Source organism: Salmo trutta, chromosome 15 (genome assembly GCF_901001165.1).
Source record: "Salmo trutta chromosome 15, fSalTru1.1, whole genome shotgun sequence".
Lineage (NCBI taxonomy): Eukaryota > Metazoa > Chordata > Actinopteri > Salmoniformes > Salmonidae > Salmo > Salmo trutta.
In genome coordinates, this window is record NC_042971.1 from 23,254,789 (window position 1) to 23,398,967 (window position 144,179).

General features: G+C 42.3%; 1 protein-coding gene across 4 annotated transcripts; it reads right to left on the bottom strand.

The window, feature by feature from the left end:
- Positions 1–8,510: 8,510 nt before the first annotated feature.
- On the bottom strand, positions 8,511–108,821 carry LOC115148657 (galactosylgalactosylxylosylprotein 3-beta-glucuronosyltransferase 1-like). 4 transcript variants are annotated; one of them, XM_029690744.1, is made up of 8 exons: positions 108,465–108,821; positions 95,634–95,695; positions 60,728–61,115; positions 18,491–18,633; positions 17,287–17,807; positions 16,621–16,917; positions 10,940–11,045; positions 8,511–10,517 (listed from the first exon to the last, which is right to left on the bottom strand). In XM_029690744.1, exons 4-7 carry the CDS (start codon positions 18,600–18,602, stop codon positions 10,959–10,961), a joined length of 1,017 nt encoding a protein of 338 aa, XP_029546604.1. In that variant the 5' UTR covers positions 18,603–18,633; positions 60,728–61,115; positions 95,634–95,695; positions 108,465–108,821; the 3' UTR covers positions 8,511–10,517; positions 10,940–10,958. The 4 variants fall into 4 exon arrangements, with proteins under 4 accessions (XP_029546604.1, XP_029546600.1, XP_029546601.1 ...); XM_029690740.1 differs by having other exon boundaries at positions 18,485–18,633; XM_029690741.1 differs by lacking the exon at positions 95,634–95,695 and having other exon boundaries at positions 18,485–18,633.
- Between the last annotated feature and the right edge of the window lie 35,358 nt (positions 108,822–144,179).

Below are 144,179 nucleotides of genomic sequence, written 5' to 3' on the forward strand. Positions count from 1 at the left end.
TTGCCTGAGTGAGGTTGAGAATTAGTGTTTGTTGGTTTTTTCAAGTGTGCTGTGATCCTGTGGCTACTGTTCTCAATAAAGTATTATGTTTATCCTTAACTGCTGATTCCTCATCTGGTCTCTTCTCTGCACCTGGGTCCAACCTCATGTCACATGGCCAGTGAGCAGAGGCAGCACATCAGTGGAGTAGTTCTAGGAAGGCAGTTTGAGGGCCACCATCACAGGAGAGGTGCTGAACAAACTCGGCCATCAGGCTCTCATCCACCAGGGAGGAGATGTCAGTGACCTCATCAGGGAGGAACACAAACATACTGACATAATCCTGCATCTGAACAATCTGCAGAGAGAGAGGAAGGAGAAAAAGGTAGGAAGAAATGGGGAGAGATCAGATCAATAGGGAAATATACACTGCTCAAAAAAATAAAGGGAACACTAAAATAACACATCCTAGATCTGAATGAATGAAATAATCTTATTAAATACTTTTTTCTTTACATAGTTGAATGTGCTGACAACAAAATCACACAAAAATAATCAATGGAAATCCAATTTATCAACCCATGGAGGTCTGGATTTGGAGTCACACTTAAAATGAAAGTGGAAAACCACACTACAGGCTGATCCAACTTTGATGTAATGTCCTTAAAACAAGTCAAAATGAGGCTCAGTAGTGTGTGTGGCCTCCACGTGCCTGTATGACCTCCCTACAACTCCTGGGCATGCTCCTGATGAGGTGGCGGATGGTCTCCTGAGGGATCTCCTCCCAGACCTGGACTAAAGCATCCGCCAACTCCTGGACAGTCTGTGGTGCAACGTGGCGTTGGTGGATGGAGCGAGACATGATGTCCCAGATGTGCTCAATTGGATTCAGGTCTGGGCGGGCCAGTCCATAGCATCAATGCCTTCCTCTTGCAGGAACTGCTGACACACTCCAGCCACATGAGGTCTAGCATTGTCTTGCATTAGGAGGAACCCATGGCCAACCGCACCAGCATATGGTCTCACAAGGGGTCTGAGGATCTTATCTCGGTACCTAATGGCAGTCAGGCTACCTCTGGCGAGCACATGGAGGGCTGTGCGGCCCCCCAAAGAAATGCCACCCCACACCATGACTGACCCACCGCCAAACCGGTCATGCTGGAGGATGTTGCAGGCAGCAGAATGTTCTCCACGGCGTCACAGTGCTCAGTGTGAACCTGCTTTCATCTGTGAAGAGCACAAGGCGCCAGTGGCGAATTTGCCAATCTTGGTGTTCTCTGGCAAATGCCAAACGTCCTGCACGGTGTTGGGCTGTAAGCACAACCCCCACCTGTGGACGTTGGGCCCTCATACCACCCTCATGGAGTCTGTTTCTGACCGTTTGAGCAGACACATGCACATTTGTGGCCTGCTGGAGGTCATTTTGCAGGGCTCTTGCAGTGCTCTTCCTGCTCCTCCTTGCACAAAGGCGGAGGTAGCGGTCCTGCTGCTGGGTTGTTGACCTCCTACGGCCTCCTCCACGTCTCCTGATGTACTGGCCTGTCTCCTGGTAGCGCCTCCATGCTCTGGACACTACGCTGACAGACACAGCAAACCTTCTTGCCACAGCTCGCATTGATGTGCCATCCTGGATGAGCTGCACTACCTGAGCCACTTGTGTGGGTTGTAGACTCCGTCTCATGCTACCACTAGAGTGAAAGCACCGCCAGCATTCAAAAGTGACCAAAACATCAGCCAGGAAGCATAGGAACTGAGAAGTGGTCTGTGGTCACCACCTGCAGAACCACTCCTTTGTTGGGGGTGTCTTGCTAATTGCCTATAATATCCACCTGTTGACTATTCCATTTGCGCAACAGCATGTGAAATTTATTGTCAATCAGTGTTGCTTCCTAAGTGGACAGTTTGATTTCACAGAAGTGTGATTGACTTGGAGTTACATTGTGTTGTTTGTGTTCCCTTTATTCTTTTGAGCAGTGTATTTATGAACAACAGATATTTAAAACTTTATATACCAGGCTGTGAGAACAAATGAACTGTACTTACTGTGCAACCCAGGTCTGAGTTGATATCCCAATTTCACTTGGTAATGGTCATGGGTCATTATGGCAATGCAGGTGAGCGTCTTCCCATCTAGCTGGAATTCCTCCATCCCTCTACTTTGACTTATAAATTAAAACTGTATTTGTCACCGAATACAACCGTTGGAGACCTTACAGTGAAATGCTTACTTCAAAATATGAAACTTGTTGTTTAATTAACCTCTTACATCTACACGTTCCGCTAGCGGAACGTCTGCTCCAATATCCAATGATGGGCGGGGCGCGAAATACAAACTCCTCTAAAATCCGAAAACTTCAATTTTTCAAACATATGACTATTTTACAGCTATTTAAAGACAAGACTCTCCTTTATCTAACCACACTGTCCGATTTCAAAAAGGCTTTACAGCGAAAGCAAAACATTAGATTATGTCAGCAGAGTACCCAGCCAGAAATAATCAGACACCCATTTTTCAAGCTAGCATATAATGTCACAAAAACCAAAACCACAGCTAAATGCAGCACTAACCTTTGATGATCTTCATCAGATGACACACCTAGGACATTATGTTATACAATAAATGCATGTTTTGTTCAATCAAGTTCATATTTATATCAAAAAACAGCTTTTTACATTAGCATGTGACGTTCAGAACTAGCATACCCCCCGCAAACTTCCGGTGAATTTACTAAATTACTCACGATAAACGTTCACAAAAAACATAACAATTATTTTAAGAATTATAGATACAGAGCTCCTCTATGCACTCGCTATGTCCGATTTTAAAATAGCTTTTCGGTGAAAGCACATCTTGCAATATTCTGAGTAGATAGCCCGGCATCACAGGGCTAGCCATTTAGACACCCACCAAGTTTAGCACTCACCAAAGTCAGATTTACTATAAGAAAAATGTTATTACCTTTGCTGTTCTTCGTCAGAATGCACTCCCAGGACTTCTACTTCAATAACAAATGTTGGTTTGGTTCAAAATAATCCATAGTTATATCCAAATAGCGGCGTTTTGTTTGTGCGTTTAAGACACTATCCGAAAGGGTAAATAAGGGTTACGCGCCCGACACGTTTCGTGACCAAAAAATTCTAAATATTCCATTACCGTACTTCGAAGCATGTCAACCGCTGTTTAAAATCAATTTTTATGCCATTTTTCTCCTAAAAAAGCGATAATATTCCGACCGGGAAATCGTGTTTTACTACAAAGAGAGAGAAAATAAAAACATGGTGTCCCCTCGTGCACGAGCCTCAGTCTCATAGTACTCTGACCGGCCACTATCCAAACGTGCAATGTTTTTCAGCCAGGGCCTGCAAAGCAACCATTCAGCTTTTTTCTGCCTTCTGAGAGCCCATGGGAGCCGTAGGAAGTGTCACGTAACAGCAGAGATCCCCTGTTTTGGATAGAGATAATCAAGGAGGGCAAGAAATGGTCAGACAGGGTACTTCCTGTTTGGAATCTTCTCAGGTTTTGGCCTGCCAAATGAGTTCTGTTATACTCACAGACACCATTCAAACAGTTTTATAAACTTTGGAGTGTTTTCTATCCAAAGCTAATAATTATATGCATATTCTAGTTTCTGGGCAGGAGTAATAATCACATTAAATCGGGTACGTTTTTTATCCGGCCGTGAAAATACTGCCCCCTATCCATAACAGGTTTAAATGCCAAATAAGTTACAAATAACGCGAAAAAACACACAATAGCACAATTGGTTAGGCGCCTGTAAAACGGCAGCCATCTCCTTCGGCGCCATTACACTATCCATCCAACTACCCACACACACCTCGAGCTGGAGCATTGGGGGGCCTCAAGCGAGATTAGAATTTATTTGTTTTATGCCCAGCTCATGAGGCCCCTTGATGATGTGAGGCCTGATGCAATTGACACAGTAAGTCTACCACTGTGCCTACGATATTGTTTGCAGGGTTGGGGCAAAGGGGCAGTCTTCATCAATGGGTTGAACCTGCGGCGCCACTGGTTTATCAGCCCCCAGCAAACACTCTACCTCCCAGGACCTTTTCTCAACAGGGGAGTAAACCAGGTAGGACTCACTACAAGCACTCAGTCAGAATAATAATGAAAAGATAGTACATTAACACGTGTCTTAGTTTCACAAAGTTGTTTACTTAGTCTCTATCTTCTAGTTACCTTTATTTGTTTCTTCATCATCATGCAGCTCATTGTGTTTGAGGAGCAGGAAGCTGACTGTAAGATGTTTGAAGAGACTCCTGATCTGGGCATGGCTGTGGACATTCATTGACTGCATTCCCAAGCTACTGTACTTTTGATAGACAATAATAATGAGTGGATCGCATTTTCACATTGGTTTTTCTCTGGGACCCAAAGTGCTGTACATTGTATGGGGGTAACTCACCTCATCCATCTTGAGTAGAATATTTATTTCCATTTTATTGACATGAAATGTCATGCAAACTGGGGTTTATTTATTGAAACATGGAACTAGAACTAAATATACCAGCCTAACAAAATAAAACATATTTTCAACTGGAATCATTGTGTTGGCTAACAAATCATCACTTTCTGTGTGTGTCATGATGTAAATGAAAGCATTCTGGAGTGGTGCAGCGGTCTAGGGCATTGCTTTGCAGTGCTAGAGGCGTCACTACAGACACCCTGGTTCGATTCCAGGCTGTATCACAACTGGCCGTGTTTGGGAGTCCCATAGGATGGCACACTATTTTTTGTTTAACCTTTATTTAACTAGGAAAGTCAGTTAAGAACAAGTTCTTATTTACAATGGCGGTCTACACCTGCCAAATCCAGACAACACTGGGCCAATTGGGTGCTGCCTTATGGGACACCCAATATCAGCCGGTTGGGAAACAACCTGGAATCGAACCAAGATGTCTGTGGTGACACCTCTAGTCCTGAGATGCAGTGCATTATACCACTGCGCCACTCAGGAGCCCCGGTGTTGTCCGGCTTTGGCCGGTGTAGGTGTCATTGTAAATAAGAGTTTGTTCTTAAAACCTCTACAGGATCGTTGGGTCCCCCACGGGACGGTTGAGCTAACGTAGGCTAATGCGATTAGCACGAGGTAAGTAACAAGAACATTTCCCAGGACATAGACATATCTGATATTGGCAGAAAGCTTAAATTCTTGTTAATCTAACTGCACTGTCCAATTTACAGTAGCTATTAGTGAAAGAATACCATGCTATTGTTTGAGGAGAGTGCATAGTTATGAACTTGAAAAGTGATTAATAAATCAATTAAGCACATTTGGGCACATTTGAACAGAAATGCAATGGTTAATTGGAACAGTATAAAACTTTTCACAAACACTGCTGCCATCTAGTGGCAAAAATCTAAATTGTGCATGAGCTGGAATAATACATTATGGCCATTCTAAGATGATAGTACAGTCGTGTCCAAAGGTTTTGAGAATGACACAAATATTAATTTCCACGAAGTTTGCTGCTTCAGTGTCTTTAGATATTTTTGTCAGATGTTACTATGGAATACTGAAGTATAATTACAAGCATTTCATAAGTGTCAAAGGCTTTTATTGACAATTACATGAAGTTGATGCAAAGAGTCAATATTTTCAGTGTTGACCCTTCTTTTTCAAGACCTCTGCAATCCACCCTGGCATGCTGTCAATTAACTTCTGGGCCACATCCTGACTGATGGCAGCCCATTCTTGCATAATCAATGCTTGGGGTTTGTCAGAATTTGTGGGTTTTTGTTTGTCCAACCGCCTCTTGAGGATTGACCACAAGTTCTCAATGGGATTAAGGTCTGGGGAGTTTCCTGGCCATGGACCCAAAATATCTATGTTTTGTTGCCTGAGCCACTTAGTTATCACTTTTGCTTTATGGCAAGGTGCTCCATCATGCTGGAAAAGGCATTGTTCGTCACCAAACTCTACCTGGATGGTTGGGAGAAGTTACTCTCGGAGGATGTGTTGGTACCATTCTTAATTCTGTGTTCTTAGGCAAAATTGTGAGTGAGCCCACTCCCTTGGCTGAGAAGCAACACCACACATGAATGGTCTCAGGATGCTTTACTGTTGGCATGACACAGGACTGATGGTAGCGCTCACCTTGTCTTCTCCGGACAAGCTTTTTTCCGGATGCCCCAAACAATCGGAAAGGGGATTCATCAGAGAAAATGACTTTACCCCAGTCCTCAGCAGTCCAATCCCTGTACCTTTTGCAGAATATCAGTCTGTCCGTGATGTTTTTCCTGGAGAGAAGTGGCTTCTTTGGTGCCCTTCTTGACACTAGGCCATCCTCCAAAAGTCTTTGTCTCACTGTACCTGCAGATGCACTCACACCTGCCTGCTGCCCTTCCCGAGCAAGCTCTGTACTGGTGGTGCCCCAATCCCGCAGCTGAATCATCTTTAGGAGACGGTCCTGGCGCTTGCTGGACTTTCTTGGGCGCCCTGAAGCCTTCTTCACAACAATTGAACCGCTCTCCTTGAAGTTCTTGATGATCCGATAAATGGTTGATTTAGGTGCAATCTTACTGGCAGCAATATCCTTACCTGTGAAGCCCTTTTTGTGCACAGCAATGATGACGGCACGTGTTTCCTTGCAGGTAACCATGATTGACAGAGGAAGAACAATGATTCCAACCACCCTCCTTTTGAAGCTTCCAGTCTGTTATTCGAACTCAATCAGCATGACGGAGTGATCTCCAGCCCTGTCCTCGTCAACACTCACACCTGTGTTAACAAGAGAATCACAGACATGATGTCAGCTGGTCCTTTTGTGGCAGGGCTGAAATGCAGTGGAAATCTTTTTGGGGGATTCAGTTCATTTGCATGGCAAAGAGGAACTTTGCATTTAATTGCAATTCATCTGATCACTCTTCATAACATTCTGGAGTATATGCAAATTGCCATCATACAAACTGAGGCAGCAGACTTTGTGAAAATTCATATTTGAGTCATTCTCAACTTTTGGTCACGACTGTACAAAAGAACACGTTTTTTTCTTTGTACTATCTTTTACCAAATCTAACGTGTTATATTCTCCTACATTCATTTCACATTTCCACAAACTTTAAAGTGTTTCCTTTAAAATGGTATCAAGAATATGCATATCCTTGCTTCAGGTCCTGAGCTACAGGCAGTTAGATTTGGGTATGTCATTTTAGGCAAAAATTGAAAAAAAGGGGCGGATTCTAAAGAGGACTTGCTTAGTTAAATACATTTAAAAAAAATAAACTTCCAAACGAAACATTACACCTGTGTCATCTGAACACTGATTGACAGGCTTGGTCAGTTTTAGTTGTGATATTTATCATATTGGCAAATATGAGTTACTGTGCTGTATGTTTGCTTTGCACTTCAATATTTGGTCTTCCCTGAGACCAGGACTGTATAGAATTTACTTTATAAAAAGGGAAACCATTGCAATGTTTGAACAAAAATTTAAATATCAGCCATTAGTCACAATAAACCATGTCAAACAAGGAAACCAAAAGAGACATTGACATGTGGGGTAAATTTGTGTAATTGCAGTGGTTGTTTACAAAGCAGACATTCCCTCTGTTGACCTTTGAATATCAGATCAAAAATCATTAAGTGCCATTTGGGGTCCAGACTGGTTAGAAAATGGCATGTTCAAGGGAAGGCATTTATCCTGTGACTGATGTAGTATGTGTTGTGGAATAATCATATTTAATTGTCTAGCTCTAGTTTCATTGGCAAATGTCCTTACCTATTGTTTGTTGGAGAGGTGAAAAAATGTGATGCATATTTCACTCCAAAATTAGTTTTTCTCAATCGCATACAAGGAATTTTTGGATTGGTCTTGAAACAAACTATAGCAGAACATCAATGATCAAATGCTCAAATACATTTACAGAACTTCTGATAATTTTTTTGCTGGTGTACCTGACTTGTATATCTTACAGGCTGACCACACCGCTCGCGTCACGTGTGCGAGCTTTGCAAAATAAATGTAGAAATCTATGTTATTCAATTATTGCACCCACACTGCTCGCGGGCACCAACGAGCGTCTGCGTTGTCAAGGGCTAAAATAGAAATCAGTTATTTTTCTGACGCTGATCGCGCTGCAAGTCCTGCCTCTCCCATCTCCTCATTGGTTTATAGAAGCAGGTACCCACGTGCCATCTCCTCATTGGTTATACCCACGTAGGTGACTGAAAGACGAATGAGGTCGGTGGCGGTAATGCACCTAATTTATGAAAGTTGGCAATCGCAATATAAAGTCAAGAGAAGAAAAAACCTGGAAGGAAGAGAGATGACTAGAAACGTTTCGCTTGACCGTTTTATGTGTGGATTAATTGGCGGAGTAGAGGACCTTGTGCATTTCAGGTAAAATAACAACTCAATGTTTATATCTCCAGGACAAATTAGCTAGCAACAGCAAGCTAACTAGCTAAATTGCCATAAATAGTTAATGCTTTTCAACCTGTCCCCAAATTAATATAATTGGTTCAGAGTTTGTTTTGATATTTTAACCTGCGTGTCGTGATCGCGTTTGGTGTGGGGGGGGGGGCAAAATAAATGTATGCATGATGGCGCACACACGCAGCCGGTTTGGGTTCCGTGTTAGACTTTCCAGGAGATACTAACCCTACTGTTATAAAGGTAAAATTTGAAGTACAGTGGCATATCCCATCCCTGCACTGAGGTATGTTTTCCAACCCATATCTTGCACTGGCTCCACATTGTCTTAATGTAATTATGATTGCGTTCACATACCAGTGTAAACAAGAGTAATGGTTGGGTCGGTATCTTCTGGGAATTCTTAGACCACCTTTTGCAAAACTTTAAGTACAAATGTCATTGGTAAATACAATATTCACTGTTAAGTGTTTTGGTCACAGAATATTAACACATTGTATTCTTCAGAAGAGAAATGTGTGCAATTGTGTTCACTGTTTCTGGCAATCAGTAAATACTACTGCATGAAATTCTAAATCACCCCATCAGTGTCATACCATGTACACATACTGTAGGGATGCAGATAAAGTTGGGTTACTCCTAAGTTATCCTCTCCAACATTGTGACCTTTCATTATAGAGGTTTTGCTTTGAGGCCTCCCTATACATTCATACCAGTTGTATTCTTCCATTGTATTCACCTTTCCTTATTTCTATTTTGGATTGTGTTTCTGTGCGCCAATGGAGTCTACAAAGCCTGGTTTGCTCATAGTTATGTATTGAATACGGAATGGAATTGGATTGTGATGATACCGATGAATCCTGCACACAATGTGCTTATTTTGTTTCTTATCAGGAATATATTTGATTTAATGTGTATGAAATTGTTTGGTGAAATGCGCATAAAAGGAGAGTAATTGCACATAATTCTGCACTTTTGGTTAGTTGTACTTACAATTTTGATCATCATGAGTTAGTAACTGCAAGGAAAATGTATTGATCTACTGGGATTTTTTTCTCGTGTCTACTTGGATTCAAGATAAGTATGGTTGTGTTAATCTTTTTGCAGGCAGTCGTGTTGTTTTGATGAATTAATTAGCAATTTTGAATGTACAATTTCAGTTTTGATTTAATGCATTTATATTTTGAGAAGGTAACTACATTTTGGTAAGGCAACCATTTAGTGTTTTGTGAAAAGCCACAGAGTTCTGTCTTGTGAACTTTGTTTTGAAAATCGATTGTTAAAAAAAATGCTTGTATGTGATTGAGAAACTGTAACAGACAATAGACCCTGATCTTAAAGTGTTGATATAAATCAGTAGTGTTAAATGGTCAGTAAAAGATGTGCAACAACAAATAAAAGCAGGCATTACAGTACGGGGCTTATGCTAAATCATTGTTCCTACGCTGATTACTCTGTGCGTGTATGCGTGCGGATGTTTGTGTGCAGACGTGTATGTGTGTGAGACGTGTTCTAATTAGTGATAGGTTTGAGGGAGCAGAGCTGTCTGAAAGCTCAGTGTTTTACAATGGGACGTGGGAAGGGTTCATGTCCTCTCCAGATCAGTCTGTCAGTGTCAATGCTGACTCCAGTCAGACAAGACCTACTTTATCCAGCTCTGTTCTGCACCCCAAGTACAGTCCACTCCACAACAAAAGGAGCCTAATCACCAACAGACAAAAGCCATTTGGGGCCCCTGATTGATTCAGTTTGGTCCAGTGCCTGGTTACGATCATGTTGGTTTGTGTCAGCTGGGTTAAGGATGCTTCCTGTTGACCACTGTATGAAGCCATCCTGTTGTCTGAACCGCCGACAGTCTTTAGTTTAAGTTGCACTCTGGCGACTGGCGAGCTCCTTGTGGGCGTCTTCCATTGATGCATCAGTAAAGCGCTTAGCTAGATACAGTATCACCATCCTCCATGAATCTGTGCTTTGATATTCTATACCTGTATTGATACGTAGCTGTGTACTGCTTGTAGTAGACAATAAGGCTGTCTGACTCCCTTTACAGTCGTATTACAGTAAATATATATTTCACCCTGATCCTGCTTGCCTGGAGCTTGTCTTTTGTCAATCCGTTTGGAATCCCAGCCATATATAACCTGCAATAACACAATGGTATATGGGCTTAGGAGATGTGCAAAGAAAATACGTAATCAACAATTATTCCATCATTACTTCCAACCACGGAGAGAATAGTTTAGGGAAATGAGAAGAAACTAAAAACAAAACCACATTAATAAAACTATCTATCTTATGTAGGGATCTTCTGTCAAGTTATGAGATGAAATCATAACTTCCCTGTTATACAAATTCAGACAGATTCGGCAAAGCTTTATACTATGAATAATAATACAATATTAAAACCTTTAGTGGAAATAATAAGCTCACAGGGGCTCAGAAAGCCAGGTTGGCCCTCAGACATAGGGTTGCAAAATTCCGGTAACATCTGCAAAACCTGTGAACTTTAGGAAAGGTACTTAATTAATCCCAGACCCAATAACTTTTATAGCTCTCTTATTACCTGTGCTCCAAAATAAGTTTCATATCTCCACGTTGGAGTCCGTAAATCCTTTCTTTCCCTCGTTCACCAGGACAGGCTTCTCTGTCCTGGTGTGCCATACAAGTACCTGTTTGGGGCGGGGAGGGGGTGGAGATTCAAGTAAAAAGGGTGGAAAGTTAGTTGAAAGTAGTTTAAAGCATTTTTACACCGCTTTAATGTTAGCTAGGCTAGTGTCACAGTATCTAACGAAGGTGGCGCCCCTCCTCGGTCGGGCGGCGCTCGGCGGTCGTCGTCGCCGGCCTATTAGCTGCCACCGATCGTTGTTTCTGTGCCTTTTGATTTTGTCTGTCTATCCCGCACCTGTTTTGTGTTTGTCATTAGTGGGGGGTTATTTAGTGTGTATTTTCAGTTGGGGTTCTCGTGCGGGATTGTTTATTGTCCGCTCAGGACAGTTGCGAGTGTAGGCTGTTCTTTCGCTATTATTGTCCATTATATTGCCGGGCTGCGCCCTGTGCGTTTTTTTTCAGTGCGCTTATTTTGGGAATGTGTTTTCCCCTGGCGGACTTCGCCACGCGCCCTGAGCCCTACGGCTATTGCGTTTGCAATTATTATTATTAAAACACAGTTGCTCCGGCCCTCTGTCTCCTGCTCCTGATTCCACATCTCCACTGGTCCTAGACAGCCGTGACAGAATCCTGCACCAATATGGAGTCAGCAGGAGCAGAAGCGCCGTCCATGGCTGAGCAGGTCTCTCAACACGCCAGCCTCTTCCACCGCCTAGGCTCGGCCATGGACCAGGTGTTGGCCCGGTTGGAGAACTGGGAGAGAGGTGCTTCCCCAGCTGGACCAGCTCCGGTCCCTCACCCTGCGCCCCTACACACACCCCCTGAAGCGGGCGCCGGCGGTATCCGGATTACTCCTCCCCGGGAGTTCGATGGGACAGCCGCTGGGTGCAAGGGGTTCTTGCTCCAATTGGAACTATACCTGGCGACCGTCCGCCCTCCCCCCTCCGACGAAGAGAGGGTGAGCGTCCTCGTCTCGTGTCTCACGGGTCGAGCCCTGGAATGGGCCACTGCGGTCTGGGATGGCCCAGACTCGGCTCGGGGCGACTACCCTGAGTTCACCCGCCGCTTCCGGGCGGTTTTCGATCATCCCCCGGAGGGCAGGGCGGCGGGTGAGCGGCTATTCCATTTGAGACAGGAGACGAGGAGCGCTCAGGATTTCGCCCTGGAATTCCGGACTCTCGCCGCTGGATCGGGGTGGAACGAGCGGGCCTTGATAGACCACTATAGGTGTAGCCTTCGCGAGGACGTCCGCCGGGAGCTGGCCTGTAGGGACAACGCCACCACCCTAGACCAACTGGTGGATTTGTCCATTAGACTGGACAACCTGCTGGCTTCCCGGGGACCTTCCAGTCGGGGCCTGTTTGTTCCACCTCCCAGTCCTCCCGCTCCACAGCCCATGGAGATAGGGGGGGCTGCGTTGAGGAGGACCGGAGGGGGGGGGGGTCTCTCCTGCACCCGCTGTGGGCGCAGAGGACACACTGTGGACCGTTGCTGGAGAGGTCCCCCCGGGAGTTCGGAGGGCAGGCAGAGCACTACTTCGACCCCCCAGGTGAGTCCGCACCAGCCACACCCAGAGCCCCCTGTCAATCACATGTACACCTCCGTTTGTTTTCCTGATTTTTCCCCTCACTTCCAGTATAAGGCACTAGTCGATTCAGGTGCAGCTGGGAGTTTATGGACCGTGGGTTAGCGAAGAGGTTAGGGATTCCCCTGGTTCAGCTTGACCACCCCTTCCCCATGCACGCCCTAGATAGTCGACCGCTAGGGTCAGGCCAAGTAGGGGAGGTCACTGTGCCACTGGTTTTTGCAGACGTGGGGGGGTCATGAGGAGCGTATCAGCCTGTTCCTCATTGACTCCCCAGCGTTTCCGGTGGTACTGGGAATCCCCTGGCTAGCCACGCACAACCCTCAGATTTCGTGGAGGCAGAGGGCTCTTACGGGGTGATCGAGGGAGTGCTCAGGTAGGTGCCCTTGAGTTTCCATCGGTGCGACTACGGTGGAGAGTCCAGACCAAGTCTCCACCGTGCACATTCCCTCAGAGTATGCCAATTTGGCTATCGCCTTCAGTAAGACGAAGGCGACTCTATTACCCCCCCATCGACGAGGGGATTGTGCGATAAACCTCCAGGCCGACGCGGTTCTTCCTAGGAGTCACGTGTATCCTCTGTCTCAGGAGGAGACTGTGGCTATGGATACATACGTCACTGAGTCCTTGAGACAGGAATACATTCGGCCATCTAAGTCCCCCGTCTCCTCAAGCTTTTTTTCGTGAAGAAGAAGGAGGGAGGTCTGCGCCCGTGCATTGACTATAGAGGTCTAAATGCTATCACAGTGGGTTTCAGTTACCCGCTACCTCTCATTGCTACGGCAGTGGAGTCATTTCAAGGGGCGCGCTTCTTCACGAAATTAGATCTCAGGAGCGCGTATAACCTGCTGCGTATCCGAGATGGAGACGAGTGGAAAACCGCATTTAGTACCACATCGGGCCATTATGAGTACCTCGTCATGCCGTATGGGTTAAAGAACGCTCCCGCTGTCTTCCAATCCTTTGTGGACGAGGTCCTTCGGGACATGCTCGGGCAGGGTGTGGTGGTGTACATCGATGACATCCTGATTTTCTCCACCACACGCGCCGAGCATGTGTCCCTGGTGCGTAAAGTGCTTGGGCGGCTGCTGGAGCATAACCTATACGTCAAGGCTGAGAAATGTGAGTTCTCCAAACGAGCCGGCTCATTTCTAGGATATCGCATTTCCACCTCGGGGGTGGAGGTGGAGTGTGACCGCGTGACGGCTGTGCGTAATTGGCCATCCCCAACCACTGTGAAGGAGGTGCAGCGGTTCTTGGGGTTCGCTAATTATTATCGGAGGTTTATCCGGGCTTTTGGCCAGGTGGCGGCTCCCATTACCTCACTGATGAAGGGGGGGCCGGTGCGGCTACGATGGTCAGCAGAGGCGGACAGAGCCTTCCATCGTCTGAAGGTTCTGTTAACCAACGCACCTGTCCTGGCGCATCCGGACCCCTCTTTGCCATTCATAGTGGAGGTGGACGCGTCCGAGGCTGGGGTAGGAGCTGTGCTATCGCAGCGCTCGGGCGTTCCTCCGAAGCTCCGCCCATGTGCCTTCTTTTCTAAGAAGCTGAGCCCGGCGGAGTGCAACTATGATGTGGGGGACCGCGAGCTGTTAGCCGTGGTCAGGGCTTTGACGGTGTGGAGACATTGGCTTGAGGGGGCACGTCACCCTTTTCTCATCTGGACCGACCACCGTAACCTGGAGTATATTCGGGCAGCGAGGTGGTTCATGTTTTTTACGAGGTTTCACTTTACCCTCTCGTACATTCCAGGTTCCCAGAACCGGAAGGCTGACGCACTGTCGCGTCTCTACGACACCGAGGAGAGGACCATCGATCCTACTCCCATACTTCCCGCCTCTTGTCTGGTGGCACCGGTGGTATGGGAGGTGGATGCGGACATCGAGCGGGCGGGTCGGTCAGAACCCACTCCACCGCAGTGTCCCATGGGCCTGAAATACGTTCCGCTTGGTGTTCGCGATCGCCTGATCCGATGGTCCCACATTCTACCCTCCTCGGGTCATCCTGGGGTGGAACGGACAGTGCGGGGCCTGAAGGGAAGGTACTGGTGGCCCACCTTGGCTGAGAATGTTCGGCGTTATGTCTCTTCCTGTTCGGTATGCGCTCAGTGCAAGGCTCCTAGGCACCTGCCTCGAGGGAAATTTACAGCCCCTCCCCGTTCCACAGCGGCCTTGGTCTCACCTCTCGGTGGATTTCCTCACGGATCTCCCGCCGTCCCAGGGGAATACGGCGATCCTGGTCGTTGTGGACAGGTTCTCTAAGTCCTGCCGTCTGCTCCCTTTGCCCGGTCTTCCTACGGCCCTGCAGACCGCGGAGGCCCTGTTCACTCATGTCTTCCGGCACAATGGGGTGCCCGAGGACATCGTATCTGATCGGGGTCCCCAGTTCACGTCCAGGGTGTGGAGATCGTTTATGGAGAGGCTGGGGGTCTCGGTCAGCTTGACCTCGGGGTTCCACCCCGAGAGTAATGGGCAGGTAGAGCGCATTAACCAGGATGTGGGCAGGTTCCTGCGGTCGTATTGCCGGGACCGGCCAGGGGAGTGGGCGCAGTTCGTGCCATGGGCCGAGATGGCCCAGAATTCTCAGCGCCACTCCTCTACCAACCTGTCACCCTTCCAGGTGGTATTGGGGTATCAGCCGGTCCTGGTGCCATGGCAACAGAGCCAGACGGAGGCTCCTGCGGTGGAAGCATGGGTGAAGCGCTCTCAGGAGACCTGGAATGGTGTCCAGGAGTGCCTAAGGAGGGCTGGTGAACGACACAAGGAGAGCGCTGACCGCCACCGCAGTGACGCCCCCGTGTATAATCCGGGGGACAGAGTCTGGCTCTCGACCCGGAACCTGCCTCTCCGCCTCTCCAACTCCCTTCATATTACCGCATTAACCCCTCGTTTCATGTGTCTCTCCTCATGCCGGTGGTAGCTGGTCCACTGCAGGACGATGAGGTGCTGGAGGTCCCCGCGCCCCCCCTGGACATCGGGGGGGCCCCGGCGTACACAGTCCGAGCCATCCTGGACTCCCGACGTTGGGTAGGGGGCCTGCAGTACCTCGTGGACTGGGAGGGGTACGGTCCGGAGGAGAGGTGCTGGGTTCCGGCGGCGGACATTCTAGATCCACCTATGCTACAAAAATTCCACCGTCGCCGTCCGGATCGGCCGGCGCCTCGCCCTCCGCGCCGTCCCCGAGGCCGGCGTCGGCTGGAGCCGCGCGTCAGGGGAGGGGTACTGTCACAGTATCTAACGAAGGTGGCGCCCCTCCTCGGTCGGGCGGCGCTCGGCGGTTGTCGTCGCCGGCCTATTAGCTGCCACCGATCGTTGTTTCTGTGTCTTTTGATTTTGTCTGTCTATCCCGCACCTGTTTTGTGTTTGTCATTAGTGGGGGGGTATTTAGTGTGTATTTTCATTTGGGGTTCTCGTGCGGGATTGTTTATTGTCCACTCAGGACAGTTGCGAGTGTAGGCTGTTCTTTCGCTATTATTGTCCTGTGCGTTTTTTTTCAGTGCGCTTATTTTGGGAATGTGTTTTCCCCTGGCGGACTTCGCCACGCGCCCTGTGCCCTACGGCTATTGCGTTTGCAATTATTATTATTAAAACACAGTTGCTCCGGCCCTCTGTCTCCTGCTCCTGATTCCACATCTCCACTGGTCCTAGACAGCCGTGACAGCTAGGGGTTAGGCTTAGGGGTTAAGGCTAGGAGTTCATGTAAAGGGTTAAGGTTGGGGTTAGCTAACATGCTAAGTAGTTGCAAAGAAGCAAAACATGTAAGTAGTTGCCCGTGAGGAGTTTCGAAACCTTTGAGTTGCCAGACATTTGCATTATATGGCTACCATCCACAGCGACCAACCACCTTTCTTTAATTTTTGCCCAAAATAACATTCTGTCTTATGTAACCATATTAAACAAATCATACTAATTTGACTGTCCTGGATTTTCATTTACTATGTTACATCTATGAGACCAGCCTGACCCAGTGGGAATCAAACCCACAACCCTAGCATTGCAAGCAACATACTCTATTAACTGAGCCACACAAGACAACTCTTAGTTCCTTACCTTAGTGCAATTAGCAGCCTTGGGCTCCAGGTCGCTGAGGGTGACCAGCTCCCGCAGTAAGCTGCTCTCCTGGTATCCTCCCTTGACTCCCCGCAGCTTGAAGTAGGCCTGAGGCTTAAAGAGAATGAGGCGGAGGTTCACCGCAAACCCAGCCATGTCTATGGCAAAGGGTCGGTTGGGGTCAAACACAGTCTTCCAGCCGTAAACCTTGCCCAGGGTATTGACTTTAGGGGACTCGTACCGCAGGCCACCCACAAAGGCTACAGGCCACACAGACACCTTCCTTGTTGAACGCATCTAGACGAGGAAGGAGAGAGAGGGTAGAGCCCATGGAGATCCTATGATATTAGTGCTCTATGTAATTCTATGGGTGGAGAAGGATCAATAAGTATTCATTATCTGATATATGATTTTATGTGAGGAAATAGCTATTTTAATTTGTATCATATTCAAATATCAGAATTCATTTTTATAAACTTTGTTTAGGGCAGGTGTCAAGTGATGCCTATGTGTTGAGGCTGTGCATTTATCTAGTGGCATATTGTAAGGAGCCATGCTCTTTATTTAATTATACTAGTGCGCACTGAAACCAAACATTTTGCCTGTTTTGGTAGCTAAAGAGGAAACAATTCTGTACTGCACAACATCTCTCCTTGTTCCACTCACCTCCTCAAACAGATCCAGACTATAGGTGTTATCATCGTCTGCAAAGTAGACGATACCAGGCTGGCTGTTGCTGTTGTTGGGGCTGAAGGTCTCTCTAAGCCAGCGCAGGGCCAGGTTCCTCTGCATGGTTCCCCGGGGTATCCTGGGGTCCCTCATGTCCCCACGCAGCTTATAGTTCCTGGGTGTCTCCACGTTAAGGTGGGTGTAGTTCAGGCCTGTTTCCTGAAGGAGCCTGGTGACTAGCGGGGTTTGTCGATGAGAGTCCTCAACCAGGATCCAGTGCAGGTTGGGCACGTGGAGGAAGGTGTTGGCCAGACGGGTCAGCTCTGCCTTCTGGACCGGCCGGCTGTAGGTTGGGGTGACGATGTGGAGGGTGGGGAGGACATCAGACCAGGGCGGCTGGCGGCTGTAGACGTACTCGGTGCGCACAACCTCCACAATGTCCTTGTTGTTCTCCGAGGTGCAGGGCTCCTTGAAGGTGAAGGTGTTCCGGGAGTCTCGCCGACTCTCATGTCTGTCATCTGAGAAGGGGAAAGAAGTTTTTGGTATAATAAACGTTTATAGACTGTATAGGAAGTGTACGTTTCCATAGAGATGGCCTTCGTAGAGAGAGAAGAGACATCTAATCGTGCAAATAGTCTTCTTTGTCTGTTATGGAGTTAGATTTCAGTCAAAAGGTTTAATGACCATGTCGTTCTGAAATCTAACTCCATACTCTTTTGTTAGACATGTAATCTCCTTGTGATAAACATAATATACTCATCACTAACTTATAAAGTCATGAATTAGATGTCAGACTAATATGAGTCAGTTAAAGGTGTGAATCTGATTAGAGAAATTAATATTGTGGACAATCAATTTTCTACTGATAGTGCTCAAATTGACAGTGCTCAAATTGATATTTTCTTTCATACACTGATGAAGTGTTCACCTCATTATGAACAAAAACCTTTTGCCATTGTGTTAAAAGTCTTGTAATAGAAAATGCAGCATATTCAGATAAAAAGTTAAGTGGTGGGAAAATGTCAAAAATTAAGCTGGGAAATCATGTGTAGACATTCTTTTTCATCATGTATTTTAAGTGTACTATATTAAATGGAGCATCCCAGAATAAGCATAGATATAAGTAAACCAAACGTGCTCCTCTACTCAAGAGACTAACCATAAAACCCCCTACATGGGAAAATTGAGGAATGACCTTTACACTTTCGAGCAGCTAGCAGAGGGGTGATGGCACTCTGATGCCAAACAGTGATAAGTAGCGTCCAAGGCAAGACGATCAACACGATGGCCAGAATGTCTCGTCTCTTCGGCATCTCCGGGGTCAAACCTGAGCCACGTCATTACCTGCAACACACATTTTTGGTTAAAAAAAGGTAACACAATTATACTAAGCTCATGTAGCATTAATTAGTTATATTCTTCAAGAATCAATGGGTGGCCATTTTATCATTAATTGAGAACCTTAACAGCAGAATATTTTAGACATTGTGCCTTTAAGGTAAATACCAGGTGTTATTTCTGAATGGATTTCTGAACAATGGCTTCAGTATAAAGCGTTGAACTTAAAGAATGGGGGACAGCGATCCTCCACTTTTCAAACAGACTACAGTACCTTCGGAAACTATTCAGACCTCTTGACTTTTTCCACATTTTGTTACATTACAGCCTTATTCTAAAATTTATGAGGATTTTTTAAAAATCAATCTACACACAATATCTCATAATGACAAAGCAAAAACAGGTTTTTATACATTTTTGCTAATAAAAATGAAACAACATTTTACATAAGTACTCAGACCCTTTACTCAGTACTTTGGGCAGCACCTTTGGCAGCGATTACGGAATCAAGTCTTGGGTATGACACTACAAGTTTGGCACACCTGTATTTGGAGAGTTTCTACCATTCTTCTCTGCAGATCTTCTCAAGCGCTGTCAGATTGGACGCTGTACAGCTATTTTCAGGTCTCTCCAGAGATGTTCGATCAGGTTCAAGTCCGGACTCTGTCTGGGCCACTCAAGGACATTTAGAGGCTTGTCCCGAGGCCACTCCTGCATTGTCTTGGCTGTGTGCTTAGGGTCATTGTCCTGTTGGAAGGTGAACCTTCAACCCAGTCTGAGGTCCTGAGCGCTCTGGAGCAGGTATTCATCAAGGATCTCTGTACTTTTCTCTGTTCATCTTTCCCTCGATCCTGACTAGTCTCCCAGTCCTTTCCACTGAAAACATCCCCCTGACCAAGGCCCTTCTCCCCTGATTGCTCAGTTTGGCCCGGGTGGCCAGCTCTAGGAAGAGTCTTGGTGGATCCAAACTTCTTCCATTTAAAAATAATGGAGGCCACTGTGTTCAATGCTGCTGACATTTTTTTGTACCCTTCCCAAGATCTGTTCCTTGACACAATCCTGTCTCGGAGCTCTACGGACAATTCCTTTGACCTCATGGCTTGGTTTTTGCTCTGACATGCACTGTCAACTGTGCGACCTTATATTGACAGGTGTGTGCCTTTTCAAATCATGTCCAATCAATTGATTTACCCCAGGTAAATCCAATCAAGTTGTAGAATCATCTCAAGGATGATCAATGGAAACAGGATGCATCTGAGTACTTATGTAAATATAGTATTTCCGTTTTTTATTTAAATACATTTGCATCATTTTTTAAAAACGGTTCTCTTTTTCATTATGGGGTATTGTGTGTAGATTGCTGAGGATTTTTAAAAATGTAATACATTTTTTAATAAGGCTGTTACATAACAAAATGTGTAAAAAGTCAAGGGGTCTGAATACTTTCCAAAGGCACTGTATATTTAGCCAGCTCATAGTCAGTGAATGGAGGGGTTGACCCGTGGTGGAGCTACAGTAGCCGCCATCTAATGGGTGATCATGTGTGAATTAGCCACATGCTTTTAACCCTCCATTAAGGAGCTGTCGCTCCGAGGCTGGTTCTGCAAAGATAAAGCGTTTGCTAAGGAACCTGCTTTCCCACCAAAGCCATTGCACACCAGAAAATTGGTCAGAGACAGCGCAAGCTTTTTTTTATTTCTGCCTTATAGAAAAGCATGCTGGAACACTACATAAAGAATACCTCACATTGCTAATGATTTGTTTTTAACTGTAATATCCTATGTTTCGGAGTCGTGGCTGAACAATGACATGGATGATATATACACCTCACTGGCTTTTCCATGCATCGTCAAGATCGGACACCAGTCTTGGGTAAGCTGAGAGGTGGAGGGGGTTTATCTTCGTTAACAACAGCTGGTGTGCGATCTCTAATGTTCAGGAAGTATTGAGTTTTTGCTCGCTTGAGTTAGAATACCTCATAATAAGCTGCAGACCATACTATTTACATTTTTCTAGCAGTCTATTTCCCATCACAAACTGATGCTGGCTTCATTAATAAGTGCATCAGTGACCGTGCATACATATCCCATCCAAAAGCCATGGATTATAGGCAACATCCACACTGAGCTAAAGGCTAGAGCTTCTGCTTTCAAGGAGCAGGACACTAATCCAGACGCTTAAAAGAAATCCTTCTACGACCTCCGACAAGACATCAAACAGGCAAAGCGCCAATACAGGACTAAGATTGAATCCTACTACGGTCCTCTGATGCTCGTAGGATGTGGCAGGGCTTGCAAACTATCACAGATTAAAGGGAAACCCAGCTGCAAGCTGCAAAGTGATGCAAGCTTTCCAGGTGAGCTAAATGCCTTCTATGCTCACTTCGAGACAAACAACTCTCAACCATGCATGAGAGCACAAGCAGTTCCAGATGACCAGTTGTGGAAAGTTCTTAAGTTGTACTTTAAAGTATTTTTGTGGAGTATCTGTACTTTACTGTGCTATTTATATTTTTGACAACTTTTACATTCCTAAATTAAATAATGTACTTTTTATTTTTGAGCAATTACATTTACTATTGATACTTAAGTATATTTAAAACCAAACACATTTTTTTGAATTTTACTCAAGTAGTATTTCACTGGGTGACTTTCACTTTTACGACTAGTCATTTTCTATTAAGGTATCTTTTAGTCAAGTATGACAATTGAGGACTTTTTCCACCACTGCAGACGACTGTGTGATCTCGCTCTCCGTAGCCAATGTGAGTAGCACCTTTAAACAGGTTAACATTCACAAGGCCGTGGGGCCAGACATATTACCAGGACGAGTACTCAGAGCATGCACTGACCAGCTGGCAAGTGTGTTCAGGGATATTTTCAACCTCTCCCTGGCCCAGTCTTTAATACCTACACGTTTCATGCAGACCACCATAGTCCCTGTGCCCAATAACGACATGGTAACCTGTCTAAGTGACTATCATCCCGTAGTACTCACATCTGTAGCTATGAAATGCTTTGAAAGGCTGATCATGGCTCACATTAACACCATCATCCCAGACACCCTGGACTCACTCCAATTCGCATACCGCCCCAACAGATCCACATGATGCAATCTCTATTGCACTCCACACTTCCCTTTCCCACTTGGATAAAAGGAACACCTATGTGAGAATGCTGTTAGCCTTCAACACCATAGTGCCCTCCAAGCTCATCACTAAGCTCATGGCTCTGGGACTGAACACCTCCCTCTGCAACTGGATCCTGGACTTCCTGACGGTCCGTCCCCAGGTGGTGCGGGTAGGCAACCACACATCCACCATGCTGATCCATAACATGTGAGCCCCTCAGGGCCACATCGACAGGCCTGTAGTGGAGAGGGTTAAGAGCTTTAAGTTCCTCGGTGTCCACATCACTAAGGAATCAACATGGTCCACACACACCAACACAGTCGTAAAGAAGGCATGAGAATGCCTCTTCCCCCTCTGGAGGCTGAAAAGATTTGGCATGGGTCCTCAGATCTTCAAAAAGTTCTACAGCTGCACCATTGAGAGTATGTTGACTGGTTGTATCACCGCTTAGTATGGCAAATGCTTGGCATCCGACCGCAAGTCGATACAGAGGGTAGTGCGTACGGACCAGTACACCACTGGGGCCAAGCTCCCTGCCATCCAGGACCTCTATACCAGGCGGTGTCAGAGCACTGGTGTAACACAGTTTATCTGGACTCCCGCAAGGTTGGCGTTTGGCCCCCTTCCCCCTCCCTAAATTAAAATGTGTCAGCCAGACAGCCACACAAAATATAGACTACCAATCGCTGTCCATGGTGCTGAAATTGAGACATGTCTATGTGGCTGTATGCCTATTGGCTTTCAGTTGTTGATAGGCTTTCAGTTGTGCTACGGCATGTATAGCTTTGCTTTAGCTAATGGATGAACGTGTATTGGTAGGCCTAGTGGTTGTAATTTTCTCATGTTAAGCCTAACATTTCACAAAGCTATACATGGTGTCGCAATGCTGCCATTTTATACTGCTGGCAACAATGTAATTACTTGTTTAGCAATTAAAGTTGGAAATTCAAACATTTCAGATTTAAAATAAAAGTTTGATGCAAACACATACAAATCAGCTACCAATAGATTTTTTGGAATATACAACTGTCCTGCATGACCCATCCTCGCGCTTTCTCCCAGCTTGGATAGAAAGTTGTGCGTAAAACCAGTCTTAATGCCTAAATTAATCATAGTCAGTCCACCCTCAAAACACTAGCTTACTAGGGATTGTTTCATTATGCAGTGTATGCATAATGTACAGTGTATGCATAATGTACAGACAACTCCCTTGTGTCCTCCTCCCAGAGTGCTAAGAACCTTGGCGTGACCCTGGACAACACCCTGTCGTTCTCCACTAACATCAAGGCGGTGACCCGATCCTGTAGGTTCATGCTCTACAACATTCGCAGAGTACGACCCTGGAAGCGGCGCAGGTCCTAATCCAGGCACTTGTCATCTCCCGTCTGGATTACTGCAACTCGCTGTTGGCTGGGCTCCCTGCCTGTGCCATTAAACCCCTACAACTCATCCAGAACGCCGCAGCCCGTCTGGTGTTCAACCTTCCCAAGTTCTCTCACGTCACCCCTCTCCTCCGCTCTCTCCACTGGCTTCCAGTTGAAGCTCACATCCGCTACAAGACCACCTCTTTAAGGAATACCTGGGATAGGATAAAGTAATCCTTCTAACCCCCCCCCCCTTAAAAGATTTAGATGCACTATTGTAAAGTGGTTGTTCCACTGGATATCATAAGGTGAATGCACCAATTTGTAAGTCGCTCTGGATAAGAGCGTCTGCTAAATGACTTAAATGTAAATGTATACTGTATACTGTATTTAGCTGCTATTTAGTTGCTATTTGTAACATGTTTTATAAAAATTACACATCAAATAATCTAACAATGAGGAAAGAAGTAGTCGACTTGAGGATAAATCCAGCCACTATGTATTATTGAACTCAGCGGGTTTTGTCTGGCTAATAGCCTACAAAAAATGGCCTGCAATATTCAAGGTAAATTAAATTAAATCAAATTAAATCCAATTTGAGAGACTCCCCTGGTCTCCTGAAGTCCTCCTTTTTTGGGTGCAAACGTTTTCACCTACAGCCTTTAGTTTCAGGTTACAGGCCCGACTGTTTTCTATACTGGATATTGCCAACCCAGACTGTCACGTCCTGACCAGTAAAGGGGTCATTTTGTTATTGTAGTTGGTCAGGACGTGGCAGGGGTGTGTTTGTTTTGTGTTGTTGGGTTTTGGGGTTAGTTCTATGTTATGTATTTCTATATTTGATTTTCTAGTATTTCTATTTCTATGTGGTATTGTTTGGGATTGGTCTCTAATTGGAGGCAGCTGTACCTCGTTGTCTCTGATTAGATGCCATATTTAAGTAGGGGTTTTTGTTTTGTGGGTGGTTGTTCCATGTATAGTTAGGTTACCTTACAGGACTGTTTTTCATCGTTCTTTTGTTCAGTGTTCATTTCTTTAATAAATTCAGAAGATGATTCACATCCCTGCTGCAGTTTGGTCCGATCATTACGACGCTTATGACACCAGACTTTCCTGAGACAATGTGCATTATACACTGAGTATACAAAACATTAACACCTGCTCTTTTTCACTACAAGACCATGGTACTTGCCTACGGAACTGCCCCTCCCGACCTTCAGGCTATGCTCAAACCCTACACCCCAAGCACTCCCTTCTGCCACCTCTGGTCTCTTGGCCGTCCCACCCTGACAGGAGGGCAGCTCCCACTCAGCCCCATCCAAGCTCTTCTCCAATGATGGAACCAGCTTCCCCCTGAAGCTAGGGCAGCAGCGTCCCTGCCCATCTTCCAAAAACATCTGAAACCCTACCTCTTCAAAGAGTATCTTAAAACCTCTTACATCTACACGTTCCGCTAGCGGAACGTCTGCTCCAATATCCAATGATGGGCGGGGCGCGAAATTCAAACTCCTCTAAATCCGAAAACTTACACTTTTCAAACATATGACTATGTTACAGCTATTTAAAGACAAGACTCTCCTTTATCTAACCAAACTGTCCGATTTCAAAAAGGCTTTACAGCGAAAGCAAAACATTAGATTATGTCAGCAGAGTACCCAGCCAGGAATAATCACACAGCCATTTTTCAAGCTAGCATATCATGTCACATAAACCCAAACCATATCTAAATGCAGCACTAACCTTTGATGATCTTCATCAGATGACACACCTAGGACATTGTGTTATACAATACATGCATGTCTGTTCAATCAAGTTCATATTTATATCAAAAACCAGCTTTTTACATTAGCATGTGACGTTCAGAACTAGCATTCCCACCGAACACTTCCGGTGATTTTACTAAATTACTCACGATAAACGTTCACAAAAAGCATAACAATTATTTTAAGAATTATAGATACAGAACTCCTCTATGCACTCGATATGTCCGATTTTAAAATAGCTTTTCGGATGAAGCACATTTTGCAATAATGTAAGTACATAGCCCGGCGTTACAGGGCTAGCTATTTAGACACCCACCCAGTGTAGCCTTCACCAAAATCACATTTCCTATAAGAAAAATGTTCTTACCTTGCTTGTTCTTCATCAGAATACACTGCCAGGACTTCTACTTCAATAACAAATGTAGGTTTGGTCCCAAATAATCCATCGTTATATCCAAACAGCGACGTTTTGTTCGTGCGTTCTAGACACTATCCCAACGCTAAATCTCGGCCACGAGCATGACGCAAAATATGACAAAAAATTTCGAAATATTCCATTACCGTACTTCGAAGCATGTCAACCGCTGTTTAAAACCAATATTTATGCAATTTATCTCGTAGAGAAGCGATAATATTCCGACCGGGAATCTGCCTGTCTGTAAACTGAGGAAAAAACCAAAAGCCGGGGGCGGGGCGTGTCACGCGCCTAAGGCTTAGTCCATTGACTGACCACTCAGCATTTGCTCTCGTGTGCTTCAGCCAGGGCTTTGAATGACATCATTCCTGTTTTTCCCGGGCTGTGAGACTCCATTGTTGACGTGAGAAGTGTCACGTAAGAGCAGAGATCCTTTGTAAACGACAGAGATAATAAAGAAGGGCAAGAAATGTTCAGACAGGGTACTTCCTGAACAGAAGCATCTCAGGTTTTTGCCTGCCATAGGAGTTCTGTTATACTCACAGACACCATTCAAACAGTTTCAGAAACTTTGGAGTGTTTTCTCTCCAAAGCTAATAATTATATGCATATTCCAGTTTCTGGGCAGGACTAATAATCAGATTAAATCGGGTACGTTTTTTATCCAGCCGTGAAATTACTGCCCCCTAGATGTAACAGGTTAAATAATCCCCCCCGACACACCTCCTCAACCCCCTTACTAGCGCTGACTTTGCTGATAGCTACTTTATTGAGGAAAAATGTACTTACTTTTACTGTGATATGTGGTTGTCCCACCCAGCTATCTTAAAATGAATGCACTAACTAAATGACTCAAATGTAAATCTAACAAACTGATCAGGTGAATCCAGGTGAAAGCTATGATCGCTTTTTAAGTCCACTTCAATCAGTGTAAATTAAGGGAAGGAGACAGGTTAAATAAGGATTTTTTAAAGCCTTGAAACAATTGAAACATGGATTGTGTATGTGTGCCATTCAGAGGGTGAATGGGCAAAACAAAATATTTAATAAGTGCCTTTGAACGGGATATGGTAGTAGATTCCAGGCACACCGGTTTGTGTCAAGAACTGCAACGGTGCTAAGTTTTTCACACTCAACAGTTTCCAGTGTGTACCAAGAATGGCCCACCACCCAATGGACTGTTCTGCAGGGCCCGGCGCCAGAACGAATCAGTTGGACGGACCGTTGATTGTGCTTTCACCTTTTTTTTAATGGGTCTTATAGTGAAGACCATAGGCAGCTCATGAGTTTGAAGTTTGGGGAAGCTTACAATTTAGCCCACTATTTGTACCGATCTGCATGCCAGTTATTATTATTTTTATATGCGCATTGTCGTGGAACAGTTTAATTTCAATAATAACATTTTAGTTTCTCAAAATCATTGTCACGCTGTTAACCTCTTACATCTAGGGGGCAGTAATTTCACGGCTGGATAAAAAACGTACCCGATTTAATCTGATTATTAGTCCTGCCCAGAAACTGGAATATGCATATAATTATTAGCTTTGGAGAGAAAACACTCCAAAGTTTCTGAAACTGTTTGAATGGTGTCTGTGAGTATAACAGAACTCCTATGGCAGGCAAAAACCTGAGATGCTTCTGTTCAGGAAGTACCCTGTCTGAACATTTCTTGCCCTTCTTGATTATCTCTATCGTTTACAAAGGATCTCTGCTCTTACGTGACACTTCTCACGTCAACAATGGAGTCTCACAGCCCGGGAAAAACAGGAATGATGTAATTCAAAGCCCTGGCTGAAGCACACGAGAGCAAAAGCTGAGTGGTCAGTCAATGGACTAAGCCTTAGGCGCGTGACACGCCCCGCCCCCGGCTTTCGGTTTTTTCCTCAGTTTACAGACAGGCAGATTCCCGGTCGGAATATTATCGCTTCTCTACGAGATAAATTGCATAAATATTGGTTTTAAACAGCGGTTGACATGCTTCGAAGTACGGTAATGGAATATTTAGAAATTTTTTGTCATATTTTGCGTCATGCTCGTGGCCGAGATTTAGCGTTGGGATAGTGTCTAGAACGCACGAACAAAACGTCGCTGTTTGGATATAACGATGGATTATTTGGGACCAAACCTACATTTGTTATTGAAGTAGAAGTCCTGGCAGTGTATTCTGATGAAGAACAAGCAAGGTAAGAACATTTTTCTTATAGGAAATGTGATTTTGGTGAAGGCTAAACTTGCAGGGTGTCTAAATAGCTAGCCCTGTAACGCCGGGCTATGTACTTACATTATTGCAAAATGTGCTTCATCCGAAAAGCTATTTTAAAATCGGACATATCGAGTGCATAGAGGAGTTCTGTATCTATAATTCTTAAAATAATTGTTATGCTTTTTGTGAACGTTTATCGTGAGTAATTTAGTAAAATCACCGGAAGTGTTCGGTGGGAATGCTAGTTCTGAACGTCACATGCTAATGTAAAAAGCTGGTTTTTGATATAAATATGAACTTGATTGAACAGACATGCATGTATTGTATAACACAATGTCCTAGGTGTGTCATCTGATGAAGATCATCAAAGGTTAGTGCTGCATTTAGATATGGTTTGGGTTTATGTGACATGATATGCTAGCTTGAAAAATGGCTGTGTGATTATTCCTGGCTGGGTACTCTGCTGACATAATCTAATGTTTTGCTTTCGCTGTAAAGCCTTTTTGAAATCGGACAGTTTGGTTAGATAAAGGAGAGTCTTGTCTTTAAATAGCTGTAACATAGTCATATGTTTGAAAAGTGTAAGTTTTCGGATTTAGAGGAGTTTGAATTTCGCGCCCCGCCCATCATTGGATATTGGAGCAGACGTTCCGCTAGCGGAACGTGTAGATGTAAGAGTTAATCATAAAAATATGGGTCCAGCTTTAAATTACGTTCAGATTATAAAGGCTTTATTAAGCCTTCATAATGACTTCATAAGCAATACATAACTGTTATAAAGCATCTATAACATTGTCATGCTTTATAAAGGGTTCATAAATGTGGCATAATTGTGTGACATAATCACCAATATCAAATGTGACATAATCCACTATGTTGAATATGATATAAACATGTGCTTTATAAAGGGTGACGTGCTGAAGGATGGCAAACACTCTGAAGTGATGTCATGTTAGTCACATTACACCTAATCTTATTCCCAGACATTTCCGCCCAAATACACGGAAGGTCTGTTGGACCAACGCATCAAACTTGGCCTTCATTAGTTAGGGTTAGATTTAATATCACATTTTAAAAAAGATAAATTGTGGAAATGGGCAGGGTTTGGAAATAATTAGGACTTTTTGACTGTGTTAAGTCGTGACAATGACATACTTTACTCAGTAAGGTCACTCTTATAGAATTCTATGGTCACTCACACTAAGGCCAACTTTGAATGGTTGATATCCCAGGCTTATATGTGCTGTGTGTTCAATAGCCTGGGGACAACGTTACACTAAGTAACACTTAACTTGATGAAAGCCCACAACCTAAAGAAATGTCTTTCTTCTGGAACCAAGTTGCATGTTCCTCAGTATTTTTTAAATGTAACCTTTATTTAACTAGGCAAGTCAGTTAAGAACAAATTCTTATTTAACTGTACACAAACATGCACACAACAAAAGAGAGCAATACCGCGTGGTGCTGGGCCCAGTCAGGTTTTTCACACATTTACCCACTTCCCTGCTGAAAGATCAGCCACAAAATGTTGACACCATTGTAACAGGTTGAGCCCTGTCTCCAGCATTGGAACAGAAGATGAATACCTTGTGCTGCAGTGTCAGTTTGGACTAATCAAAATCATCTTGGTTCTGACACATACACACAGCAGGTCCATCAATCCATTTAAATACCTCTCACACCCTACAGTAACCTGCGGATCATGACAGAACCTTCATAAATCAGTAGAACGTTAATAACCTATTTTTTTTTTACACTTTATGTAGTGTCCTGTAATACCTAGTTTGAAGTGAGACACCTTCGGCCATTCATAACACATCCATAAAGACTCTATATCAAATATTGCATGACTATGTACTTAATTTAAAGTCAGACCCCTTTGGTCATTGATAAAAAAATAAGCAATCAAAGAGCAAACAATTCACACAAAGAAACAATGTATGTGCGATAATTGGCAGGAGACATTCTGGAGAGCTGAGTGCATGGATTCTGGAGAGAGACACGCCATATCTTTGCCACACACCCCTCACCTTCTTCTTGTTGCAACATTTTAACCTATACTCAAGACACATTATCTTCACATATTTTAGATGATTATCAGTGACAGCTGCAACTCAATCAGCTAGACCTACTGCCACCAGCTCTACCGAAAATGCGGGCTATAATTTTGGCAAAACATCAATTTACTTTAGGGGAATCCAGCATTCTAAGAGCCAATTTATGCTTGAGCCGAAAATTGGGTCGGTATGGATTGTATGACACAATTCCGGAGCCTCCAGAGGCAAGCAGAGGCCAAATTGAGCTCTGTAGCGCATTGCTGTGCGCCTCTCAAATTGTGTAACAAAGCGGAGAGCTCCGTATAGCTCTGCATTGACATGATTGGTATAAACACAAACTCACTTCCTTGACAACTTCCTTCACAACAGCTTTGACTTCTGCAGAGGACATATCAGCATAAATGCTGCATGGACAATGCAGACGTCAGATTGACCATGCACCAACACCTGCTAACTTTCCTTTCCAATTCACAAGAGGCTGAAACCAGAGATCTGTATGTAATGACGAGATGCTAATTTCTCCGCCCTAACAATGGGAGTCTTTGTCCGAAAGGCTGAAAACGGTATGACATGGCATACTCTTTTGGTCCACACCGTATCAGATACATGGTCTACAAATACCGTTTCGCTCGCTCGGATGAATTAACTTAGATTGATGCATCTTTCTGTCCACGCACATCTCGGTGAAATAAATGAACAATATTTCAATATTTAATTTGGATGGGCAAGGATGTATGGTAGGGCGGGGCAGGCACCATAAGGCCTGCCCATAATGCTAGACCTGCTGTTCTGATGACAAAAGGGAGGGTGCAACTCAATATTAGGAAGGTGTGCCTAATGTTTGGTATACTCAGTGTATGTCCATTGTGCTGCACGCAATTTAAACTTAGTCTTGAATGATGCATGCCAATATATACCAGAGATAAGGGACTGTTGATATTGCAACCACACAACTCAAACACCGGTTCACCAGTATGAACGAAATTGTAAACAACCTTTTTTGTTCAAGCCCTCAGATGATAATCTGTTTGCATCTGGCAATTCATTGTATGTCCAGTATCCAGATGACCTGTCCCTAGAGCTTCCTATACAGTTAATCTCTTTCTGTAACGTGTTAAGGCCGGCAATTAAGGAGAATGAGAGGCTTGATTAAAGATGTTGCAGAACACTGTATTTGAAGCACCACTCCTTTCTGCCCAGTTTCCCTGATGTTGCTACTGCAAGCAAGCTGTTTTTACCATCCCTGTAACTGTCTCTTCTGCAGAGAAATAGTTTTCTAAACTAAAACTCATGAATAACTAGCCAAGAAGCATTAGGCTCTCTGTCTGATATGTGCCTTTGAACACCTGAGTAAGCTCCACACAATCCACTGGCGGCGTCATATCCTTGACCATGGCATTTGTTCACCGATACCCCCTTATACTTTCAATCAATTACATTTTCAGTCACATTCCTGAAGCCCAATGTCACGTCTACTCCCGCTCCCCCTCTCCAGTGCACGATATCGGCAGTCTACTAACCCCCGTCATGGCAACCCATCATTACGCACACCTGGCAACCTTCATTACACACACCTGCGTCTCATCATTAGGCACACCTGGACTTCATCACTTCCCTGATTACTTCCCCTTTATTTAGCCCTCTGTTCTCTATACCCCTACCACGAGTTGTCACAGTGAGCTAGCCCTCCAGCCTACCCAGCTGTCCGCCCAGGTCAGTGATGCCCGACTGTCCCTTCCAGAGAAATACGATGGTGCTCCATCGAAATGCCGTGGCTTCATACTCCAGTGCTACCTCTATTTCGTCTATCAGACTGGAGCCCCCACCACTGAGAGGTCCAAGGTTGCTACGGTCCTTTCCCTGCTGACCGGAAGAGCGTTGGAGTGGGCTACAGCTATCTGGGAGAAAGGAGAGGAGGAGCTGGGTTCATATGAGAGGTTCATGGCTCTGTTCAGGGTGGTCTTTGACCATCCTCCAGAGGGCAGAGAGGGAGGTGAGTGACTTTTACAGCTCCGCTGCGGAGTACACCCTCACCTTTCGCACTGTGGCAGCCTCCAGCAGATGGAATGAGCCGGTGCTCCGCAATCTATTCCACAGTGGACTGTGCGAGGAGGTCCAGACTGAGTTTATGTCGGGATGACAACATATCCTTGGACGCTCTCATCTCGATGGTCATCCATCTGGATAACCTTCTTCGGGAGCGCCGGTGTCCACCTCACCACTCGCCTCTGGCTGTCCTGAGGCAGAGCCTGAACCCATGGAGGTTGTGGCCACACACCTCTCTGCAGCAGAGCAGCATTGCCAGAGACAGCTAGGGCTCTGTCTGTATTGCGGCCAGGAGGGGCTTCAGCGGTGTCCGGTGCGCCCTAACGCGGTGTCCACTAGAGTTTTTCCAGTATCATCATATTCCGCAAAACCCATTATGGTTCCTATCTCACTGGCTGGCTGTCCCTCAAGTGTTGTCTCTACAGCTCTAGTGGACTCCAGTGCCGGGGGGAATTTTATCGACCAGGCCCTCCCTCTTCCCTAAATTTAACCTCATACCAGCTCTCCTCTCCTTTTCCTTTCCAAGCCCTAGATGCGCATCCATTGGGATCCGGCACAATTACACACATCACAGCACCACTCACCCTCACCGTGGGACCCATGCACCAGGAAACTCTTCCCTTCATTACCATCACACCCATACACAAGGTAATACTCGGCCTCCCATAGGTCCAACGTCACAACCCCATCATCTCATGGTCGAGCATGAAAATCACCGCCTGGGGACCAGGATGTCTGAGGACCTGCTTCCCCGTACCCTGTGGTTCCATGCCGGTTGAGAGTCCTGTGATTGCCTACCGGCCCATCAATCGGTCCTCCCGTATTGTTGGCCCCGTGTTTTGGGACGTTGATGTGGACATCCACCAGACTGAGTTCCAACCACTCCAACGCTCTTCCCAACCGGGCCCGCTCCTTGCCCTCGGGGCAGTTCCGTTCTCCTGGCCGGTGTCATCCGGCGGCTGGAGCGTGCTTCCTGGGTGGGGGGGGGTCTACTGCCACATCTTCTCCCCCTCTCCAGTGCTTGACGTCGCCGGTCTACTAACCACCGGTCCTTGCAACCCATCATTACGCACACCTGGCAACCTTCATTACACACACCTATGCCTCATCATTAGGCACACCTGGACTTCATTACTTCTCCTTTATTTAGCCCTCTGTTGTCATCAGTCCTTAGGTATTATTGTATTTTTCTCTCAGGTTCAGTATACTTCCCATGTTTCTTCTTTTTGTATCTGTTCAGTATTAAAAATCACCTTCTGCACCTGCTTTCTGACTCCCGGCATTTACGTTACACCCAAGAAACAAACACTTAGCTTCCTAGTACATATGGAAATTAAAAAGGTTTATAAATGACTTTTTGGAGGGTTACTGTGAAAAGTATTTAATAAATAAATATTGACATCGATGGCAGGTGCACAGGCCCACAGAGTTTGTGGGTCACTTTTTTCAATGATAAACACAAAATACTCTAATGTGGTAGAAAAATAAAACACTATTACAGAACTATTCAACCCCCTGAGTCAATACATGTTAGAACCATCTTTGGCAGCGAATACAGCTGTGAGACATTCTGGGTAAGTCTTTAAGAGCTTTGGACACCTGGATTGTATAATATTAGCATATTATTCATTTTTAAATTCTTCAAGATCTGTCAAGTTGGTTGTTGATCATTGTGTTTTAGATTATTGTCTTGTTGAAAGGTGAATTTGTCTCCCAGTGTCACGGTCGTCGTAGGGTAAAGTGGACCAAGACGCAGCGGGGAAATGTGCACTCATCTTCTTTTATTTCAACGGACAAAGAAGGTAAACCAAAATAAACACGTACACAACGACTAATAACAGGCCAGTAAGGCACAGAGCTATACACAGCACAATCTCCCACAAATACTAAAACAAACACATACCTATTTATAGAACCCTCAATCAGAGGCAACGAGAAAACACCTGCCTCCAATTGAGGGTTCAACCCCCAATAAACTAAACATAGAAATACAAAGAACTAGACTAAACATAGAAATACATTAACATAGAACAGTGCCCAAAACCCCGGAATAATAAATCAAACACACCACTAAACACACAACCACCCCGAACCACATAAAACAAATACCCCCTGCCACCTCCTGACCAAACTACAATAACAAATAACCCCTATTACTGGTCAGGACGTGACATCCAGTGTCTGTTGGAAAGCAGACTGAATCAGGTTTTCCTCTAGGATTTTGCCAGTTCTTAGCTCTATTACGTTTATATTTATACAAAAAAACTCCTTAGTCCTTGCCGATGACAAGCATACCCATAACATGGTGCAACCACCACCATGCTTTAAAATATTAAGAATGGCACTCTGTGATGTGTTGGATTTGCCCCAAACATATTCAGGACATAAAATGTATATCTTCGGCACAATTTTTTGCAGTTTTACGATAGGTTATTTATGAGGGATACCTGGAGAAAATCGGAACTCTCTGAAATGAAAATTGAAAAAGCATGACCCTCCATTTTTCTCCGGGTAACACTTGTGTAAATTTCAACCGCTACCTTACTGCAAACAGGATGCATGTTTTGTAATGTTTTTGTTCTGTACAGGCTCCCTTCTTTTCACTCTGTCATTTAGGTTAGTATTGTAGAATAACTACAATGTTGTTGATCCATCCTCAGTTTTCTCCTATCACAGCCATTAAACTCTAACTGTTTTAATGTCATTGGCCTCATGGTGAAATCCCTGAGCAGTTTCCTTCCTCTCTGACAACTGGGTTAGGAAGGACACCTGTATCTTTGTAGAGACTGGGTGTATTGATACATCATCCAAAGTGCAATTAATAACTTCACCATACTCAAAGGGATATTCAATGTCTGCTTTTTTCTTTTTTACCCATCTACCAATAGGTTCCCTTCTTTGCGTGGCATTGGAAAAACTCCCTGGTCTTTGTGGTTGAATCTGTGTTTGGAATTCTCTGCTTGACTGAGGGACCTTACAGATAAACACTATTATTGCACACAGTGAGTCCATGCAACTTATGTTCCTTGTTAAGCAAATGTTTACTCCTGAACTTATTTAGGCTTGCCATAACAAAGGGGTTGAATACTTATTGACTCAAGACATTTCAGATTTTTTTTTTTAATGAAATTGTAACTATTTCTAAAAACATAATTCTACTCTGAGTGTAGGTCAGTGACACAAATGTAAAACTTAATCTATTTAAAATTCAAGGCAGTAACTCAACAAAATGTGGAAAAAGTCGAGCGATGTGAATACTCTTTGAAGCCACGGTATCTACCTTAATTACCTCGTACCCCTGCACATCAACTCGGTACTGGTAGCCTGTGCATATGGCCAAGTTATCATTATTCATTGTGTATTTATTCCTCGTGTTATTATTATTTTCTATATTTTTCTCTCTGCATTGTTGGGAAGGGCCCATAGGTAAGCATTTCATTACTTGTCTGCAACTGTTGTTTACGAAGCATGTGACAAATAAAACATTTACTTGATTGAAATGACATCTGTGGTTTAATCCTTAGTTTCTACATCCATTTTTGGACTTGAAAATGTATGAAATATACCCAGAGATTCTTGAAGAATATAACGCATAAATATCTCATGAGCTTAGTTCAAATGTCGTTCCCCATCAGAACCCACCCAAAATATAAGCTTGTTTTACTCCAATGTTAGCAAACCTAAATGTAAACAAACACTGTCTAACCTTAAAACATGGTTAAAACTAGACATTTGATATTATGGATGGCCAATCCTTGCATCCATAGCTCTGTCAATGAATTTGAGAGTGTTTATATTTCTCCAGCCACATCCCTTAACTTTTTAGAAAAAACAGGTGTGGAGACAACACTTGGTTGTTCCAATTTAAGGATTATAGATTAAAATTGTTATTGTGCAGGTTCATAGCCTAGGTAGTACACTCTCGGTGCAGATTATCTAGTATCAGTTGGTGCAACATTTTTACTACTTTACTAGTGGCAACTGGTGGAGAGAGAAATGGGGAGGACAAGAAACCCTAGATCTGAAAATTAGGAATCATATGATGTCACCTAGTTATACATTTATAGCTCATAAATGGCCATAGCAAGGTCCAACAGGATTGGGCTGATGTTTGTCAAAATACAGAGCGTTAACCACACAAATGCCAGGTGTTTCTTTGATCCTGATATGCTCCATTAGTGACGTCTGGGTATGGACACCCGAAATCTGCAGGAAGATCTTATTTTAGATAACTTTACGGTACTATCTGCTTAATGCATTACACTGTGACTCCAATATAGAAGTTGAATCTGGTTTGTTTAGAATTAATGCGATATTTCAGGTAAGGTAAGGAAACAATCATATTGTCTTTTGGGTGAACTATCTCAAAAATATGTTTGATTTCAAATGATTTCTTTTGGCTCAAAAAACTTCTGCTACCTCATTCTGTCCAGCCCTTCTCATGCAAACCAACCAACCAACCAAGCAACTGTTTTGGTTGAAACACTAGCGCGGTTCACACATTTAAATACATCTACATAAAAGGAAACAGAGAGAGAGAGAGAGAGAGAGAGAGAGTATCGGCTCAGAGATTGTAGTTTCATCTAGGTCGGATATATTCCATAAGTCAAATACTTGTCTTTTATTCACTGCCTATCTCTGACCAAAACACAAGGGATAAATAATGCAACCAAAAAACAGCCAGCCTCTTTTCATTTCCCTCAGCTTTCAGGGTGTGATCAAGACAGATACTGTAGGCTGCATGTTAATCGTAGCTCTTTAGATGTAATTAATCCTTGATTAAAGAGGATAAACCTCAGTCTGGGAGATCAAACAGTGCAGTACCTAATTATTGTGCCAGAGGAGTCATGATGGGGTCCCTTTGTTAATTAGGAATTATGAATATGGGGAGGGTAATTAACATTACAGAGCATCCTGTCAATCAACTGTTTAAAACTCTTTCTACATGACTTAGTGCCACACCGCCATCTGGAGTCCTTCATTCTAGCATCAGTTGTTCTGCATTGAATGGACTCACTGACTTCTTTCTACTAGCATGATTAAAAATGGAAACCTCTGATTGAGACTTACAAACATGACTATGAATCAAACTTTATGAAAGATCTATCCCTAATGCAACATCAGTTTTCAGCTATACTTTTCATGGCTGTTTATTTACCACCACAGACAGATGCTGGCACTAAGACCGCACTCAGTCAGCTGTATAAGGAAATAAGCAAACAGGAAACCACTCACCCAGAGGTGGCGCTCCTCGTGGCCGGAGACTTTAATGCAGAGAAACTTAAAGTTCTTACTCACACAGTCGTACGGAACAGGTGATGCGCTCATGCATGCCTCAGTGTTACTTGCCTCGAAGCGAGCATAGAAGTGATTTAGCTCATCTGGTAGGCTCATGTCACTGGGCAGCTCCCGGCTGTGCTTCCCTTTGTAATCTGTAATAGTATGCAAGCCCTGCCACATAAGACAAGTGTCAGAGCCGGTGTAGTATGATTAAATCTTAGCCCTGTATTGACGCTTTGCCTGTTTGATGGTTCGTCGTACGGCATAGCAGGATTTCTTGATTTCTTTCGCGCACCTTGAAAGCGGCAGCTCTGCCCTTTAGCTCAGTGCGAATGTTGCCTGTATTCCATGGCTTCTGGTTGGGATATGTACATACAGTCACTGTTGGGACGATGTCCTCGATGCACTTATTGATAAAGCCAGTGACTGATGTGGTGTACTCCTCAATGCCATCGGAAGAATCCCGGAACATGTTCCAGTCTGTGATAGCAAAACAGTTCTGTAGTTTAGCATCTGCTTCATTAGACCAAATCACTGTTGCTTCCTGCTTTAATTTTTGCTTGTAAGCAGGAATCAGGAGGATAGAGTTGTGGCCGGATTTACTAAATGGAGGGCGAGGGAGAGCTTTGTATGCGTCTCTGTGTGTGGAGTACGGGTGATCTAGAATTTGTTCCATCTGGTTGCACATTTAACATGTTGATAGAAATTTGGTAGAACTGATTATGGACAGACGCTCCGCTAGTGGAACGCCTCACCAATATCCAACGGTAGAGCGTGGCGCGAAATACAAATACCTAAAAAATGCTATAACTTCAATTTCTCAAACATATATGACTATTTTACACCATTTTAAAAACAAGACTCTCGTTAATCTAACAACATTGTCCGATTTCAAAAAGGCTTTACAGCGAAAGCAAAACATTAGATTATATCAGGAGAGTACCCTGCCAAAAATAATCACACAGCCATTTTCAAAGCAAGCATATATGTCACAAAAACCAAAACCACAGCTAAATGCAGCACTAACCTTTGATGATCTTCATCAGATGACACTCCTAGGACATTATGTTATACAATACATGCATGTTTTGTTCAATCAAGTTCAAATTTATATCAAAAATCAGCTTTTCACATTAGCATGTGATGTTCAGAACTAGCATACCCACCGCAAACTTCCGGTGAATTTACTAAATGACTCATGATAAACGTTCACAAAAAACATAACAATTATTTTAAGAATTATAGATACAGAACTCCTTTATGCAATCGCGGTGTCAGATTTTAAAATAGCTTTTCGGCGAAAGCATATTTTGCAATATTCTGAGTACATAGCCCGGCCATCATGGCTAGCTATTTTGACACCCACCAAGTTTGGGTTCACCAAATTCAAAATTACTATAAAAAAATTGGAATACCTTTGCTGTTCTTCATCAGAATGCACTCCCAGGACTTCTACTTCAACAACAAATGTTGTTTTTGTTCCAAATAATCCATAGTTATATTCAAATAGCTCCGTTTTGTTCGTGCGTTCAGGTCCATTTCGTGACAAAAAAAATCAAAATATTCCATTACCGTACTTCGAAGCATGTCAAACAATGTTTAAAATCAATTTTTATGCTATTATTCTCGTAAAATAGCGATAATATTCCAACCGGGCGACGTTGTATTCATTCAAAGGCTGAAAGAAAAAAATTGAGAATTCTCGTGAACTCTCCTCTGTCTCACTGTTCCCAGGCTGACCACTAACAAATTCTCCTGCTGTTCTTTGCCCAGAGACAGCAGACACCCCATTACACTTTCTGGCGCCTTCTGAGGGCCAATGGAAGCCTTAGAAAATGTCACGTTACAGCACAGATGATGTAATGTCGATAGAGATGCAACAGAAGGAAAACAAATTGTCAGACAGGGCACGTCCTGTATGGAATCTTCTCAGGTTTTGGCCTGCCATATGAGTTCTGTTAAACTCACAGACACCATTCAAACAGTTTTAGAAACGTTAGAGTGTTTTCTATCCAAATCTACTAATTATATGCATATTCTAGTTTCTGGGCAGGAGTAGTAACCAGATTAAATCGGTACGTTTTTTATCCGGCCGTGAAAATACTGCCCCCTATCCCAAACAGGTTAAACAGGTCAACATACACAAGGCTTCTGGACCAGAAGGATTACCAGGACGTGTGCTCCGGGCATGTGCTGACCAACTGGCAGGTGTCTTCACTGACATTTTCAACATGTCCCTGATTGAGTCTGTAATACCAACATGTTTCAAGCAGACCACCATAGTCCCTGTATCCAAGAACACAAAGGAAACTTGCCTAAATGACTACAGACCCATAGCAATCATGTCCGTAGCCATGAAGTGCTTTGAAAGGCTGGTAATGGCTCACATCAACACCATTATTCCAGAAACCCTAGACCCACTCCAATTTGCATACCGCCCAAACATATCCACAGATGATTCAATCTCTATTGCACTCCACACTGCTCTTTCCCACCTGGACAAAAGGAACACTTATGTGAGAATGTTATTCATTGACTACAGCTCAGCGTTCAACACCATAGTACCCTCAAAGCTCATCACTAAGCTAAGGATCCTGGGGCTAAACACCTCCCTCTGCAACTGGATCCTGGACTTCCTGACGGGCCGCCCCCAGGTGGTGAAGGTAGGTAGCAACACATCTGCCACGCTGATCCTCAACACTGGAGCCCCTCAGGGGTGCGTGCTCAGTCCCCTCCTGTTAACCCTGTTCACCCATGACTGCATGGCCAGGCACGATTCCAACACCATCATCAAGTTTGCAGACGACAAAACAGTGGTAGTCCTGATCACCAACAACGATGAGACAGCCTATAGGGAGGAGGTCAGAGAGCTGGCCGGGTGGTGCCAGAACAACAACCTATCCCTCAACATAACCAAGACTAAGGAGATGATTGTTGACTACAGGAAAAGGAGGACCGAGTACGCCCCCATTCTCATCAACGGGGCTGTAGTGGAGCAGGTTGAGAGCTTAAAGTTCTTTGGTGTCCACATCACCAACATACTAGAATGGTCCAAGCACACCAAGACAGTCGTGAAGAGGGCACGACAAAGCCTATTCCCCCCTCAGGAAGGTGTCAGAGGAAGGCCCTAAAAATTGTCGAAGACCCCAGCCACCCCAGTCATAGACTGTTCTCTCTACTACCGCATGGCAAGCGGTACCGTAGTGCCAAGTCTAAGACAAGAAGGCTCCTCAACATTTTTTACCCCCAAGCCATAAGACTCCTGAACAGGTAATCAAATGGCTACCTGGACAATTTGCAATGTGTGCATATCACTGTAAGATCTACACCTGTTGTATTCGGCGCACGTGACAATTAAACGTTGATTTGATTTATAGCCTACATTACGCATCAGGACAGTATTAGCACAATGTCAAATTATGGCGAACCTGTGGTAAGAGAATTGGCCTGCAATCTTAACACCAAACCACTGCTTTCAACTGGTTGATGGTATAATATCAGTCATGTCAACATACAGTATGTGAAAATGGCAGGTTTCTATGTTTTGAAGTGAAAAATATAAAGGGTTTGATTAAATCTGTATCGCAGAAGTATCATTAAAATTTAACCACTAGGGGGTGTGAGACGCTGGCGTCGGCAACATCCAGTGAAATTGCAGAGCGCCAAATTCAAAAACAGAAATACTCATTATAAAAATTAATAAAATATACAAGTGTTATACATCAGATTAAAGATGAACTTCTTGTTAATCCAACCACGGTGTCAGATTTCAAAAAGGCTTTACGGCAAAAGCATACCATGCGATTATCTGAGAACAGCGCCCAGCAGACAAATCATTACAAACAGTTACAAGCCAAGTAGAGGAGTTACAAAAGTCAGAAATAGCAATAAAATGAATCACTTACCTTTGATGATCTTCGTCACAAGACTCCCATTTACTCAATAAATGTTTGTTTTGTTCGATAAAGTCCCTCTTTATATACAAAAACCTCCATTTTGTTCAGTAATCCACAGGCTCAAATGCAGTCACAGCAGACAGACGAAAAATCCGAAGAGTATCAGTAAAGTTCGTAGAAACATGTCAAACAATGTTTATAATCAATCCTCAGGTTGTTTTTAATCATAATAATCAATAACATTTTAACTGAACAAAAGCTTCGTCAATATAAAAGGAAAACAAGAAAGGCATGCTCTCGGTCGCGCACATGAAAAACCTCTGTGACACTGCAGGGTCCACTCATTCTGGCTGGTCTTACTCTCTCATTTTTCAGAATACAAGCCTGAAACAATTTCTAAAGGCTGTTGACATGTAGTGGAAAACATAGGAAATGCAAATAGAGTCCTAAGTCAATGGATACTGTAATGGCATTCAATGGAAATGCTACAATCATGAAATAATCCCACTTCCTGGATTGACGTTTCTCAGGTTTTTTCCTGCCATATCAGTTCATTATTCTAACAGTTTTGGAAACTTTAGAGTGTTTTCTATCCAAATCGACCAATTATATGCATATCCTAGCTTCTGGGCCTGAGTAGCAGGCAGTTTACTTTGGGCACGCTTTTCATCCGGAGGTGAAAATAGTGCCCCCTACCCTAATGAAGTTTTAAAGGCAATGTTCCCGCCTTCGCCAAGACTGCAATCACGGTAAACGCTGCATATATCGGCTCAATCGGATATTACCTTTACATTCTTACCGGATCTTCTGCGATACTTTTTAGATACGAATTGAATCCAGCCCAAAGTGTTTCCAAGGACATAATGCAGTGACACTATTGACGTAATCTGGTGTGCATCATGTGATTTTAAACAACTATGGGCAACTAAGGTTTGTAAAATGTTTTTCTATTTATCATTAGCCTCATTTCTAAGACCCCGTTGCATGTTTTGTGTTTGGCATATAAATGAAAATAGCGGTAGACATAAAAACAGACTAGGAACAGAAAATGTAAAATATTGCTGTGTTTGGTGACGTTAGTTTACTTAGTATAGCTTTATTTACAAGGAGGATTTTGAATGTTTTAAAATGTATAGGGAGGCTCATTCTTCACTTCCTACCTGGACCAACCTCTCCACTGTACAATTAGTAACCTCAACATGTACAAACATCTTATGAATGAGGCCTCTGGGTCTGTTGTTGGCTAAATACACTTAACTTCACATCTGCTATATCTAGAAAAGCTGCCTGCCTAACTTCAGAAGAGGTACAGGGGGATTCTCAAGTACTTATTTTTGTTTGCCGACTCCATTTTGGGTGGTAAGCCCATAATTACCATGGATCTTCTCATTATGTGATAGGACTGAGTCTAGAAAATAACATGATTATTGTCCTTCCTCACTGAACAGTGATGAGAGAGAAACAACAACAACAGTTTCTTTCCTTGATGAGTCAGTGACCAGACTATAGCAGCGATCATCGACTAGATTCAGCCGCGGGATGATTTTTACTTGAGTGGATGGTCAGGGGGCAAGAACATAATTACAAACAGATATAACATTAGACTAAAACATAATTTCAAGCCTTGCTTACATTTGTATACAGTCACATACAGTACCAGTCAAAAGTTTGGATACACCTACTCATTCAAGGGTTTTTCTTTATTTTTACTATTTTCTACATTGTAGAATAATAGTGAAGACATAAACTATGAAATAACAAATGTGGAATCAATTTCTTTCCTTCTTAATGCGTTTGAGCCAATCAGTTGTGTTGTGACAAGGTTGTTGTGAACTGTGCCACCAGTGGCTAGTTGCTCTTATATAGGCCAGGTAACTTACACTACAAATCATCCCAACTGTGTGGAACGGTGTCCAATGTCATGAAGGTCAGTCAATCCGGAAAATTTCAAGAACTTTTCAAGTTTCTTCAAGTGCAGTCACAAAAACCATCAAGTGCTAGGATGAAACTGGCTAGGACCCCCACAGAAAAGGAACACCCAGAGTTACCTCTGCTGCAGAGGATAAGTTCATTAGAGTTACCAGCCTCAGAAATTGCAGCCCAAATACATGCTTCACAGAGTTCAAGTAACAGACACATCTCAACATCAACCGTTTAGAGGACACTGTATGAATCAGGCCTTCAGGGTCGAATTGCTGCAAAGAAACCACTATTGAAGGACACCAATAAGAAGAAGAGACTTGCTTGGGCCAAGAAACATGAGCAATGGACATTAGACCGGTGGAAATCTGTCCTTTGTTCTGATGAGTCCAAATTTGAAATTTGTGGTTTCAACCGGCGTGTCTTTGTGAGACGCAGAGTAGGTCAACGGATTATTTCCGCATGTGTGGTTCCCACGTGAAGCATAGAGGAGAAGGTGTGATGGTGTGGGGGTGCTTTGCTGGTAACACTGTCTGTGATTTATTTAGAATCAAGGCACACTTAACCTCTCTGGGCCAGTGGGACGCTTGCGTCCCACCTACTCAACAGCCAGTTTAATCCCGTGGCGCGATATTCAAATACCTTAGAAATGCTATTACTTCAATTTCTCAAACATATGACTATTTTACACCATTTTAAAGACAAGACTCACGTTAATCTAACCACACTGTCCAATTTCAAAAAGGCTTTACAACGAAAGCAAAACATTAGATTATGTCAGCAGAGTACCCAGCCAGAAATAATCAGACACCCATTTTTCAAGCTAGCATATAATGTCACATAAACCCAAACCACAGCTAAATGCAGCACTAACCTTTGATGATCTTCATCAGATGACAATCCTAGGACATTATGTTATACAATACATGCATGTTTTGTTCAATCAAGTTCATATTTATATCAAAACCCAGCTTTTTACATTAGCATGTGACTAGTATGTGACTAGCATTCCCACCGAACACTTCCGGTGAATTTACTAAATTACTCATGATAAACGTTCACAAAAACATAACAATTATTTTAAGAATTATAGATACAGAACTCCTTTATGCACTCGCTATGTCCGATTTTAAAATAGCTTTTCGGTGAAAGCACATTTTGCAATATTCTGAGTAGATAGCCCGGCCATCACAGGCTAGCTATTTTGACACCCACCAAGTGTGGTACTCACCAAACTCCGATTTACTATTAGAAAAGTTTGATTACCTTTGCTGTTCTTCGTCAGAATGCACTCCCAGGACTTCTACTTCAATAACAAATGTTGGTTTGGTCCCAAATAATCCATAGTTATATCCAAATAGCGGCGTTTTGTTTGTGCGTTCAAGACACTATCCGAATGGTAAAGAAGGGTGACGCGCCCGACACGTTTCGTGACAAAAAAATTCAAAATATTCCATTACCGTACTTCGAAGCATGTCAACTGCTGTTTAAAATCAATTTTTATGCTATTTTTCTCGTAAAAAAAGCGATAATATTCCGACCGGGAGTCATTGTTTTCGTTCAAAGAGAGAGAAAGTAAACATGGTGTCGGCTCGTGCACGCGCCTCCAGTCTCATTGTCCTCAGATCGACCACTTACAAAATGCGCTAATGTTTTTCAGCCAGGGCCTGCAAAGCCACCATTCATCTTTCTGGCGCCTTCTGAGAGCCTATGGGAGCGTTAGAAAATGTCACGTTATGCCAGAAATCCCCTGTTTTGGTTAGAGATGATCAAGAAGGCCAAGAAATGGTCAGAGAGAGCGCTTCCTGTTTGGAATCTTCTCAGGTTTTGGCCTGCCAAATGAGTTATGTTATACTCACAGACACCATTCAAACAGTTTTAGAAACGTTAGGGTGTTTTCTATCCAAATCAAACAATTATATGCATATTCTCGTTACTGAGCAGGAGTAGTAACCAGATTAAATCGGGTACGTTTTTTATCCGGCCGTGCAAATACTGCCCCCTATCCCCAACAGGTTAACCAGCATGGCTACCACAGCATTCTGCAGCAATACACCATCCCATCTGGGTCACGTCCTGACCCTTGTAAGAGGTCATTTTCCAGTGGTCAGGGTGTGACAGGGGGGTGTTTTGGGTGGTTTTGGTTTTCTATGTGGGTTTTCTAGATTTCTAATGTTTTCGTTTTCTATGTTTGGCCAGGTATGATTGCCAATCAGAGGCAGCTGTCTATCGTTGTCTCTGATTGGAAGCCATACTTAGGAAGCCTGTTTTTCATGTGTGGGTGTGAGTAGTTGTTTTCCGTTTTGTATGTGTTACCTGACGGAACTGTTGGTGGTCGTTTTGTTGTTTTGGTTAAGTGTTTCATTAATAAAGTAAATATGAGCACTCTACACGCTGCGCCTTGGTCCCCTTTAGACAACCCGTGTTACAATCTGGTTCACACTTAGTTGGACTATAATTTTCTTTCAACAGGACAATGACCTAACACACCTCCATGCTGTGTAAAGGCTATTTGACCAAGAAAATGTCATGGTTCAACCTGTCACCAGAGGGTGGCAGAGACCGTCCTAGAGACATTAACGACGCTCAGGCGTGTCCTATTTACTCATTATGATTTCCCTGTTAAAAGAGATGTGTTTTCTGTTGTCCTTTGCAGAAGCTTGAATTTTTTACTGTGTGCATTTGTTTCCTGAATGAGTTTGAGACTTAGTGTTTGTTGTTTTTCTAGTGTACTGTGATCCTGCGGCTACCTTTTCTCAGTAAAGTGTTTATGTTTATCCTGATCCACTGATTCCTCGTCTGGTCTCTTATCTGCACCTGGGTCCAACCTCACCATGTCACAGCAAGCTTCTGCCTAAATATGGACCCAGCAAAGATCAACCAGATCAAGAATGTTGTAACCCACCAAGGAGCACTGCTGGGATGGCAGCAAGAACACCTCTCCCAAATATCAGAGACCCTCCGGGCACTTACCGACATCCTCCAACCACAGTCCAACCTCAATCCAGGAGGAGCCAATTCCAAAGTCTCATCGCCCAGTGCTACAGGCGTCGCCGAAGTTCCTCCAGGGAACCTGCACCGGGAACCCAAGATCCCAGCCCCCGATGGGTATGACGGCCACCCGGGAGGATGCAAGAGATTCCTCACTCAGTGTTCGCTGGTGTTCGAGCTACAGTCCTCCTCGTTCCACACGAATCAGTCCAAGACTCTACTCTCGGGCAAAGCCCTGGCGTGGGCAATGGCAGTGTGGGAACAGCAGCCACCATCCTGCAGCTCCATATTAGCCTTCACTGCCGAGCTCCAACCTCTGCCCATTCGGCTCCTTTGAAAGGGTCAACGATTATGGCTGTCCACCCATGATCTTCCCTTAAAAGGTGGACTCGCTGAAGATTGCTCCATGCTACATAGGACCATTCAAGATCCTGAGTCGCATCAACCCAGTCACCTATCGTCTCTAGCTTCCCAGGTCTATGAGGGTCTGTCCATCCTATGTCTCCCGTCTCAAGCTGGTAAGGACCAGTCCCTTCTCTCCCCCCGCACCTGCCCCTCTGCCCCCTCGACTTATTGATGGTCACCCGGCCTACACTGTCCGGCAATTGTTGGAAGCTCGTTGGGTCCGAAGCACCCTGAAGTACCTGGTGGCCTGTAAGGGCTACAGCCCCGAGGAGCGGGTGTGGGTGCCTGCCTGGGACATCCTGGATCCGGGACTCATTCGGGACTTCAACCAACAACGTGGTGGTCGCCCTGACTCTGTGGCTGGAGCCGCTCCTAGAAGAGGGGGTACTGTCATGGTTCCACCTATCACCAGAGGGTGGCAGAGACCATCCTAGAGACATTAACGACACTCAGGCGTGTCCTATTTACTCATTATGATTCCCCTGTTAAAGCAGGTGCATTTTCTGTTGTCATTTGCAGAAGCTTGAATTGTTTACCGTGTGTTTGTTTCCTCAGTGAGTTTGAGACTTATTTTTATTTATTTTTTACTTTTTAAAAAACAATTGAATATCCGAAACATACAATATACTTGCAGTGAAGCCGCTCAACAACTACATAATACCAGTCATCCAACAGACTCCCATTCAGAGTGACACACAGAAGCATCCAGGGTCAATGCCCTGCTCAAGGGCACGTTGACAGATCTCCCACCAGGCCAAAAAACATGAACCCTAACCCTCCAAGATCCCCCCCACAGTTCCCCAATAGCTGTCCCTCAACCATTCGAGACACCTCCCACAGCCCCCCCCAATAAAAATAAATAGAAAATACAATTACATTCCCCACGCCCAAGAACCCCCCAATGCACCAACAACCAAGAGAATGAACTAAAGAGAAAAAAGAAAGACACAAAACAGCAAAAAACAATGCAAAAATACACACAAAAACAATACAAAAACAAAGAACATCAAGGACAGCTAAAATCATAACAGCAATGCCAACTGTATATGTTTGTGTGCATGTCTGGCACTATTACATGCATGTGTGTGTTCTTGTATGCATTTATTTGAATGAGAGTGTGTATATGCATGTGTACAAACACCTGCACGGCATCAGCCTCAGGCAAACTGGCATTAGTTGTAAAAATACTGCCCCTCAGTGTCATTCAAACATAATAAAAAGTATGTTTTATTTGTACTTTTTAAAACTTTTATCTCCCACACAGCAACTCCACTCCCACCTGTCTCCAATTCCACATCCTAACCCTCAGCTTCCCTCCGCCCACCCCATCTATCTCTGCTCGCCACCCTCTCGCCACCCTCTTCATGCTGGCGTTGCAAACACCATGCTCTACCAACTGAGCCACAGATTTTATCAACCAGCACATTTGAGTTCAGCCATAATATTTGTTCTATCTTTTCAGGGGGATGAAATTGAAATTGTAGCCAGCTCTGCAATGTTTGTTTGAAAAAGAGAGATACTTTGAAAAAAGTATCATTTTCAATTAATTGAAAATGAGACATGGCAATCTCCACAAAGGCAAAAAGGCAATTTTTAAACAATGGTTAAGCTTTTTTGTAATCTACTTGAGAACCGTTTAGGGTTTAAGTGAAGCTTTTAGAGAGATGTTTAGTGCTTTTATATTTAATAATCTCAACCCACCCAATTCATATTCATGATATAGATAGGCACCTTGTATTTTGTCTGGTTTAGCATCCCAGATAAAGCAAAATATATTTGCTCAAATGATTTGAAAAATGTATCCTCAGGAGAAGGCAGCGCCATAAGTGAGTAAACTAAGATATGACTAAGGAGTTTATCAGAGCAATGTTTCCATAAATAGACAGGTATTTACCTCTCCATGGTTACAGGATCTTGTCTATTTTTACAAGTTTTCTATTGAAATTCATTGTGGAGAGCTTATTTATATATTTAGTGATATGAATACCAAGTATGTCTACTTCACCATCAGCACATTTTATAGGTAAACTGCAGGGTAATCTAAAAGTTGTATTTTTTAAAGATCCAATACGTAATATTGTACAGTAAGCATAATTAGGTTTTAGTCCAGAGAGTGCAGAAAAGTTATCTAGATCTTCAATAAGACATTGCAGGGATCTAGATTGCAGACTTAATATAAAACTTGAGTCGTCGGCATACATGGACACCTTTGTTTTTAAGCCTTGGATTTCTAATCCTCTAATGTTGTTATTTGATCTGATTTTAATAGCTAGCATTTCGATGGCCATAATGAATAGATATGGTGACAGTGGACCCCCTTGTTTAATAACCTGTTGAGGCCACGGGTTAGCAATGAACCCTGAGACGGGATTGCTAGCAAGGCTGGAAATTCAAAACATCAAAAATCTAATAATTTCAATTTCTCAAACAATCAACTATTTTACACCATTTAAAAGATAAACATCTCCTTAATCTAACCACATTGTCCGATTTTCAAAGAGGCTTTACGGCAAAAGCATAAAGTTAGATTATGTTAGGACAGTACATAGCCACAAAAGTACAAACATCCATTTTCAATTCAAGGTCAGGCGTCACCAAAAGCAGAAACCAGCTAAAATTATGCACCAACCTTTGACAATCTCCATCAGATGACACTCCTAGGACATTATGTTATACAATACATGCATTTTTTGTTCCATCAAGTTCATATTTATATCCAAAAACCGCATTTTACAGTAGCTGTGAAATTCTGATTTTTTTCTTCTCTGAAATGCTTCCGGTGAACAACGTTACAATTTTCAAAATTACTATTCGAAAACATTGGTAAATTATAATATTGTCATTCAAATAATTATAGTTTAACATTTCGTAAATGATACTGTCTTGCCAGATTTCAAAATAACTTTACTGGGAAATCACAAGTTGCAATAAACCAGGTGCTGTGCTTAGAACAATAAGCTAGCCTAATTAGCTTAGCATCATCTTGTAACCATGTAATATCAATAATACTATTGTCAATAATCCATTACCTTTGATTATCTTCATCCATTGGCAGTTCCAGGAATTCCAGGTCCACAACAAATGTGGTTTCTTTTGACAAAGTTCATAATTGATGTCCAAAGAACTCCAAGTTCTTCCATGTTGTTAGCGCTTCGGTGGCTACTAAAAAGTAGCGCGGGGGGGGGGGTGTGTGAAGTCACGGCAAAAAGTTACAAAAGTTACAAAAATAATCTATTTATGTTTGTTCAAACATGTCAAACGTTGTTTAGCATCAATCTTTAGAGCCATTTTTAACGTGAAACATCAGTAATGTTTCAACCCGACCTCACCTGTGTCTAGAAAAACGTTTTTGAAAAATGTCCCGTGTCTCATGATTGCGCAGGTGCAGGCCATAATGGAAGTGACGACATCCCACGGACGTCAACTTCAATGCATTCTTATTTGCTCCCTGTTAATCATGGAAGCTTCAAACAACTTTATAAAGATCGCTGACATCTAGTGGAATCCGTAGGAGTTGCGAAATGAATCCTTTCTCACTATGGTATCTAATAAACAATGACACTAAATAGTACAGCCACAAAATTCTCATTTTTTAAAAATCTATTTTTCTCAGGTTTTTGCCTGCAATATGAGTTTTGTTATACTTACAGACACCATTCAAACTGTTTTAGAAAATTCAGAGTGTTTTCTATCCGAATGTGTTAATAATATGCATATCCTAGCTTCTGAGTTGGTGTAGGAGGCAGTTAAAAATGGGCACGTATTTTTTTCAAAATTCTCAATACTGCCACCGTGGCCCGTAGGGTATGACAATTCAAAACTCTGAGAAGTAGCCGTTATTTGCTATTTTACAATTCTTGACAATTCAAAACTCTGAGAAGTAGCCGTTATTTGCTATTTTACACCTGGGTTTGCTATACATCATTTCTACCCATTTTATAAGAGAATAACAGAAAAATCCAGGCATTTATAAATAAAATCTATTCTTACTTTATCAAATGTCTTTTCAAAACCTGCTAGAAATACCAGGCCTGGCTTCTTAGATGTTTCATGATGTTCTATTATTTCTAGTAGTTGTTGTATATTATCTCCAATGTATCGTCCATGTAAAAAACCTGTCTGATCAGGATTAACAATACCTGGTAAAACCCTTTTAATTCTGAGCGCTATGCATTTCGCTGCTATTTTTTGCATCACAACATTGAAGTGTAAGGGGCCTCCAGTTTTTTAGATAGACTGGGTCTTTATATTTGCCATATGGGTCTTGTTTTAATAATAGAGAAATCAGACCTTCCTGCTGAGTACCTGACAGACTACCATTTCTATAGGAGTAGTCAAAACAATCTAACAATGGAGCTTTTAGTATATCAAAAAAGGCTTGATATACCTCTACTAACATGCCATCAAGCCCTGGGGTTTTTCCAGACTGAAAGGATTTAATAGCCTCAAAGTTCTTCCTCTGTAATTTGGCCTTCGCACTGATCTTCCTATACATTTGTTAATTTTCATTTTTTAAATATTATTTGGAAAGAATTCCTGACCGTAATCTTCATTCAGTGGGAGAGGATGAGATGGAAAAGAGAACATCTGCCTAAAATAATTAGCTTCCTCTTTTAAAATATCTTATTTTCCACCATAGTTTGCAAATAAATTCTTAAAAAATCCTACAATGTGATTTTCTGGATTTATTTTCTCATTTTGTCTGTCATTGTTGACGTGTACCTATGATGAAAATTACAGGCCTCTCTCATCTTTTTAAGTGGGAGAACTTGCACAATTGGTGGCTGACTAAATACTTTTTTCCCCCACTGTATATCTCACTAGGTCGGGTTTTTTTAGTCTCCAAATATCCACTATTTCTAATGTATCCATAATATTTGTGATTTCCTTAAGGGCATGGTGATGATAGTTTGTAGAGTGATTACCTTTACAGTCCATTGAGGTACTTAACACTGTGTTATAGTCTCCTACCATAATGATTTGATCATTTGTTGCCTGTAAGTTCAATAAAATTTTATAAATGTTTTCAAACAATTATGGATCATCCTGATTTGGACCATATAGATTAATGAGCCAAATCTCTTTTTCGTCCACTTTCATATTCAAAAAGATCCTGACTATTTGCACATTCAGATCAATAATTTTGATAATAAATATCATCACACCTTTTGAGTTCCTTTGCCAATGACAGAAAATTATTTCACCACCCCATGTCTTTTTCCACACAACTTCATATAAGGATGTAGAGTGAGTTTCCTGTAAACAGTGTATGTTATATTCCTTTTCTTTTAGCCATGTAAAGACTAATCTTTTTTATTATCTGCTAAACCATTACAATTATAACTGGCTACACTTATTTGACTTACATAACTAGATGCTATTCTCAGTCTAAATTGACCATAATTAGTGCTTGTAAAGTTACTGCCATCAGAGGTATTATGACGGTCAATATTAGAGCTTTCAAATGTCTGATATTTAGAATTCAAGAAATAGGTTCTAGCAATATTTGTTTCATTCCCTTGCCTGTTTCCTGTGAGCCAATGCCACAGATGTTAGAAAATTGAGACAAGATATTATGTGTGTAGTAAATCTGAGTAAGTTGATGTGTATGATATTGGATGTGATTTAGTGAGAGTGTGTATGATGTCTGTATAAGAGTAAGACTATAACATGTGATGTCCAAATAAATAACTCCTCCAATTTGCATGATTGAGTGTCTATGTGTATAACATGTAGTGCGTATAGCCTTAATATTAATGATGATAATTGTAATCCATAGAGACTTAGTGTTTGTTGTTTTTCTAGTGTACTGTGATCCTGTGGCTACCGTTTCTCAGTAAAGTATTTATGTTTATCCTGAACCACAGATGTAAAAAATGTAAACCACTTGGAGCTGATGTTCTGGTGTTTTTACAGACTTATGTCCAACAATACAGAACAATACAGAACAAAAATAAACGCAACATGCAACAATTTCAAAGATTTGAGTTACAGATCAAATAAGGAAATCAGTCAATTTAAATAAATAAGGCCCTAATTTATGGATAACACGTGACTGGGAATACAGATATGCATCATTTGGTCACAGATACAGTACCTTAAAAAAAGGTGTATGGATCACAAAACTTGTCAGTATATGGTGCGACAACCATTTTCCTCATGCAGCGTGACACATGTCCTTCGCAAAGAGTTGATCAGGCTGATGTTTGTGACCTGTTGAATGTTGTCCCACTCCTCTTCAATGGCTGTGTGAAGTTTCTGGATATTGCTGTGAACTGGAACACGCTGTCGTATACGTCAATCCAGAGGATCCCAAACATGCTCAATGGATAACATGTCTGGTAAGTAAGCAGGCCATGTAAGAACTGGGATATTTTCAGCTTCCAGGAATTGTGTACAGATCCTTGCGACATGGGGCTGTGCATTATCATCCTGAAACATGAGGTGATAGCGGCGAATGAATGGCATGATAAAGGGCCTCACGATCAATTCAAATTGCAATTGCTAAAATGCAATTGTGTTCATTGTCCGTAGCTCATGCCTGCCCATACCATAACCCCACCGCCACCATGGGGCACTGTGTTCACAATGTTGACATCAGCAAACCACTTGCCTACACGATGCCATACATGCTGTCTGCCATCTGCCTGGTACAGTTGAAACTGGATTCATCCGTGAATGGCACACTTCTCCAGCTTGCCAGTGGCCATCGAAGGTGAGCATTTGCCCACTGAAGTCGGTTACGATGCCAAACTGCAGTCAGGTCAAGACCCTGGTGAGGATGATGAGCATGTAGATGAGCTTCCCTGAGATGGATTCTGACAGTTGTGCAGAAATACTTAGGTTGTGCAAACACAGTTTTATGAGCTGTCCAGGTGGCTCGTCTCAGACCATCCCGCAGGTGCAGAAGCCAGATGTGGATGTCCTGGGTTGGCGTGGTAAGATGTGGTCTGCGGTTGTGAGGCCGGTTGGACGTACTGCCAAATTCTCTAAAACGACATTGGAAGCAGCTTATGGCAGAGAAATTAACATTCAAACATTCTCTGGCAACAACTCTGGTGGACTTTTCTGCAGTCAGCATGCCAATTGCATGCTCCCTCAACTTGAGACATCTGTGGCATTGTGTTGTGTGACAAAACTGCACATTTTAAAGTGGCCTTTTAGTGTCCCCAGCACAAGGTGCACCTGTGTAATTACCATGCTGTTTAATCAGTTTCTTGGTATGCCACGCCGTCAGGTGGATGGATTATCTTGGCAAAGGAGAAATGCTCACTAACAGGGATGTACACAAATTTGTGCACAAAATTTGAGACATGCTTTTGCGCAATTAAGGTCATGAAAGATGGGACCAACACTTCACATGCTGCGTTTACATTTTTGTTCAGTATGTATACAGACTAAAAATACCAAACATGTGGAACTCCTTCCCAATATTGAGTTGCACCCCCCCCCCTCAGAACATCCTCAATTCGTCAGGGCATGGACTCTACAAGGTGTCAAAAGCGTTCCACAGTGATGCTGGCCCATGTTGACTCCAATGCTTCCCACAGTTGTCTCAATTTGTCTGCATATCCTTTGGGTGGTGGACCATTCTTGATACACATGGAAACTGTTAAATATGAAAAACCCAGCAGCATTGCCGTTCTTGACACAAACCGGTGCGCCTGGCTACAGTACCATACCCTGTTCAAAGGCACTTCAATGTTTTGTCTTGCCCATTCACCCTCTGAATGGCACACATACACAATCCATGTCTCAATTGTCTCAAGGCTAAAAAAATCCTTCTTTAACCTGTCTCCTCCCCTTCATCAACACTGATTGAAGTGGATTTAAGAGGTGACATCATTAAGGGATCATAGCTTTCACCTGGTCAGTCTATGTCATGGAAATAGTTCCTAATGTTTTGTACACGCGCATGCACGCACTCAAACACATGCCCCAGATTTTAGCATTCAGACACATTTCCAAAGCTAGCCACCGGTCATAATAAGGGTATTATTAAAAATGGTTCTGTAAAGAAACTCTTTGTCACGGATGTTGTATGAACGAGACCAAGGCGCAGCGTGTGTATCGTTCCACATATTTATTTATCTGTGAAACTATGCAAAACATACAATAAACTATAAACAAAGAAACAACAAACCGTGATGAAGGGGTGCAACATACACTAACTCAAAATAATCTCCCACAAAGCAAAGGTGGAAAAACAACTACTTAAATATGATCCCCAATTAGAGACAACGATGACCAGCTGCCTCTAATTCGGGATCATCCAAAAACCTCAACATAGAAAAACAGAAACTAGACCCAAACAACGTAGAAAGATTAAACTAGAATAAACCCCCCAGTCACGCCCTGACCTACTCTACCATAGAAAATAAGAGCACTCAATGGTCAGGACTTGACACTCTTATTGAAAGTCTTGAGCTTAAAAAGCCAGACAAGCAGAGAGCCATCCCAGTGTGGATATATTAAATGTTTATATTCATGATGTGAACTCAGCTTGTTTTACATGCAAAGATTTTCTGAGGAGCAGAAGAATACCAAAGCACATCACACAATACAAATCCTCTCTCTGGGGAGATTGTGATGAATGAGAACCCCCCAAGACAAAACATATTTGATTTATCTGACAATAAACCAACTTAACCCAGACAATATTGGAAGTATTTAAATTTGTTTTTGCTGTTACTACGTCGTTACCCTTACTGTATTGATATTTATAAATGCTCACTGCACCTCCTGTGCACTCACTAGTGATTTCAATGTATAGTTACACTCTTTTCAGCTCTGTGGCACTTAGATATAGTAAATGTGCAGACTGAATCTAGTTGATATGTACTACAGATATTGCAATCAGACCACTCAATGATCTTCGTGCAAGTCCATTAAAACTTTTTCAAATGCTTGGCAGCTCCAGGACTTGGCAGCTCCGGAGTTTGTCCTCTGACTGCCATTGATTTGAGGGACTGGCAGCGAGTCTCACTGTGAGCTCCATGGTGACAGAGACATCACAAAGAGCCTCACACGCACGCGCTCACACACTATGAAGGAGCTGGACAGGGACCAAACCATTAACCACACTGGAGGAAGCAGGGATCTTTACTAATGGGCCCCACTGGGGATGGCCTTGTTACATGTGGAAATGTCCCCAATTACTGTAACCAGGCCAGCCATAAATTCTGGTTGGATAGAGTGGTTCAGTAGGCGAAACGTTTGCAGGTCTTTTAATCAAATGCTGAGGATGCACAAATACAGACCGGAGACTCATAAATCAGACACAATGTGTCATTAATTTATTGAGACCTAGAAAAGCAACACAAAAGAGTCTTCTTCTGTGGTGCCGCTTTATCTCCATGTAACCAATATGATTCACTCACATATAACTATTGATCCTTGAGAATGTACTTGATTAGTACAGAGGACTGCTTTTCTCTTCTGAGACCTGAGAAGGTTTCTGTTCTGTATGTTATTCACACCAACCAGGCTATGCATATGATATAAAACTGAACTGGTTTATCTTGATAGAACCATTAGCATGTGTCCATCCTCATCACTTAACTTCCTGATTAAATAACGTATCTATGAAAACCTGACTATGTAAGAAAGAATTGAGCTTTGCTTTACCAGCACCTGAACCCCTGACATCCAATTAAATCACACAGATTTATTATTTACCTTCAGAGCCATATCCCCACCACCTCTCCAAATGGAATGATGCCTAGATACATTAAGATGGGATTTTCAAGATGGCGAAATGGATTAGTACATCTCCTCGTGTATCTCTCATAAATACTAAGGTCATGAATGAATCCATTTCTTTGGATCCATCAAATGAATGCGGACACTTATCAAGGCGGCCATATTGCCTCTGCTGTGAACTACCGGTGGTAATACTATGAATGAGCTATATAGTCAATTTGATGGCTGGTTGGGGTATACAGTAGGACACATGGCAGAAAAATACATTAAACATGACTAAACTCATTACCATATCGTCACTGGAGGCATTCACTACAACCTTGAGTTCATGTTTATTATACAATATGGGTGGAATGTAGACAGAGGAACCACAAAGTGTCATCTTGCTGATACATGTATCCTGATCATGAATGCATTCATGTTTTACAGCTTAATGTCACACTGAGCAATCTCTAGTCTAGACTATTTGTTTGCGTAGTCAATTTACACACAGCACTGACACACACACTAACCCCACCAGAAATGCCACTAGAGGTCTTTTCACAGTCCCCAGGTCCAGAACACATTCAAGTTATATAGAGCCATGAGTGCATGGAACTCCCTTCCATCTTATATAGCGCAAGTGAACAGCTAACCTGGTTTATGAAAAACAAATAAAGCAACACCTCATGGAACAATGCTTCTCCCCCATGTGACCGACTTCTTGTGTGTATGTACACTATATATACAAGAGTATGTGGACACACCTTCAAATTAATGGATTCGGCTATATCAGCCACACCCGTTGCTGACAGGTATATAAAATTGAGCACACAGCCATGAAATATCCAAAGACAAATATTGGCAGTAGAATGGCTTTGAAAACCAACCCTGCTGGGTGTGCATGCTTCTGTTCCAGCCCAGCATGAACACACCTGATTAGTTAATAATCAAGTGCGCTATTGCTGGGCTGGAACAGAAGTCTGCTCCCCCAAAACAAAAAACCCCCCAAAACAACCCCAAACCTAAAGGGAGGGTGGCCACCATCAACAATGGTTCCTGTGCTACTTCGCCAATCCTCCCACTATGGATGTGGCTCTGGCTCCAGGCGTAGCTCGCGTTCTGTGTTACCGACCCCCGCTGGAGGCTCTGAGCTGTAGACCGTTGCTGAAGACTCTGGGCTGCAGACCGTTGCTGAAGGCTCTTGGCTGCAGACCACCGCTGAAGGCTCTGGGTTGCAGACCACCGCTGGAGGCTCTGGACTGGGAGGCGTCGCTGGAGGCTCTGGACTGGGAGGCGTCGCTGGAGGCTCCGGGCTGAGGAGCGTCGCTGGAGGCTCCGGGCTGAGGAGCGCCGCTGGAGGCTCCGGGCTGAGGAGCGCCGCTGGAGGCTCCGGGCTGAGGAGCGTCGCTGGAGGCCTCCTGCGTGGAGCTGGGACCGGTCTCCCCGGACTGGGGAGACTTACAGGAGACTGGGTGCGCAGAGCAGGCACGAGGCACACTGGGCCGTGGAGGCGCACCAGAGGTCTGGAGCTCAGGGCTGGCACACCCCGTCCTGGCTGAATGGTCACTGTAGCCCGGCACGGGCGGAGCGCTGGCACAGGGCGAACTGGGCTGTGCTGGAGAATGAGGGCTGCCGTACGTAGAGCAGGCGCAGGATAAACTGGGCCAAGGAGACGCACAGGCGGCCAGATGCGCCGAGCAGGCACACTCCTTCCTGGCTGAGTGCCAACTCTAGCACGGCAACGCTGCGGAGCCCGTACCGACCACACCGGACTGTGCGTGCGGATGGGCGAGAGTGCGCATCACCCCGTAATGCATCGCTCACCCCTCTGCACGCCTGCTCAGTCGTGCCCTCTTCAACAGTACCTCCCTCCAGAATCTCGCGTCAAGCTCCGTGCTTGACTCCATTCTTGGCTCCGGTTTGCTCCACGGCTCTCTCCTGTACGCCCGGGAAGTTAGGTCAGGGCTCCCCCCTGACCTAGCCAAACTACCCGTATGACCCCTCCCCCCAATTGTTTTTGGGGGTGCCTCTTAGCCTCCTCCTGACGTTCCAGCCGTTCCTCCCAGTAACGCCGTTCCGCCTTCACTGCCTCTATCTCCTCCGGCGGGTGGCGATACTCTCCAGGTTCACTCCAGGGTTCTTTCCCATCCAGGATTTCCTCCAAAGGCCAAGGACTCCAGGTACCTCTGCTGTTGCTCCCTTCCACGCTGCTTGGTCCTTCGGTGGTGGGTGGTTCTGTCACAACTGTCGGAAGGATTGGACCAAGGCGCAGCGTGTAAAGTGCTCATCTTCTTTTATTAACGTGAACACTTAACCAAAATAAACAATACGACAAAACAGGTCCATAAGGTGCACAGACTATACGGAAAACAACCACCCGCTTCCAATCAGAGACAACGAAAGACACCTGCCTCTGATTGGAAACCATACTCGGCCACACATAGAAAATGAACATAGAAAATGAAAACTAGAATAAATCCCCATGAAACAAACCAACCCCAAAACACACAAAAACAACACCCTCCTGCCACGCCCTGACCATACTACAATGACAAATGACCCCTTTTACTGGTCAGGATGTGACAATAATCAACAAGGCAGGTTGTCCTATCCCATTTAGGCCTTTGTCCTATGTCCAGTTCTTAATTTTTTTAAATGTGTTTATTATATGATATTTTTTCTTTTTTTTAATTAAATTTGCATTTCCCCTTTTCATGGTCATGGCCAGAATGGATCCAGCTTTGGTCAAATTCATGTAATATTTTACATTCCGTAGCAGATAAGGATAATTTATGCAGCAGGTTAGGAAAATTTTGTAAGGAAAATGTTTAGGGTTTGCTAAAATGCATCTTTTGACCTTAATTTGACAAAAGCTGGATCCCTTTTAGCCAGGGCCCCTTTTCGGCCTAGATTACATGGTTGCATTCAAAACAAGGTCATTTTTATTGATCTGTTGTCAGTGTCAGTAGAGTAGGCCTAGGCTACTATCGTAATAAAACATATTCTACTTATGTCTCCAGTCATATATAAAGTGTAGTAGAATTGCATGAAATGTTTATTAAAGGCTACATTTTTGCTGTGCAAAAGAAAGAAACATCTCTGATATAGTCCATAAGCCTATGCCACTACGCACATATTAATAGCCTAAATTATTACTATCCAGTCTACTCATCACATTAGGAATAGTACACTTACATTCGTCTGCAAATGTGTCTCACACATGCTCCCGCCATTCCCCCCTGGCGTTCGAGGACGCCAGGCTACCCAGCATTACGCACTCCCGCATCATCACCTGCCTTCCGCCCCGTCACGCGCATTAGCAATTATTGGACTCACCTGGACTCAATCACCTCTGTCATTACCTTCCCTATATCTGTCTGGTTCCCCACTCTGTTCCCTGCTTCTGCATTAATGTTCATATGTCCTTGTATACCCGTGTGCTGGCGCTGTTTCTGTCATGTTACCTGTCTGTTCCTATTAAATGTTTGACTCGTCGTACCTGCTTCTCATTCCCGGCATCAGTCTTTACAATGTGACGATAGAGGCATGCAATCCATTGTTATAAAGGTGTATTTTTATGGTGAAAAAATTGCTTCCCCAAAACGTGAAACTCACGCGACACATGCTAATAGCTAGACATCAAGCTATCTAGCTAGCTAATTTTGGCAAATTTACTGTAAACAATGTTGTTGTTAACATCTGATTAGCATAACAGCTAAACTAAACTCGAAATTGATCAGACTTGACTTACCAGTAATGAAATAATCGTAGCAGACCCTGTACTGACAGCTATCTGGGTTCAGGTATTGACGGGCAAAAAGGTTTAACTTTTCTGACAGTTCTTGAGTCTTATCTCATTATCACCAATGGTCAGTGGCGATTTTAGCATGTAAATCTTGGTGGGGCCAACAACAACAAAATGTGGGATGCATGCCAACAAAGCCACTACACAACACTAAACAATGCACTATAACGGTGACAAACGGTGCCCACAAACTGTTAGGGCCTATATAAAGCTGTCCCAACAGCAGTCCCAACACCATACCACTGCTACACCTGGTTATCAGCGGAGCCTAGTCTGGCAGCGAAACAGTTAATTCAGCCTCATTTACTGCCTTTTAAAAAACATAGCTGATATGGCTGACTTTCTTAAACAAATGTGGTTTCTACTGACAATTGAGATGCACAAACTATGGCATAAGAGGACGACAAGCGGATAAGAGGAAATCCATCATTTTGATTGAGACATTAATGAGCAAGCGACGACGGACGTAGTCAGTATAACTATTTGTTCAGCACTTTTGAAATGTACAGCGGCAGAATTCAGAACATGGGCCGTTATTACAGTCCTTTGCATACACCAAGTCAGAACCGTAGGATAAATAAAAGGGGCATATAAGCAGACAATGAAAGCGCTTACAATATTTGATGATTATATTTCTCTAAAACAGGTTATAGGCTACATGTGCACCACCAAGTTAGAACAGTAGGCGAAATTAAGAGGTGAAATAGACCAAATTATTAGGGTGAGGCACCTTGAACGCCGTTTGGGTCTTTGCGTGTCAAAAAAGATACACGTCAAATAACACTATTTGACGTGTTAAATAAGCTTTTAATTTGACACTTCAAATAACACAATTCTATTGTAGAATGTTGTGTGTGCTCAATTTGCACGTGCAAGCCAAGCGTCACCACTACTACAGTAGCACTGTCAAAGCTGTACAAAAAAAGTCTGCAAACAAGCACACACCGGCCACGAACAATGTGTTTACAATACAGTGTTGGTGAAAATAGACCAAATTATTAGGGTGAGGCACATGGGCTACTAACAGCTTACTACACAACACACACTTAGTATTACTTTCTTAGCTACAGTATTCATATCTCTCTTGCATATTACATAATTTATGCAACAGCATAAAGTTACAAGACATTTTTGGACTCACCTTGTGGTGTGCTCACTTAAACAGGAAGTTGGCACGGCGGTCCTTTGTGGGCAAATTTTGTCATCAAACTTTGTCATCAAAGTCTGGCATTCTCTGTATTTAGGGTGGAAACTCTGAAAAAAACACACAGCCACTCCACTGAATAGCAGGCTAGTGGTTGCTTTGCAATGCTTGCAGTTAGCCACTGATACCTTCCAAACCTCTCATTGTTGAATTTGCGATTTCCAACTTGTTGGAAGGGACCCATAAAGTCAGCTTCCTCTTCTTTCCCCAGTGAACTACACAAAGTGATTTGCCCCACTGAGGAGCTATGAGTCTGAGCAGGCTGATTCGGGTAGTGCGAGGTATCCAATCCACGGCAGCAGGGTCGCGTCCTCAGTGCCAGTCCCTGTGGAGACAGAAGAGGTCATCCTTCTGGAAGAATGCTGCTTCTCATTCCAAAAACAAAGGCTGGGATTGTTGAAAGCTGACAGAAAGGGTGGGGGTGGGGCACATGGTGGGACAATGGGATAAATCCTATAAAAATGTAACAGCCTTCCGAATGGGATTTTTGCTTAGGGATGAGGTATTATAAAACTGTGATGGATAATATTCAGGTAATTTATCTGCAGTACAAGCAACAGTCACATGGGCAGTCAGACAGACAGTCATGCCATTTATTTTCATTCGGTTTCATTTCCTGACGAGCGTTATGAAAGGGCCACATTCTGAGCGGACATCCTTAAGCCCCTGAATTGCCACATATTTGACATGGTAAAAATTTACCTCTAATTTAAGAAATTGCCCAGATTGTAAAGAAAATGGCTATATGAGAGGCAGTACAGTGAGACATTTCTATATTGGATTGAGATTGGATTGAGGAACATGTTGATAGGGGTAGTTAAGCAGGAAATGAGCTCAATACTTTTGGCAGGGGATTAGAATACAGTTGTTTCTCTGAGGAGTGCATGCAGCAGTTTTGGAAGAGGAGGAAGTGTCTGCAAACTCCCTGCCCTGTGAAAGACCAGTCGAGATCAAAGCTACTGTATTACAGAGTGAATCAAAGGCTGAATCAGTCTATAGACAGTGTCTGAAAATGGCAATGTGAAATTAAAGAGCACCCAGAATATTGTATTAAATGGTGTATACACTAGACTCAATGACCTCTTCAGAAAAGAAAACATTTGTTCAAATTCTTCAGAATTTGTCTCAAAAAACAACAGGTGACATTTTTTTATTATTCTTTTGTTTCTGAGAGAGACATTCTTTTTTATCTGACAGTTGAGAGAGACAGCATCAATTTCTTGAAAAGGCATGTATCCCCTCCTCCTTTTTCAAGGAAGATAATTTAACTTTAAGAGCATTTCACTTTAAGGGTTATGATGGGATATGGTGGAAAGTAGCTAAAAAAACAAGAGTACATACACTTGATGACAGAGAGGAGGATGTCCTTGAAAAACTCCTAAATCTGACTCTGCCTGTTGGCTTCTTTTGAATGACAAGTCTCTTATTTCCTCATCCCAAAAGATAATACAATCTTCCACAAATGTTGTCATTTAATTTCATTAAAAAAATACTTTGTAAACCTCAGTCAGCGAGAATGTCCTCGCGTGATTAAAGCTTTATATTCCAACCAGTGTTGGGTCATAGTTTCACTACATGTAATTCAACTAGTAATTTAACTACATTTTGCAGTATGGTAGTTTAACTAAATTCAAATCTTCGTAGTGTTTTCATAAATGCTTTACTTAATTTGTGTCATGTAGCAGTGTAGCTAACTACTTGAACTACCCACTATATATTTAGCAAAAAATATATATAACAAACATTTATTTTTTCCTCTCTCTACCTGACCACTGGGCAATGGCCATATTAAAACTGGTTATATCTATGATGAGTCCTCTATTTAACAAGTGTCAGTTTATGCTTGATCCAAAAATGCGGTCGGAAGCACGGTATGGATGGTGTGACGTAATTGCGGAGCCTCTGGAGACATGCTTCGTTGTCCACTTCCCAAATGTTTTAACAATGCGGAGGGCTCTGTATAGCTCCGCAATGACATCAAATGAAATCACATTTTATTTGTCACATGCGCCAAATACAACAGGTTACAAGCCCTTAACCTGTTTTGGAGACTGGTTTTTGTTCGGAATTTTGGATGACTGGTGTGCCCAAAGTAAACTGCCTGGTACTCAGGCCCAGAAGCTAGGATGCATATACTTGGTAGCATTAGATAGAAAACACTCTGAAGTTTCTAAAACTGTTAAAATAATGTCTGTGAGTATAACAGAACTGATATGGCAGGCAAAAACCCGAGGAAGATCCATCCTGGATTTTTGATTTAAGGTCACAGGCCATTTCAGTGCTTGCCTATGGGAAATACAAATAGATAGGACCCAGATTGCAGTTCCTATGGCTTCCACTAGATGTCAACAGTCTTTAGAAAGGGTTTCAGGCTTGTTTTTTGAAAAATGAACAAGTAGTTGGAAGAACTACAAGGTGTCTCTCATTAGAAAAGTGGCGCGTGTTATGAGGTGCGCGCTCTTCGTCATTTATCTTCCCTATTCAACATACTATTCTCAGTCTTAAATATTATCATTTATTTAGATATTAGAGTACTTGAGGATTAATTAGAAACATTGTTTGACTTGTTTGTATGCATGTTAAAAGAGTTGATTACTGAGATCATTGGCGCCAACAAACTGGCTTTTTTGGATATAAAGAAGGACTTTATCAAACAAAACGACCATTCATTGTGTAGCTGGGACCCTTGGGATTGCAAACAGAGGAAGATTTTAAAAGGTAAGTGATTTATTTAATCGCTATTTGTGATTTTGTGACGCCTGTGCTGGTTGAAAAAGTATTTTGGTGTGGGGCGTTGTCCTCAGATAATCGCATGGTATGCTTTCACCGTAAAGCCTTTTTGAGATCTGACAACGCGGTTGGATTAACAAGAAGTTAAGCTTTTAAATGATGTGTGACACTTGTATTTTCATGAACGTTTAACCTGTTGGGGCTAGGGGGCAGTATTTGCACGGCCGGATAAAAAACGTACCCGATTTAATCTGGTTACTACTCCTGCCCAGTAACTAGAATATGCATATAATTGTTTGATTTGGATAGAAAACACCCTAAAACCGTTTGAATGGTGTCTGTGAGTATAACAGAACTCATTTGGCAGGCCAAAACCTGAGAAGATTCCAAACAGGAAGCGCTCTCTCTGACCATTTCATGGCCTTATTGATCATCTCTAACAAAAACAGGGGATCTCTGGCATGACGTGACATTTTCTAACGCTCCCATAGGCTCTCAGAAGGCGCCAGAAAGCTGAATCGTGGCTTTGCAGCCAATGGCTGAAAAACAGTAGCGCATTATGATAGTGGTCGATCTGAGGACAATGGGACAGGGCGCGTGTGCCCGAGTCGACTCCATGTTTACTTTCTCTCTCTTTGAATGAAAACCACCACTCCCGGTTGGAATAGTATCGCTTTTTTACGAGAAAAATGGCATAAAAATGTATTTTAAACAGCGGTTGACATGCTTCGAAGTACGGTAATGGAATATTTAGAATTTTTTTGTCACGAAACGCGTCGGGCGCATGACCCTTATTTACCCATTGGAAAGTGTCTTGAACGCACGAACAAAACACAGCTATTTGGATATAACTATTATTTGGGACCAAACCAACATTTTTTAATGAAGTAGAAGCCCTGGGAGTGCATTCTGACGAAGAACAGCAAAGGTAATAACATTTTTCTTATAGTAAATCTGACTTTGGTGAGGGCTAAACTTGGTGGGTGTGTAAATAGCCAGCCCTGTAAATACCACCTATTCTTCGCTGTAAGTTGGGAAAGAAAGTCTTAAAAGTGTGTGCCTGCATTCCTGTTTCAGTGAAACTCATCATTTGGACTGTAGCAAATAAAATGCCTTGGCAACATTCTCCTGCTTTGCCCAGTTAGAAGGGAAAAAATCATTTTTGCACAATCGCCAATAACGTGGGGATGTGATATCATTGATCTCTCCGCCCTGGCCTCTACCACCTCTGTCCACTCCTCCATTCTCCTAGTGCTCTTTCATTACAGCTCTTTCCTCTTCCACACAGTCTCTATATACCTGGTATTATTTCTCCCATTGTAAAGGAATATAGCCGAGGTCAGGTCTTGCACCTTTTGCCTTCTCTGTGGTCGCAGTGGCCATAGAACAGGTGCAAGTTATCCAAGAGGAGCAGCATCTACAGTACACCTGCTCAAAGCACTTTCCTATTAGAGCACCAGCATGCTGCACTAATGTGATGCTTCAACAGTTAGGTCATTGCATTGAAATAGAGTGGCTCATGTATTTTATTATTTTGTAGTTTGAGACAATTCAAATAATTGTTAAGGATGGAAAATTATTAATTGTTTTCTGACAGATTTTCAGAGGAACTGAGTATCTGATACAGCACCTACTCTTGAGTTTAGACCAAGTGGGAAAAAGCTCAGGTACAGAGAGCGACATATTCCATCTATGTGGCATTTCTCAAGACAGAAGATTCTAAACACAACCTACAGTACTGTATGATTTAGGTGAACTGTTAAATCAACTGCTTCACATAAAATAATATTTGGAGCCATATTGGAAATACATCCGCTCATCTTCTTTCATCTTTCTCAGCCCGATGTAAAAATATCTCTATCTCTGATAAATGTCTCTCAATGCTCTCTCCCATTGAGGTAGGGTATGAGAGTACAACCATGAATGAACCATGATCAATATCTGCTTTCTGTCAAGGTTTCTGAATGAGGCAACACATTGGTAGCCAAGGCTGCCAACTTTTGAAGATAGCTTGGAGTGATATTTCCTATCGTGAATATCATTGTCTCCACCCCTAGCCGTTAGGTCATTGCATTGCATAGGAAAATACAAATAAATAAAATTACAGGTCAGTTGTACTCAGGATTCATTTAAAGTTTAATACACACTCAAAACTCATCGACTTGGTTTGAAGTTACTTTGAGATTATTTGGCCATGACATTTAGAGTATAGAGGGCTTTCAGTTGATGTATAACGCCTCCTGGCGGCCATGTTGGAAAACCACCTCATTAATTATTCTGACAACAACACCCCAAATTGCATGATAACAGTGCCTGAAACTAGTTGATTCATCACCACGGTCATTTTATGTGGAGTATTTGGCCTCTCTAACAAGGCAGGAAAGACAACGGGGAATAAATATGTTTACAGATTCCCCACAATCACGAAACGCCATTGGTGACACCAATGAGACAAGACTCAATGTAATGGGTGCTTGCTGGTGGCAGGGAAGTCAGGCGCAGGAGAACGAACCTGGTATAAACGGAGTCGTTTAATAAGTGCTCACAAAACTCCAAAAACCAAAATATTCAAAATAATAAAAGTGGGTACAAAACCCGTCGCGCACCAGAACATAACTTGCACATCACATACAAACAAACAATCACCGACAAGGACATGAGGGGAAACAGAGGGTTAAATACACAACATGTAATTGATGAGATTGGAACCAGGTGTGATGTAAGATAAGACAAAACCAATGGAAAATGATAAATGGATCAGCGATGGCCAGAAGGTCGGTGACGTCGACCGCCGAACACTGCCCGAACAAGGAGAGGGACCGACTTCGGCGGAAGTCGTGACACTCAAGAACTCTCAGAAAAGCGAAGAAACCTTTTTGCCCTTCAAGACCGGATCCCAGATAGCTGTCAATACAGGCAGGGTTTGCTACAATCATTTCATCACTGGTAAATCAAGTCTGATCCATTTCGAGTTTAGTTTCACTGATATGCTAACAAGGTGTTAACAACAACACTAACTTAGTCAAAATGAGTTAGCTCAATAGCTTGTAGTCTAGCTATTAGCATGTGTCGCGTGAGTTTCCAAATTTTGGGGACGCAATTGTTTCACCATAAAATGTCCCTTTTTAACAAAGAATTGCATGCCTCTATCATCGCATTTGCAGACTAATGTAAGCGTACTATTCCTAATGTGATGAGCAGATTGGATAGTGATAATTTAGGCTATTAATAACCGTGTAGTGGCATAGGTTTCTAGGCTATATCAGAGACTTTTCTTTCATTTTGGACAGGAAAAATGTGGCCTTTGATAAACATTTCATGCAATTTACTACTTTATATGACTAGAGACAGCAAAATCCTTTTTAAAATGATGGTAGTTTAGGTTTACTCTACTGTCTGACACTGAAAAACGTCCTCGTCTTGAAAGCAACCATGTAATCTAGGCCGAAAGAGGCCCTGGCTACAAGCGATCCCGCTTTTGTCAAATTAACGTAAAAAGTTCATATGATAATTTAATAACTCTATTCATAAGAGGAGGGAAAATGTATGGACATTACATAATTGGACAAAGGACTCAATGGGATAGGACAACCTGATGTGTTGACTATTGGTTGTTCCAGCCCAGCAATAGATTTCATCTTTATGTGAAATTAAAATGAACCTGAATGAATTAAAAAACACTTAAGAGCCCTGATTGTATATGTGACCTAAAGAAGTGATATTCTAACATCAGGTGTGCTTCTCATTTGTTTCTGAACTGTAGGTTCACCAGCTGACCTCTATCAAGACACACATGTCGACTGGATTCCGACTGTGAAGATGAGCAATGCTGCAGCAGCATCAGTTTCTCCTTTTCCAGATATGAAAGGAGACATCCCTCAGTTATACGAGATGGTTGTCATATGCTGTACTTTGGACTATCTGAATGATTCTGTTGTGCCATTCAATTAGAGAGCACCTTCACCTTGTCGTCAAGACAAAGGTGCCCCCTTAAACTGTATGAATATATATATATAATTTAATTTGGAATGTGTAAAAGACTGTTGTTTATGTTGTAAACATACTGTGCTTTAATAATAAGCTATGTTGTTGTATGGGTGAAATGAAAAATATTTTGCCATCTCTGCTTTACCTAGCCCCATTGAATAAAAAGTGTTTCTTATAGGCCAACTATTGTCATTCTTTTACAATGTAAACACATTTAGCATAGACAATGCAATTGTTGTAGTAGTCTTAAGCAAACCATCTTCATTATCACAGTGGCACCTCCAAGTGCCACTCAGACCTTCTAGGAGAAAAGTAGTAGTAGTTGTATGTTTTAAGCTAAGGATCCCATCATCTCCTGCTTCCTGACATTTCACCACCTAGATTACAGCGGTTGGATTTGCACTAAACAATTTCATGTCAGCACAAGGCATGTACAAAATCTAGTATAATGATTAGCCACATATACATACATTGTCGGCTGGTATTGCTTTTAAATTGAGAATATATAGCTGAACAATGTAAACAACGTGTGAGTTAAGCTATTCTCCACTTCAGATGCACAATGTCAAGAGGTGCATTGCAAGTGCCCATAAGACTAATGCCATCATACTGTAGGCTGGTGGTTCCCAAGTACCCCAACAGAACAGTTTTATTGTAGCCCCTGATTCAACTTCTCAGCTAATCATCAGGCCCTCAATGAGTTGAACCAGGTATGTTTGTCTGGGGCTACAACAAAAATGTGTGCGTTTGGGGTTACTCAAGGACTGGAATTGGGAACCACTGCTGTAGGCCTATGGCTGCATTGGCGTTGCATGCTATTATCAGCTGCAAAATGGGTTCACAGGGTTGATATCCTGAAAAAAATTGTTACAATCTAATGAAACTAATTGTAGAGCTTATCACTGAACAAAAAGGTCATGTTAATTTGAGAATACAACACAAAAACACAGATACATTTGAGACTGATTCCCTTCCCCTCTTTGTTGCAGGTTTGTGATCTGTGATTAATCAACATCGACACTAGTTCATCTTGAATAATAGTTAAGAATTAAAATAAGTTTAAACACTTAACTTCAACGAATGAACACCTCCATATTTTTTTAATTTATCCATTATTTTATCAGGTAAGTTGACTGAGAACATGTTCTCATTTACAACAACAACCTGGGGAATAGTTACCGGGGAGAGGAGGGGGATGAAAGAGCCAATTGTAAACTGGGGAATATTAGGTGACCGTGATGGTTTGAGGGCCAGATTGGGAATTTAGCCAGGACACCGGGGTTAACACACCTACTCTTATGATAAGTGCCATGGGATCTTTAATGACCTCAGAGAGTCAGGTCACCCGTTTTAACGTCCCATCCAAAAGACAGCACCCAGTGCCAATCACTGCCCTGGGATATTTTTTAGACCAGAAGAAAGCGTGCCTCCTACTGGCCCTCCAACACCTCTTCCAGCAGTATCTGGTCTCCCATCCAGGGACTGACTAGGACCAACCCTGCTCAGCTTCAGAAGCAAGTCAGCAGTGGTATGCAGGGTGATATGCTGCTGGCTTATAATCATAAGTATACACGTAAGATAACTCATATGTAAAGGTTAGACATTTTAGTAACCTATTACCACAAAAGCATAATTTCAGGTGAACAAAAAAAAGTAAATACCAGAGGTGGCCAACCTCACTGCACTGATTCCTTATCAACTGGGTGAGCAGACTTCCGTTACAACCCAGCAATAGCACTCTTGATTATTAACTAATTAGGTTTGATACATTGAATCAAGTGTATTAGTGCTGAGTTGGAACAGAAGCATGCACACCCGGCAGGGTTGGCATGCTCCAGTTTTAATAGGTTTATACATTGTGTGACTTTTAAACAGTATTTATGTTCACAAAATTTGCCAACATAGGTACACATACAGTTGAAGTCAGAAGTTTTAATACACTTAGTTTGGAGTCATTAAAACTCGTTTTTTAACCACTCCAGAACCTTATTGTTAACAAACTATAGTTTCGGCAAGTCGGTTAGGACATCTACTTTGTGCATGACACAAGTCATTTTTCCAACAATTGTTTACAGACAGATTATTTCACTTATAATTCACTGTATCACAATTCCAGTGGGTCAGAAGTTTGCATACACTAAGTTGACTGTGCCTTTAAACAGCTTGGAAAATTCCAGAAAATTATGTCATTGCTTTAGAAGCTTCTGATAGGCTAAATTACATCATTTGAGTCACTTGGATGTGTACCTGTGGATGTATTTCAAGGCCTACCTTCAAACTCAGTGGGAGACCTCAGGAAAAAAAGGTTGTAGACCTCCACAAGTCTGGTTCATCCTTGGGATTTACAAACGCCTGAAGGTACCACGTTCATCTGTACAAACAATAGTACGCAAGTATAAACACCATGGGACCATGCAGCCGTAATACCGCTCAAGAATGAGACGTGTTTTGTCTCCTGGAGATGTGTCACATCCTGACCATAGTAAGATGTTATTTTCTATGGTAGAGCAGGTCAGGGCGTGACAGGGGGTGTTTTGTGTTTTTCTATGTTTTCTATTTCTATGTTCTTAGGTTCTAGTTTTTGTATTTCTATGTTGGCTTGTTTGGGATGATCTCCAATTGGAGGCAGCTGGTCCTCGTTGTCTCTAATTGGAGATCATATTTAAGTAGGGGTTTTCCTTCCTGGGTTTTGTGGGTGGTTATTTTTGAGTAGTGTTTGTTTTCTCCTCAGCGTCACGGTTTGTTGTTTTTGTCTATTCAGTTATTTGATGTATTGCATTAGTTCACAGAGTAAATAAAAATGTGGAACTACACACACGCTGGACCTTGGTCCGCTCCTTTCGACAGCCGAGACAAGATGAACGTACTTTGGTGCGAAAAGTGCAAATCAAATCCAGATCAACAGCAAAGGACCTTGTGAAGATGCTGGAGGAAACAGGTACAAAAGTATCTATATCCACAGTAAAACGAGTCCTATATAGATATAACCTGAAAGGCCGCTCAGCAAGTAAGAAGCCACTGCTCCAAAACCGGCATAAAAAAAGACAGACTACAGTTTGCAACTGCACATGGGGACAAAGATCGGACTTTTTGGAGAAATGTCCTCTGGTCTGATGATACAAAAATAGAACTGTTTAGCCATGATGACCATCGTTATGTTTGGAGTAAAAAGGGGGAGGCTTGCAAGCCGAAGAACACCATCCCAAACGTGAAGCACGGGGGTGGCAGCATCATGTTGTGGGGGTGCTTTGCTGAAGGAGGGACTGGTGCACTTCACAAAATAGATGGCATAATGAGGTAGGAAAATTACGTGGATATATTGAAGCAACGTCTCAAGACATTAGTAAGGGAGTTAAAGCTTGGTCTCAAATGGGTCTTCCAAATCGACAATGACCCCAAGCATACTTCCAAAGTTGTGGCAAAATGGCTTAAGGACAATAAAGTCAAGGTATTGGAGTGGCCATCACAAAGCCCTGACCTCAATCCCATAGAACATTTGTGGGCAGAACTGAAAAAGCGTTTGCGAGCAAGGAGGCCTACAAACCTAACTCAGTTAGACCAGCTCTGTCAGAAGGATTGGTCAAAATTCACCCAACTTATTGTGGGAAGTTTGTGGAAGGCTACCAGAAACGTTTGACCCAAGTTAAACAATTTAAAGGCAATACTACCAAATACTAATTGAGTGTATTAAAACTTCTGACCCACTGGGAATGTGATGAAAGAAATAAAAGCTGAAATATATCATTCTCTCTACTATTATTCTGAGATTTCACATTCTTAAAATAAAGTGGTGTATGTAAACTTCCGACTTCAACTGTACAGTCGTGGCCAAAAGTTTTGAGAATGATACAAATATTAATTTTCACAAAGTCTGCTGCCTCAGTTTGTATGATGGCAATTTGCATATACTCCAGAATGTTATGAAGAGTGATCAGATAAATTGCAATTAATTGCAAAGTCCCTCTTTGCCATGCAAATGAACTGAATCCCCAAAAAACATTTCCACTACATTTCAGCCCTGCCACAAAAGGACCAGCTGACATCATGTCAGTGATTCTCTCGTTAACACAGGTGTGAGTGTTGACGAGAACAAGGCTGGAGATCACTCTGTTATGCTAATTGAGTTCGAATAACAGACTGGAATCTTCAAAAGGAGGGTGGTGCTTGGAATCATTGTTCTTCCTCTGTCAATCATGGTTACCTGCAAGGAAAAATGTGCCGTCATCATTGCTTTGCACAAAAAGGGCTTCACAGGCAAGGATATTGCTGCCAGCAAGATTGCGCCTAAATCAACCATTTATCGGACCATCAAGAACTTCAAGGAGAGCGGTTCAATTGTTGTGAAGAAGGCTTCAGGGCGCCCAAGAAAGTCCAGCAAGCTCCAAGACCGTCTCCTAAAGTTGATTCAGCTGCGGGATCGGGGCACCACCAGTACAGATCTTGCTCAGGAATGGCAGCAGGCAGGTGTGAGTGCATCTGCACACACAGTGAGGCAAAGACTTTTGGAGGATGGCCTGGTGTCAAGAAGGGCAGCAAAGAAGCCACTTCTCTCCAGGAAAAACATCACGGACAGATTGATATTCTGCAAAAGGTACAGGGGTTGGACTGCTGAGGACTGGGGTAAAGTCATTTTCTCTGATGAATCCCCTTTCCGAATGTTTGGGGCATCCGGAAAAATGCTTGTCTGGAGAAGACAAGGTGAGCGCTACCATCAGTGTCATGCCAACAGTAAAGCATCCTGAGACTATTCATGTATGGGGTTGCTTCTCAGCCAAGGAAGTGGGCTCACTCACAGTTTTGCCTAAGAACACAGCCATGAGTAAAGAATGGTACCAATACATCCTCCGAGAGCAACTTCTCCCAACCATCCAGGAACAGTTTGGTAACAACAATGCCTTTTCCAGCATGATGGAGCACCTTGCCATAAAGCAAAAGTGACAACTAAGTGGCTCAGGGAACAAAACATAGATATTTGGGGTCCATGGCCAGGAAACTCCCCAGACCTTAATCCCATTGAGAACTTGTGGTCAATCCTCAAGAGGCGGGTGGGCAAACAAAAACCCACACATTTTTACCAACTCCAACCATTGATTATGCAAGAATGGGCTGCCATCAGTCAGGATGTGGCCCAGAAGTTAATTGATAACATGCCAGGGCGGATTGCAGAGGTCTTGAAAAAGAAGGGTCAACACTGCAAATATTGATTCTTTGCATCAACCTCATGTAATTGTCAATAAAAGCCTTTGACACTTATGAAATGCTTGTAATTATACTTCAGTATTCCATAGTAACATCTGACAAAAATATCTAAAGACACTGAAGCAGCAGACTTTGTGGAGATTCATATTTGTGTCATTCTCAAAACTTTTGGCCACGACTGTATAATCCATGGTACACAAGGATGTATGTACCCTTATTCTTTTTTTTAGCCCTTTTTTCTCTCCAATTGGTAGTAGTTACAGTCTTGTCTCATCGCTGCAACTCCCGTACCGACTCGGGAGAGGCGAAGGTCGAGAGCAATGCGTCCTCCGAAACACAACCCAACCAAGCCACACTGCTTCTTGACACAATGCCCATCCAAACCGGAAGCCACCCGCACCAATGTGTCGGAGGAAACACCGTACACCTGGCGACCGTGTCAGCTTGCACTGCGCCCGGCCCACCACAGGAGTCGCTAGTGCGCGATGAGACAAGAATATCCCTGCCAGCCAAACCCGGATGACGCTGGGCCAATTGTGTGCCACCCCATGGGCCTCCCGGTCGCGGCCAGCTGCGACAGAGCCTGGACTCGAACCCAGAATCTCTAGTTGCACAGCTAGCACTGTGATGCAGTGCCTTAGACCGCTGCACCACTCGGGAGCCCCGCATGTACTCTTATTCACTTGGGAAATTCATTGGGACCTCTTCATCTGCAGACAGGGTTTCACGGCTCTCTATCTGAGGACCGAAAACATCACAAAAAAACAGGCTGCATTATACAGAAAGTAGACAGCCCTGAATATTATGCTGCTATATCTCTCTGTCCTCAGTTTTTCTCACTAGGGACTGGAACTGGAGAATGTTTTTCTTAATATCTTCACACAACGTTTCCTGCCCTATCCAGAGTAGACTAGTCTCCCTTCTCTGACAGATGTAAGTGCTAGCTAATCCTTTCACCCTCTTCCATGGCTGTTAGCTAGCTACCTACCTAACTACAAATGCATTTGGAGTTACAACGACAAATACATCAAGATAGCTAACTAGCCAATATGAAGTTGGCAAGCTGGTGATATTTAATTCACATAGCTAACTAGCTAACATTATACAGTATGTAAAGATAGCTAACTAACGTAAACTCACTCACTTTTGTACATCGCCTTGGTCCGTACAATTGACCTTATTTTAGCGCCCCAAAAACGTAATACTTCCAGATCAACTGTAATGTCAATACCATTGTAAAGCACAATTTCTCCCCTTTCCAACAAAATCAATGACATGACCTCCACGCTGCCCGTTTCTGCATAATTCAAGAAGGCATTGAGCGCCGACGGGTCTTTTTTAAAAATGGCCGGTGGGGAAGCAAAACTAATGCGTGATAGTGAGAAGGAGAGATGTCGTGTGGGAAAACTGCTTTTTTTCACTTGATCTGTCCAACTTATCACCTTATCTCCTCTAAAATGTAAATAAAACACTATAAAGAGTTTATATAATGTGTCATTACATACCTATTTGAAGGGTTGTGTCGAATTTGAATCGGGTTTTTATGGCGGTGCTAAAGTGATCTTCAGAAGTAAACATTGTCTTTTGAGAGTCATGATCGCTTGCAGTGACGACGCAAAAAATGACTAGGTATCCCCCCTTACCCCCGTCACTGTCCATTTCTTGTTTTTAAACAATGAGAGAAGGGCTACACCTGGTGGAGAGAGATTGTAAGACAGAATAGTTGCTTTACACGTGCTGTACGTTATGGTGTACTTTACACGTCATGATGTAACGGAGGGTCAGTTTTTTTCACCTTTTCTCCAATACTATAGAGCCATTACCATGTCGATCAACGCTTGAATAGAAACGTAGTTCACACCCCAGATTTTGAAGTCAACACAGTCGCTACAGTCCCATTAGTTTTCTTTGCAGCCTTGTTTGAATGTCGAGGTTGCGCACATTTGTACAGAATGGGGTGAGTTTACATTAGCTATTTGAGTTAGCCTGCACACTAAGTTTCTATAGTAAGGTAACAAATAAACCATTGTTTTTGATCACTTTTAACATAGTTTTACTTACTTGAATAGGTTTTCCCACTGCCTCCGTTTTCTGGGTCCTTAGAATAACAAAAAAATTGTCAATCTTCAAAGTTTCCGGTGTTAGCAAAACGCAGCCAGCCATGTGGACGATTGGAGTGCTTACAACAGACCGAGTTTGGTCTTCCAACATGACGCTTGGTGCGGTTGCTAGGTGATTTGTGAAGCCCTGCTAGAGCAGAAATTTGACGAACTGACTTGTTGGAAAGATGACATCCTCTGACAGTGCCATGTTGAAAGTCTTTGAGCTCTCCAATAAGGCCATTCTATTGTCAATGTATGGAGATTGCATGGCTGTGTGCTAGATTTTAAACACCTGTCAGCAACGGGTGTGGCAGAAATAGCCGAATCCACTTGTTTGAAGGGGTGTACACATACAGTACCAGTCAAAAGTTTGGACACACCTACTCATTCAAGGGTTGTTCTTTATTTTTACGATTTTCTACATTGTAGAATAATAGTGAAGACATCAACACTATGAAATTACACATATGGAATCATATAGTAAACAAAAAAGTGTTAAAAAGATCAAAATATATTTTAGATTTTAGATTCTTCAAAGTAGCCACCTTTGCCTTGATGACAGCTTTCCACACTCTTGGCATTCTCTCAACCAGCTTCATGAGGAATACTTTTCCCACAGTCTTGAAGGAGTTCCCACATATAATGAGCACTTGTTGGCTTCTTTTTCTTCACTCTGCGGTCCAACTCATCCGAAACCATCTCAATTGTGTTGAGGTCAGCCGATTTTGGAGGCCAGGTCATCTGATGCAGCACTCCATCACCCCCATTCTTAGTCAAAAAGCCCTTACACAGCCTGGAGGTGTGTTTTGAGTCATTGTCCTGTTGAAAAACAAATGATAGACCCACTAAGCACAAACCAGATGGGATGGCGTATTGCTGCAGAATGCTGTGGTAGCCATGCTGGTTAAGTGTGCCTTGAATTCTAAACAAACCAGTGACAATGTCACCAGCAAAGTACCCCCACACCATCACACCTCCTCCTCCATGCTTCACGGTGGGAACCACACATGCAGGGTTCATCCGCTCACCTACTTTACATCTCACAAAGACTCAGTGGTTTGAACCAAAAATCTCAAATTTAGACTTATCAGACCAAAGGACAGATTTCCACATGTCTAATGTCCATTGCTCATGTTTCTTGGCCCAAGCAAGTCTCTTCTTCTTGTTGGGAAAGGGAAAGGGGGATACCTAGTCAGTTGCACAATTGAATTCATTCAACTGAAATGTGTCATTCGGTGTCCTTTAGTAGTGATTTCTTTGCAGCAATTCGACCATGAAGGCCTGATTCACGCAGTCTCCTCTTAACAGTTGATGTTGAGATGTGTCTGTTCCTTGAACTCTGTGAAGCATATATTTGGGTTGCAATTTCTGAGGCTGGTAACTAATGAACTTATCCTCTGCAGCAGAGGTAACTCTGGGTCTTCCTTTCCTGTGACGGTCCTCAAGAGAGCCAGTTTCATCATAGCGCTTGATGGTTCTTGTGACTGTACCTAAAGAAACATTTAAAGTTGTTGACATTTTCTCGATTGACTGACTTTCATGTCTTAAAGTGAAGACGGACTGTCATTTCTCTTAGCTTATTTGAGCTGTTCTTGTCATAATATGGTTTGGTCTTACCAAATAGGACTATCTTCTGTATACCACCGCTACCTTGTGACAACACAACTGATTGGTTGAAAAGCGTTAAGAAGGAAAGAAATTCCACAAATGAACTTTTAAGAAGGCACACCTGTTAATTGAAATGCATTCCAGGTGACTACCTCACGAAGCTGGTTGAGAGAAGGCCAAGAGTGTGCTAAGCTGTCATCAAAGCAATTTATTTTGATTTGTTGAACCCTTTTTTTCTTACTACATGATTCCATATGTGTTATTTCATAGTTTTGATGTCTTCACTATTATTCTACAATGTAGAAAATAGTAAAAAAAAATAAGAACAACCCTTGAATGAATAGGTGTGTCCAAACTTTTGACTGGTACTGTAGTTTTGTATATATAATCAAATCAAACAAAACTTTATTTGTCACATGTGCCGACTGCAACAAGTGTAGACCGTGAAATGCTTACTTACAAGCCCTTAACCAACAGTGCAGTTAAAGAAGAGTAAAGAAAATATTTACCAAATAAACTAAAGTAAAAAATAATACAAAGTAACACAATAAAATAACAATAACGAGACTATATACAAGGGGTACCGGTACCGAGTCTGTGTGCGGTGGTACAAGTTAGTTGAGGTAATTTGTACATGTAGGTAGGGGTGGTAATAAACAGCGAGTAGCAGCAGTGTACAAAACAAATGGGGGGGGGTCAGTGTAAATAGTCTTGTGGCTTTTTGATTAATTGTTCAGCAGTCTTATGGCTTGGGGGTAGAAGCTGTTAAGGAGCCTTTTGGTCCTTGACTTGGCGCTCAGAAACCTCTTGCCGTGCGGTAGCAGAGAAAACAGGGTGACTGGAGTCTTTGACAATTTTTGGGGTATCTTCTGACACCGCCTAGTATATAGGTCCTGGATGGCAGGAAGCTTGGCCCCAGTGATGTACTGGGCTGTACGCACTACCCTCTGTAGCGCCTTACAGTCAGATGCCGAACAGTTGCCTTACCAGGCGGTGATGCAACCTGTCAGGATGCTCTCGATGGTGCACTTGAGTGGGTTGAGTCGCTGACGTGGTCTTCCTGTCTGGGTTGGCGCCCCCCCCCCCCCCCCCCTTGGGTTGTGCCGTGGCGAAGATCTTTGTGGGCTATACTTGGCCTTGTCTCAGGATGGTAAGTTGGTGGTTGAAGATATCCCTCTAGTGGTGTGGGGGCTGTGCTTTGGCAAAGTGGGTGGGGTTATATCCTGCCTGTTTGGCCCTGTCTGGGGGTATCATCGGATGGGGCCACAGTGTCTCCTGACCCCTCCTGTCTCAGCCTCCAGTATTTATGCTGCAGTAGTTTATGTGTCGGGGGGCTAGGGTCAGTCTGTTATATCTGGAGTATTTCTCATGTCTTATCCGGTGTCCTGGGTGAACTTAAGTATGCTCTCTCTAATTCTTTCTTTCTTTCTCTCTCGGAGGACCTGAGCCCTAAGACCATGCCTCAGGACTACCTGGCACGATGACTCTTTGCTGTCCCCAGTCCACCTGGCCGTGCTGCTGCTCCAGTTTCAACTGTTCTGCCTGGGGATATGGAACCCTGACCTGTTCACCGGACGTGCTACCTGTCCCAGACCTGCTGTTTTCAACTCTCTAGAGACAGCAGGAGCGGTAGAGATACTCTCAATGATTGGCTATGAAAAGCCAACTGACATTTCCTCCTGAGGTGCTGATTGTTGCACCCTCGATAACTACTGTGATTATTATTATTTGACCATGCTGGTCATTTATGAACATTTGAACATCTTGGCCATGTTCTGTTATGATCTCCACCCGGCACAGCCAGAAGAGGACTGGCCACCCCTCATAGCCTGGTTCCTCTCTAGGTTTCTTCCTAGGTTCTGGCCTTTCTAGGGAGTTTTTCCTAGCCACTGTGCTTCTACACCTGCATTGCTTGCTGTTTGGGGTTTTGGGCTGGGTTTCTGTACAGCACTTTGATATATCAGCTGATGTAAGAAGGGCTATATAAATACATTTGATTTGATTTGATCTGGCCTACCACTGTTGTGTCATCAGCAAACAATGATGGTGTTGGAGTCGTCTTTGGCCATGCAGTCTGGGGTGAACAGAGAGTACAGGAGGGGACTAAGTACACACCCCTGAGGGGCCCCAGTGTTGAGGGTCAGCATGGTAGATGTGTTGTTGCCTACCCTTACTACCTGGGGGAAACCCGTCAGGAAGTCCAGGATCCCGTTGCAGAGTTGTTTAGTCCCAGGGTCTTTGGCTTAGTGATGATCTTCATGGGCACTATGGTTTTGAATGCTGAGCTGTAGTCAATGAACAGCATTCTCACATAGGTGTTCCTTTTGTCCTGGTGGGAAAGGGCAGTGTGGAGTGCGATTGAGATTGCGTCATCTGTGGATCTGTTGGGGCGGTATGCTAATTGGAGTGGGTCTAGGGTATCCGGGAGGATGTTGTTGATGTAAGTCATGACCAGCCTTTCATAGCACTTCATGGCTACCGATGTGAGTGCTACGGGGTGGTAATAATTTAGGCAGGTTACCTTCACTTCCTTGGGTACAGGGACTATGGTGGTCTGCTTGAAACAGTCAGGGAGAGGTTGAAAATGTAAAATAAGCCACTTGCCAGTTGGTCCACACATGCTTTGAGTACACGTCCTGGTAATCTGTCTGGCCCGCGACTTTGTTGACCTGTTTAACCTCACTAGGGTAGGGGGCAGCATTCAGAATTTTGGATGAAAAGCATGCCCAAAGTAAACTGCCTGCTACTCAGGTCCAGAAGCTAGGATATGCAAATAATTGTTAGGTATGGATAGAAAACACTCTAAAGTGTCCAAAACTGTTAAAATACTGTCTGTGAGTATAACAGAACTGATATGGCAGGAAAAAACCTGAGGAAAATCCATCCAGGAAGTGCTATTATTTTGAAATGCCTGTTTTTCCATTGAAAGCCTATCCACCATACAAAGACTTATGACGCAGAAACACCACTTTCAATGAGAGGACAGTGGAAATTTCCAGACATGAGTCCTGTGCATGACCGGGAGCATGCCTTTCTTGTTTTTCCTTTTCTATTGATGAAGCTATTGTCTGGTTGAAATATGATCGATTATTTATGACATAAACAACCTGAGGATTGATTATAAACATCGTTTGACATGTTTCTACGAACTTTTTTGATTTTTCGTCTGTCTGTTGTGACCGTGCTTTGTTCAAATGGATTACTGAACAAAACGCACCAACAAAACGGAGGTTTTTGAAAATAAAGAGGGACTTTATCGAACAAAACAAACATTTATCGTGTAACATGGAGTCTTGGGAGTGCAACCATATGAAGATCATCAAAGGTAAGTGATTCATTTTAACTGTCTATCGTTGTCTCTGATTGGGGATCATACTTAGGCAGCTTTTTTGCACCTGCAGTTTGTGGGATCTTGTTTTGGTACTGTGCTGTGTAGCCCTTCTGAACGTTTCATTTGTATATGTTTTGGTTTTTTGGTGTTCATTTAATAAAGAAAGATGTACGCCTACCACACTGCACCTTGGTTCAACCCTTCCATCGACGAGCGTAACAGGTGTATAACATTTGTATCTTTTATGTATGTTTATTATGAGAATTTCTGTTTTGTTGAGTTTCACGCTCTGCAATTTCACCGGATGTTGTTAGAGATAGTGGATTACTGAACTAAACGTGCTAACAAAACGGAGGATTTGGATATAAAGAGGGACTTTATCGAACAAAACGAACATTTATTGGGTAACTGGGAGTCTTGTGAGTGTAACCATATGAAGATCATCAAAGGTAAGTGATTCATTTTATCGCTATTTCTGACTTTGTTACTCGTCTACTTGGCTGCTAACTGTTTGTAATGATTTGTCTGCTGGGCGCTGTTCTCAGATAATCACATGGTTTGTTTTCGCCATAAAGTATTTTAGAAATCTGACACCGTGGTTGGATTAACAAGAAGTTCATCTTTAAACCGATGTATAACACTTGTATATTTCATACATTTTTATAATGAGCATTTCTGTTTTTGAATTTGGCGCTCTGCAATTTCACTGGATGTTGGCCAGGTGGGACGGTAGCGTCCCACACACCCTAGAGAGGTTAAAGGTCTTGCTCATATCGGCTACCGAGACCATTATCACACAGTCATCCAGAACATGTGGTGCTCTTGTGCATGCTTCCGTGTTGCTTGCCTCGAAGCAAGCATTAAAGGCATTTAGCTCATTTGGTAGGCTTGCGTCACTGTGCAGCTCGCCTCTGGGTTTCCCTTTGTAGTCCTTAATAGTTGTCATGCCCTGCCACATCCGACGAGCGTCAGAGCCGGTGTAGTAGGACTCAATTTTAATCCTGTATTGGCGCTTTGCTTGTTTGATGGTTCGTCTGAGGGCATAGCGGGATTTCTTATAAGTGTCCAGATTAGTGTCCCGCTCCTTTGAAGCGGCAGCTCTAGCCTATAGCTCAATGCAGATGTTGCGATGACTGAGATGGTATACTCCTCAATGCCATTGGATGTATCCCAGAACAAATTCCAGTCTGTACTAGCAAAACAGTCGAGTCACTGGTACTTCCTGCTTTTGTTTTTGCTTGTATACAGGATTCAGGAGGATAGAATTATGGTCAGATTTGCCAAATGGAGGGCAGGGGAGAGCTTTGTATGCATCTCTGTGTGTGGAGTAAAGGTGTTCTAGGAGTTTTTTCTCTGGTTGCACATGTGACATGCTGGTTAAAATTTGGTAAAACTGATTTAAGTTTTCCTGCATTAAAGTCCCCGGCCACTAGAAGCGCCACTTCTGGGTGAGCATTTTCTTCTTTGCTTATGGCCTTATAGAGTTGGTTGAGAGCGGTCTTAGTGCCAGCTTAGTTCTGTGGTAGTAAATAGACGGCTACGAATAATATAGATGAGAACTCTCTTGGTAGATAGTGTGGTCTACAGCTTATCATAAGGTACTCTACCTCAGGCAAGCAATACTTCGAGACTTCTTTAATATTAGACATTGTGCACCAGCTGTTACTGACAAATAGATACACCCCACCCCTCGTCTTACCAGAGGTAGCATCTCTGTTCTGCCGGTGCATGGAAAATCCCGCTAGCTTTATATCGTCCGTATCATCGTTCAGCCATGTCTCGGTGAAAAATAAAAGGTTACAGTTTTTAATGTCCCATTGGTAGGATAATCTTAATCGCAGGTCAGCAATTTTATTTTCCAATGATTGCACACTAGCAAGAAGAACGGATTGCAGTGGGAGTTTACTCGCTGGCCTACAGGTTCTCAAAAGCCTGCCCAATCTGCAGCCCCTTTTCTGGTATCTTTTCTTCACACAAAAGGCGGGTGTCTGGGTCTGTTCCAGTGAAAGCAGGATATCCTTCTCGTTAAAGGAAGAAGTTTCTTCCAGTCCGCCATGAGTAAACGCTGTTCTGATGTCCAGAAGTTATTTTTGGTCATAAGAGACGGTAGCAGCAACATTAAATCACCACCATAAGAGTTCAAAATGTCCAGTATTTCTGTGTTCATATATGAATGAATTTTATAAATAAATTAACAACACAAGAAACACAAACAGCGCACCGACATGAACAGGAACAATGACGACTGGGGAAGAAACCAAAGGGAGTGACATATATAGGGCAGGTAATCAAAGAGGTGATGGAGTCCAGGTGAGTGTCATTATGCGCAGATGTGCATAATGATGGTGACAGGTGTGCGCCATAACGAGCAGCCTGGTGACCTAGAGGCCAGAGAGGGAGCACACGTGACAGTACCCCCTCCCTGACACGTTTGGCTCCAGCCGCAGGATGCCAACCACAGGAACGATCCCGGGGATCCGGAGGGGACCGGTCGCCTCCGCTGAGGCGCAGAAACCTGATGAGCCGGCTGAGACCTCCCCTGTTGCCTCGGTCAAGGCACAGGAACCTGTACACGCAGCTGAGGCATGGGAGCTTATCAAACCCGCTGAGGCATGGCAGCCTGTCGAGCCAGCTGAGGCATGGGAGCCTATTGATCCTTCTGAAGTATGGAAACCCGTCAAGCTAGCTGACGCAGGGGAACCCGTCGAACCCGCCGAGGCATGGGAATCCGAAAAACCATCTAAGACCTCCCAGGTAGCTCCGGCTCCAACACCCAGACCCAACATCACCTCCAACACAAAAAAAACACTCCCTGATGCTTCGCTTTGTTGAGTCGTCATTCTGTAATGATGTACGCTGAGAGTCAGGAAGTAACTTCAGGGAGTGAATACATTTAATAAATAATTGAACAAAACAAGAAACACGAACAGCGCACCGACATAGAACAGGAACAATGACGACAGGGGAAGAAACCAAAGGGAGTGACATATATATATATATATATATATATATATATATATATATATATAGGGCAGGTAATCAAAGAGGTGATGGGGTCCAGTTGAGTGTCATTATGCGCAGATGTGTGTAACGATGGTGACAGGTGTGCGCCATAACGAGCAGCCTGGTGACCTAGAGGCCGGAGAGGAAGCACACGTGTCACATTGTCTAGGCCATCAGAAGCTACTGCAGATAAAGGCATCTGCCATTCAACTGTATTAGTGCAACATTTGGGAGTGATAGTGGAATCAACCAATCACATTTTGACTTAATGGGTGGGACCTTTTTTACAAACACTTATGGAAACTTCTGCCGTCTTGAAGGCCAACAGGTCACTGTGCAATAGCGAGCAGTAGTTTCCCCACAGTCTAGCTAGCTTTTGTTGTCGGCTAGTTTGCAGCAGGTGTTATCAAAGAGAATGTTGTTGCTAATTTGTTAGCTTCTTCCTTTTCAAGAATAAATTTCAACAAGAAGTTAGGTTTCAAATGATCATCATCTGGTAAGTGGAACTGTGTTTTTTGTAGCTGTCGTGCTTGCTGTTGTTAGCCATCCCTTTGAAAATAACTAGTATGTGAAACATTGTTCAATTTAAAGTGGAACAGCATTTTAGCAACATGAAATCAAATTAAAATCTGTTCATATACACCCCCAGGAAGAATATGACACTTTAAAAAAATGTCTGACTAGTGACCACTTAGATATGGTCATTTTCAATTTTCATAAATTCTTTGAATGTTTGGGAATTACCTATACTAAGGCATTTGTGAAAATTCTATAGCAAAATTCCATAGCAATATAGAGTGGGAAAGCGGCCGTGCGCTTGGATAATTAATAGACCCTGCAGTAAAAATAAATTTAAAAAATACATATGATGTCTTGTCCAGGACTGGAGTCTACACGGACAGGTGACAGGTGTGCTGTAGGCCTGATTCAGAGGGGTTGGGTTAAATGTGGAAGACACATTTCAGTTGAATACATTCACTTGGACAACTGACTAGGTACCCCCCTTTCCTCTTTTCTTTCCTTTATACAAACAATCCATTTGCCACACAGGCCTGCCATCATTCACTTTGAATCTTAATGTGTGTTTACAGGTATTAGCACAACTTTAGATCATTAGAACGCATTCACCAAAAGCCAGAAAATACACAAATGGATTTCTGCAAATATGTAAACACCATGGGAGTCCACTTTCATTTAGTTAAAGTCCTATTGATCAAACAACCTTGGAAAGGTAGGCTCTCTCTCCCTCAGTTATGCACATCAACAACAAGATCAACAACTTATGTTAGCCAGCGCAAGATGTGCTAAAATCTAACGAAGAAACACTAGATTAACCCTCTAATTGGCTGTCAAAATTGCACTGATAAACGATGGGGAATTTTTGTCTCCTCATCCTTCTGCAATTTGCCTGCCAATGCATGCTTGTCCCAACCAAGCACCCAAGCTAACTGGCTAAAGTTGGCTAGCTAGCTACTTCCAGACACAAATGAGAGAACACCTCACTCTGAGCTGGTTAGGCTATTTACACGTTATCTAGAGTGTTCTTGACTAACTATAACTTTTTTTGTCTATGTTTACTGACACCGGTCATATTCAGCAGGTGTTGCGCATCCGTAACTTCATCAGTTGTTCTATGCTCTGGCACAATCAGATGAGAGTGCTCTGAAATTGGAGTAGATAGACAGAGTGAATTTGTGAATGCAATATGCTAACTGGATAACAGTCGTTCAAGTTCTTGCTAGCCAACCAAATGACACCTGCATCTCTAGCTGTGTATAGCCACCGAAAAACAATATGAGGGGAAAAAGTCAGTCAACCACCCACTCCTCCAATGGCATGACATGACATCCTCCGAGCAGCTAGCTATCTTGCTAACATTAGGCTCTGTGTTTTTTAGCTTGCAACATAAATAGATACACTAGCCTATTGGCCACGTTATGGCTGACTTGTGATCATTGCCCTAGCTAGTTTAATTGTATTGACATTCCTAGCATTGGTTACATTTGTCAGTTTTTGAATATTGAGTCATTGAAACTGAAACAGTGCATCCCGAATGCAGGCAGCAAACAATGTAACAGGCAAGCTGTGACAGCAAAAAATGTTGGACTACAAAGAAATGTATTGGTGAATTATATTAATCATGCATTGAATTGCATCCATCTATCCTGCCAACAATGGATTAGTGTATGTCATGGAACATTGAGTCAAATAGAACCTATTTTTAAAACATCTTATGAAGTCAGTTTTGATATTTTTGACTGATATTATGATTGTCTGTTTCATATATGCAAAGTAGTTAAAATGCTGTCAGTTCCACTTTAAACTTTAGGTCATCGTTTACTTTGTGTGCTAAACGTGAAATGCTTTTTGCAATGGGAAGTAATAGTTGTACAATTCGAATGCGAAATGCTTAATGGTTGTGTTTTTGTATTTTTATGATTGGGACCTACTGGCTTAATATGTCCGAGTTTATGGACTGCTTATCCTTTAACATCATGCTGTGTGTGACTGCTGTCTTTCCATCGGCCCTATGCAGTGGTGCCTGGAGAAGTGGGTATACTCTAATTTTACTCAAAAGTTCCCAAACGGCCCACCCAGCGAAGGAAAGGCACCCTGTGTGAAAAATCCTGTTTTCCTATGGTTTTTGTAATGAGTTTTTACAGATTTTCACTCTCAAAATCACAGCAAAAAAAAAATAATGATTGTGTAAGTCCACAACAATGCTTAAACCACATTAATCTCATTGGGTGGGCCTGTCAGGGCCTGACTCCCCAGTGGGTGGGCCTCTGTCCACCCAGGCCCATCCATGTCTACGCCCCTGATGCGAACAGAGCATGACGGAAATTGCTGATGAAAAATAGTCTACTATTCAAACTTTTTCTATACCTGGTTTGCATACCCATTGATGCCTTAGCATTTACTGGTAGATATCATAAATTGAAACGTATTTCCTAATGTACCGGATAACGATGTCATTCTTCTGTGAGCTGCTCCATGCCAAAACCATTTGAGAGCTGCACACTCTTACTGCCCACAGAAGATATTCCACTGAAACTAGGCATGTGAATGTTTTTCACGTGCTTTGTGATTTTGTAGGCTACTTTGTGCATTTTTTATATTGTAGCCGACTACATAATTGATCAAGTCGTATACCTCCACTACACTACTTTGATACGCATCAGTAGGTATTAAGAAGTGAGTATACGCAATGCCCACTGAAAAAAAAGTGGGTATACGATTTATACTGGCGTATACCCTCCACTACACAACTGGCCCTTTGTGTTTTACAAAAAGTGGACTCTCCTACATGAGTGCGCTGGTATTACGGTTCCTGTCCTTTCAGAATCCCGAATCTGACACACACTGAAGGCCTATAGGTTCACCACTGCGCAAACATGTCTATAATAGATATAAAGCCTGTTAAGATAATGTTTCAAGACAGGAGTGTATATACTTGGCCTGGCGCAGCGGTTTTATGCGCTGACTGAATGGAAGCTGATAATTATCAGTTTTTTACTCCACTGGTCTCAGCTGGTCTGGGAAGAAATGATGAGTACTCACTGTCTGAGACCGAAATTATGAGTACTTACTGTCTGAGACCGAGTCAAGACCAATATATCGGTCTCGAGTACAACAACACTGGTAGATATCATGCATTTATAATCGTTATGTGTTATTGAACTAGTCAATTAAACAGTAAATTAAAGCAAGGAATGAGAATCTCAGTAGATGTTTGAGTTCATCATGGGAGATATCAGATCTTTCAACTCTGAAAATGAGCTGTCAGAGAGAGTTTTGAAAGCTATGATCATGCCTGTGCAGTGATCATTTGTATTCACTTAGTCTTAGACCTCAAAGTCGGAATCACATGAAAGAGCGTCTCATCTTCTTTCTCTTCCCTTCTTTCAAAAGTGAAGCACACCTCCAGAGGCATGTCAAGGTTTTGACTGGTGATTTATATTGAAAATGAAAATGTGTCTGACGTCTGAGGTTGACAACTTTGGGGTTTAGATTTAGGAACTATGGGACATACAGTAAGTTCACTTTTAAATAGCTCATAGTACCTATATAATGTAAAGTCCCTGTACATACACATGTAAGCTTATTCATGAGGAATAATGCATCAAAGATCACCAGCTTTGTATCTTCTATCCTATTTCTTTAAACCTGAATGAGACAGAATATGAGTGAAATGTGTAAAAGGAGACAAACCCACACAATCAAGTTAATGTGATCTGACAAAGAACATGCCATGTATCTGATGAGATCAGTGATGGCTTGATATGTGATGAATTATTACATAGCCACAGCATGTACAGTATACAGTAGGCATAAAAAAACGAACACATCAAATGTTATTGGTACATACACATGATTAACAGATGTTATTGCGAGTGTAGCAAAATGCTTGTGCTTCTAGTTCTGACAGTGCAGCAATATCTAACAAGTAATCTAACAATTCCACAACAACTACCTAATACACACAAATCTAAGTTAAAGGAATGGAATAAGAATATATACACTACCATTCAAAAGTTTGGGGTCACTTAGAATTTTCCTTGTTTTTTAAAGAAAAGTAAAAAATGTGTCCATTAAAATAATATCAAATTGATCAGAAATACAGTGTAGACGTGCCTTCCCTGTAGCTCAGTTGGTAGAGCATGGTGTTTGCAACACCAGGGTTGTGGGTTCGATTCCCACGGGGGGCCAGCACAGAAAAAAATTTATGATATGTATGAAATTGTATGAAATGTATGCATTCACTACTGTAAGTCGCTCTGGATAAGAGCGTCTGCTAAATGACTAAAACGTAAAAATGTTGTTAATGTTTTAAATGACTATTGTAGCTGGAAACGGCAGATTCTTAATGGAATATCTACAAAGGCGTACAGAGGCCCATTATCAGCAACTCCTGTGTTCTAATGGCACGTTGTTAGCTAATCCAAGTGTATCATTTTAAAAGGTTAATTGATCATTAGAAATCCCTTTTACAATTATGTTAGTACAGCTGAAAACTGTTGTGCTAATCAAAGAAGCAATAAAAATGGCCTTCTTTAGACTAGTTGAGTATCTGGAGCATCAGCATTTGTGGGTTCGATTACAGGCTCAAAATGGCCAGAAATAAAGTACTTTCTTCTGAAACTAGTCAGTCTATTCTTGTTCTGAGAAATGAAGGCTATTCCATGCGAGAAATTGACAAGAAACTGAAGATCTCGTACAACGCTGTGTACTACTCCCTTCACAGAACAGCGCAAACTGGCTCTAACCAGAATAGAAAGAGGAGTGGGAGGCCCCGGTTCACAACTGAGCAAGCGGACAAGTACATTAGAGTGTCTAGTTTGAGAAACAGACGCCTCACAAGTCCTCAACTGGAATCTTCATTAAATAGTACCAGCAAAACACCGGTCTCAACATCAACAGTGAAGAGGCTGGGTACATCCTGTTTGAGTTTCTGCCTATAGGAAGGGAGGAGCAAAATGGAGTCATGATCAGATATTCCGAGAGGAGGGCGGGGGAGGGCCTTGTATGCATCACGGAAGTTAGAGTAGCAGTTATCCAGTGTTTTGCCAGCACGAGTGCTACAATCAATATGCTGTTAAGATTTAGGTAGCCTTGTTCTCAAATTTGCTTTGTTAAAATCCCCAGCTACAATAAATGTAGCCTCAGGATATATGGTTTCCAGTTTGTATAAAGTCCAGTGAAGTTCCTTGAGGGCCGTCGTGGTATCAGCTTGAGGGGGGATATACACGGCTATGACAATAACCGACGAGACTTCTCGGCATTTGATTATGAGGAATTATAAGTCAGGTGAACAAAAGGACTTGAATTCCTGTATGTTGTTTCAATTACACCATGAGTCGTTAATCATGAAACATACACCCCCGCCCTTCTTTTTCACGGAGATATGTTTATTACTGTCGGCGCGACTCACAAAGATTCCCGGAGGCTGTATCGACTCCGATGGCATATGCTGAGAGAGCCATGTTTCCGGAAGTTTACATACACCTTAGCCAAATACATTTTAACTCAGTTTTTTACAATTCCTGACATTTAATCCTTGTAAAAATTCCCTGTCTTAGGTCAGTTAGGATCACCACTTTATTTTAAGAATGTGAAATGTCATAATAATAGTAGAGTGATTTATTTCAGCTTTTATTTCTTTCATCACATTCCCAGTGGGTCAGAAGTTTACATACACTCAATTAGTATTTGGTAGCATTGCCTTTGAATTGTTTAACTTGGGTCAAACGTTTTGGGTAGCCTTCCACAAGCTTCCCACAATAAGTTGGGTGAATTTTGGCCATTCCTCCTGACAGAGCTGGTGTAACTGAGTCAGGTTTGAAGGCCTCCTTGCTCGCACACGCTTTTTCAGTTCTGCCCACAAATTTTCTATAGGATTGAGCTCAGAGCTTTGTGATGGCCACTCCAATACCTTGACTTTGTTGCCCTTAAGCCATTTTGCCACAACTTTGGAAGTTTGTTTGGGGTCATTGTCCTTTTGGAAGACCCATTTGCGACAAAGCTTTAACTTCCTGACTGATGTCTTGAGATGTTGCTTCAATATATCCAAATAATTTTCCTACCTCATGATGCCATCTATTTTGTGAAGTGCACCAGTCTCTCCTGCAGCAAAGCACTCCGACAACGTGATGCTGCCACCCTGGTGCTTCACGGTTGGGATGGTGTTTTTTGGCTTGCAAGCCTCCCCCTTTTTCCTCCAAACATAATGATTGTCACTATGGCCAAACAGTTCTATTTTTGTTTCATCAGACCAGAGGATATTTATCCAAAATGATGATCTTTGTCCCCATGTGCAGTTGCAAACCGTAGTCTGGCTTTTTTATGGTGCTTTTGGAGCAGTAGCTTCTTCCTTGCTATGCGGCCTTTCAGGTTATGTCGATATAGGACTCGTTTTACTGTGGATATAGATACTTTTGTACCTGTTTCCTCCAGCATCTTCACAAGGTCCTTTGCTGTTGTTCTAGGAGTGATTTGCACTTTTCACACCAAAGCACGTTCATCTCTAGGAGACAGAACGCGCCACCTTCCTGAGCGGTATGACGGCTGCGTGGTCCCATGGTGTTGAAACTTGCGTACTATTGTTTGTACAGATGAACGTGGTACCTTCAGGCATTTGGAAATTGCTCTCAAGGATGAACCAGACTTGTGGAGGTCTACAAATAACTGAGTTTGAAGGTAGGCCTTGAAATATATCCACAGGTATACCTTCAATTAACTCAAAAGTTGTCAATTAGCCTATCAGAAGCTTCTAAAGCCATGACATAAATTTCTGTTTTCCAAACTGGTTAAAGGCACAGTCAACTTAGTTTATGTAAACTTCTGACCCATTGGAATTATGATACAGTGAATTATAAGTGAAATAATCTGTCTGTAAACAATTATTGGAAAAATGACTTGTGTCATGCACAAAGTAGATGTCCTAACCGACTTGCCAAAACTATAGTTTGTTAACAAGAAATTTGTGGAGTGGTTGAAAAATGAGTTTTAATGACTCCAACCTAAGTGTATGTAAACTTCCAACTTCAACTGTATATTTAACACACACACACACACACACACACACACACACACACACACACACACACACACACAGTGCATTCGGAAAGTATTCCCCCTTCCCCTTTTCCACATTTTGTTATATTACAGCCTTATTATAAATGGATTAAATAAAAAATCATCAATCTACACACAATACCCAATAATGACAAAGCAAAAACAGGTTCGCTTTGTCATTATTTACATAAGTTTTCAGACCCTTTGCTATGAGACTCGAAATTGAGCTCAGGTGCATCCTGTTTCCATTGATAATCTTTGAGATGTTTCGACAACTTGATTAGAGTCCACTTGTGGAAAATTCAATTGATTGGCCATGATTTGGAAAAGCACTCACCTGTCTACATAAGGTCCCACAGTTGACAATGCATGTCAGAGCAACAAAAAAAAGCCGTGAGGTCAAAGGAATTGTCCATAGAGCTCCGAGACAGGATTGTGTCAAAAAGGTCCCCAAGAGCACAGTGCCCTCCATTCTTAAATGGAAGAAGCTTGGAAACAACAAGACTCTTCCTACAGCTGTCTGCCCGGCCAAACTGAGCAATCGGGGAGGGCCTTGGTCAGGGAGGTGACCAAGAACTCGATGGTCACTCAGAGAGCTCCAGAAATCCTCTGTGGAGATGGGAGAACCTTCCAAAAGGACAACCATCTCTGCAGCACTCCAACAATCAGGCCTTTATGGTAGAGTGGCCAGACGGACGCCACTCCTCAGTAAATAGGCACATGACAGCCCGCTTGGAGTTTGCCAAAAGGCACCTAAAGGATAGTCAGACCATGAGAAACAAGATTCTCTGGTCTGATGAAACCAAGATTGAACTCTTTGGCCTGAAATCCAAACGTCACGTCTGGAGGATACCTGGCACCATCCCTACGGTGAAGCATGGTGCTGGCAGCATCATGCTGTGGGGATGTTTTTCAGTGGCAGGAACTGGTTCACTAGTCAGGATCGAGGGAAAAATGAACGGAGCAAAGTACAGAGAGATCCTTGATGAAACCTGCTCCAGAGCGCTCAGGACCTCAGACTGAGTTGAAGGTTCACCTTCCAACAGGACAACGACCCTAAGCACACAGCCAAGACAATGCAGGAGTTGCTTCGGGACCAGTATCTAAATATCCTTGAGTGGCCCAGATAGAGTCCGGACTTGACCCGATCAAACATCTCTGGAAAGATGCTGTGCAGCGACGCTCCCCATCCAACCTGACAGAGTTTGAGAGAAACTGCAGAGAACAATGGGAGAAACTCCCCAAATACAGGTGTGCCAAGCTTGTAGTGTCATACCCAAGAAGACTCAATGCTGTAATCACTGGAAAGGTGCTTCAACAAAGTACTTATTAAAGGGTCTTATGTACTTATGTAAATGTAATATTTCAGTTTTTTATTTTTAATACATTCGTAAAAATGTCAACCTGTTTTTGCTTTGTCATTATTGGATATTGTGTGTAGATTGATTAGGGAAAAAATCAATTTGATAAATTTTAAAATAAGGCTGTAACGTAACAAGATGTGGAAAAAGTCAAGGGGTCTGAATACTTTCCGAAGACACAGTGCATTCGGGAAGTATTCAGAACCCTTTACTTTTTCCACATTTTGTTACGTTGCTGCCTTATTCTAAAATGAAATAAATGTAAAAAAAAATCCTTAATGAATACACACAAAAATGTTGAACCTGATCGAACATCTCTGGAGAAACCTGTAAATAGCGGTGTTGCGACACTGCTAATCCAACCTGACCGAGCGTGCAGCGATGCTCCCCATCCAACCTGACCGAGCTTGAGAGAAACTGGAGAGAACAATAGGAGAAACTCCCCAAATACAGGTGTGCCAGGTGTAACAGTATAGCTTCCGTCCCTCTCCTCGCCCCAAACCAGGGACCCTCTGCACACATCGACAACAGCCATCCTCGAAGCATCGTTACCCATCGCGCCACAAATGCCGCGGCCCTTGCAGAGCAAGGGGAACAACTACTTCAAGGTCTCAGAGCGAGTGACATCACGAATTGAAACGCTATTAGCGAGAACCCCGCTAACTAGCTAGCCATTTCACATCGGTTACACAGGCTTGTAGCGTCATACCCAAGAAGACTTGAGGCTGTAATCGCTGCCAAAGGTGCTTCAACAAAGTACTGAGTAAAGGCTCTGAATACTTATGTAAATTTGCAAAAATGTATAAAAACCTGTTTTTGCTTTGTAACTATAGGGAATTGTGTGTAGATTGATGAGGGGAAACAACAATTTAATAAATTTTAGAATAAGGCTGTAACGTAACATAATATGGAAAAAGTCAAGGGGTCGGAATCCCTTCCGAATGCACTCTATACACCGCAATCATATCTATGTCAAGTCTTCTCATTCCTTTGGTGTAACAATCTGTGGCTACAGTTCTCTGCACTTCACTACACCAGAGACATACTAAGACACACTGAACTGTACAACAATTCTTGTTGAATACCCAGTTCTCTTTTTGAGTTAGCATTAAATATTTTACACTCCCTTGTATTTTAGATTTTTACCCAACATTTTTGGGAGATACATCTAAATGTCTAACATCTGTTTGTTGCTACAGAGCCCAGTACGGCTTATATATAGAAAATATCCACACACTGAGACACACTGTTCTTTATCTGGCTTTGGTACACTGGCAATTGTGTTTGGCATGATGGGCTGTGGAAGTTCAGACTCTTTGTGCTTGTGGTGACATGGTCTTGTCCTGTCTGCGGGGTACAGACAGCTGTATAAGACTCTGCCGGAAGTGGTGCAGGGCTCATTGACCTTAACTACCAACTGTTTGGACCTCTTGCAGTACCTTTGCAGGTATTGCCGTCTCCTGGAAAGACATGTTTGTAGGCAACACACCTTTGTATTGTTTAGGGACAACATTGGGAGCTGCTTTTGAGAGGAAAGATAAGTCAACGTGAATGGGCTGGGGGGCTGCAGAAGGTGTGAAAAGTCCAAGGAGGGCAGTTCAAATCAAATTTTATTGGTCACATACACATGGTTAGCAGATGTTAAGCTGAGCGTAGCGAAATGCTTGTGCTTCTAGTTCCGACAGTGCAGTAATATTTAACAAGTAATCTAACAATTTCACAACTACCTTATACACATACAAGTGTAAAGGGATGTATAACAATATGTACATATAAATATATGGATGAGCGATGGCCGTGCGACAATAGGCAAGATGCAGTAGATGGTATAGAGTACAGTATATACATAGGAGATGAGTAATGTAGGGTATGTAATCATTATATAAAGTGGCATTGTTTAAAGTGACTTGTGATACAAGTATTACATCCAATTATTAATTATTAAAGTGACTAGAGATTTGAGTCAGTATGTTGGCAGCAGCCACTCAATGTTAGTGATGGCTGTTTAACAGTCTGATGTCCTTGAGATAGAAGCTGTTTTTCAGTCTCTTGATCCCAGCTTTGATGCACCTGTACTGACATCGCCTTCTGGATGATAGCGGGGTGAACAGGCAGTGGCTCGGGTGGTTGCTGTCCTTGATGATCTTTTTGGCCTTCCTGTGACATCGGGTGATGTAGGTGTCCTGGAGGGCAGGTAGTTTGCCCCCGGGTGAAGCGTTGTGCAGACCGCACTACCCTCTGGAGAGCCTTATGGTTGTGCAATCAGGGTTAGAGGTTGAAGAGGCGCTGTTGCACCTTCTTCACCACTCTGTTTGTGTGGGTGGACCATTTCAGTTTGTTCGTTATGTGTACACTGAGGAACTTAAAACTTTCCACCTTCTCCACTACTGTCCCGTTGATGTGGATAGGGGGCTGCTCCCTCTGCTATTTCCTGAAGTCCACGTTCATCTCCTTTGTTTTGTTGACGTTGAGTGTGAGGTTGTTTTCCTGACACCACACTCCGAGGGCCCTCACCTCCTCCCTGTAGGCCGTCTCATCGTTGTTGGTAATCAAGCCTACCACTGTAGTGTCGTCTGCAAACTTGATGATTGAGTTGGAGGTGTGCATGGCCATGCAGTCATGGGTGAACAGTTCTTACACAGTATGTATTGTTGTTTATGGGAAACGGGAGAAATGGCACCTTTCAATCTTTATCATACACAACAATACATTTACTATCTCTAAGCACAACTGTGCACAACCAAAAACCCCTTCCTCATCTCAAAGACTTATCTGTAAACCTCCTCCATTCTATTGACTTTGACAGATCATTCTTGTCAATAGTAGCTCATGACAGGAGATTTTAGTCTTTGTATTGTGTGTTGAGAATCTGCAGAGTGAAGAATGAGGTGGTTGTGTCAGTACTGTTGTAGTCTTGATTTTATACCTTTCAGTGTCCCTTGCTTGTTTTTGTCCCACACTCTTGTTGTGCCCCATAACAGCAAGGTGTGCCCTCTCCCTCATGCTCATGTACCGAAAAATGCCACCGCTTTGGGGTATTTTTCAGCAGGGCACTGTGGAAGGACTCCAGATAACCTGAGTTTTACAAAGAGAAACAGTAAAAAGACAAAAGGGGTAGACTACATTGATGGTCTGGAAGGTACTCCTCAGGCTACATCTGTCTTCTGATCCCTCCTGTCTCAGCCTCCAGTATTTATGCTGCAGTAGTTTATGTGTCGGGGGGCTAGGGTCAGTCTGTTACATCTGGAGTATTCTCTTGTCTTATCCGGTGTCCTGTGTGAATGTAAATATGCTCTCTCTAATTCTCTCTTTCTTTCTTTCTTTCTTTCTTTCTTTCTTTCTTTCTCTCGGAGGACCTGAGCCCTAGGACTACCTGGCATGATGACTCCTTGCTGTCCCCAGTCCACCTGGCCATGCTGCTGCTCCAGTTTCAACTGTTCTGCCTGCGGCTACGGAACCCTGACCTGTTCACCGGACGTGCTTGTTGCACCCTCGACAATTACTATGATTATTATTATTTGACCATGCTGGTCATTTACGAACTTTTTAACATCTTGACCATGTTCTGTTATAATATCCACCCGGCACAGCCAGAAGAGGACTGGCCACCCCTCATAGCCTGGTTCCTCTCTAGGTTTCTTCCTAGGTTTTTGGCCTTTCTCAGGAGTTTTTCCTAGGGAGTTTTTCCCAGCCACCGTGCTTCTTTCACATGCATTGCTTGCTTTTTGGGGTTTTAGGCTGGGTTTCTGTACAGCACTTTGAGATTTCAGCTGATGTACGAAGGGCTATATAAATAAATTTGATTTGATTTGATTTGATTTAACCACCTGTAACCCCATAACAGAAACACAAACCCATTCAAACACCACACAATTCATGTTTATGCCATGCTTACTCTAAATTGAGCTGTCTCAGCCATCAGCTTGTGAATATTTTAGCAAACTTACCTTCACCTTATGCAGAGCTAATGATTGGAATCACATGCTGGTGGAATCAGATTCTCTACCACCTACAACAAAACACACAACAATACACAATTGAACCACCCCACTAATTGTATTGATCTCTATTAGACTGGCTAGCTTAGCACATGGACATTTCAATGTTGTCAGCTTGCTATTAGCTAGGTAGCATCACTAAATTGGCAGCAAGATTGCTGGCCAGCTGAGAACAAACTAACCAACCATAGACGATATATATATATATATATACGTTCATTATTGCTACCAACAGAGAGTGAGTTAGCTAAATTGACAATTCCATTTTTAGTAACAGTGTTTTCCAGACAATGGTGGAATAGATGGCTACCAGATAGAGCCACTCTTATTTCCTAAAGTTAGCTAGCTTATGTTAGCGAAGTTTAGTCAAAAATATAACAAACAAACATGTTTACTCTGCTGAAGATTACTAGTTGTCTAGCAGTGACTACCAGGGCATAGGCTAAATTGATTGAGAGTGTGTATTCAAAAGTTAGCTGGCTAGCGATATGATTTAGCTGATAGCTAGCTAACTTACATAGTCCAGCTACGGTAAAAAGCTAGCTAATGTTACGTTATCTCTAATCGAGAATCTTCTGTTTTTTTGTGAAGGAAAAAACGCATCACTTCTCAGATGTCGTCGATATGGATTCCCCATCAGTTCAGTCTGAAAATCCCTCTGATAGTCTGGTCACTGTAAGCATCATTCTTGATAGCCACAAGTCACTGGCTGCATCGGGATAAATCTCTGATAGGTAGAACGGTCAAAGATAACACATTTTTGCGCTTGTTTGTAATTAGCACAGCCAGACACAGAACACCACAAGGGCATGATGACAAAACATGTTTGCCTAGAGAAGATCTGAGATTACTACGTGTTGGTGGTGTCATGACGTTGGCCTGTGGGTAAGGTTTATGACCCCCCCATAAATACCTTTCTCCCTTCCCCTCTCTTACTGACCCTACTGAAGGACTGCTGTCCTGTTAAATATAGAGAGTCTGGGAACATCAAACAAATGGGGAAAGGAACCATATTTTGATAATAAAACCAGTTGGAAATATGCTTGATAACGTAATAAGTATGTATGTCAGTTCATTGTTATCTGAGACATTATGATTGATGACAGGACGACATAAACTGTACCTGAGAAAGTATACACCCTCTAGTTATCAGAGTCACATGGAATTGTTATGCAATTGAAATGTTTGATATTGAAATTGTTTGTTAGGAGATTAAATGTAATTTTAGCTTCCAAATGAGAGAATTGGGTTTTCATAAGGAAAGTGCCCTGCTCGATCAGTGGCCCAACCCTGTGAAGAGACAGGGGTTATAAACGATGAAACACCTCCTTCCCCCCTCTCCACTATATAAGCCTTTGACGAAAAGATAACCAGGAGTTCCAGTACGGGAGGTCTGCAGCCTCTACGTTAGAAGGACACACATGTTAACTAAACCATATCAAGGACAGAACTAAGCCAACCTCGGCGTGAGCTATGGTATGAACTGGTATGAACTTTGAGCTTATTCACTACAGAAGTGATACTTCCTAGCCGTTGAGTTAGCCGCTGCTAACGTGGGCTAGGAAAGGACGGACGACGGATCCAGTCTAACAACCAGACGAAGATACCACCACGTATCCAATTTACCACCATTGACATTCTTCCACTACAGGAAGATCTGTTGGCCAATCCGGCCAGCATCTACGACCAATCTACCGAAGCGCAGCTCAGAGTAAATATTTATTGCATCTTCCTTTTCCAAATGGGCGGTAATTTAGAATGCATAAGATAATGTATTTACGATAGCATAGCTGCTGTTTCTTTGTTCCTAAATCTTAACCGCTCTTTCATTCAAGCCCAACCCCCTTTCCTCTGTGTAACCAGGTTCCGTCCACCGGGACGTTTTCTGTATGACATCATTGGTGTTCTGTGTATTTGTAATTCTGTGTGATTAGTTAGGTATTTAGTAAATAAATAATTAAACCCAATTTTGTATTGCTGATTCAACTTGTTAGCCAGGGTTCGTGAAGATAACCAAGAATTTACAACTTTCATTATGAGACTGAAAATAAGTTAAGGGTTAATATTGACTGCTATCGATGTAAAATATTACTAAGTATTTTAAGAGTTTATTCGGAAGATAACAGCTCTATAAACGTTATTCCGTGGTGCCCCGACTTTCTAGTTAATTACATTTACATGATTAGCTTAATCAGGTAATATTGATTACAGAGAAATCATTTTATAAGTTAGCATGTCATATCACTTAATCCGGCATAGCCAAAGACACGACAGTGGTTTAAAGTAAACTGCCATCAAGTTTGTGGGCATGCTCCATATACCTAGCAGGCGATATCTGCATTCGCTATGAATGCCAGACATCGGGGTTCACTATGAGCAGACGAATACACAGGAAGTTGAAACTTCAAAATTCTACCAGTGAAATTAAAATGCGCTTGTTCTAGCTTGTCGTTTGCATAATTTGTATGTTTAGGAATAAATTGTAATGTTGTTAATATAGTAATGGTTATATGCTGTGGAAGAGCCAGTGTGAAATTTCCCTTTAACTTCTTTGAGGTATTTTCTGAACAGGTTCTCACTTGGTTTCTCCAGTTGTCAGTTCAACCACACCGTTTACACATTCATTTGTGGCACCCTAATAAAAATATAACAGTTGGAACTTTGCAGCAGAAAAAAAAGATTATTGTAGCTAGGTACAGTGCTTTTAGCTTGCGGTTTATGTGTCTTTATCCAGAGAGAATGCGAAAGCTATAGCTAGTTCAAGTGATTCACTTTTCTAATAACCTTTTAAAAGTTGACGGTGCAAAAATCTTGCCAATCCATTCATTTTCCTACTAACTATGACTGAGTGTGACACATGTTTTCCATAATGTACGTTTCATGAATATACACTATATACAAAAGTATGTGGACACCCCTTCAAATTAGTGGATTTGGCTATTTTAGCCACACCCATTGCTGACAGGTGTATAAAATCGACCACACAACAGTGAAATCTCCATAGACAAACATTGGCAGTAGAATTGTCTTACTGAAGAGCTCAGTGACTTTCAACGTGGCATTGTCATAGGATGCCACCTTTCCCATAAGTCAGTTCGTAAAATGTCTGCCCTGCTAGAGCTGCCACGGTCAACTGTAAGTGCTGTTATTGTGAAGTGGAAACATCTAGGAGCAACAACGGCTCAGCAGAGGTAGGTCACAGAACGTGACCCCTGAGTGCTGAAGCGCATAGAGCGTAAAAATCGTCTGTCATCGGTTGCAACACTCACTATCGCTACATATTCGTTGCCAAACCCACTGACTCCAAGTCATCTATAAGTCTTTGCTAGGTAAAGCTCCGCCTTATCTCAGCTCACTGGTCACCATAGCAACACCAACCCGTAACACGCACTCAAGCAGTTATATTTTACTGGTCATCCCCAAAGCCAACACCTCTTTGTCCGCCTTTCCTTCCAGTTCTCTGCTGCCAATGACTGGAACGAATTGCAAAAATCACTGAAGTTGGATACTTCTATCTCCCTCACTAACTTTAAGCGTCAGCTGTCAGAGTAGCTTACTGATCACTGCAGCTGTACACAACCCATCTGTAAATAACCCATCCAACCAACTACCTACCTCATCCCCATATTTGTTTTTGTTTTTCTGCTCTTTTGCACACCAGTATTTCTACTTGCACATCCTCATCTGCACATATATCACTCCAGTATAAATTGCTAAATTGTAATTACTTCGCCACTATTGGCCTATTTATTGTCTTACCTCCTTACTTCATTTGCACACACTGTATACAGATTTTTCTATTGTGTTATTGACTGTACGTTTGTTTATCTCATGTGTAACTGTGTTGTTTTTGTCGTACTGCTTTGCTTTATCTTGGCCAGGTCGCAGATGTAAATGAGAACTTGTTCTCAACTGGCCTACCTGGTTAAATAAAGGTGAAATATTTTTAAATCATTTAAAAAAATACCAAGTTCCAAACTGCCTTTGGAAGCAACGTCAGTACAATAACTGTTCGTCGGGAGCTTCATGAAATGGGTTTCCATGGCCAAGCAGCCACACACAAGCCTAAGATCACCATACGCAATGCCAAGCGTCAGCTGGAGTGGTGTAAAGCTCGCAGCCATTGGATACTGGAGCAGTGGATGCACGTGCTCTGAAGTGATAAATCATGCTTCACCATCTGGTGAATCTGGGTTTGGCGGATGCCAGGAGAACGCTACCTGCTCCAATGTATAGTGCCAACTTTAAAATTTGGTGGAGGAGGAATAATGGTCTGTGGCTGGTTTTCATGGTTCGGTCTAGGCCCCTTAGTTCCACTGAAGGGAAATCTTAATGCTACAGCATGCAATGACATTCTAGACTATTCTGTGCTTCCAACTTCGTGGCAACAGTTTGGGGAAGGCTGTTTCCTGTTTCAGCATGACAATGACCCCATGCACAAAGCAAGGAACAGAAATGGTTTGTTGAGATCGTATACATTGACTTACCAATCAATGTATACTGAACAAAAATATAAATGCAACATGCGAAGTGTTGGTCCCATGTTTCATGAGCTGAAATAAAAGATCCCAGAAATGTTACAAATGCACAAAAAAGCTTATTTCTCTCAAATTGTGTGCACAAATTTGTTTACATGCCTGTTAGTGAGCATTTCTCCTTTCTCCATAATCAATTCACCTGACAGGTGTGGCATATCAAGAATCTGATTAAATAGCTTAATCATTACACAGGTGCACCTTGTGCTGTGGACAGTAAAATACCACTAATATGTGCACAAAACACACAACACAATGTCACAGATGTCTCAAGTTTTGAGGGAGCGTGCAATTGGTATGCTGACTGCAGGAATGTCCATCAGAGCTGTTGCCAAATAAATGAATGTTAATTTATCGAAAATAAGTTGCCTCAATTCGTTTTAGAGAATTATTTGGCAGTACATCTAACCGGCATTACAACCGCAGACCACATGAAACCATGCTAGCCCAGGACCTCCACATCCGGCTTCTTCACCTGCTGGATCGTCTGAGATGAACCATCCGGACAGATGATGAAACTGTGGGTTTGCACATCCAAAGAATCTAATTTGTGTCTCAGGGAAGCTCACCAAAGGTGCTATCTTTCAAAAAGGTGCTATCTGGAACCTAAAAGGGTTCTTCTGCTGGTCCCATAGGAGAACCCTTTGAAGAACCCTTTTAGATTCCGTATAGAACCCTTTCAGTTCCTGGGAGAACCCTTTTGGGTTCCATGTAGAACCCTTTTCACAGAAGGTTCTACCTGGACCCAAAAAGGGTTCTCCTATGGGGACAGTCAAAGAACCCTTTTGGAACCTTTTTTTTCTAAGAGTTCAGGGTCTTGACCTGACTGAAGTTCGAAGTTGTAACTGACTTCAGTGTGCAAATGCTCACCTTTGATGGCCACTGGCATGCTGGAGAAGTGTGCTCTTCACGGATGAATCCCGCTTTCAACTATACCTGGCAAATGACAGACAGTGTGTATAGCGTTGTGTGGGCGAGCTGTTTTCTGATAGTGACGTTGTGAATAGAGTGCCTCATCGTGGCGGGGTTTTATTTAAAAAAAAATAATAATAGAACCTTTATTTAACTAGGCAAGTCAGTTTAGAACAAATTGTTATTTACAAATGACGGCCTACTCCGGCCAAACCCGGGTGACGCTGGGCCAATTGTGCGCCGCCCTATGGGACTCCCAATCATGGCCGGATGTGATACAGCCTGGATTATGGTTATGGTATGCACAGGCATAAGCTATGGACAACGAACACAATTTCATTTTATAGATGGACATTTGAATGCACAGAGAAACTGTGCCATTCATCCGTCGCCATCACCATTCCTGGAAGTTAAAAATGTCCCAGTTCTTCCATGGCCTGCATACTCACCAGACATTTCACACTTTGAGCATGTTTGGGATGCTCTGGATCGACATGTACGCCAGTGTGTTCCAGTTCCTGCATATATTCAGTAACTTTGCACAGACATTGAAGAGGAGTGGGACAATATTCCACAGGCCACAATCAACAGCCTGATCAACTCTATGCAAAGGAGATGTGTCACGCTGCATGAGGCAAATGGTGGTCACAGCAGATACTGACTGGTTTTCTGATCCATTCCCCTACATTTATTTTTAACGTACTGTATCTGTGACCAACAGATGCATATCTGCATTTCCAGTCATGTGAAATCCATAGATTAGTGCCTAATTAATTTGTTTCAAGTGACTGATTTCCTTATATGAACTGTAACTCAGTAAAATCTTTGAAATTGTTGCATGTTGTGTTTATATTTTTGTTTAGTGTATATCAAGTACCGTGGAGGTCACAGTCTTACAATGTTGCAGTTCAGAAATTAGAGTTTTACCACCTATGGCAAAAGCCTGGGCCTCTGATGGAGACTGTAGAAATGTCATCAACGCATGCTTCAGTATTCCCCCTTCTCTCTAAGAGCATTTGTGTGCCCAGGCTCCATAGGTGCATCGAAAGGATCCCACCATGGTTACTAATAGAGATGACCAATGTAGAGAGAGACAAGTGCCTTAGCAGAACGCAATCTAAAGCTTGTGTGGTCAAGAGACGAGAACTCTACCATCTAGGGCAAAAGCCTGGGCTCCTAAGAGGGACAATAGAATTCTCCCCAATGCATGTTACAATAGCAAAATAAATATTAATTAATTAATTAATATACACAGTATGTAAAAACCAACAAATATCTAATTTACATAAGTATTCAGACCCTTTACTCAGTACTTTGTTGAAGCACCTTAGGCAGCGATTACAGCCTCGGGTCTTCTTAGGTATGAATCAACAAGCTAGGCTCAATTGTATTTGGAGAGTTTCTCCCATTCTTCTCTGCAGATCCTCTCAAGCTCTGTCAGGTTGGATGAGGAGCGTCGCTTCACAGCTATTTTCAGGTCTCTCCAGAGATGTTAGATCGACCACTCAAGGACATTCAGAGGCTGGTCAGGAAGCAATTCCTGCATTGGCTGTGTGTTTAGGGTTGTTGTCCTGTTGGAAAGGGAACCTTCGCCTCAGTCTGAGGTTCTGAGCACTCTGGAGCAGGTTTTCATCAAGGATCTCTCTGTACTTTGCTCTGTTCATCATTTCCTCAATCCTGACTAGTTTCCCAGTCCCTGCCACTGAAAAACATCCCCACAGCATGATGCTGTCACCAGCATGATGCTTCACTGTAGGGATGGTGCCAGGTTTCCTCCAGACGTTATGCTTGGCATTCAGGCCAAAGAGTTCAATCTTGGTTTTATCAGAACAGAGAATCTTGTTTCTCATGGTCTGACAGTCCTTTAGGTGCCTTTTGGCAAACTCCAAGCAGGCTGTCATGTGCCTTATACTGAGGAGTGACTTCCGTCTGGCTACTCTACCATAAAGTGCTGCAGAGATGGTTGTCCTTCTGGAAGTTTCTCCCATCTCCACAGATGAACTCTGGAGCTCTCAGAGTGACCATCGGGTTCTTGGTCATCTCCCTGATCAAGGCCCTTCTCCCCGGATAGCTTCGTTTGGCCGGGCGGCCAGCTCTAGGAAGAGTCTTGGGACCTTCAATGCTGCAGACATTTTTTGGTACCCTTCCCCAGATCTGTGTCTCGACACAATCATGTCTCGGCACTCTACGGACAATTCCTTCAACCTCATGGCTTGGTTTTTGCTCTGACATTCATTGTCAACTGTGGGACCTTATATAGACAGCTGTGTGCCTTTCCATATCATGTCCAATCAATTTAATTTCTACATGTGGACTCCAATCTAGTTGTAGAAACATCTCAAGGATGATCAATGGAAACAGGATGCAGCTGAGCTCAATTTCGAGTCTCATAGCAAAGGGTCTGAATACTTATGTAAATAAGGTATTTACGCTTTTTATTTTCAATAAATTTGCCCAGATTTCTAAAAATCTGTTTTCTCTTTGTCATTATGGGGTATTGTGTGTAGATTGATGAGGGGAAAAAATATGAATACACTTTAGAATAAGGCTGTAACGTAACGAATACTTTCCGAATGAACTGTACTACTGGCAGTATTTGTCAACATATAGAGAAAATGAGATGTCCGTATAGGCCTATCTCATAATAGCCAATTAGTCAATTTCTGGTCATACCATGTCTGATATCTGGAGGGAATCCAAAAATGATATGTGCATGAAAGAAAAATATGGATTTCATATTTGTAAAATTATTGAGCATGTGCTGAAAACTCAGAAATCGGCCTTATTTTCAGCATATCAAAAAACATATCAAGATCCAGATATGGACCTTAGCCAAGAGATGCATATCTGGACTCAATAAAGCTTCCTATCTCGAAGGTGCTGAGAAAACACAGATATGCTACATATACAGTCAGTATTTGTTAACATGAAGAGAGAAAATTGGATGTCAAATATCTCAGGATACTGAATGAGTCCATTTCCGTCCGTAGGAAATGCATGTGTGATATTAGTAATCCCAATACCATATACGGTGCCTTCAGAAAGTATTCACACCCTTTGACTTTTTCCACATTTTATTGTGTTACAGCCTGAATTTAAAATGGATTACTTTGAGATTTTGTGTCACTGATCTACACACAATACCCCCATGATGACAAAGTGTAATTTAGTTTGTAGAAATTAAAAAGCTGAAAAGTATTCAACCACCCTGTTATGGCAAGCCTAAATAAGTTCAGGAGTAAAAATGTGTTTCACAAATCACATAATAAGTTGCATGGACTCAGTCTGTGTGCATTAATAGTGTTTAACATGATTCTTGAATGACTACCCCATCTTTTTACCCCACATATACAGTTATCTGTAAGGTATCTCAATTGAGTAGTGAATTTCAAATAAAGATTCAACCACAAAGACCAGGAAGGTTTTGCACTGCATCGCAAAGATGGGCACCGATTGGTAGATGTGTAAAAAAAATTAAAAAAGCAGACACTGAATATCCCGTTGATCATGCTGAAGTTATTAATTAGGCTTTGGATGGTGTATCAAGACACCCAGTCAATACAAAGATACAGGCGTCCTTCCTAACTCAGTTGCTGGAGAGGAAGGAAACTGCTCAGGGATTTCACTATGAGGCCAATGGTGATTTTAAAACCGTTACAGTTTAATGGTTGTGATATGTTAAAACTGAGGATGGATCAACAACATTGTAGTTACTCCACAATACTAACCTAACTGAAAACAAAATAAAAAGTAAGAAGCCTGTACAGAATACACATATTCTAAAACATGCATCCTGTTTGCAACAAGGCATGTAAGAAATACTGCCAAAAATGTGGCAAATAAATACATTTTTGTCCTGAATACAAAGCGTTATTTTGGCGGCAAATCTGACACAACACATCACGGAGTATCTCTCTTCATATTTTCAAGCATGGCGGTGGCTGCATCATGTTATGGTTATGCTTGTCATCGGCAGGGACAAGGGAGTTTTATTTTTGATAAAACGAAACAGAATAGAGCTAAGCACAGGCAAAATGCTAGAGGAAAACCTGCTTAAGTCTTCTTTCCAACAGACACTGGGAGACGAATTCACCTTTTAGCAGGACAATAGCCTAAAACACAAGGCCAAATCTACATTGGAGTTGCTTGCCAAGACGACATTGAATGTTCCTGAGTGGCCTAGTTACAGTTTTGACTTACATCGGCTTGAAAATCTATGGCAAAACTTGAAAATGGCTTTCTAGCAACGATTAACAAACAACATGATAGATCTTGAAGAATTATTAACAGAATAATGGCAAAATGATTGTACAATCGTGTGAAAAGCTCTTAGAAATGTACACAAAAAGACTCGCTGCCAAATGTGTTTAATGAAGATATATTAGTGTTTTATTTTCATGAATATGTTAGAATTCTTCTTCCACTTTGACATTAGAGTATTTTGTGTAGATCGTTGAACAAATATGATAATTAAATCCATTTTAATCCAACTTTGTAACACAACAAAACGTGGAAAAAGTCAAGGGGTGTGAATACTTTCTGAAGGCACTGTTTGGTGCATATCCAGAAAACTCAAAATATGTATTAGAAATTGTTTAGAATATCTCTAGAATATCAAAAACATGTCATATAAAGATGTCCCCTGATATGGACCCATTTCACCCAGTGTAAGTGTTGGGTTACACTTTTAGCCTGCTAGCTAAGTCCATTTGAACAAAACCTTCCATACACATTACCCATTGTAGAAGTGCTCAGAAAGTGACTTTTTGTACTTGAATGCCAAAACAATCAAGAGATAAAGTTGCTCAAAGTTAACCCATTTTGCATACCATGAGACATCCATGTTTTCATCCCAGAAAAATATAAACTGTTGAGATTGATATAATTTAAAAGCTTACAAACAGGGTTGTCTATTTTATCATTTCTGAAAATAAATGTTTTTTAATAAAAAGTATCTATTTTCTTTTATCTTCATGCGTGAACTCAGATTTTTTTCCATATTCACATATGTTGTAGCTTAGATCCTGTTTTACATCATCTAAGGTTTTTGTGTTGTGCCCGCCATCGGTTGAACAATGAAACACAACATGCTCTTGAATACAGGATGGGTGTTATGGTTTAGCTGGGAATAAAATAGACATTCCACCTTTCAAATGGTACTACAAAGATGGTTGGAGGTCAACAGGTCAGAGAATGTTGACTTGAATGGGAATATCTGTAGTTTTAAATTATACTGTCAATCCTCTATAGGAAACCTATTAAAATCATAGAAATATAGATAATAGAATAGAAACAAGCATTTAAGTTGACATTCGACAGTGGGTTTCCCGGTGGTCATCTTTGTGGCAGTAATTAGAAGTTAAAATTAAAATGTCAATTTCAACAGTGTACCAGCTAAATTGCAGTGATCTGAAGGGATAGGTCCGTTCTATGAATTATATTTATATGATTAAAATGACACTCATCTTGTATTCAAGAGCATTTTCAATGCTCGCCGCCTTTCAAAATTATTCCAGTCTTTTTCTTGCTTTTTTTTCTCTTTTCAGGTGGAGTTGATTCAGATCAAATAACTGATAATGATATTTATTCTGTAGACATTTTCTGAAAACATTGTCCCTGCTACCACAACAAGCAGTAGCTTGCTGGCTGTGTCTGCTGTGTTTATCATTGGCGGTTGTAGAAAATGACTTACACCTTCCTTTCTCTCACTCTAGCAACGGAATTTGAATGGGCGGGAGTTGGCGCAATGACACACCTTGCCCAGAAGGCCAGCCCAGAACAGCGTAAGACCAACCCCCTTGTTTTCGTTCAAAGCAAAACCACAACAGAAGAAGCGGGGCGCCTAAGGCGTTCACGACTTGTGGATCTCGGCTTTAAGGGATTGTAGTCCATTAGTCACAAAGCATTACCAGCTGTAACCCTTGATGATAGTGAGTTAGTTCTGGGGAGAATCTAAGCTCTAATTTACAGGTTAGAATGTCAAGATAACCAAGAACAACATGATTAATAACCCCAAAGCAAAGCAGATACATTCTGTTGACAACTAACTTCAACAGATTAATCCAAGATCTGTTTCCGCATACCTCTGATCAATAAGTACATTTATTGATCAAAGAAAAATGAAATCAGGTTAAATGAAGACTGATATGGTTTCAAAATGGAGGCCCACTTTTGAACAAAAAGACTTTCGCACAACATTAATTCTAACATGACATACATTGCTCTAAATGTGTTTGCTGATGCAGTGTTTAAATGACAATGCAACACAAAATCTAGACAACACATTTTTTTTAATATACTTTCTGATTGAAATGGATGCTTCACCAACCTGAACACAGGGATAGACGTAACATGGTAAACAAATCTATCTCCCTCCATTTAGTATGGTATGTATTCATTTGTGGACAATATACTACGAATTTGCAATACATTTATATTTTTTTAAATCCTAGAGAGTAGATCAGCTTTAATACCAGGCCTTTCCCAGATTTTTCATAGTATTCTATTGTTTTGAGTACCTGTCTTATATTATTCCCAATGTATCATCCATGTAAAAATGAATAATATCCGACAATACCTTGTTAATTCTATGCGCTGTTCATTTTGCTAGGATTTTGGCATCACAACACTGTAATGTAAAGGATCTCCAGTTTTTGGATCTTTATATTTACCACCTGGGTGCTGTTCCAGTAACAGTGAAATCAGACCTTCTTGCTGAGTATCTGATAGTCTACCATTTTTATAGGAGTGGTTAAAACATGTTAATAACGGTTCTGAGAACATAAAAAAATATTTGATATACGTGAACTGGTATGCCTTCCAGCCCTGGAGTTTTCCTGGATTTGAAGCCTTTAATTGCATCTAAAAGTTCCTCCTCTGTAATTAGGCCTTGATATTAGTGTTTCTGTATAGCTGTTAATTTTACACCATTATTAGAAAAAACATCTTTACAATTAACTTCAGGTAGTGGAGATGGAAGAGACTGAAATGAAAAGATATGTTTAAAGTACTTTGCTTCCTATTTCAAAATATTGTTTGGTGAATCATGGATCACTCCATAATTTGTAACAAGTTTCTGTAAATTCTACCATACTAAATGTAACATATCATACTAATGTGAGTGTCACAGATTTACATTTACTATGTTACGTCTAGTCTTTGAGGCCAGGCTGACCCTGCAGACCCATTGGACCATTGACACATAATACTTTGGTCTGCAACATATCCCTTTGTGACAGCACCAAAATAGCACAGAACACACGGAGGAGTTCAGCACCTGTACATGGCTGTATCCCTCTTCACTGTGACTGTTGAAGTTGAGATTAGAACTTACCTTAAGGTTTAATTGTAACTCCAGTTTGACAGCGTTTCCCTTGTTGTGTTGAATCCAATTCAGTCTATGATATACAGTTTGCTTTTCTATGTTTCCAAGCTCTTTTCCACCTCCAAGACAGACCAACTCAAAGCCTTTTTTAATTTAATTTCATGCCAACATTGTAGCTGACAGTCCTGAAATACACCCGTTTGAAAGGAGAAGCAAAACATGCTCCTTAGATTCACTCCTTGCTCCAGTTCACAAGCACAGAGATGTGGGAATAGTAGAGAAGGCAGTGGATTCTGTAGTATACATACTCTCTCTTGCTTGTTCTCTCTTCTCAGCTCTCTCTCTCCCTCTCTCTTAGCTCTCTCGCTTGCTCTCTCTCCCCCCTTTCTCAGCTCTCTCTCAGCTTTCTTGCTTGCTCTCACTCCCCTCTCTTTCTCTCTCTTCCTCCCTCCCTCTCTCTCTCAGCTCTCTCTCCGTCTCTCTCAGTGCTGGTGCTAGTGATTAGAATCTGGCAGAGGGCGAGAGAGAGGCAGACAGCTTGGACCGAGACATCTGTGATTGTGTTTATATGGGAGTCTCTCCTTCGAAGCAATAACCACCCCCCACCCCTTGTAGAATGGGTTAGTTGATGGCATGTACCACTTGCTCACGGAGCAGGGTGGGTAGCCTGGCGAGAGCGAGAGAAAAAGAGAGAGAGAGATTTAAGAGGGTTTTTGTTCCATAAATAATTTCAGAACCACTTGCCTTTAAAACATGTGCTAAAACAGATACATAATAAATAATGATAATACTTACAGTATATCATACAGCAACAAAGAAAGTGACGCATGCATTTCATGTATAACATTGAGTAATCCTTTGAAATATCACACCTTCATGTACATTTAGAAGAAATACAACATCTGACTAACTCAAACCTAACCTTTATGAATACTGTACAGTGGCCATGCATCAAGAGACTCACATGAATTGGGAAAGGTCTCAAGGTATTCAAATATTTTTGCAATACCTTGGGTGGGACCTTAGAGGACCACCAGCAATGTGTCACAAATTGATCTTTACAAATGATGACAGACTGTCTGTCAGCTTTTCTGTTGAAGGCAATCTGAAGTTCTCTGAACATGCCCTACATTTTTTGTATTTTTCATTTATTTAACCTTTATTTATACAGGGAGTGAACAATAAAACCCAGGTCTCTTTTTCAAGTGAGCCTGGTAAACTACAGACAAAATGCATATAGATAAAGAAAACACGTACAAGTACATACAACAGTCCAAATAAAACACTAGAATTGACTTCTGATGACAGCCATATGTGTCATCAGAAGTCAATGATAAGAACACATACATTCCTCTTTGAAAAGGTCTCTTACTAATGTCTTGAAGTGATCGAACGGCACTAAGGAGTCTAATTTTAGAGTATATTGAAATTCATTCCAGGTATGTGGCACGTAAACAATCGAAAAACTATTTTAACTAGGTCAGCAGTGATATTTGAGAATTAGCCATTCCTGGGAGCGAGTGAGGTATTTTGTACTACTGTATATCAGGGGTGATGTGAGGTCGTATGGTAGTTTCTGCATTGTAAATGAACAGAAGGCAATACTGTGTTCTCTGTGTTGCCAGGGACCCATTTTTGACACAAATCACAATGATGTGTGCGAAAACATGGTCGCACTAAGTGTCAGTAAATGAGAGGAAAGAAACCTCATCAGACTAATTTGGGTATCGTAATTTACAGAATCGGTGTAGCTGTAGACAACATCACAAAACATTGGCTTATCTAAATAGCTTTTGGGGATATCACAATACACTGGGGATAGTCTCTGAAAGCAAAGTGCAGGCTATTGAAATTTAGCAAATGACAGTTCCACGAAGGGGGCATGCTCTGTGACTTGAATATTGCATGTTTCTTTTGACGGAGCGCTTCAGTGTTAGAGAATCCCTCTCTATGTGGATTGGCTATGGCTGAACAGCTTGCTTTACCAGGAGCACGACAAGTAGGTCAAAGCTCCCAGGGATCTTGTAAGTGTTTTGGGGGCAAACAGACCCACACATCTCCTAGATGTGGCTCTCTATAGAGGTGATGGGAATATTTAGGCCAAGGCCATACAAATACACAGTGATCTCACTCTCTTCAATAGAAATCATGGAACCAAAGGAAAGATAAGAGACCGACATTAAGCATTTGGCAGCAGCCAATCCCTTGATTAATTTAAGGATGGTGAAATATTATTTTATTTTACCCATATCAGTACTGAGTTTTCTCATATAGTAGCTCAAGACTGTGAGGGAAGAATGGCTTTTTAATCCTAAAGCATTGATTATGATCAGCCAGTGGCTAAGAAGCAGAAGTTATGTGGAAATTATTCTGTATCCGTTTCAGTTGTGTATCCATTGTATATTTGTAATGCGAAAGCATGTTCAAGGCAAGGAATTTTTATCTTTACTTTCCTTAGTTCAACAGTGTCCCTTTTGGGATACCCATCATGCACCTTGTCATTCCCCAGTTACCAAGGGAGCAGTGAAAACAGTGGTAGGGAAAAGGAATAGAAGACAGAGATCAAGGCAGGGTACATTGTAATGAGAGGGATAAGAAGCTCAGCCAACCTGAAAGCTGTGATATTTTGTCTTTGGGCATCTCAGGGGGTGGCCTTGAAGCAAAATACTCCCCAGCCAGCCAAAAAATTGCTTTTCCAGCTCAATTGGTAATCTCAGAAGTTGACTATCCGGGCTTTATTTGTTGCAAAAACAAACAACAGAATTTAAACAACAGATTCAAGTGTAAAGTTTATTTTCAATAATTAGACAAACGAGGTGATATTTTACACTTGAACACACACACACACACACACACACACACACACACACACAGATGTATGTCATGTAAAGGTAGGACAGTGGTGCATCATCTACTCTGCCAGCATTGTGGCACTTTTGTTATGATAAAATAATGCAGTGGCAAGATAATACAAAGACTCTTGTGAGTCTGCATATCCCATTTGAGCTGTTATCAAATTTAGCTGTTTGTTGGATCAGCAATTCTGCCCTTAACTTTTGAGGAGGACATGGGTGAACTGACTTGAGAGAGAATTAGATGAAACAGCTTATTGTTTTGTCCCTTTCCAAACTCATTTTGAGATTGGGGTATTTACACTCCAGCAGTTTGTAATTGTCTCCACACCATCTTTTGTGGGTCCAGGGTAGACCTGACTTTCAGCTCTTAATCATCTCTACCTTCAAGGTTCTGGCCCACAGATTACTTGTATCGTGTTATGAATTATTGACACACCAAAAGTCCTTCCTTCATTATTTAATGACTATAAATAGCAGGGGAAAACAGCATGGTCGATGTTTGCTTGTCAGCAGAGCTCTATGTGACTCCCAAATAACAACATTAGTTTCAACAAAGTATGGAAGTATGGAGTCCATAAATGATTCATAACATACTATACAACTACACATACTGTAACTACACATAGCTGGCTGACTATGTTAACAGTATGTCTTGAGAGACTAAGCTATGCAAGTCTGTGGTGTCCGAAAGGTAAAGACCTCTAATTAAAAAGACATGGTTACGTTCCCCGATGCTTCAATGCTAGAGGGAGCATGGTGGAAAAGACGGCCATGTAGTAACGATGTAAGGAATCTGCTGACGTTTATTCTCCCTGAGAATGCACTTTCTGCTGTGGAGTGAAAGGACAATATTTGTACTTGAGAGAGGACAATGGGGACAGTAAATGCAGAGGAGTGCTGTGCTACTCCAACGTAATTACATTTATGTTTTAAAGAGCCAAGAGGATGTTGTTTTTCAGGGTGCATTACAATAATTCAACATACACTAATGAATTGCTATACCATACTTAGTGAGGATCTGAAGACAAGACACCAGCATTGATCTTCTCTCACTACAAACAAGCATAATCCTCTTTATGATTCAGAGACCTTGTGGGTTTTACTGTAAATTATTTCCCCACCCGCTCACACTTAGGTGACCTTGTGTTGTGTTCACCTTCTGACACTATAACTTTAAATTACACACCCCCACAGAAGGCTTACTAATGCTTTAAAATGGGAAGGATTAATGTTATAGGCTCGAGTATTAAGGCATTCCAGGTCAACGTTAAGGCTTTGTGTCTAATTCAAATAATTGTGTAAGTATTGGTAACATTTTTAACATTGCTCTTCTGTGGGTTTTCTTTCAAATATTTCAGCATCAATAATCCGTGCTAGCAGGTTTACACTGATAAGAAGAAAAAAAGTCGGATTCAAAACGCAGGTCCCCATTGCCGAAAAGACCACAGTCATGAGCCACTCACTATACTGTGTGAATGACTGATTTCTTTACCTCAATGGTGTTAAAAGTTTTGCTCCTTGGACAGTTAACAAGCATTTGAAAGCAGTGAAGTAAGCATACCCATGCAAAACTTTACCAATAGGCTAAATTAATATAATTCTGGTGGATGATGTCAAATATTGTTGCACATCTACAAATGCTAAAATTATCAAGGAAAAAATATCTAAATGTTAAAAGGGCAATCTGGAGTTCAAATAATAACAAAGCGGTTACCCTGCTAATGTTTTGGCAAACAACTGAAGGATGGGGCTGGGTAAATGTTTCCAAAAATGAATAGAGAGAGCTACGGATACAAGGAATGACCATCCATGATATACAAATTATAGTCTTAACCATGGTTTGAGGCGACAGAGTATTTGTTTACAATTACATTGTTTACAAACAAATGTGTAAAAAAATGCAGGTTCTGGTGGTGTATGAAGTTTGAACTAAGCTCATGGGGCATCTATAAGTTACAGTGCATTCGGAAAGTCTTCAGACCCATTGACCTTTTCCACATTTTGTTATGTTACAGCCTTATTCTAAAATTGATTGAATAAAAACATTTCCTCATGAATCTACACACAATACACCATAATGACTAAGCGAAAACAGTTTTTTAGAAAGTTTTGCAAATGTATTAACTAAAAAAACAGAAATACCTTATTTACATAAGTATTCAGACCCTTTGCTATGAGACATGAAATGGAGCTCAGGTGCGTCCTGTTTCCATTGATAATCCTTGAGATGTTTCTACAACCTGATTGGAGTCCACTTGTGGTAAATTCAATTAATTGGATAGGATTTGGAAAGGCACACCTGTCTATATAAGTTCCCACAGTTGACAGTGCATGTCAGAGCAAAAACCAAGCCATGAGGTCAAAGGAATTGTCCGTAGAGCTCCGAGACAGGATTGTGTCGAGGCAAAGATCTGGGGAAGGGTACTAAAAAATTTCTGGAGCATTGAAGGTCCCCAAGAACACAGTGGCCTTCATCATTCTTAAATGAAAGCAGATTGGAACAATCAAGACTCTTCCTAGAGCTGGCCGCCCGGCTAAACTGAGCAATGGAAGAAGGGCCTTGGTCAAGGAGGTGACCAATAACCCAATGGTCACTCTGACAACGCTCCAGAGTTCCTCTCTGGAGATGGGAGAACCTTCCAGAAGGATAACCATCTCTGCAGCACTCCACCAATAAGCCTTTATGGTAAAGTGGCCAAGACGGAAGCCACTCCTCAGTAAAAGGCACATGACAACCCGCCTAGAGTTTGCCAAAAGGCACCTAAAGACTCTCAGACCATGACAAACAAGATTTTCTGGTCTGATGAAACCAATATTGAACTCTTTGGCCTGAATTCCAAGCATTATGTCTTGAGGAAACCTGGCACCATCCCTACGGTGAAGCATGGTGGTGGCAGCATCATGTGGGGATGTTTTTCAGCGGCAGGGACTGGGAGACTAGTCAGGATCGAGGGAAAGATGAACGGAGCAAAGTACAGAGAGATCCTTGATGAAAACCTGCTCCAGACCACACAGCCAACACAACGCAGGAGTGGCATCGCGACAAGTCTATGAATGTCCTTGAGTGGCCCAGCTAGAGCCCGGACTTGAACCCGATCGAACATCTCTGGAGAGACCTGAAAATAGCTGTTCAACGACACTCCCCATCCAACATGACAGAGCAAGCTCTGCAGAGAAGAATGGGAGAAACTCCCCAAATACAGGTGTGCCAAGCTTGAAGCATCATACCCAAGAAGACTTGTGGCTGTAATCACTGCTAAAGGTGCTTCAACAAAGTACTGAGTAAAGGGTCTGAATACTTATGTAAATGTTATATTTAAGTTTTTATTTTTAATACATTTGCAAAAATGTTTACCTTTCAAACAACTCAGGGTTTCCTTGGCCGAGCAGCCGAACACAAGCCTAGATCACCATGCGCAATGCCAAGCATCGGCTAGAAACCCATATGTGGGAACTCCTTCAAGATTGTTGGAAAAGCATTCCAGGTGAAGCTGGTTGAGAGAATGCCAAGAGTATGCAAACCTGTCATCAAAGCAAAGGGTGGCTAATTTGAAGAATCTAAAATATATTTTGATTTGTTTAACAGTTTTTTGTTACTACATGATTCCATATGTGTTATTTCATAGTTTTGATGTCTTCACTATTATTCTACAATGTAAAAATATTTAACCTTTATTTAACCAGGTAGGCCAGTTGAGAGCAATGAGTAGGTGAATTAATAGGTGTGTCCAAACTTTTGACTGGAACTGTATTTCTGGATAGCTGACATTTTATTTGATATAAGGAGTAGACATGCTCCAAATATGCATGTCCTTAATTTAATATATGGAGCTAGGATATTCTCAGTAATGGGACAGTTTCTACATGCATCCAATCTGAACCTATGAAATCTCCCTGCTACCGTATGAGTCCAGGGAGATATCTGGGGTGAGATACACTGCATGACCAAAAGTATGTGGACACCTGCTCGTCGTATATCTCATTCAAAAATCATGGGCATTAATATGGAGTTGGTCCCCGCTTTGCTGCTATAACAGCCTCCACTCTTCTGGGAAGGATTTCCACTAGATATTGGAAGATTGCTCAGGAACTTAATTCCGTTCTGCCACAAGAGCATTAGTGAGGTCGGGTCTGGCTTGCAGTCGGCGTTCCAATTCATCCCAAAGGTGTTCGATGGAGTTGAGGTCAGGGCTCTGTGCAGGCCAGTCAAGTTCTTCCACACCGATCTCGACAAACCGGCCATGGAAACCCATTTCATGAAGCTCCCGACAAACAGTATTTGTGCTGACGTTACTTCCAGGAGGCAGTTGGAACTCGGTAGTGAGTGTTGTAACTGAGGACAGATGATTTTTATGCACTTCACGCTTCAGCATTCAGTTGTCCTGTTCTGTGAGCTTGTGTGGCCTACCGCTACATGGCTGAGCCGTTATTGCTCCTAGACATTTCCACGTCACAATAACAGCACTTACAGTTGACCGGGGCAGCTCTATTAGGGTAGAAATTTGACGAACTGCCCTGTTGGAAGTATTGAATCCTATGACGGTGCCACGTTGAAAATTTTGTAAGGCCATTCTACTTCCAAAGTTTGTCTATGGAGATTGCATGGCTGTGTGCTCGATTTTATACAACTGCCAGCAACGGGTGTGGTTGAAATAGCCAAATCAACTAATTTGAAGGGGTGTCCACATACTTTAGTATAGTATACGTTCAAGACATTTACCTAATGCAGCTGCACCCACTTACATATTTGTAGAATATTCTAACTCCAGAAAGTGTACGTGTTAAGATGCTGACATATCTAAGCTTTTATAGTTAGGTATGAACGAATCCACATATTTTCAGAAACGTATTATATCTGTAGAAGTGGAGTCTGCTGAGGGGAGGACGGCTCATAATAATGGCTGGAAAGGTGCGAATTGAATGGCATCAAACACATGGAAACTATGTATGTGATGTATTTGATACCATTCCACTTATTCTGCTCCAGTCATTACCATGAGCCCGTCCTCCCCAATTAATGTGGCACCAACCTCCTGTGATCTGTAGTCATTACCTGATCATTTATGTATCCACATAAACAAATGCATAATTTCAATAGACAACAGTCTCAACGTCAACAGTGAAGAGGCAACTCTGGGATGCTGGTCTTCTAGGCAGAGTTGCAAAGAAAAAGCAATATCTCAGACTGGCCAATGAAAATAAGAAATTAACATGGGCTAAAGAACACAGACGCTGGACAGAGGAACTCTGCCTGGAATGCCAGCATCCTGGAGTCACCTCTTCACTGATGCCATTGAGACTGGTGTTTTGCGTGTACTATTTAATGCAGCTGCCAGTTGAGGACTTGTGAGGCATCTGTTTCTCAAACAACACACTCTAATGTACTTGTCCTCTTGCTCAGTTGTGCACCGGGGCCTCCAACTCCTCTTTCTATTCTGGTTAGAGCCAGTTTGCGCTGTTCTGTGAAGGGAGTAGTACAGAGCGTTTTACGAGATCTTCAGTTTCTTGCATGGAATAGCCTTCATTTCTCAGAACAAGAATAGACTGACGAGTTTCAGAAGAAAGTCCTTTGTTTCTGGCCATTTTGAGCCTGTAATCGAACCCACAAATGCTACTCAACTAGTCTAAAGAAGGCCAGTTGTATTGCTTCTTTAATCAGGACAAGAGTTTTCAGCTGTGCTAACATAATTGCGGGTTTTCTAATTATCAATTAGCCTTTTAAAATGAAAAACTTGGATTAGCTAACACAACGTGCCATTGGAACACAGGAGTGATGGTTGCTGATAATGGGCCTGTAACGCTTATGGTTTGGAGACGTAGCGGAGTAAGGCGCAGGACACAGGTTGAGTTCAAAACAGTCTTGTTTACTCAAAAAACAAAGTCAAAATCTCCAACAGCAAAATAACAGGGTGATGAGAAACACCTCCAACAACCACTGACAAAGACAATCACGGACAAAACAGAAATGGACGCCAGAGGGTTAAATAGGGAACATAATAAGGGAATTGAAAACAGGTGTGTATAATTAAGACAAAACAAAACGAACAAGGAAACATGGATCGGTGGCGACTAGTAAGCCGGTGATGTCGACCGCCGAACGAACAAGGAGAGGGGCCGACTTCGGCGGAAGTCGTGACAGAGCCTCTGTACGCCTATGTAGATATTCCATAAAAAATCTTCAGTTTCCAGCTACAATAGTCATTTACAACATTAACAATGTCTACACTGTATTTCTGATCAATTTGATGTTATTTTAATGGACAAAAAAAATGCTTTTCTAAGTGACGCCAAACTTTTGAATGGTAGTGTTATAGCTACTGTAAATTGGACAGTGCAGACATTATTAACAAGAATTGAAGAAGAATTTCAGATATGTCTATGTCCTGGGAATTTCTTTTGTTACTTACAGCCTCATGCTGATCACATTAGCCTACGATAGCTCAACAGTCCTGCTCGGGGGACACCGATCCCTTTGAGGTTTTAAGGAAATTGTCTCTTTGCTCCTTTTAACTTTGATTTTAGGATTGATCAAGTTAGTGAAATAATGTTTTAAAGACTGAGTTAATTTCAGAGGATCCATTGTTATGTTACCATCTGGGGTTTGAATGCTGTGGATAGTACATTCCTCTTCCTGTTTCTTAATTTACCAAGAAAGCGTTTTCCCTGCAATTTCATCTTGCTCAGCATATTGTTGCTTGGATTTCATGGCAGCAATCTTTGCAAATCAGGTGTTTGTTGTGCTTATATTCAAGCTTCAAATTGTTTAAGGGTGTCTACATTTCAATTTAAACAGTGTTTTCTTTCTAATTCTTTATGGGTCTTTTCTAATGTGAAGAGTAAGACATGATAACCTTTCATTTATGCTATAAGAGCTTCTCAAACAACAGTTGAGCATACTTCATTATCTACATTTATTTCCCAAAACAAGTCTATGTCTATGTGTGTTGAGATATGAGGTAAACTCCTTACCTCCAAGCAACATTGTGTTAAATTGACATTTCTTTATGATTGGCATAGGAGGTTTGAGCTTAAAGGTAAAGGATAATGGGCTGTAGTCAGTAATTATTCTAGGAAGGTATTTACATTCAGAAACACATTAAATTCAAGAAAAGTTTACAATAAAAAAGTCAATTATTGAGTATGAGTTATGGACATGAGAGTAATAGTAACACCTTTTAACATAGAAACTCATTCATGCAACAGAGATAGCAACAGAGATAGTGTCATTGCCTGTTGATCAATCTTTTCAGAAGCCATTGAGGAGTAGGCGGATAGAAGAATTCATCAGAATACTACATACAGAAGGATCCTGACACCGAAGATGAAACTGAATGCCTGCTATGGACGCCTTGATAGAAGAATGCATTTTGCGTGATTCAAAATAGTGGACTATGAAAGCACACACCATGGGTACACTTGAAGTCGGAAGTTTACATACACTTAGGTTGGAGTCATTAAAACTTGTTTTTCAACCACTCCACAAATTTCTTGTTAACAAACTATAGTTTTAGCAAGTCGTTTAGGACATCTACTTTGTGCATGACAAGTAACTTTTCCAACAATTGTTTACAGACAGATTATTTCACTTATAATTCACTGTATCACAATTCCAGCAGGTCAGAAGTTAACATACACTAAGTTGACTGTGACTTTAAACAGCCTGTAAAATTCCAAAACATTATGTAATGGCTTTAGAAGCTTCTGATAGGCTAATTGACAGAATTTGAGTCAATTGGAGGTGTACCAGTGGATGTATTTCAAGGCCTACCTTCAAACTCAGTGCCTCTTTGCTTGACATCATGGGGAAATCAGCCAAGACCTCAGAATTGTTGAATTCCACAAGTCTGGTTCATCCTTAGGAGCAATTTCCAAATGCCTGAAGGTACCACGTTCATCTGAACAAACAATGGTACGCAAGTATAAACACCATGGGACCATGCAGCTGTGATACCGCTCAGGAAGGAGACGCGTTCTGTCTCCTACAGATTAATGTACTTTGGTGCGAAAAGTGCAAATCAATCCCAGAACAACAGCAAAGGACCATGTGAAGATGCTGGAGGAAACAGGTACAAAAGTATCTATATCCACAGTAAAACAAATCCTATATCGACATAACCTGAAACGCCGCTCAGCAAGGAAGAAGCCACTGCTCCAAAACCACCATAAAAAAGCCAGACTACGGTTTGCAACTGCACATGGGGACAAAGATCGTCCTCTGGTCTGATGAAACAAAAATAGAACTGTTTGGCCATAATGACCATCGTTATGGTTGGAGGAAAAAGGGGGAGACTTGCAAGCCGAAGAACACCATCCGAACTGTGAAGCATGAGTGGCAGCATCATGTTGTGGGGGGTGCTTTACTGCAGGAGAGACTGGTGCACTTCACAAAATAGATGGCATCATGAGGGAGGAAAATGATGTGGATATATTGAAGCAACATCTCAAGACATCAGTCAGGAAGTTAAAGCTTGGTCTCAAATGGGTCTTCCAAATGGACAATGACCCCAAACAAACTTCCAAAGTTGTGGCAAAATGGCTTAAGGACAACAAAGTCATGGTATTGAAGTGACTATCACTAAACCCTGACCTCAATCCTATAGGAAATGAGTGGGCAGAACTGAAAAAGTGTATGCGAGCAAGGAGGCCTACAAACCTGACTCAGTTACACCAGCTCTGTCAGGGGGAATGGGCCAAAATTCAACCAACTTATTGTGGGAAGCTTGTGGAAGGCTACCTGAAACGTTTGACCCAAGTTAAACAATTTAAAGGCAATGCTACCAAATACTAATTGAGTGTATGTAAATTTCTGACCCACTGGGAATGTGATGAAAGAAATAAAAGCTGAAATAATTCACTCTCTCTACTGTTATTCTGACATTTCACATTCTTAAAATAAAGTGGTGATCCTAACTGACCTAAGACAAGGAATTTTTACTAGGATTAAATGTCAGGAATTGTGAAAAACTGAGTTTAAATGTATTTGGCTAAGGTGTATGTACAGTGGGGGGAAAAAGTATTTGATCCCCTGCTGATTTTGTACGTTTGCCCACTGACAAAGAAAGGATCACTCTATAATTTTAATGGTAGGTTTATTTGAATAGTGAGATAGAATAACAACAAAAATATCCAGAAAAACGCATGTCAAAAATGTTATAAATTGATTTGCATTTTAATGAGGGAAATAAGCATTTGACCCCCTCTCAATCAGAAAGATATCTGGCTCTCAGGTGTCTTTTATACAGGTAACGAGCTGAGATTAGGAGCACACTCTTAAAGGGAGTGCTCCTAACCGCAGCTTGTTACCTGTAAAAAAGACACCTGTCCACAGAAGCAATCAATCAATCAGATTCCAGATTCCAAACTCTCCACCATGGCCAAGACCAAAGAGTTCTCCAAGGATGTCAGGGACAATATCATAGACCTACACAAGGCTGGAATGGGCTACAAGACCATCGCCAAGCAGCTTGGTGAGAAGGTGACAACATTTGGTGCGATTATTCGCAAATGGAAGAAACACAAAAGAACTGTCAATATCCCTCGGCCTGGGGCTCCATGAAAGATTTCACCTCGTGGAGTTGCAATGATCATGAGAACGGTGAGGAATCAGCCCAGAACTACACGGGAGGATCTTGTCAATGATCTCAAGGCAGCTGGGACCATAGTTACCAAGAAAACAATTGGTAACACACTACGCCGTGAAGGACTGAAATCCTGCAGCGCCTGCAAGGTCCCCCTGCTCAAGAATACATATACATGCCCGTCTGAAGTTTGCCAATGAACATCTGAATAACTCAGAGGACAACTGGTGAAAGTGCTGTGGTCAGATGAGACCAAAATGGATCTCTTTGACATCAACTCAACTCGCCGTGTTTGGAGGAGGAGGAATGCTGCCTATGACCCCAAGAACACCATCTCCACCGTCAAACATGGAGGTGGAAACATTATGCTTTGGGGTTTTTTTCTGCTAAGGGGACAGGACAACTTCACCGCATCAAAGGGACGATGGACGGGGCCATGTACCGTCAAATCTTGGGTGAGAACCTCCTTCCCTCAGCCAGGGCACTGAAAATGGGTCGTGGATGGGTATTCCAGCATGACAATGACCCAAAACACACGGCCAAGGCAACAAAGGAGTGGCTCAAAAAGAAGCACATTAAGGTCCTGGAGTGGCCTAGCCAGTCTCCAGACCTTAATCCCATAGAAAATCTGTGGAGAGAGCTGAAGTTTCGAGTTGCCAAACGTCAGCCTCGAAAACCTTAATGACTTGGAGAAGATCTGCAAAGAGGAGTGGGACAAAATCCCTCCTGAGATGTGTGCAAACCTGGTGGCCAACTACAAGAAATGTCTGACCTCTGTGATTGCCAACAAGGGTTTTGCTACCAAGTACTAAGTCATGTTTTGCAGAGGGGTCAAATACTTATTTCCCTCATTTAAAATGCAAATCAATTTATAACATTTTTGACATGCGTTTTTCTGGATTTTTTGTTGTTGTTATTCTATCTCTCACTGTTCAAATAAACCTACTATTAAAATTATAGACTGATCATTTCTTTGTAAGTGGGCAAACGTACAAAATCAGCAGGGGATCAAATACTTTTTTCCCCCACTGTAAACTTCCGACTTCAACTGTATATTGAGAGGGAGAACATGAATGGAAAATGCAGCACAAAAGGAGGAGAAATAGGACCAGGCAGAATCATAGGTTTTTAATGTCGTTTTTGACAAACCCATTTCGGTAAGGTAAGATCTGCAGGGTAGGGTCTAATCTAGCACTGTGAGTTGGAAATCTGGGCATGTCAAACCGATTTGGCGATGCCTCAGGGCTCAATTTCCGGAACTCCTGCAGATCAGAAAATTATTTGTGAAGCATGTCCACATGAAACGCCTGAGAAATGTATTAAAGGGAACAGAGGAACGATTCTTATTAAGGATATTAACAATAGTTTGCTGTCACAGAACACAGACAGCGGTTTCTTGGACCACTGGCTACACTAAAGTAAACAAGCTGGAACGATGGGGTACAATTCATAAACGGCTGTAGATTTCAACTCAGAGGACAAGGATTGTATTTCAATAGGCTATTAGTCGAAAAGCCACTGATTTTGATTATAACCCCTAAAACCAGCAGAGGCCGCAGCGTCAGTAAAGCACTCGAGAGAAGCCAAAGTCATTTTTTAATGAACTGAATCGCATTGTCGGCAGTAGCATAGAAGAGAGAAAACGGGTCAAGCAGAATAAGGCTATTGATCAGTGGAAGCCCCTCAGAGGAGGAATAATAGTAAAACATTAAAAAAGTTATCCATTTTAGATAAAACTATACTAAATATATTCACGTCAGCAAAATATTGATTAAAACACACTGTTTTGCAATGAAGGTCTACAGTACCCATGGTGTAGCTGGAGGACAGGTAGTTTCTGTCCTCCTCTGGGTACATTGACTTCAATACAAAACCTAGGAGACTCATGGTTCTCACCCCCTTCCATAGACTTACACAGTAATTATGACATATTCCGGAGGACGTCCTCCAGCCTATCAGAGCTCTTGCAGCATGAACTGACATTAAGGGATCAGCGAATGTATCGAGTACTAAAAGCATACGCTACAGCTAGCCTGCACTGCAGTGCATAAAATGTGGTGAGTAGTTGACTCAAAGAGAGAGAAAGAGAAACAGTTTTGAGCAAATTAATTTCCTTAAAATGAAGAGAAGCAGGAGAGAGAGCTAGCTATTTTTCATTGTCTTTTTTTCACTTTCAACTAGCTAGTTTATCCTATTCAAACACCTGGCTCAAACAGAGAAGGATGGTATGTTAGCTAGCTGGCTATTCAACACTGGAACTCTTACATTTTACATTACATTTTAGTCATTTAGCAGATGCTCTTATCCAGAGCGACTTACAGTAGTGAATGCATACATTTCAATTCATTTCATAATTATAATTTTTTTCCGTACTGGCCCCCCGTGGTAATCGAACCCACAACCCTGGCGTTGCAAACACCATTGCAAACACCATGCTCTACCAACTGAGCCACAGTTGGTATGTGGGTGCTATGAAAGTGTGTGTTTCTATGTGACCAGGGGTGTATTCATATACATGCCCGTCTGAAGTTTGCCAATGAACATCTGAATGATTCAGAGGACAACTGGGTGAAAGTGTTGTGGTCAGATGAGACCAAAATGGAGCTCTTTGGCATCAACTCAACTCGCCGTGTTTGGAGGAGGAGAAATGCTGCCTATGACCCCAAGAACACCATCCCCACCGTCAAACATGGAGGTGGAAACATTATGCTTTGGGGGTGTTTTTCTGCTAAGGGGACAGGACAACTTCCCCGCATCAAAGGGATGATGGACGGGGCCATGTACCGTCAAATCTTGGGTGAGAACCTCCTTCCCTCAGCCAGGGCATTGAAAATGGGTCGTGGTTGGGTATTCCAGCATGATAATGACCCAAAACACACGGCCAAGGCAAGAAAGGAGTGGCTCAAGAAGAAGCACATTAAGGTCCTGGAGTGGCCTAGCCAGTCTCCAGACCTTAATCCCATAGAAAATCTGTGGAGGGAGCTGAAGGTTCGAGTTGCCAAACGTCAGCCTCGAAACCTTAATGACTTGGAGAAGATCTGCAAAGAGGAGTGGGACAAAATCCCTCCTGAGATGTGTGCAAACCTGGTGGCCAACTACAAGAAATGTCTGACCTCTGTGATTGCCAACAAGGGTTTTGCCACCAAGTACTAAGTCATGTTTTGCAGAGGGGTCAAATACTTATTTCCCTCATTAAAATGCAAATCAATTTATAACATTTTTGACATGCGTTTTTCTGGATTTCTTTGTCGTTATTCTCTCACTGTTCAAATGAACCTACCATTAATATTATAGACAGATCATTTCTAAATAACACAATGTCACGATGGTATGAATGATTCGGGAGACACGCGCAGGAATGCGTAATAGGTTTTTTCATTACACACAAATTACGGTGTGCCGTGTAAAGGCACGGGACAAAGACCAAACAAACACTATACACAACACAGGGTAGAAGCCCAAAACAAAAGAGCGAGGAGTTCCACTAATAAATAACACAAGCGCACAATGATTAAGACACCGGACAAGACCCGTAATCATCTGCGCAATCCACAATGGCACGAAAGCCAAAACACACAGCACAGGTACTCACACTCACCAACGGACATTAAAACAATAATCGACAGGACAATGGTGAACCAAGGACACACTTATACATTTACTAATCACTGGGAATAGGTGCTAGGAGTGCGTAATGAAAGTTCCGGAGTGATCCGTGACACACAACTGCAGGGGCTTGGAATATCAGGGATATTGTTTTTGTTTGCGTGTTGTGTTCCTCTGAATAATATAATGGCTCATTATCCTCTATTCGGTAAGTCTTTATATGACAGGCACTCCGTAAGGAGAACATAAAACCTCTATTAGCAATGCAAATACATTCATTTACAAGCAGCTCACTAAGCATTACAATTAATTCTATGATCAGCTTTGCAAATAGACAATGAGGTTTATGTCAGGTAACAATTTGAAATGTATACAGTGCCTATAGAAAGTTTACACCCCCATGGACTTTTTTCACATTTTGTTGTATTACAAAGTGGGATTGATATAGATTTAATTGTACTTTTTTGTAATTGATCTACACAAAACTCCATAATGTCAAAGTGAAAAAAACATTCTACAAATGTTTACAAATTATTCAAATGTAAATAACTAAAATATAGTTGTTGCATAAGTATTCATGCCATTTGCTTAGGCACGCCTAAATTAGTTCAGAAAAAATATGGCTTATCAAATCACATAAGTTATATGGACTCATTTGTGTAAAAAATTGGTGTTGACATGATTTTTGAATGACTACCCCTTCCTCTGTCCACCATACATACAACACATACAACATCTATAAGGTCCCTCAGTCAAGTATTGAATTTCAAGCACAGATTTAACTACAAAACCAGGGAGCTTTTCAAATCAAATCAAATTGTATTTGTCACATGGTCCGAATACAACAGTGAAATGGTTACTTACAAGTCCTTAACCAACAATGCAGTTTTAAGAAAATACCCCCCCAAAAAGTATGAGATAAGAATAACAAATAATTAAAGAGCAGCAGTAAATAACAATAGCGGGGCTATAGGGGGTACCGGTACAGAGTCAATGTGCGGGGTCACCGGTGTCAAGGTAATATGTACATGTAGGTAGAGTTATTAAAGTGACTATGCATAGATAATAACAGAGAGTAGCAGCAGTGTGGGGGGGGGGGGGCAATGCAAATAGTCTGTGTAGCCATTTGATTAGATGTTCGGGAGTCTTATGGTTTGGGGGTAGAAGCTGTTTAGAAGCCTCTTGGACCTAGACTTGGCGCTCCTCTGACACCGCCTGGTATAGAGGTCCTGCATGTCAGGAAGCTTGGCCCCGGTGATGTACTGGGCCATACGCACAACCCTCTGTAGTGCCTTGCGGTCAGAGGCCGAACTGTTGCCATACCAGGCAGTGATGCAACCCGTCAGGATGCTCTCGATGGTACAGCTGTAAAACCTTTTTAGGATCTCAGGACCCATGCTAAATCTTTTCAGTCTCCTGAGGGGGAATAGGTGTTGTCTTTGCGACTGTCTTGGTGTGCTTGGTCCATGTTAGTTTGTTGGTAATATGGACGCCAAGGAACTTGAAGCTCTCAACCTGCTCCACTACAGCCCCGTCGATGAGAATTGGGGCGTGCTCGGTCCTCCTTTTCCTGTAGTTCTCAGTCATCTCCTTTGTCTTGATCACATTGAGGGAGAGGTTGTTGTCCTGGCACCACACGGTCAGGTCTCTGACCTCCTCTCTATAGGCTGTCTTATCGTTGTCGGTGATCAGGCCTACCACTGTTGTGTCATCGCCAAACTTAATGATGGTATTGGAGTCGCGCCTGGCCGTGCAGTAATGAGTGAACAGGGAGTACAGGAGGGGACTGAGCACGCACCACTGAGGGGCCCCCGTGTTAACAATCAGCGTGGCGGATGTGTTGTTACCTGCCCTTACCACCTGGGGGTGGTAACCATCTTCAAATTGATAGATGGTTAACAATAACAAATGAGAGATTGAATATATCTTTAAGCATGGTCAAGTTAATAATTATGCTGTGGATGATTTATTAAACGACCCAGACATGTAGTCGTCCTTCTGAAGTGAGCTGCACGGCCATGGTGGTTTTAAAACAACTGCAGAGAAATGGACCAACAACATTGTTGTGACTCCACAATAAGGACCTAAATGACAGAGTGAAAAGAAGAATAAAAATATGCAGAATACAAATATTTTAAAAAAAAAACATATGTTTGCAACAAGGCACTAAAGCAACACTGCAAAAAAACATGGCAAGGAATACACTTTTTGGCCTAAATGCAAGACTTATGTTTGGGGCAAATCCAACACAACACATCATTGAGTGACTAGTTCCTTATTTTCAAGCATGGTGGTGGCTGCATCATGGTATGGTATTCCTGTCACGGTTGTTATAAGGAGTGGACCAAGATGCAGCGTTTTCATAGTTCCACATATTTATTGACCGTGAAACTAAATGCCATACATAAATTAACTTGAATTACAAACGCAACAAACCGTGACGCAGCGAGGACCACACACTACTCAAAAGACAATAACCCACAAACAACATGCAGAAACACCCCTATTAAATATGACCTCCAATCAGAGGCAACGAGGACCAGCTGCCTCCAATTGAAGGTCAACCCAATAAACACCAACCTAGAAATAGACAAACTAGAACTACAACATAGAAATAGAAAACATAGAACAAACACAAAAACACCCCCTGTCACGCCCTGCCCTACACTACTATAGAAAATGACATCTTACTAGGGTCAGGACGTGACAATTCTTGGCATCGGCAAAGAAACGGTATGCAGCTAAGCACAGGCAAAATCCTAGAGGAAAACCTGCTTCAGTCTGCTTTACACCAGACACTGGGAGACGAATTCACCTTTCAGCACGACAATAACCTACAACACACAGCCAAATATACACTGGAGTTGCTTACAAAGAAAACAGTGAATGTTCCTGAGTGGCCAAGTTACAGTGTTGACTTAAATATGCTTGAAAATCGCTGTCTAGCCATGATCCCCAACTCCTTGACAGAGCTTCAAGAATTTTTAAATGAATAATGGGCAAATATTACACAATAGAGGTCTGAAAAGCTCTTATGAGACTTTCCCAAGAAGACTCACAGCTGTAATCACTGCCAAATTTGTTTCTAACACGTATTGACTAAGGGAGGTGAATACTTATCTAATCAAGGTATATTAGAGTTTTATTTTTCATTCATCTTAAAAAAAAGGCCTTCCAATTAATTTGAGTGTCTGTATAATAATATAAACCGTGCAATACACAGCCTTGAATATTTTGTAATTACTTGGCAAAATAATACATTTAATGAGTACTTACACTGTACTGACACGGTATTGTAGAAATGGCAGGGAAGTGAACCTGGTTGCTGGCGTGAAAGACAAACATCCTATGCACCACGCCAATAGACTTAACCACTTGGCGGGAATTGTAACGTGGCTCATATTAGTGGGGATCACTACACTGCACCCTACAAATGAGAAGGCATGCCCCGTGCTTTGACAACATCAGCCCTCTCACACATCCGGGCTGTGCGTTCCAATGACCTCTCGGACGCCATCCCATTTCTGACACCAATGTAGCGAATAGCGTACCTGCCCCGGGTCGCTGGCGTGAAAGGCAAACACCCTACACATCGCACCAATTAAACCACTTGGTAAGAATTATGGCTCATATTAATGAGATTGGCAACATGATAATCAATGTGATTCCAATGTATAAGGTGCATTAATAAAAAACAAGACAAATGCAGTTTTTCCATGTGTTTACAAGCGTCATTCTGTCTTTCATTTGGATGACATTTGAACATTTTACATTTCCAACTTAATATTGGCTAAAAAGCAGCCCTCAGATGAGCGATCGCATTTCATTTAAAAGGCAAGCATTCTTAGGCTTTGACATTCCCTCTGTATTTATCCACCTGGGGTCACTACAAAACAAATCACTCTGCTTTTGTGACTCTTTTAGTCTGAAATGCCATCCTTGCATAGGACTGGGATGTAACAAGAACGTCTCACATCTTTGGCCAAGCTCCGATATAAGCATCTGGGTTCTGGAAAGAGTATTAGATTATCTCCAGCTCTCTGATATGAAATCCATTTATCTCTGTCTGCTTAAGCCACGTCGTCTGAGGCAACATGACAAATAACACTTTCATTTTAAGGGTAAGGGGGCAAAATGGGAGAGCGATGGGCTCTCAAATGTCACTTGCATCACAAAATGGTTTAGCGGGTGTCTAAAAATGACATTGAAACATGATGCCACCTGTGCTGCACTGTCAAAATAACGAATCGCAGGTCACAACAGTGTTGTAAATCACATTTGCTCTGGCCTATGTCTGAGATTCAAGCTCTACGCAAAGGGAGGTCTTTCGGACCTAAAGATGATGTATGAGTCTGAGAGTTGTTTCTAAATGTGTGAGAATTTTGAATTGACAGCACCAAAGAATTGTGTTGATAGAAGTTGCATGCCACATCATACCCTTGCTGTGCTGCCTTTGATGTTCTAAGACTGGTCTGAGATGGCTGAAAATGCCCTGTCAATATAACCATTCAAGTTCAACTGTACTGATTGTGCTCAGTGCAGTCAAATTAATTTGAATGTGCCTGTGTTATTAGCCTTTTTCACCATTCAAGCCAGCTTTAGCCACAGTTAAAGACCTGAAGCGGTCTTGTTTATTCATGCTGTGATACATTTATTTTGCCCTTTGTTTAAGCTTAATAGTCCAATGCAGCTGTTTTTATTTCAATATCAAATAATTTCTGGGTGACAATTAAGCTTCTCACTGTGATTGTTTTACATTTAAAATCATTAAAAAAAACAAAAATAGCTTCTTAGCAAGGAGCAATTTCTCAAGCAAGAATTTTACTAGGACTGTCTGGGAGTGGTGAGGGGAAAACTGAAAATTAGATATTATTGTCAGAGTGGTTTAGAAACCACTTTCTTATTGGTCTATTAACTAATTTATCATTTAGTGATGTGACCAGGCAGGCCAAAACCCAATTTTCACAGGGTTATTCCAACCTCAGTGTGGAAATATATATAAAACTTGACAGCATTGGGCCTTTAACCCCCTAAGGCTGATGTCCGTGCCCCCGCAGGAATATAATAAGCAAAATGAAACAATCAGTTTAAACTAGAGATAGAGAATCTATTTATTTTTTTGCATTTGGTGCGACTCCAACCAAAGCACATGTAACTTCCGCATCTGCAGTGAAGGTGAGAGCTAAAGCGATGTTTGTCAGACCATGAGACATCCCGAAAATCAGTCTTCTCACAAAATCGTCTGTAACGTCTGAATGGTTTGGCCTACAAAATGGAAAGATGGGACTCTCACGAACACGATGGTGGACTACGTTTTGATCTATAACCCCCACAAGCGTCTTGTGACTTTTCTGAAGTTGGTAAAGCCGATCTGCCAACTTCTGTCTGTAGCGTCCGAACAGTTTGGGCTACACACTAACCACTCTGTGTAACGGTGAGACTCTCACGAACACGTACGATACCAGTCAAATGTTGGGACACACCTACTCATTCAAGGGTTTTTCTATATTTTTACAATTTTATACATTGTAGAATAATAGTGAAGACATCTAAACTAAGAAATAACACATTTGGAATCATGTAGTAACCAAAGAAGTGCTAAACAAATCAAAATATATTTTATATTTGACATTCTTCAAAGTAGCCACCCTTTGCCTTGATGACAGCTTTGCACACTCTTGGTATTATCTCAACTAGCTTCATGAGGTACTCACCTGGAATGCATTTCAATTAATACAGTTGAAGTCAGAAGTTTACATACTCATTAGCCAAATACATTTAAACTCAGTTTTTCACAATTCCTGACATTTAATCGTAGTAAAAATTCCCTAACTTAGGTCAGTTAGGATCACCACTTTATTTTAAGAATGTGAAATATCAGAATAATAGTAGAGAGAATGATTTATTTCAGCTTTTATTTCTATCATCACATTCCCAGTGGGTCAGAAGTTTACATATACTCAATTTGTATTTGGTAGCATTGCCTTAAAATTGTTTAACTTGGGTCAAACGTTTCGGGTAGCCTTCCACAAGCTTCCCACAATAAGTTGGGTGAATTTTGGCCCATTCCTCCTGACAGAGTTGGTGTAACTGAGTCAGGTTGGTAGGCCTCTTTGCTTTTTCAGTTCTGCCAACAAAATATCTATGGGATTGAGGTCAGGGCTTTGTGATGGCCACTCCAATACCTTGACTTTGTTGTCCTTAAGCCATTTTGCCACAACTTTGGAAGTATGCTTGGGGTCATTGTCCATTGGGAAGACCCAAGCTTTAACTTCCTTACTGATGTCTTGAGATATTGCTTCAATATATCCACATAAAGGTCCCTCCTCATGATGCCATCTAGTTTGTGAAGTACACCAGTCCCTCTTGCAGCAAAGCATCCCCACAACATGATGCTGCCACCCCCGTGCTTCACGGTTGGGATGATGTTCTTCGGCTTCAGACCAGAGGACATTACTCCAAAAAGTACGATCTCTGTCCCCATGTGCAGTTGCAAAACGTAGTCTGGCTTTTTTATGGCGAGTTTGGAGCAGTGGCGTCTTCTTTTCTGAGTGGCCTTTCAGGTTATGTTGATATAGGACTCGTTTTACTGTGGCTATAGATACTTTTGTACCTGTTTCCTCCAGCATCTTCACAAGGTCCTTTGCTGTTGTTCTGGGATTGATTTGCACTTTTCACACCAAAGTACGTTCATCTCTAGGAGACAGAACGCGTCTCCTTCCTGAGCGGTATGACGGCTGCATGGTCCCATGGTGTTTATACTTGCGTACTATTGTTTGTACAGATAGACGTGGTACCTTCAGGTGTTTGGAAATCGCTCCCAACGATGAACCAAACTTGTGGAGGTCTACAATTTTTTTTCTGTGAAAGCGAAGAGGCACTGAGTTTGAAGGTAGGCCTTGAAATACATCCACAGGTACACCTCCAATTGACTCAAATTATGTCAATTAGCCTTTCAGAAACTTCTAAAACCATAACATAATTTTCTGGAATTTTCCAAGCTGTTTAAAGGCACAGTCAACTTAGTGTATATAAACTTCTGACCCACTGGAATTGTGATACAGTGAATTATGTGAAAGTGAAATAATCTGTCTGTAAACAATTGTTGGAAAAGTTACTTGTGTCATGCACAAAGTAGATGTCCTAACCGACTTGCTAAAACTATAGTTTGTTAACAAGAAATTTGTGGACTGGTTGTGGACTGGTTGAAAAACGAGTTTTAATGACTCCAACCTAAGTGTATGTCAACTTCCGACTTCAACTGTAGGTGTGCCTTGTTAAAAGTTACTTATTTCCTTCTTCATGTGTTTGAGCCAATCAGTTGTGTTGTGACAAGGTAGGGGTGGTATACAGAAGATAGCCCTATTTGGTAGAAGACCAAGTCCATATTATGGCAAGAACAGCTCAAATAAGCAAAGAGAAACGACAGTCCATCATAACTTTAAGGCATGAAGGTCAGTCAATCCGGAAAAGTTCAAGAACTTTGAAAGTTTCTTCAAGTGCAGTTGCAAAAACCATTAAGCGCTGATGATGAATGATGAAACTGGCTCTCATGAGGACCGCCACAGGAAAGGAAGTTACCTCTGCTGCAGAGGATAAATTCATTAGAGTTACCATCCTCAGAAATTGAAGCCCAAATAAATGCTTCACAGAGTTCAAGATACAGACACATCTCAACATCAACTGTTCAGAGGAGACTGCGTGAATCAGGCCTTCATGGTAAAACATTTTTTTTATTTAACTAGGCAAGTCAGTTAAACGAACATATTCTTATTTACAATGACGGCCTACCCCAGCCAAACCCAGACGAGGCTGGCCAATTGTGCGTCGCCCAATGGGACTCCCAATCACAGCCGGATGTGTACTGTAGTGACACCTCTTGCACTGAGATGCAGTGCCTCAGGCTGTTGCGCCACTCGGGAGCCCAAGTGCTGAATTGCTGCAAAGAAACCACTACTGAAGGACACCAATGAGAAGAAGAGACTTGCTTGGGCTAAGAAACACGAGCAATGGACATTAGACCGGTGGAAATCTGTCCTTTGGTCTGATGAGTCCAAATTTGAGATTTTTGGTAGGTGAATGGATGATCTTCGTATGTGTGGTTCCCACCGTGAAGCACGGAGAAGGAGGTGTGATGGTGTGTTTTTTTGTTGTTGCTGGTAACACTGTCTGTGATTTATTTAGAATTCAAGACACACTTAACCATCATGGCTACGACAACATTCTGCAGTGATATGCCACCCCTTCTGGTTTGCGTTTGTAGGACTATCATTTGTTTTTCAACAGGACAATGACACAACACACCCCAGGCTGTGTAAGGGCTATTTGACCAAGAAGGGGAGTGATGGAGTGCTGCATCAGATGACCTGGCCTCCACAATCACCCGACCTCAACCCAATTGAGATGGTTTGGGATGAATTGGACCGCAGTGTGAAGGAAAAGCAGCCAACAGCTCATCATATGTGGGAACTCCTTTGAGAAAGCATTCCAGGTGAAGCTGGCTGAGAGAATCCCAAGAGTGTGCAAAGCTGTCATCAAGGCAAAGGGTGTTTGTTTAACACTTTTTTGTTTAACACTTTTTTGGTTACTGCATGATTCCATATGTGTTATTTTATAGTGTTGATGTCTTCACTATTATTTTACAATGTAGAAAATAGTAAAAATAAAGAAAAACCCTTGAATGAGTAGGTGTGTCCAAACTTCTGACTGGAACTTCAAGTATTCGGACCATTTGCTATGAGACTCGAGCTCAGGTGCATCATGTTTCCATTGATCATCCTTGAGATGTGTCTATAACTTGATTGGATGCCACCTGTGGTAAATTCAATTGATTGGACATGATTTGGAAAGGCACACACCTGTCTATATAAGGTCCCACAGTTTACAGTTTATGTCAGAGCAAAAACCAAGCCATCAGGTCGAAGGAATTGTCATTAGAGCTCCAAGACATGATTGTTTAGAGGCGCAGATTTGGGGAAGGGTACAAAAAGAATGATGCAGCATTGAAAGTCCCCAAGAACACAGTGTCCTCCATCATTCTTAAATGGAAGAAGTTTGGAACCACCAAGACTCTTCCTAGAACTGTCCACCCGGCCAAACTGAGCTATCAGAAAAGATGGGCCATGGTCAGGGAGGTGACCAAGAACCTGAACCTGGTCACACTGAGAGAGCTCCAGAGTTCCTCTGTGGAGATGGGAGAACCTTCCAGAAGGACAACCATCTCTGCAGCACTACACCAATAAGCCATAATGATTCAAATAGGAAATTATTGCACAATGTTAACCTAATATGATCCACTAATGCTAGCGACTCTCAGGAAAAACTTACACGGACATGACAGAGGAAAGGAAGGTAAACGGAATGGAATGATGCAAAATGTAAGTTACAAATTGAAGAAACTAACACTAAAGTGATAGTTATAAATGTATGTGGGTATTATTGATGGTGGCTCCCGATAGTTGCTAATATTTAACATGATTGTCACGTCCTGGCCAGTATAAGGATTAATTGTTATTGTAGTTTGGTCAGGACGTGGTAGAGGGTATTTGGTTTATGTGGTTCGGGGTGGTGTTTTTTCTAAAAGGGCATTTGATTTAAGTATTCCGGGTTTTTGGGCACTGTTCCTTGTTTACTTATTTCTATGTTGATCTAGTTAGTTGTATGTCTATGTTTGGTTAATTGGGGTGGACTTCCAATTGAAGGCAGCTGTGTGGTGTTGCCTTTGATTGGAAGTCCTATATTAGTTGGGTGTGTTTGTCTGTGTAATGGTGGGAGATTGTTTCTTGTTTAGCGTGTGTGAGCCTAACAGGACTGTCTAGTAATCGTGAGTTCGTTTTGTTATTTTGTATGTTCATTTTTGAGTTTATTAAATGTTCAAAATGAACTATCTCAACTCTGCTGCATATTGGTCCTCTTTTTCCGACGATGATTTCGCAATATCGTCTGACGACGAAGAAATCCCTGACAGAATCTCCCACCAAACCAGGACCAAGCAGCAGAGGAAGGAGCAGAGGAATTTTGAATTGGACAAACGGGAGAGATGGACATGGGAGCAAGTTATGGCCGGAGAGGGCCCATGGAGAATGGCTGGTAAGGACCGGGAACGTTTCCGAGGATCACGACTGGCGTTGAAGCACGAGAGGCACCCCCAATAACATTTTTTGGGGGGGCACACGGGTAGTTTGGCTAGGCCTAGGAAGAGCTGGAAGCCAGCTACCCGTGGTTATATGGAGGAGCGTATGAGGTGGAGAGCGCCATAGTGCGCTCCTCAGCGAAACATCTCACCCATACGCATGCACAGTCCGGTGCGAGTTATTCCAGCCCCTCGCAGGTGCCGTGCTAGAGCGGGCATCCAGCCTGGTAGGAGGATGCCTGCGCAGCGCATCTGGTCGCCGGTACGCCTCCGAGAACCAGGCTACCCAACTCCCGCTCTACGCACGCCTACCATCAGGCCCCTGCACAGCCCAGTCCACCCTGTGCAAGCACCCCGCTCGTACAGGGCTACTAGTTCCATCCAGCCAGGACGGGTTGTGCAGGAGGTAAGATCAAGACCGCCTGTGCGCCTCCATAGCCCTGGGTTTCCAGCTCCTGTCTCTCGTGCGGACCCGGAAGTGCGTCAGCCCAGTCTGACTCGTCCTGTTCCCGCTCCCCGCACTAGCCTGGAGGTGCGTGTTCCCAGTCTGGTACGTCCAGTACCAGCACCACGCACCAGGCTTCAAGTGCGTCATCCCAGTCCGACGTCGCCAGAACTGCCCGTCAGTCAAGAGTCGCCAGAACTGCCCGTCAGTCAAGAGTCGCCAGAACTGCCCGTCAGTCAAGAGTCGCCAGAGCCGCCCGTCAGTGAGGAATCGCCAGAGCCGCCCGTCAGTGAAGAGTCGCCAGAGCCACCCACCAGTCAGGAGCTGCCAGAGTGGCCAGACTGCCCGGAGATGCCAGAGTGGCCAGACTGCCCGGCGATGCCAGACTGCCCGGAGATGCCAGAGTGGCCAGATTGCCCGGCGATGCCAGACTGCCCGGCGATGCCAGACTGCCCGGCAATGCCAGAGTGGCCCGACTGTCTTCCGGGTCTGCCAGAGTGGCCCGACTGTCTTCCGGGTCTGCCAGAGTGGCCCGACTGTCTTCCGGGTCTGCCAGAGTGGCCCGACTGTCTTCCGGCCCTGCCAGAGTGGCCCGACTGTCTTCCGGCCCAGCCCGAGTGGCCCGTCTACCCGGAGCTGCCGGGGTGGGTCGTCTGCCCGGAACTGCCAGAACCAGAGCCACCTCCAGATATAGGTGGGTTGGGGAGGGGGGGTGTAGCACAGTGCCGTCGTTGACGGCAGCCACCCTCCCTTCCCTCCCTTTAGTTAGGGGGATTTTTTTATTGTTGTTTGGGGTTTTTGTTATTTTTGAGGTGCTTCCGGGGTTAGCACCTTTAGGGGGGGGGTACTGTCACGTCCTGGCCAGTACAAGGATTAATTGTTATTGTAGTTTGGTCAGGACGTGGCAGAGGGTATTTGGTTTATGTGGTTCGGGGTGGTGTTTTTTCTAAAAGGGCATTTGATTTAAGTATTCTGGGTTTTTGGGCACTGTTCCTTGTTTACGTATTTCTATGTTGATCTAGTTAGTTGTATGTCTATGTTTGGTTAATTGGGGTAGACTTCCAATTGAAGGCAGCTGTGTGGTGTTGCCTTTGATTGGAAGTCCTATATTAGTTGGGTGTGTTTGTCTGTTTTGTGTAGTTGGAGGTGTTTCTCCTAACTACTATTTTTATGAGAAGATGGATTTATAAATTTTAGTAAACACGTTTTGTTTACCTTCATCCCTGTGTCCTGCGCCTGACTCCTCCACTTCTCTAAGAACATTCCGTTACAATGATACAAATTGTAAAATAAAACAGAGAAAAGCCCAGGCATAAGCTACAATTAAAACATTCTATATTTCATCCCCTCAAATTATGAGAGCATACAGTACAAATTCAAAATAAAGGGATAGCTATTTATAGCCTATTTCACTGTGGAAAAGGGGCCGTAATACAAGTCATGTTGATATGATTTTCAGTTTGCTCCCATATGGCTGGTTTCACATTTTCTCCAGGGATCATAAGGAAATATCATCTAAAACAATTGCTATGTGTATTTACAATCCTCTTCTCCAAACAGATTACTCATTTACCTAGCTCTTATCAATAGGTCTTATCCATTTGTAAATTACAGTGCATCGGGAATGCGTTTATATCTATCAGAATATTTTTTTGAACCGACAGGTTCACTCAACCTTATTCATGGTTTCCTTTATGCATAAAGGTGGTGGAATTATGAGGTAATTAAGTCAAGGTCAAATCAAATTCATTTATAAAGCCCTTTTTACATCAGATGAAGTCACAAAGTGCTGTACAGAAACCCAGCCTAAAACCCCAAACAGAAAGCAATGCAGGTGTAGAAGCACGGTGGCTAGGAAAAACTCCCTAGAAAGGCCAGAACCTAGGAAGAAACCTAGAGAGGAACCAGGCTATGAGGGGTGGCCAGTCCTCTTCTGGCTGTGCCGGGTGGAGATTATGACAGAACATGGCCAAGATGTTAAAATGTTCATAGATGACCAGCAAGGTCAAATAATAATAATCACAGTGGTTGTCGAGGGTGCAACAGGTCAGCACCTCAAGAGTAAATGTCAGTTGGCTTTTCATAGCCGATCATTAAGAGTATCTCTACTGCTCCTGCTATCCCTAGAAAGTTGAAAACAGCAGGTCTGGGACAGGTAGCACATCCGGTGAACAGGTCAGGGTTCCATAGCCGCAGGCAGAACAGTTGAAACTGGAGCAGCAGCACAGCCAGGTAGACTGGGGACAGCAAGGAGCCGAAAGAAAGAAAGAAAGAAACAAACAAACAAACAAACACAAACAAAGAAAGAAAGCGAGAGAGAATTAGAGAGAGCATACTTAAATTCACACAGGACACCGGATAAGACAGGAGAAATACTCCAGATATAACAGACTGACCCTAGCCCCCGACACAAACTACTGCAGCATAAATACTGGAGGCTGAGACAGGAGGGTCAGAATGCTGCTTATCAGTAGACACACCTCCGCCACACCTTCATTTCATAGATCTCCACCCCGCACGAATAGGGCGTGTATAGCATGCTATTCTCATGCTTAAGTTCAAGGTCAGAATACGCATAGAGAGAAAAGTGCATACAAAGGGAATAATGTACCATTTACGCATGCTTAACTAGGGTAGGAATTGGGGCCTTAGTGCTTAGCTGTCTATGTTTCAATGGTACATAAGCAAATAGAGAAAATATCAAGCTACATGTGGAGAACACGTAGGTTCACGTCCCCTATGAACCACAGCACCTGACTTCCAATCTGATACAGGCATTGGGCAGTCTAGAACCTTTTCTTCTAACCTCATTTAAATTCTGGTGCACTTTAGGGCTAATTCATTCACATCACAGGTGGTCCTCCAGCTATGCAGCAATATACATACTGTACATTCATGTAAATTCTGCCCTTGGTGTAGCTGCTGGTGGACTTGATGCCCTACCATAAAACAATAATGAATTTGTACTTATGTCTTATCTGACTGCCTGCAGGCTTTGGAAATAGGAGCTCTTATCTACCAAAATGTTAATTTGGATGTACCTGAACCCACTTCTTCATTATCATTGAGTCATATTCAGTCAAATGTTTTGGCATCCAATTGAACTTGAATGACTATTTCGGAGACAATGTATGCAGCCTCTATATAACATTAACAGATTTTTTTGAAGAAAATACTTTTTTTTTGAAAGGAGCATTGAGTTCTTACAATAGTGAATAGGCAACTCAATTTATGGATGTGTCCCAAATGGCACCATATTCCTTATTTAGTGCACTACTTTTGACTTGCAGCCTGTCTTAGCCAAATGTAAATAGATATCCCGGCAGTTATGCACTACTGCGTATTGCATTTGTATTGAATGAACCGTGAGGTCACTGAGAATGGATCTGCCATAAATATCACACCCATGAATATTGACTGTCTCAAGGTACCACTAAAATGGGTGACATTTTATAGCCCTCTCATGTCACTGAGATATTTTTTTTTTCTACCACACACACTGCATTCCAATCAGTCTTTAGAGCACAAGGGTATTCTCTGCTCATGGCTGTCTGACCTGTGATGGAAGCTGGATGAAACATACCACACTGCATGGCTCGGTTTTGTCAGGTGGCTGGTTGTTTGTAGCCTGGAATCCAAATTGAATATTGTTCTAAATATCGCTCCGGAGCGATTTTCTGTTCAGTTGCCAGGATGGGTTGTTTTTTGAGAGAACATTACCATTGCCTTTCTCGTTAAATACCATTTGACTAGGTAAACACAGAAAAAACTGTCTCCTGTGGTATTTATTACACTGATATTGGGGTCAAATGCTCTGGTCGTTTTCTGTTGAATTGGCATTTATGGGTAATGACTGAGGCAGATCTAGATCAGACCTTGACATTACAGAGGCTGCATCCCAAATAGCACCCTTATCCCTATGTAGTGCACTATGTTTGACCAGGACCCATAAGACTTTGGTCAAAAGCAGTGCAGGGATAGGGAGTAGGGTGCCATTTAAGATGCAGACAGGGATAAACAGGAACATAAAAGGCATCATGTTGTATCCTTGGCATCAGGGGAATGTGAGATAAGCCTTAAATACAGGTCCATCACAGACAACATTTAGGGAAATGTCACCTCCTTACCACTGATGATAATTCCTTTAAAGGATGAATCGTTGTTGATATTTACAGTAGTATATCAAACAGGACTAATAGGTTTGTCAGGTTTTCAAAATGGATGGGTCATTGACGACTTTTGAATGCAAACTTGAAACCAATGTTTGATGTCTTACCCCTTATGTTTGATATGCTGACAGTACAAGTGTGAAATGCACACACACACACACACACTTGTACAACTAACCTTGTGGGGACACACCATTCAGTCCTATTCAAAATCATATTTTCCCTAACCCCTAACCATAAACCTAATCTGTACGCTAACCCGTACCCTAAACCTTAAACCTAACCTTAACCCAAAAATCTAACCTTAACCCTAAACATAACCCTAGTTCCTAACCCTAAACCAAATTCTAACCCTAACACTAATTCTAACCTTAACTCTAAACCCCCTAGAAATAGCATTTGACTTTGCGAGGACTAACAAAATGTCCCCAGTTGGTCAAATGTTTGTTTGTTTATTTTTATTAGTATAGTTAAACACGTCCACACACACACACACACACACACACACACACACACACACACACACACACACACACACACACACAGGTGGATAGTATGATTTTCTTTTACACATGATTTCAGACGGGTCAACAAGATGAGGCATTTCCTTGGCAAGAGCGAGGCTTTATTCTCACCTGATAACTTGATGCAGAAAGAGACACAAATAGCCCCTATTACATGTTTCTGTGTACAGTAAGCCAAGCTTAAGCCGGTCAGTGGTCCTACTGTACAGTACAGTGATGAGCCTTGTGTTGATATTTCTGGCAATGATACACTGGCATCATTAAAACTGCATGAATTGGATTATCTTCATTAGACAGCAGTGATTTGGCTTTAATGCTAACGTTGCCATTGCGGTTACAGATGCTTCATTTATAAGGGTGACCTTTTTAGTCACTGTAGCTTAGTTTATGAAATGGGTCAAATTAATCAGTTTATTAACTTAAGTTGGCCACTTTTAATTAAACAGCCAGTACTACTGCTCGTGCCACAAATTATATAGTGGAAAACTTAGTGTGTAGTCACTGGCCAGTGACCATCTTTGCACTCTTATCTTGCCTACTGTACCACTGGCACAGGTCCCCTTTGCAAAAGCAATCTTGGTAACACTTCCTATCAGTGCTCTCTTCATAATGCATTCATAAGTACATTTATAATGCCTTATGAGCTATGTGTAATGCACTATATTGCATGACATACTGTACGTGCTAATAGCTGTTAATAAATAAGTATAACTACATGAATAAAACATGATGAGCGGGCAACATAATACCTAATGAAGCAAGTATATGCAATGCTCATTAGGAAATTTGTTTCCAGACTGTACAAGAGTTTAGCTCTTACCTTTTGGGCAGCAAATTTGGTTACCCTAATGGGTTATAGTGTACTCTCTAACATGTCCATTATGTAAATAAGTAATATGGAGTGATTTCAGTGCCAACAGAAATTCCATAATTTTGAATTTGCATTATATTATTATTCAAATTCAATATGTATATATTCAGTTTCAATATGGTAGATAGCATTCATTGTCTGTGTATCAAGTTTACAAACTATCATTTCATGTTCTTCAAAGTTTCATATATTCAACTTTTCAGATGCATTCAGATTCAGTTTTCAAATTCAGTTCTCTAAATTCAGATTCAAGACCGGAGACAACATCCTGGTACTTTTCCAGCCAGGAAAGGTAGAGAACAGAGAATCAAATACAGCCAAACAGTTCAAATGCTACAGCCAAATTCATAGGAAGAAAATTCAACATGCCACATTGGCTTCAGAAAATGAAAGAAGCTGTTTACACAGTGAGCATTTAATTAGATATGTTTTCCTCTGCTTCTGCTGGCTGGAAAAGTACAAGGATGTTGTCTCTGGTTTTGAATCTGAATTTGGAGATCTTAATTTGAAAACTGAATCTGAATGCATCTGAGAAGTTGAATATATGAAACTTTGATAACTGCACATTTTTTTCTCAATCTCATTGTAAATTGTGTAGAACTACAAGAATTTCACTGTAAAACTCCACATTTTCATGTGAAATGGCTCAAGTGAACTCCAGCAGACTGAAAAATCTGCAAAGGGTTTATTCAGAGAGAGAGAGAAATCTAATAATCAGTCACATGACACCTTCCTCTCCCACTCAGACTGCCATGGTAATGTAGCCGGCAATGATAATGTAGGCCTAACACTGGCTGGCTGGCTAGATGGGTAATCATACACTATAATGATACAAATACCCAGTGATTGAAGTCTAACAGCAATTGCTGTACTCCTTATTCGACATGTATGCCAATTTACATAGAGAGAACATGCTGAATCTCCTGTGTATTTGCTCTGGCTGGTAGGCATATTTAATACAGATCAAATCAAATCAAATTTATTTATATAGCCCTTCGTATATCAGCTGAAATCTCAAAGTGCTGTACAGAAACCCAGCCTAAAACCCCAAACAGCAAGCAATGCATGTGAAAGAGGCACGGTGGCTAGGAAAAACTCCCTAGGAAAAACTCCCTAGAAAGGCCAAAAACCTAGGAAGAAACCTAGAGAGGAACCAGGCTATGAGGGGTGGCCAGTCCTCTTCTGGCTGTGCCGGGTGGATATTATAACAGAACATGGTCAAGATGTTAAAATGTTCATAAATGACCAGCATGGTCAAATAATAATAATCATTGTAGTTGTCGAGGGTGCAACAAGCACGTCCGGTGAACAGGTCAGGGTTCCGTAGCCGCAGGCAGAACAGTTGAAACTGGAGCAGCAGCATGGCCAGGTAGACTGGGGACAGCAAGGAGTCATCATGCCAGGTAGTCCCGAGGCATGGTCCTAGGGCTCAGGTCCTCCGAGAGAAAGAAAGAAAGAGAGAAAGAGAGAATTAGAGAGAGCATATTTAAATTCACACAGGACACCGGATAAGACAAGAGAATACTCCAGATGAAACAGACTGACCCTAGCCCCCCGGCACATAAACTACTGCAGCATAAATACTGGAGGCTGAGACAGGAGGGATCAGAAGACACTGTGGCCCCATCCGATGATACCCCCGGACAGGGCCAAACAGGCAGGATATAACCCCACCCACTTTGCCAAAGCACAGCCCCCACACCACTAGAGGGATGTCTACAACCACCAACTTACCGTCCGAAGACAAGGCCGAGTATAGCCCACAAAAATCTCCGCCATGGCACAACCCAAGGGGGTTGTATTCGGCGATACAGCATATCGCCGAATACTTGGCCACCCCCTGTTAATGGAAATCAGTGAAACATTGATATGAGCATCCATCTCTATGTCAGGACTGAGGTTTGGAGACATTTACATGTCCATAAATACACTGAGGATTTGAATGGCTTTACAACACCAAAGGCCACCAAGGTCCCCCCTACATTAATTTGAAGAACTGCCAACAAACCTTATTGCTTTGCCTTTACAATGCAATTAAATCATAAAGCTCTACCATTGATTTTCTAATTGTTTTTCCGGAATGAAAGATTAATAGTTTTTTCTACATTGTAATGTCTCTTTGCGTTTGCGCCTGTAATCTGCATTCCAACTCTGTTGTTCTCTCTACTACTGTGAGGACAGACGCTGGGAGACGAGAAGCAAGTACATGGAGTGAATATTTAATAAATGACAGACATGAAACTAAACACGGACAGGGAAACATAACATTAATGCAGACTCAGGGAAAAAATTGAGGAAGTGATATATATAGGGGGGGCAATCAATAAGGTAATAGAGTCCAGGTGAGTCCCATGAAGCGCCGATGCGCGTAACGAGGGTGACTGGTGTGCATAATGATGGGCCGCCTGGCGCCCTCGATTGCCAGAGAAGGGGAGCGGGAGCAGGCGTTGACAACTAGTCCATAATGACAACCTGAAAGGGTGCATGGGAACTTCTTCTGAGATATGCTATCAACACCCGTAGAGACAAAGTATTAATTGTAAAGTCAACTCACCTGTTATTTAATGATGAGAAATGATGAACTATTGGTACAGGAGAGAATATACTGCACAGTAAGTCATTCTCACATCTTGTGTCTGTAATTTGGCTAATGCCCCCTCCCACACAAACACTGTATTTCCTCACAACTGAAACAACCTATTTGAATGTGATGCATCAACATGTAGTGGGTTGCTTAAGGACAGGAACTACAACACAGCACACCACATCCATCATACAAGCAGTTGATTAAAAGAGAAAGGAGTCCAGGGGTGAAAACGGCTGGCATTTCCATGACAGCATGACACAGTGGCTCCACACAGTTGAAATTGGATCTGGAGGAAATCTGTCTCAAACTCGCTTCCCCAGGGGCACTTGTTCATTCAAAAGAGAGAGGGAGCGAGAGAAGGAGAGAGTCGTAATGGCCTGCCAAGTCTCAGCAGCGGCAGTTGAGTTGGACACATTAATTGGAATGTAGGGCTAATTTTGCCCGTGCTCTTCCTCTCCTGCAGCACAAGCTTTATTGCCATGGGTGTGGGTGTGGGGTGAAATAGCAGGGTCATTATTTCTGGGTCTGCTATCTCGACAGGCGTGATGGTCCATCCCTACCATGGTTGTCATTCTACTCCCCATGCCGGATCTATTATTTGACATGTCAGCACAGCGGTGTGTGGTTCTAATAGATTAGGCTGGGCCAAGTCAGTTACCTCAGCGGTAGATAGGTATGTTCAATTGCTCTTATAATGTGTGTCTTTATAAAGGCTTCTCGTCTCAGCCAGAGTTGTGACACTCAATGTATTGTTTGGAATAGTAACACGAGGCTTTGATAGCTGGTTTAGGAATTTCAGTTCTGTAACATTGAGGGCAAAAGTTCACATTTTACTGTAGCTACACGGCCAAATACTTATGGAGGATACTGAATATTAACTACTGCAAGGGTTTTCAAACTGGGACCTGCGATTATTTTTTGTTGTCCTTTTTATTTTTTGGGTAAAAATCATTTTTA

Excerpts from the sequence above, each read along its gene's own strand:
- LOC115148657 (XM_029690741.1), bottom strand. The coding sequence starts at position 18,602 with ATGCCGAAGAGACGAGACATTCTGGCCATCGTGTTGATCGTCTTGCCT. Across the intron at positions 17,808-18,484 it reads AGCTGCTCGAAAGTGTAAAG|ATGACAGACATGAGAGTCGG; the intron begins GTCATTCCTCAA and ends TCCCCTTCTCAG. Across the intron at positions 16,918-17,286 it reads GTCTGGATCTGTTTGAGGAG|ATGCGTTCAACAAGGAAGGT; the intron begins GTGAGTGGAACA and ends TTCCTCGTCTAG.